At 42.2% G+C, this 125,341-nt stretch overlaps 3 protein-coding genes across 3 annotated transcripts; all 3 read right to left on the bottom strand.

Annotated features, from left to right (window-relative positions):
• Nucleotides 1–7,758: 7,758 nt before the first annotated feature.
• On the bottom strand, nt 7,759–31,851 carry LOC138796509 (vomeronasal type-2 receptor 26-like). Its single transcript, XM_069976116.1, has 6 exons — nt 31,782–31,851; nt 29,803–30,001; nt 28,112–28,403; nt 21,657–22,541; nt 9,023–9,146; nt 7,759–8,654 (listed from the first exon to the last, which is right to left on the bottom strand). The coding sequence occupies exons 1-6, from the start codon at nt 31,849–31,851 to the stop codon at nt 7,759–7,761; spliced, it is 2,466 nt and encodes an 821-aa protein (XP_069832217.1).
• Nucleotides 31,852–38,252: 6,401 nt separating this feature from the next.
• LOC138796508 (vomeronasal type-2 receptor 26-like) lies at nt 38,253–64,627 on the bottom strand. The gene is made up of 5 exons (XM_069976115.1): nt 64,575–64,627; nt 56,503–56,794; nt 44,487–45,371; nt 39,503–39,626; nt 38,253–39,148 (listed from the first exon to the last, which is right to left on the bottom strand). The coding sequence occupies exons 1-5, from the start codon at nt 64,625–64,627 to the stop codon at nt 38,253–38,255; spliced, it is 2,250 nt and encodes a 749-aa protein (XP_069832216.1).
• Nucleotides 64,628–72,201: 7,574 nt separating this feature from the next.
• On the bottom strand, nt 72,202–91,782 carry LOC138796507 (vomeronasal type-2 receptor 26-like). Its single transcript, XM_069976113.1, has 6 exons — nt 91,649–91,782; nt 84,843–85,134; nt 80,236–81,120; nt 77,310–77,537; nt 76,597–76,720; nt 72,202–73,097 (listed from the first exon to the last, which is right to left on the bottom strand). Exons 1-6 carry the CDS (start codon nt 91,780–91,782, stop codon nt 72,202–72,204), a joined length of 2,559 nt encoding a protein of 852 aa, XP_069832214.1.
• Between the last annotated feature and the right edge of the window lie 33,559 nt (nt 91,783–125,341).

The raw sequence follows: 125,341 nt of genomic DNA, 5'->3' as shown, positions 1-125,341 counted from the left end.
TGCTACTATTATCTACTATAGCAGCAATTTTTCATTGTTACTTACCCATAACAAAATGTTACTGTCCGTTGTTTAAAATCAGTAGGAAGCTCATCCATGTTCACATTAACAGTAAATATTCCTCCAATTATTATGTCTCCACCTTTATAATATCCATATTCTTCTATTGCATTTTTCATTTCCAGCTTATGGGTAGGTAATGATGCCCAAGTCATACATAGTGTTAGATGGAGGATGATTACAGCTGGAATTACTGTATGATGAGACATGACAGATTTAATCATTCTTATTTATTTTATTTCATTATTTTTTCAAATTATTTTTTTCACAGTGACATCAAATCTGCAGTCTATCACTGACATTCTGCCTGTGTGCCGGTACATGCAGCATCTCAGGCTCTATATATCTACCGGAGCTACTGAGGATCTGAAATTAACTCACATTGTACATTGTATATTAAACTAACCAGATGCGTCCAAGTCTTATACACAAGTGAAGAAATGTTATTATATATTTATTTCCTTTTTTAGTTTTTATTTATTTTCCTTCTTTTTATGTGGCTAAGGCAAGTTTGTTGAAAGGACATTCATAATAGCATGCACATTGCAAAGTGACTCATGCCCTAAAAAGAATGTAAAAAGCCTTCCGACTATTGCAAAACTACAGTGCCCATCGTGCCTGAAACTGACCTGAAATAGCTCCAAATCCACAGGTTGGGCCACAGGGCCACACAGGTGACCTTTTCTATGTTTTACAGTTTTGCACACTTTAGAATATTAAATGACAGTTATTATAATAGATTTGTGGTGCATATACTGTATATGTTCATGGTAACTATGCAACTATGCAACTATGCCTATATGCCAACAACAACAACTATTATTATTATTATTATTATTATTATTATTATTATTATTATTATTATTATGATTATTATGATTATTATGATTATTATTATTATCTGATTTCTCACTTAAAGGGAACCTGTCACCCCCCCATGCCGGGGCAGAGCCCAGCCGACCCCCCCGGTGGAGACCCCTATATTTACCCCGTGCACGAAGTCTCGCTCCTGGACCAGCTCCCATTGCCTAGATATCACCATCGGAAGCCCATGCTCATCTGATGAGCGTGTGCTGGGCTTCCAACGGCGATATCTGGGCAACTGGAGCGGGACTTCGTGCACGGGGTAAGTATATGGGTCTCCATCAGGGAGTCAGCCGGGCTCTGCCCCGGCACGGGGGTGACAGGTTCCCTTTAAGTAGTAGATGAAATGTACATATGTTCTGTGCTTCTCCAAAAAGATTACCTACCCTGAAAATAAGTTATAGCTTCGTTTTTCAGGCTTGTTGGAGGAGGCTGTCCTACTCTAAAAATAAACCCTAATTAAAGCCAGCTGACCAAATCCCTGACACTGCGTGGCAGCCAATCAGTGCCAGACTTCTTATTCTCCTCTTCTACTTCCCTGCAACTTGTGTTGAGCAAGTGGGGGCACCACAGCTCAGCGCAAGGGCAGTGGGTGTGTGGGCCAAGACCCTGTATTTTTTTGAGAAACATGGTATATTTATGGTTATTACAGATGAGCGAAGCAAATTCAGTGATTTGTTAACCAAATTTGCTTAACATGGCGACCTTTTAGATTACTGTTAGCTTACAGCACTATCAATGGGGAAAAGGATTAACCATAATGCCTTGCGCCCCTCCAATCAGCTGCAAGACCCTCTGTGATGTCAGCCCTTCCCGATAAGATGATTCGCTCCCTGGAGGTGGCCAGTCGGTTGTCTGTGGAGGAGAGAGCAGGATCACAGCTAGTAGTTAGAGCAGAACAGGGAGAGACTAACAGAGTGATATAGGGACAGAGAGGATAGGAGTGTGGATTGTGGGTGATTTTCTGTGGAAGCTGTTAAGCCAGTGTCCAGTATTCAAAGTAACTAGGTGCCTGTTGTGCTTTATACAAAGTCACTGGGAGCAGTGAAGACAAAGTCCATATAATTTACTCATATTATCATAGACTGTATGATGTTCCTCAATTGAGTCTCTAGGATGTGAGGCAGGGGTATGATGTAATTTATAACTTGATCTTTACTGGCTGACTGGGACCGGACATTGCTGTGGCCAGTAATTGGCTGAGGGGGCTCTCATTCAGCCAATCACTAGGTGGGGAGCTGACTTGACTCAGTCAGTAAAGTGGGGGGCACTGGAGAAGTAGGACACCAGGGCAGCACGAACAGGCAAAAATAGATGATGATGATGGATACAACCTCTAGTTATTGTTATTAATAAATTAATACAGTGATCAAAAAGTCACATATATGCAAACAAGATACTGAAAGAAAGAAAAGATTATGGCACAAAAAATGACACCTCACACAGCCCCATAGACCAAATGATAAAAGCGTTATAAGGATGGGAATAGAGTAATTTTAAACACTATTGTTGTAATCGTACTGACTTGAGGAACATAGATAACATGTCAGTTATACCATAGGGCGAACGGCGTAAACATGAAACCCCTCAAAATAAAAAGAATTGCACCTTTTTTTTAATTTCCCTGTACAAATATTTTTTTTTCTGGTTTTGCAGCATATTTTATGAAAAATTGCAGTCTGTAATTGCAAAGTATAATTAGTATTGCAAAAAAATTAGGGCTCATGTTGGTCTTTAGGTGAAAAAATGCAAACGCAGTGGCCTTTTACACACGAGGAGGAAAAAATGAAAGTGCAGAAATGAAAACTGGCTCCGTCCTTAAAGGGTTAAAGAAGGTTATTTAGGGTGGATGAATATTTTATAGGGAACTTTTCTTGGATAGAGACTGGCTTGGACCGATAGCCTGCACAGTAGTAACTGAAGCTGTTTCAGGCTCCGGGCAAGAAGCGGCGTGGAGGTCTCAGTTATTCCAGGCAGTGGGGTGGTGGCACCCCATATGTTGACACATAGAAATGGTCCCTTTGAACTCAAACTCGACCCACTTTATGGTCACAGATGCTGCAGGTGACTGTGTGATCTCTGCCGACATTGATTCGGAAAAACTGCCAGACCACCGATTTGCTTTTGGTGTTTCTTTCAAGCAGGCAAACTGCTAAAATGTGGTTGAGTGCCACTGCTGCCTGGGGTACCCGTTGAGTGCCAGGGCCTTTTTGATTTGTACTAGTTGAATCTCTAGCCCTCCCGTTTTTTTCCTCTGGAGTCATAAGCTGTAGATGGGATCTGACGCTGGGTTGTGGCAGAAATACAGGTTCTTCCCCTGATGATGGCAATGATGACCTCTGTGGACCAAGTTTCCACACGGGGTCTGTGACGTCATCATCATCGTAGTCCAAGACAAAGTATCCTCTCCTAAGCTGTCATCCTTTATGCTCATCCCCAACTTTTTTTTATTTTACATTTTTATTTTATAGGGAGCAAAATAAATTTTGTATAAAGGGCACAGTGCCCCTACTGGTGCCTCACTTACAACAGTGCAACAAGTGCAACCCAACAGGCCATGGATGAAACCTATTACAGTACAGTAAACTGACATTAACTGACTATGCAGTAATCCAACTCTCCACTATTAAGGAATTCCATTAGTCAGGAATTACAGTCTATTCCAGGGATGGCTGCCCAGGCATGAAGGGAATTGTAGTTTTGCAACAGCTGCAGGGTCGAAGGTTCTCCATCCCTGGTGTGATTACTCCAGTCCACTAATAGTGTTGATCAAACTGTTCGAGAAAAGTTAGGTTTGGGTCGAACATCTCGATTTTCTCAAACTCGAACCGAACCAAACTTTTTACTGTTTGTTCGAGTTAGTGTTCAAGTTTGAGCGCCTTTTTGCCATCCAATCAGTGCAGAGCACATAGAAGAGTCAAAAACGTCATTGCTGAGGTGTATCAGTCTCATTGGCTGCTAAACTCACATGACCATCTCATATATATATATATATATATATATATATATATATATATATATATATATATCACTGTGATGTGTTTGGGCGCCATTTTCTGCTCACTCACTGGGCCGTACAGACTGTTCTCTGTCTGTCTGTCTGCTTGCATGCTGCTATTCAGCTTAGTTAGTTAGTAGGGTGTTTAGCAAGCTCAGGGACTTGGGGACAAGCTCAGGGACTTAGGGACAAACTTAGGGACTTAAGGAGAAGAGTAGACTTAGTTAGATAGCATTTTCCTTTCCATAGACAGCAATACTAGGGCTTGGTAAAGCTGGGTGACCTCCATTATTTTCTTAATCACACTCAGTGCCCAAAAGTCCATTTTTGTCAGTTTTTATTGCTGAATAATAGTATAAAAAACGTCTCACCATCTGTCATACGCATCTATCAATCATACATAGGAGTTGCTTAGTTACATTTATCCTGAGTTGGTAAAAGTTCATTTCTGTCAGTTTTGGGGGTAAAATACTGTTCAAATATACCGTGTGTTATTGTCATACAGATAGATAGATAGATAGATAGATAGATAGATAGATAGAGAAATTAAAACATAACTTTTATTACAAATGCACCTAAAATGACTCTTGTCAATGCAAATAGTGAATATATACAAAAAGACGATAACAATAAAGTCTGTGATAAAAAAAACAATTGCTGCAGATACCAACCCCAGCTGGGGTGTATATATATTAGGGATGAGCGAACCAGCCGAGGTTCAGGTTCGTATGAACCTGAACTATCGGCTTCTGATTCCCGCTGTCTGCCCGCTCCGTGGAGAGGGTGGATACAGCCTGAGGACCGCCTGGAAAACTGGGATACAGCCTATGGCTATGGCTGTATCCCAGTTTTCCAGGCCATCCTCAGGCTGTATCCACCCTCTAAATGGAGCGGGCAGACAGCGGGAATCAGAAGCCTAGAGTTCAAGTTCATACGAACCCAAACCTCGGTCGGTTCACTCATCTCTAATTTTTATATATATATATATATATATATATATATATATATATATATATATATATCCTATGTATCTACACTCGGATGACCCTATGTGACAAATGCAAAAAGTATATGTGGACACAGGGACGGAGATGTAATGAGGGCCCTGATCTGGACCCTGGGCTAAAGAGGGCCTGTCACCCCCGGTGCCGGGGTGACAGGCTCCTGACCCCCTGCTAGAGACCCTCATACTTACTCCCTCTTCTTTGGCCGGTCCCGGGACAGAGATATCCCCGCGGGAAGCCCAGCGCGCGTGCTAGTGAGACGAGTGTGACGCTCATAGAGAATGAATGGAGCATCGGACTCACCATTCATTCTCTATGAGAGTCGGACTCATCTCATCAGTGCACGCACCAGGTTTCCCACGGCAACCACTGCATCGGAGCCTATCCCTGTCCTCTGTAGCTAACCCTACAATATAGGGAGCTAACAATCTCACTAAACCTCACCATCACCTCACCTATTTAGCCTCAATGGGAATGGACAGCACCAAGGCAAGTAATTGGCCAGTAATTGGCCCATCACTCTACAGGTGGCTGAAGACACCGGATAGTCTAAAGGACACCAGGGGAATGTGGACAGGTGAGAATATCTTTTTTTTTTTTTTTTCTATAGATGTGTGGCCACCATCTTCCCAAACTTGCCAAACGTTGCAAAAAGTCATAAGCAAACCAGATTTTTTTCAAAGTTCTAAACATATCTGGGTTTGGGAGGTTCAACTTGCTCATCTATAGTCTTTCCACCTTGTGAGGGAACTATATCTCACATTGTTAAGAACTTGTAATTTAGATCAGTGCTTCTCAAACTGGGAGGCAGCCCTCACCAGTGAGGTGCCCCCTAGTTGTTGGTGAGGCCCAGCTGAGGAGCCAGATTTCACAAGCAGCTATAATCTGCAGTCCTTTTGCTGTTTGCAAAAACCTCTATTTTGCACATGCTTTATTAGTATATAGAGCTTAAGAGACGTGCGAGAGACGGCCCTAGCATTATTTTTAGCTTTTATTTGGACTTTCACCACAGATAGTAAGGCCCAGGCACCCTTTTGGTCAGTCTGGTTAGGCCCAGGCATTGCCTTGGTTTGTTGGGTGAGGCTCCAGTAGAAAAAGTTTGAGAAGCACTGATTTAGATAATTTATTGAGTTTCTTTTTGTCCAGTGTGTTAACTACAGCTTTAATTAAAGTCAACCATTTATACATAGCCAACATGCAGATCATCAGAAAAATACATGGGTTTTTGTGTCTCAGGAAGGAGTATTTTCTGGGTCAGGTGGCTGTGAACATCACAGATGCCATCTCATACCCTTCCCTACCAAGAATTATCTGTATGCTACTGCTATTTCTGCAGAAGGAGGATATATAGTAGGTAAGTCCTAAGTTATATAGTAGGTAAGTTTTTTTGTCATGAAAAGAATTTGATTTAATCTGTTATAACAATTGAGGTTTTTTATGAAGATCTGATGTCTTATACTGTACTTTAGGCATGCTATACATTCCATATCTCATTTAATGTTATATTCTTTAGGGGACAGAGCTTAAAGCTTATGTACCATCAAGTACATTCACTATAATATGACCCACGGTAGAACAGCACCGGTGTGGAGAAGACGGTGCCGCATTGTCAGGAATGTGCAGTAGCCTGGTGTGAACTGGGCCAGTTTTAAATTTTGTGTGACACACCCGCTTGCTTTTCAGCTTCCTAGAAATGCAGGAGTTACACTGATTACTGCTAGACTTGATTGCTGCAGCTAAACAGTGTCTTTTGACTGACATATTCCTCTGCCTGTCCGGAACTTTGAGGATCAGAGCACCGGTCCATTAGGAATCTGGACCGGGCTCTTGATCCTCATAAATGAAAGCAGAGCCAGTCCTTCTCTGCTGGCTATTAAGGTTCATACCCTGATCCCAGCTCCCCCTGTCTATTCCTGCAATCCCCATTCCTAATTCCTCTGCTTGTTTGACTTGTTAACTGACCTCCCACCTGACCTTTAACTATCCGTTTTTTTTCTCCTGATTTTGTACTACATTGTCCATTTGGTTCTGACTTGGCTTGTTGATTTCCCTTTATCGTTTTTGTCTGTCTGTCTAGTTCTGTGTTGCATTTATTCAGTAAATTAAACATCTTTGTGGTTGTCCGTGGCTGCCTAGGGCTGATTGAGGCAAGTAGGTAGGGACAGTCGGGGGGTTCAGACTCAGAGCCCACTGTATCATCTTGTCCCTTCCTCTCCTGCCCTGACATGTGGTCTGTTTTTTTTAAACCATGGCCTGGTTCCTATTTATGGCGCCGTTCTATCCACAGATACTGGGTATGGGCTGAAGCACCGGAGGTGGGCCAGCCCACCCCCAGTGGGAGTAAATCCCCTCTCCTCTATGACGCGGCTTTATTAGAATCAATGGAGACGCATCATAGAGGGGCACCCACTGGGTGGCGGGCCGACCCGTCTCCCGTGCTTAAGTCTCAGCCTGGTACACATGGATCGAATTGTGCCATACATGGGAACCGGGCCGTGGTTCAAAAAACGGACCACGGCAACGGCTTCCCCACACTGGCGCTGTTCTATCCGTGTACCTGATGGTACATTCACTTTCATCTATCAGTTGCTACATTAAATAGATAAGATTAAATTTGAGGGATGCAACAAAGGCTTCAGGGTAAATGTAGCCTAAATTAGGAAATCATATAATCATATTAGTATAAAAAACAAGTATCGATATGGCTGTTACTAACACTGTGAAATGTGGATATTAACTGCTAAATGCAGGCAAGTATAGAACTTGTAAACACATGTTTATTAATTTCTATTTTATTTTTATCAGTAAGTTATTGAGATCATATAATATTTTTTAACTGTTATACAGTCGGCTTTTTGTATACATTTCAGGCTTGAGGAAAATAATGTAGCACTTTGGGAAAAATATTATAGCTAAAAGTCCAGCACTTGAAGCCAAGATGGAGAAAATTTCTACGGCCACCATGTTTTTTCCTTTGGTGCTCAGATAAGAAGGGACCATAGTAATCCAGACACTACAGAACACCAGCATACTGAATGTGATGTACTTGGCTTCATTAAAACGATCAGGTAATGTTCTAGCCAAATAAGCAACAGTAAAACTAACAGCTGCCAGGACAAATAAGTAACCTAGAACAGCAAAGAAGCCAACTTGAGACCCTTCATTGCACTGAATGATGACTTTCCTGTGATAGGAATGGGTGTCCTGCTCCAGGTATGGGGGAGAAAAGTACAGCCAAATAATGCTGATAATAACCTCAATGGATGAGGCCACCACAACTATAGAGTTGGACACTTTCACCCCAATCAATTTTTTCCATCGACTTCCAGGTCTGGATATTCTAAAAGCCATATAGACCATGATGGTTTTGGCCAAAACAGAAGATACTGAGATGGAGAAGATGATGCCGAAAACTATTTGTCGTAATCTGCAAGTTCTTTCGACAGGGCGACCAATAAATAAGAAGACACACAGGAAGCACAATGACAACGAGATGAGGAGGATGAAGCTCAGGGTCTTGTTATTTGCCTTCACAATGGGGGAATCTTTATGTGACACAAAAATTCCTAATATCAGAATAGATATTGTCCAGAACAGAATAGCAAAGGCCATTAATGTTATAGCGAGACTGTCGGAGTAGGCAAGAAATTCTTCAAGTTTCGGAAGACATTGATCCCTTTTATTACTTGACCATTCTATAGGCAAACATTTTATGCAGTTTTCACTATCTGGTAAAACATAAAAATAAATTAGGTTTATTCAATATGCATATTCAATACAATACCATTACAATCTAACACAACACTTAAGTGGCTGCAGTTCACAAACATCTCCCTATAACTTGTCTGATTTTTTTCCTGAGCTAGATATATTTTGACACATACACATCGGGATATTGATAAGGCAAGAGGTACAGTGAAAAAGGACACAAAGTTTGTGCTGATTTTTAAACTATAAAAAAAGGGTTACATAGATCCATTTACCTTTTCAACTAGTGTAGTGCATGTTTTGTCTTGTTTGTTTTGTTTGTTTGTCTTTGTTTACCATAGACACTAGGCATTATTTTTTAAAAATCATAACATGAATTTATTTTTACCGGTTATATTGGATATTTCTCCTTCAGGACACTTTACACAGTCATAGCAGCAGATCGGCTTCTGATTATTCTTGATCTTCCTGCGACCAGGTGGACAGTTCTCTGAACATTGTGATCTTGGTATCTGTAGAGAGAAATACATTAAAATTAAATTATTAATTATTTATTTAAAAAAAAGCTTCAGTTGAAAAAATAATTACATTTTATATTTGATTAACAACTGTTATGGCCATTTCAGTTTTCTATAATACAAATTAAAAATAAATCTTTCATGTTATCTTGAGATAAAATCTCTCACAAAAATGTCTTTAACCCCTTAAGGACTGGGCCTGAAATGGCCTTAAGGACCGAGGCAAATTTTATGAATATGACCTGTGTTACTTTATTCATTAATAACTTGGGAGTGCTTTTACCTATCCGGCTGATTCTGAGATTGTTTTCTCGAGACATATGGTACTTTACATTTCTGGTAAATTGGAGTCGATATTTATAACGAAAATTTATGAAAAAAATCCAAAATAAAGTGAAAAATTGTGAATAAATGCATTTTTCCAACTTTTTAACTTTTCTGCTTATACAGAAAGTGGTTATGCCACATAAATTATATATTAAATAGTATAAGCAACATGTCTACTTTATGTTGGCAGCATTTAATAAACTTTCTTTAATTTTTTTTTAGACAATAGAAAGCTCAAAACATTAGCAGCAAATTTCCAAACTTTCTGTAAAATTTCAAAATCAGATATTTTTAGGGACCTGTTCAGGTTTATAAGTTAAAGTGTATTTGAGGGGACTGTATGTTAAAAAGCCCCACAAAGCACCCCACTTCAAACTGCACCCCCCACACTCTGCAAAAGCACATCCAGGAAGTTTTTTTTAACCCTTTAGGGGAGTCACAGAAAAAAAAGCTAAGTGTGTAAGAAATTTGAAAATTTTAATTTTCTGTGCAGAGATTTTATTGTAATCCAATATTTTTCATAATTATAAAACTATTACCAGAGAAATACCCCCCAATATTGATTGCTCCGTTTCTGCATTTTATAGAAATACCCCATTTGTGGCCCTGTTGCACTATTTGACACAACCACAAGCCTCAGATACAAAGGAGCGCCTAGTGAATTTCAACGCCTCTGTTATGCTTGGTCATTTTTGACTGTACCACTTCAGGTTGGCAGAGGCTCTGGGGTGCCAAAACATAACAAACACCCGTAAAGGGACACCATTTAGGAAACTACACCCCTCAAGGAATGTAACAAGGGGTGCAGTGAGCATCTGGACCCCACAGGTGCTTCACAGATTTTCAGAACAATGTGGTGTAAAAAAGGAAAAATTTAAATTTTACACTAAAATGTTGTTCTAGCCTTCAATTTTTCATTTTTACAAGGGGATAAAAGGAAAAAAAAACACCAAACGTGTAGCGCAGTTTCTCCCGAGTATGGAAATACCCCACATGTGGACATAAAGTACCAAGCGGGCGCAGGACGAGCCTCCAAAGGGAAGGAGCGCCAATTGGCTTTTGGAAGCTGGATTTCACTGGAATGGATTTCAAGAGCCATGTCGCATTTACAAAGCCCTTGTGCTGCCAAAACACTGGAAACCCCCCACAAGTGACCCCATTCTGGAAACTACACCCCTCAAGGAATCTAACAATTGGTACAGTGAGCATATGGACCCCACTGGTGACGGGCACAAATGTGGAACAATGTGACGTGAAAGGGAAAATTTTCATTTTTTTCACTTTCATGGTACAGATGTGGCCGTCATAAAGGGGTCCATATCCTCACTGCACCCCTTGTTAGGTTCCTTGAGGGGTGTTGTTTCCAGAATGGGGTCACTTATGGGGGTTTTCACTGTCATGGCAGCACGATGGCTCTGTAAATGCAACATGGCGTTCATCATCCATTCTGGCCAAATCCAGCCTCCAAAATCCAAATGGCGCTCCTTCCTTTCGGAGGCTTGCCTTGCGCCCACATGGCGCTTTATGTCCACATGTGGGGTATTTCCAGACTCAGGGGAAATTGCTCTACACATTTTGTGTGTTTTTTTCTCATTTAACCTCTTGTGAAATGAAAAATTTAAGGCTAAACCAACATTACAGTGTAAAAAATGTAATATTTCATTTTCACACCACATTGTTCCACATTTGTGCCCATCACCAGTGGGGTACTTATGCTCACTACACCCCTTGTTACATTCCCTGAGCGGTGTAGTTTCCATAATGGGGTCACTTGTGGGGGGGTTCAACTGTCTTGGCAACACAGGGGCCTTTTAAATGCAACATGGCCCTCGAAATCTATTCCAGCCAAATCCATCCTCCAAAAACCAAATGGCGCTTCTTCCCTTTGGAGGCTTACCCTGCACCTGCTTGGAGCTTTATGTCCACATGTGGGGTATTTCCGTACTCAGGGGAAATTGCTCTACACAATTTGTTTTTTTTTTATCTTTTAACCCCTTGTGAAAATGAAAAAATCAAGACAAGATCAATGATTTAGTGTAAAAATTAAACATTTTTTACACTAAATGTTAATTTTTTCCATTTCCACAAGGGGTTAAAAAGAAAATGAACACAAACGTGTAGGGTAATTTCCCCTGAGTACGAAAATACCCCACATGTGGACATAATGTGCCATATGGGCACAGGGCAAGCCACCAAAGGGACAGAGCATCATTTAGAGGCTGGAATGGAGGATGGAGGCCATGTCGCAATTACAAAGCTCCTGTGCTGCCAGGACAGTGGGAACCCCTCACAAGTGACCCCATTCTGGAAACTACACCCCTTAAGCAATCTAACAAGGGGTGCAGTGAGCATATGGATCCCACTGGTAACAGGCACATATGTAGAACATGTGCCGTGAAAATAAAAAATACAATTTATTTCATTTTCACGACACAAATGTGCCCATCTCCAGAGGGCCATATCCTCGCTGTCCCCCTTGTTAGATTCATTATGGGGTGTAGTTTCCATAATGGGGTCACTTGTGGGGGTTCCCACTGTCCTGGCCGCACAGAGGCTTTGTAATTGCATCATGGCATCCTCTAATGGGAATGTCGGCCATACCTATTTAGTTGGGGAAAAGGGACAATTTTAATTTATTTGCGGGTATTAGGCCAATTATTAGTTTATAAGGTTGAAATTGACAGAAGTCCATCAAATTAAACCTGTGTTGATCCAGAGGAAGGCAAAAAAAACCCTCGTGAGTCAGACGACAGTAGCCTCATCACAGGGAAAAATTCCTTCCCGACTGCATAATGGCAATCAGAATAATCCCCGGATCAACGTGACCCCTGAAATAGGAATAAGGGAAGGAATTTAGAAAATTTTGAACTCCAATGATGTGTGGTACGCCTTGAAGCGATCCAGTATGCAGCGGCCGGGGTGATCAGGACAGGGGTCACACTGGAAAATCGTGTCCTTCCTGATCCCCCTGTTACCCCACACTCTGCACTTCTTCTGGGGTATTCTGTTTTCCAGTGTGGGGGATGTCACCTGGAAAATGTTGTCCTGGTGCGATACGGGGTCCTGAACGATCTTCCCACTATCTCGGAGGATGGAGGGGGAATCTGGGGGCATCTGGGTGCTGGATATGGGTGTTCCTTCCTTCATACATTGTAAGGGTACGTGCACACTGAGGAATGGCGAAGGATAACCCTTTGTGCATTCCGCAGCTGGCACCCACCGGCGGACTGATTCAGGCGCGAGTCTCCGCTCGTGTCACACTCCATTCTATGCACGGGCGGCTTCCGCCCTCTGTCCAAAGAATGAACGTGTTCATTCTTTGGACGGACGACGGAATCCGCCCGTGCATAGAATGGAGTCTATGACACAGGTGGAGACACGCGCCTGCATCAGTCCGCCGGCGGGTGCCAGCTGCGGAATGCACAAAAGGTTAACCTTCAACATTCCGCAGTATGCACGTACCCTTACAATGTATGAAGGAAGGAACACCCATATCCAGCACCCAGATGCCCCCAGATTCCCCCTCCATCCTCCGAGATAGTTGGAAGATCATACCCTAAATCTGTAAGTGTACCCTAAAGGTACTCTCACAGAGTTTGGAGAATTTCACGCCATACCGTCATCTCTTATTGGGACGGTACTGGCGGAAAAGACGTGTCTGGGGGGCAGCGTACGCTACGCTACCCCCAGACACGACACTGGATGACAAGGATGAGGATGAATGGAGGGAAAAAGGATCCCCCCATTCATCCTCACTGGCTGTTTCGGTGTCGGAGGCAATAATAACGTATGCGTCTGACACCGAAAACACCCTGGGGGCCATCTTTATATGGGGACTAGTATATGGGGTATGTAAATGTGTATTGTAAAACTTTATTTCATGTAGTGTGGTGTAATGTTGTGTTTTTTAGACAGTAAGAAAAATATACCTACGCAAAAAAAGGAGCTGCTGATAAATGCTGCACTTATGTGCGGCACTTATCAGCAGACAGTGGCGGTAGGATATAGGGGGGGGAACGCCCCTACACCAAAAAGGAGGAGTTGCTGATCAGCGGCGCACATACGTGCGATGCTGATCAGCACTCAGCGGCGTTAGGGCGCATAAAAAGTAAAAAAAATAATTTGGGGGGGAAAAAAACAAAACTTTTTTTCAACTTAAAGCAACAACTGATCAGTGAATGATATTCACTGATCAGCCGCTAGGGGGCAGTAGAGGGAAGCTGACGAAGACTGCCGAAGATAGGGGCAACGGAAAAGCCCTAAGATCCGAAAATTGCTGACGAAACCCTACCGAAAACGACCGAACCCGGAAGTGAACCGAAGAGGACTCGCGGACCGTGGATCTTCACTCCGAACGCCCAGATCAGGTGAGTATAGTGCACCTACACTATACACTCCTGTTTTGCACCACTCAGCTACCTAGCTGATGGGTGCAGAACCCGGGGACACTTTTTTTAACGCTTTGATTGTCATGATGGGCTGGCCGGTACAGGCCGGCCCATTACGGCGATCGTGGGGGTGACACCGGCGCCATCTTTTGCTGGGTCACTAATGGTGATTGGTGCTGTATTGATCAGCCTATAGCAGCGATCGTTAACCACCCCCCGTGCCGACGAGCAGAGATGGCCTGCTATACATTATAGCAGGCCATCTTCCCCGATCGCGGTCGGGGAAACCGCGGGCGTAAATTTACGCCCGTTTGTGTTAAAGCCCACCCTGCGGGGGCGTACATTTACGCCTGCGGTCGTTAAGGGGTTAAAAACAAAACAAGCAAACAAATAAATAAATAAAAAGTAGATCCTGATTCACAATCTCTGACCTCTCTATTTTTCCAGGTTACCAGAGATGAGTTGATGTAAAGCTGCTTGTCCGGTGATGCCCATGGCAAAAAAGAACCCATGAAGTTTATTGTGAGAAATTTCCTGCTTCTCACCCAGTTGTATAATAAATAAATTGTATTCATTTCCCCCTTCTCATTATAGTATGATCTCTTATCTAATCCAATATTGTAATGAATAATCCTTAAGTGTTGGTTTAGCTTTTAATAAAAGATCAATGATATGTTAGAAAATAGAACAAATATTGAGGCACAAGAGAATCAAACATCTCGAACCAAGATTTGTTTCCAAATTTGCAAAAAGTTTGTACGAACACAGCCCAGGATGGCAGCCACACATAGCACATTTAGTTACATCAAACATTTGGGTGCAAGGGGTTATTAACAATTAACAATTAATATTAACAAGGTTATTAACAATGCTTTGCAGCTGGACACCCCCCTGCAACGTCACATTCTTATTTATTATATATATTGGAGCAAGTCAGCTCCTGTATAATGAACTGAAAACATACATTTACACTAGCTCGAGAGAGAAAGGTAGAGGCACAGTTATAAAGTGTTATAGAAGATTGATTAGGTTTCAGGGATAGATAGAATATAGTGTGAGCGTAGTAGTGTAAGCTGTGTATCTGTCAAATGGCTCCTGTCCTGTATCTTTGTGTGTCCGTACATGATGTCCACAGTTCTCCTGGGTGAAGTTAACACTGTTAACCCCCTCCCGTCACCCCACTGTTAACTAACGTCGCTGCAGCATATGCCTGATGCTTCAGCGACGTTAATTAACGCTAGGATGACACAGGCGTAGAAGCTGCTCCTGTGTCATCTCAGGCGGGTCCCGCCTATCAGTGATAGCTGGGGACCCACCACAATTCTCAGCACCGGAGCTGATGCTGAGAGTTAACCCCATAGATACTGTGGTCAGCAAGACCGCAGCATATATAGGGCTCCAGAGAGAGAATCCTCCCTCTAAAGAGGAAGAATTCTCTCTCCGGTGTCCATCGGGACTCTGCGAACTCATTGCTTGGAAACTTGGAAACTTGGAAACTTGGAAACCGGAAGCCTCAAGTGTCCGGTTTCCTGGCCATGGAAGACGGCTGAGGTCACTAGGGAAGGCTGGGCGCGTGCCTGTGAGCTCTCCCCCCTCCCCTCTCTCCCTTGCCGCTAATACAAGATAGTAACAGTGTCAGGAGACAGCGGAGAGGGGGCAAACCTATGGACATCAACTTATGGGATCATTATGATCCCATAAGCTGATGTCCAATCATGACCTGGACATTGAGGCATCAATGACCCTGGTCGTGAAAGGGTTAATAAAGAGAGAGTATGTTGAAGCAATAATAACGTGTTGTCACATGCCAGTTCCTATAACTCTCCTCTGAGGAGCTCTGTCACAAAAGCTTAAAGGGGGTGGGCTTAGTTGATGGTGATATTGACGCACTATTGCAGCAGCATAAGTGAATATTCACAAATATGTTGCAATAGGCCCAAATATGACAATAAATTAAAACATAACCTATAAATTAGGATGGGCCGATGGAAAACACTCTTAAAGTCATTCATAAGACACTTGTTAAGAGCGCTTGGAATCAGCGTCCATTAAAGGGAAGAGTACACATTAAATTTTTTAATTTTATCTTACAAACACTTGTAAACAAGAGTCTGGTGACTGCCGATAGTGACAAGATAACATAAGACTTCTGGCACTGTAAATCTGTATAGTCCCCTTTGAATTAGAAGTCCCTATTTGTAAAAGAGGTCCTCTAGCATATAGTAAGTGGCTTCCATTAGTGTCTCTCAATACAATAATCATCATCCTTTACAAAAGATGGCTGTAGCAATCACTGTAGAAGCCATCTTTTTTTTTTTTTTTCCACACTAAACCCAAACAAAACTAACGCTCCCCATAACAATAGGAAATTTTCCTGTGACATAGAGTACATGATGTAAAGACCAGGTACTTTTCTTAAACATAACTGTCACAACTTTAACATTTTGCCCATTTGAGACAAATTATAGGCTCACCCTCTGGCTCATGAGACTTCTGGACATGCTTTACCCCTGATGGCAAACACAGTTGGGCAACTGGGGAAGAGGGTTACAAGGGAGGGACTGCAACTATGGGAGAAAGTGGGATGGTGTTGGCCACTTAAGGGACTCCATGGTTTGTAGGAGGAGATGGTAGCTAGAACCAGCCACTACAGGGATGGCTTCTGCTACTCGGATGTGGCTTCCACATCCTGGTGGCAGGCTTGGGCCTTCAGGTGTGTTACCCAGGGCTTGGGCAGGAGATGTTCCTCATCCCACTCCTACGACTTCGTAGGGACAAAAGAAGGCTCTGGTTGCAACACACATACCTGGGCCAGCGAAACACATAGACAAATAGACGCTGCAACAATTCATTTTATCTTGTCACACAACTATTTCCACTTTGAAGGTTACTATTATAGTGGTCCCTCCACGTACAAAATTAATTGGTTCTGGTATGACCATTTTATGTTGAAACCATTGTATGTTGAGTTCATGGAAAACTGATAATTGGTTCTGAAGCCGCACAATTACACCTCAATAGATAGAGAAACAACTACTGGAAGCTGTAAATTACTTCCAGAAGACTGGACTGTTTTCAGGGTCCTGTACAGTTCCATCAGGGTCCCAGAAAAATAAAATTGTTGTCTTCAACTGGTGCCTAAAGGAGCAACTCATCCTGGCACCGGTAAAGAGCAGTACAGGACTTGTAGTATCACACTGTTTTGTAGGGAGGGGATACTAGACATACACAGCAGTACAGGACATGTAGTATCACAATGTACTGTAGGGAGGGGATACTAGACAGCCAATCACTGCATGCACTTCACTAATACTGGGGGTTTACCAGTAACATAGCCACTTTTATTGATCAATCATACTATTTCACATGTCATGCAGATCCTGACTGTCTGTAGCATTGTATGTGAGGCCATTGTAAGTTGAGGGATTACTGTATAGAGGAACAACAGGGACTGCCATGGGCACACAGTTTGCACCAAGCTATGCAAACCTATTCATGGCATACTGGGAAAAGGCTAAAATTAAACATAATCTAGTGATGGACCTACTATGTTGGAAACACTACATAAATGTTATCCTAATCTGGAAAGGACCTATCCAAACAATTTATATCACAGCTGAATATTAATGAGTACAACCTTAAATTTACTCCACATATTAGCTTCCAAACCCTTACGTTTTTAGATGTGACTATCACTGCACAAAATTATAAACTCATGTGCCATACTTAAATTAAAAAAAAAAAAGCTATATCCTATTCTCCAGTCACCATCTGCCTAGATGTCTCCTTAACATTCCCATCATGCAGTTAAGAATATGCAAATAAACTGTACAACTAAAGATTCATTTATTAAGGAAGCACAAGCCCTAACAGCCCATGATAGAACAAAACTCTTTGAAGAAAAAAAAAAAGTTCTTAGGATAATTCAGATATTACAAAAAAGAATTCTAAGATTATTTTACCATTTAACACACAATAAAAAAAAATGGAATAAAAAAAAATATATATTCCAAGAGAATTGGACGTTACTCTGTCAAGACAAAATATTAGCCCCATTGCTTCCAAAGAAACCAACCATTGTGTACTCGAAAGCCCCAAACCTAGGAATTAAAATGACACCAACAATGAGAAACATATACAGTGGTACCTAAGTTTAAGAGTAACTTGGATTGAGAGCGTTTTGCAAGAAGAGCTCACAGTTTTTCAAAATGGTAACTTGGTTTAAGAGCATTGCTTTGGTTTAAGAGCTCTCTGTACTGGGTGGGAGGGTGAGTGAGAGAAGGGTATGGTCTGCATAGTGTGGTCTACAGCACTGTACCCTAACCCAGGAAGTCTCCTCCACCTTCCAAACCCTAGCAGATTCACTTCAGACTGGGGCTTGCATCAGGGGACAGGACTGCGGTGGTAATTTCTCCATAGCTGCATTTATGTGCCCACATATACCCTGCTCATGCTTTCATGCTCCATGCAGTCTCTGTCAGCCCTTTTCCCATCCTCTCCATTCCTGCTATAATGTGCCTGCACTTACACTCAGCTACTGTATACACACTGCTGCTATAATGTGCCTGTACTCACACTCATCTGTACACACTGCTGTTATAATGTGCCTGCATTCACACTCTTCACACATTCACACAGTTTCTTCAGGTTTATTCCCTTACTATACGTTATGCTCCACATGCTGATTGCTATACTGTACAGTAACTCATAATATGACACATTTAGCTGTTTCCAAATGTTTGTTTCATTTGTTTTACATGTCATTCAAAAAAAAAAAAAAAAACATTATTTGGGGTGTGTGGAACCAATTGTCTACATTTCAGTGATTTCTTATGGGAAAATTTGCTTTGGTTTAAAAGTGGATTTGGATTACAAGCACGCTCCTGAACGAATTATGCTCATAATCCAAGGCATAACTGTATAACAAATCATCAACAAACCATCATGGCTTTGCTTAGGGCTTCTTTAAATGTAGAACGTGTTCCTGTTGCAAAAAATGAAAACCACTGAAGTGAAATGCACCACCAAGAAACACACCTGGTCCATTAAAGAGTTAATAATCTGTCAACGTAAGGGAATGATTCTATATAACCATTTTGCAGCAAAAATGGCAGACACAGGACCCTCTGCTGCCACTAATGTTTGTGTCAGGAATTGAAGGCCTGTGCAAGCCCTGCAATACCCAGGGAGCGAGAGAGATGAGTGACACTCTACTAGCACGGAGGTGGGAGGGTGTGAGTGGGCGGCAGTGGCCTTACTTTCGGGGGGGGGGGGGGGGTGTTCTTACTTTTAGAGAGATGCCTTACTTTAGGGTAGTTGGTAGAATAGTTGGGGTGTCTTATTTTAAGAGGATGTCTTATTTTCGGAAAAACACGGCACTAGATTTGGTGTATTTATTCTAGATTTATTTAATTGGTATTTTAATCATCAAGAAATGAAAGGATGGAGTGGGAGTATTTATGGGAAGTAATGAGGCACTTTGGGATAGGGGAGGGTTTTTTGGGGATGGTCCAATTGTTATATCAGAACCCGAGAGCTGCAATACGTACTGGTGATGTCCTCTCTGAGTTGTTTTCGCTGGGTAGGGGTACGCGGCAGGGATGTCCTCTCTCCCCACTGCTCTTCGCCCTTGGGATTGAGCCCCTTGCAATTAAGGTAAGAACTGATGATAAGATAGAAGGCTTTGGGGCGGGGGGCGGTGGGGACAGAATATCCCTGTACGCAGATGACCTCCTTTTTTTCTTGCGGGACCCTAAAAAGGGGGTACCTCGGGTTATGTCCCTGGTTCAAGAACTGGGGGTTTACTCTGGGCTACTAATAAATTGGGGAAAATCTACCCTTATGTCTCTTGATCAGGAATTGGACTTATCCTTTCCTCCACTGTATAATTTAGAAAAAGGGAAAAGTTTTACATATTTGGGCATTCAGGTGTCCAGGGATTTACGGGGGTTTGATGACCTGAATACCAAGGATGTGGTAAATAATATAGAGAGGAAGGTCTCTGTTTGGTGCAGACTGAGAGTCTCCAGGATAGACAGAATTACATTAATAAAAACAATACTTCTGCCCAAACTTCTTTACCTATTCAGTGCCACACCAGTTGGGGTAGGGAAAAAGTATCTTAAAAGAATTAAAGTGGCATGGAACGCACTGATATGGGGAAGAAAAAGGGTGCGGATGAAAATAGAAGATTTATGTGTGCCAGTTGCAAGAGGAGGGTTGGGGGTTCCCAACGTAGATAAATATTTGTTAGCTTCGGAATGTTTTTGGTTGGCTAGATGGAAACAAGACAATTTGGGTAGATTTCTGTGTGAAAAATTGGGAGAGGGAGTATGGGATGTTTTCCAGATTTTAGAAAGCGGCCACTTGGAGCGGGGTGAATGGAGTAGATGGGCAATGGTAAGGTCCCTAATTAGGGTTTGGAAAAAACTAAAGATAGAGGAAAAAAGAAATGGAATATTGGACTTTTCCCCTTTGTGGCTGCACGAGGGGTTTGGTGGGAGAAGTGGTATGGGAACAGTGAAGGCCTTTGTAGAAGCAGGAATAAGAACAGTGAAAGATGTAATGTTAGGTAATGATATTAAAGATTGGACCACTCTTAGAAGGGAATATAAACTAGAGGAGAAACACTGGTACGATTATGCGAGGTATACAGCGATAGTTCGTGGGAACCTAAAAAGATCCCAGGGCAATATATGCGAACCGGGCCCAATAATAGGAAAACTTAGAAATGGGACAATATTTAAAAATGAGGTTAAAACCCTATATCTACACTTCATGTCGGACTATGAAATAGGTGAGAAGGGGAGGAGGAAATGGGGAATGGAGTTTGGAGAGTTGAGTAACGATCAGTGGGTAAGAATTCTAAAAGGGATTAAGGAAGTTTCCAGGGCAGGCTCCCATAGGGTTGTTCAATTTAATATTGTCCATCAGCTATATTACACCCCACTCTTTCTATGTAAAATCAAAAAATGGGATGAGGATAAATGCCCAAGGTGTGGTGTAAGCCGGGCCGGCTATGGGCATATGTTGTGGTCGTGTGGGGCCCTGGTCTCCTTTTGGGAACTGGTACACAGAAAAATTATGGATATGTTAAAGTTAAAGTTTGAATTAAGTCCAGTGTTGGCCGTTTTGGGAGACTCTTCGTCTGTAGCATGCAAGAGGAAAAGTAGGAGTAAAATCCAGAGAATGTTGTTCTATGCTAGACTTGTGATCGTGAGAAAATGGCTGGCACCGGAAACCCCTAATATAAAACACTGGGAGAACTGTATAGAGAAATTTGAAAGATGCCAATGAATTTTTTTCTTTTTTTTTTTTTTTTTTTGTCTCTTTGGCGGGGGGGAAGGGGGGAGGGGGAAAGGGAAGGGAGGGGGGGCAACAAGGGATTGGTTCGGTTTATTAAAGAGATTAGTGATTTAAAGGTTTGGTGGGGGATGGTAACAAAATTAATTTATTGAGATATTAGTAAGGATTACAGACACTTAGATATATATTGTTAATGTGTAAAATGTTTTTGTCTATGTACCTTATTTATGATTAAAAATAAAAAATTTTAAAGTTAAAATCATCAAGAAATGTGCTTTCTTATCATTTACATTTATGTCTAACTTGACGATCTTGGCACATATTTTTACTAGTTTTCGCACTTTTTTTAATTAGTTTTTCTTTTATTTTCTTACGTTCAGACACACCATTTCACTTCCAATATATGGGGGCTGATTGTTGACCCCCTGCTGTTTATGTTATTTAGTATAGTGCCCATTGATACTATGATTATAGTTTATTTTACCTTATGTCTGTATTTATGACTTTTAAGTTTATTTCTATTAAAATCTTTTCCTAAAGATACAAACAAAGCATCCAGCGTATAAGCCATGCTCAGTACTGCATAGTATACAGCAGGAGAACGTATATTTTCTAACGCATATGGTATTTCTTTTATATCTTCATCTCCTGAGCAGTTAAACAGTTTTATACTACAAAATAATTGATACATTGAATTTTTATAGGGATTGGTTGACAAACATCGATAAAATGTTATCCATACATCCTCAAGCATCTTATCTTCTGGAAACTTGGAAGGATGGACATTCATAATAAATTGTATCATTTCGCCTGTTTCATATGGATTACTCAGTATTTTACTATTATACTCTATATCAGCCTCCATAGTATATAAAAATCCAATGCAACAATTAAATGCTCGGTAAACTTGTTCTACCAGTTCATTACTGGCGAACCAGCTGGGTGGAAGAATAAAGGTCTTTGTCTTCACCACATAATCGGGAAGCTGTAAAGTGTTTGTCATATAGAAAGAAACTGTTCCACATATAAGAATAATATTAGAAGATGAGTTTGAGATGATCTTCTTGTTTATCTCATTTATAAAATGTGCACTTCTGGTAATTTCTTCAACTTCCAAAGGCCTTTTAGAGACAATTCTAACAGTAAACTCTACGCAGATGTCATGACTGTTAAGAAATGAGGTCAGAGTTTGGCTTTCCTTGATTCCGCTGTCATCGTCACTAGTAACAATTCCAACCCAGCTCCATGAAAAATGCTTCAGTAGTCTTAAAATAGCGGAAAAGTAGACATGGTCATTATGTGCTGTACGGAAGAGATAGGGATACATAGTTCTATCACTGAGAAGGGGATCTGTAGCTCCATAGCTGATCTGGAATAATAATAATAATAATAATAATAATAATAATAATAATAATAATAATAATAATAATAATAATTTCGCATTTACAAAGACTAAAGAAATTATTGAAATGAGTTAAATGCTTTCAAGAAGGTCCTCCCTCCTTTCCATAGCCAGGAGATACAAAACCATTTATTTTGCTTGTTGTCAGCCTGATATACCAGCATACTACCCCCCCCCCCTCCACACACACACCACCATGACCCCTCCCTGTAGATAGTAGGGTATAATGGGGATAAGCACTAGCTGCTAGCTTTTTATTGGCTAACACTAAGCCCCAGCTTAGTAATCGACCCAGTCTTTGGCATCTGCAGATTGAAGCCAATGCCTGATAGGTGTGGGTACTTACCTGTCCCATTTCCCCAATGCTGCCTGCTGTGCAATTCTTCCTGTATTTTCAGAACATCCGATGATGATGTGCTCCCATAGAAAATGGCTGCTCAGTATAGAGTCTATTCCGAGCATCCATTTCCATGATCAGCGCAATGTCATTTTATGTTAAGTAAACTCAGAAAGTGGTACAGAGCGGGTGGCCTGGGATTTGGCAGCGTTGAGGGAACGGAATCGGTAAGTATACAATACTGACATGTCCCCAAATTTGAGCAGCCTCGCCAAGTAGTAACGACGGTGAAAGGAGAAAAAAAAAAAAAAAAGTGTGTGAACTAAAAAATTAAATCCATTTTTTGCAAAAGACGTCCACGCATAATCGTCATGATCATTATTTTGACAAACTACATTCATTATTGAATACACTGTGTGCATTGGGCGGACCTCATTCTATTAACTTCAATGCATTCCATTTTTCCACCTCTACCATCTTGCATATTCTAACATCTTCTCTCATTGAGTAAAGACACAGAAAAATTGCATTAAACTTTTCGAAGTGGATGTTGAGGTGATATAAGATACCACACCTCCTCAATAAGATGAATATACTCCACCATGTTACATTATGTTTACACATTTTATTGCTGTGTCTTTTTTCAGCTAAAACCAGGAGAGGGTTAAAAACACAGAAACTGTGCAGATCTTTCCTTTATAATTTTGCCCTGTCAGCTCCACTACAGATGGAAAATACCAGACTGATGGAAATACCACGTGCCTCAACTGCTGTAGGTGCAATTTCCATACTGGTTTCCCAATTAGGGTTTACATGCTTATAAATACAGTGCTACTGTGCAAAATTTCATTTTTGCGTTTTTGTTTTTTTCCTCCTCCCCTTCTAAGAGTTCTAGCACTTTCAGTTTTCTATCTACAGGGCCATGTAAGGGCTTGTTTTTTTATAGACGTAGTTGTAATTTGTAATGGCATCTTTCATTCTACCATAACATGTATGATGGAATTCCAAATATATTATTTATGAAGATATAAATTGGTGAAATCATAAAAAAGAATGCAATATGGTAACGTTTGGGGGGTTCCTGTGTGTTTCGTAATGCACTATATGGTAAAAGCGACATGATACCATTATTCTATAGGTCAGCCTGAACACAACCATATGCAGCTTTACACAGTTTCTCTAATGTTATACAGTCGTACCTTGGTTTAAGAGTAACTTGGTTTAATAGCGTTTTGGTTTAAGAGCTCACAGTTTTTCAAAATTGTGACTTGGTTTAAGGGCATTGTTTGGTGTAAGAGCTCCCTGTACTGGGTGGGAGAGGGAGTGGGGGAGGGGCACGGTCTGCATAGCAGGGTCTACAGCCCTGTATTCTGACCCAGGAAGTCTCCCTCACCTTCCAAATCATAGTAGATCCACTTCAGGCTGGGGCTTGCATCAGGGGACAGGATTGTGGAGATAATCTCTTCATAGCTGTAACCCCTCTCTCCCCGGACAGAGAGTGCTGCTATACTGTGCCCACATCTGTCCTGTTCATTCCTTCATACTCCCTGCAGTCTCTGTCCGCCCTTGTGTTTCCCATCCTCTCCATTACTGTACAGTAACTTATATTACATATTCTGCGGTTTCTGAATGTTTGTTTCATCTGTTTTACATATTATTCAGAATAATAAATCATTATATTGGAGTGTGGAATCAATTGTCTGCATTTCTATGATTTCTTATGGGAAAATTTGCTTTGGTTTAGGAGTGGATTTGGATTACAAGCGCGGTCCCGGAACGAATTATGCTCGTAATCCAAGGCACCACTGTATATATTTTTTTATTAAATCCTTTTTTTTTTGGCAATTAATTATTAATAAAATGGCTCTATTGTGACGCTTATAACGGTTTAAGTTTTTCACCTACGGGGCTGTATGGGGTGTCATTTTTTTTTTTTTGCACCATGATCTCTAGTTTTTATTAATACCATATTTGTGTAGCTCGGACTTTTTGATCACTTTTTAATGCATTTGTTTAATATATCATGTAACAAAAAATCGGTAATCCTGCCACTTTTTTTACTCTTTTCAATTACGCCGTTCACCCATAGCGATGACAATTGTGATATTTTAATAGATCGGTCCCGGGCTGCATTTTACAGCCGGGATCGTGGCAGCTCAGAGCGGGGTCGCCGCGCGACCCCCCCTCTGAACTCCCCTTGCGGAACCAGGACGTTCAGTAACGTCCTGTTGCATCTAAGGGTTAAAGAAAACCTATCACCTAAAACTCCCTGTCCCTATTATCAAAGTTCATCTCTCCCTAAGTCTATCTATGAAGATACAGACGGCCTTTGCAGTCTGTATCTTATACTTTACCTAATCCTCTTGATCAGTGCAGCAAGGCCGGCCGGCCATCTTGATTGCATTACTTGCATTCCACCGCTGGAACGCAAGTGACGTAATCAAGATGGCGGTGTCCAGCCTTGCTGCCGCTTTGCATAACGGGGGCTTCTTGTCTCATGCTGGCTCTTTTGAAAAGAGCCGGAGTGAGATAGGAAAGGAAAAAGTCTGTAATTAAAAAACGCAGCTGTAAAAATAATTAATTGTATTTACAAATATTAATAGAATTATAATTTACAACCAATTAGAGAAAAAAAATGATTTTCATCCATGATTGGTTCTCTTTAAGCATTTCGGAAACCTGGAATGTATTTTATAGGAAATACCTACATTTTCCCAATCCACATAACCCACACAACACTAAGGGGGACATTTATTAAGTCCGGCGGTTTTTACTCCGGACTTATAAATGTTCCCGCATCTCCGGCACTACGGAGATTTATGTAGAGGCGGACTGCCTCTACATAAATCCCGTGCGCGTCGGTGCGCACAGCCGAAAACCTACGCTACCTGAAAGGTGGAGTAGGTTTTCGGCGTATCTGAAAAAATGATAAATCGCGCGGACTCGCAGTCCGCACCCCCCATAACGCCCCCTCCACACACCCTCCCCTCCCCCCCCGGCGTACTCGGCGTGAAGTGCCGATATGCAAATATTTTATTCGCAAATCGGCCATTTGCGAATAAAATCATTAGCATATCGGCACTTTACGCCGAAAATCATCAGTACGCCGGATGATGCATGTTCCCCTAAGTGTTTTAGTACAGTATACACCTTGCTTCTTATAGAGAAATAATGCCTATTCTCTTTTAATTAAAATGTCAAGGTTAATATCCATATCCCTAAAATGACTAGTCATTAGTTTTCATTAGACTTCAGCAAACTTTTCAAAAGTTCAGTTGGACAGGTTTGCTGAATTTTGGTGTAAAATGTGAACCGGACCTTAAATGAACTGCATTTAAACAGTGAAACTATGGCAGCTATACTATGAGGACTATTGTGGCTCCTTTACAGTGAAAACCGTGTACAAAAAGTGTATGATTTCGATTTCAACGGGAAAAAAGGCTCTTTGGAACATTTGGTGCTTTTGTGCCACCAGAGCCTTCCTCTATGCTAGAGAGTCGGAGGAGTGGAATGAAGAATATCCCCTGCACTAATCCCTTGTCGACACATCTGAGGGCCTGAGTCTGAAACCAGGACATGGAAGCCACCTCCCTGGAGCAGAACCCATCCCTGCATCTAAGACAAGCTATGTACTCCCTCAAGCAATGGACACCATCTCACATTCTCCCATAGTGGAAGTCTTTCATCCAGACCCCACTTCTACATCCATAGGTGCCCAGCTGTATGCCATCGGGATTGTGCGGATGCTCAGACGTCTAAGGGGTCAGAGATTCAGCCTATAGCATCAGTGGCTTACGAATTAAAGAGTCTTCATTATACACTGTTTGGGAAATTATCGCTTATGTTATGTTGGCCCAGTTGGGCAAAGTGTTTAAAGGTGATGCAGTTATTGTCCTAAAAAACAACTTTTAAACTTGCAGCCCTGTGCCAAACTGCCGTGGCCTAGAGTGTCTCTGCATTAGGCTGGAACAACCTCTCCATCCCTCCTCCCCACCCTCTTCATCATTAGGAATGCTTCAGGCAGATTTTCTCCTATTCATCAGCTGTAAGAACATGGCACATGGGCTGGATTGTTAAGGCACCTGTGCAATGTTCACTTCAGAGAAATAGCAAAAAGCCTGCAAGTGGGATTCCTAATGATGAAGAGGATGGGGAGGAGGGACATAGGGATGGTGCAAGGTTAGGGCACAGATACTCTCAGCTATGGCAGTTTGACACAGGGTTGCAAGTTTAAAAGTAGCTTTTTAGGAAAATACCTGCATCACCTGCCGAACGGACCCCAGGACAGATCTTGGATTAAAAGCAGCTATCCGAAGGTACAAGCAGTTTGGGGGGGGGACACACTGTGGGTACAGAGTCACTTTAAGTTGTGCCACACTGGCGACATGTTATGTTTACGAAAAGTCATAACACCATGTACTGTATGTGTCAGGAAAGCGGCATGTTGTTATGGGGGCAGGGGGTTGTTTTGTTGGTGTTTACTGTGTCTTTCCTTTCTGACCTCTTTCCTGTTTATAGTCCGTTCCTGGCTTTGGCTTAAAAAAATCTGTCAGATATCTATGTGTAAAGGGAGCCTTACTTCAATGCATGTGATTCCCCAATTAATGAACTGAGAACAGCTGAATCGTGAGCGCTAAGTGCTTGATTCTCTATGTTTGTGGTCAACTTTTTTGGTTATGAAACTGTGTGAGGGTAATTTTTTGGCACAGTGAGCTTTATATTTTAGATAGGTGGGACATTTCTCTGTGCTCTTTTAGTATACAATGGAGGGAATTTATCAATCTGGCGTACCCAGCAAAAAATTCTAATGCCTCTGTGCGCTGCACCAGATTTACAGACACATATATCTATGCTTACTATTCAGCAGGTGTAGTTTATCACCATGACGTATGCTTGCTAGAAGGAGTAAATTATCATGAATTAGGGGATTTAGAAGGCCGCGGCTACTCCCCACCTTAACACCACCCCTCCCCCACCCCTGCCCTTAAGGCAAACGGATGAATACTGATGAATAGATTAAAATAATCACAGATTTTTTTTTATTATGTTAAGGTATTCACCAGATGCAGGCATGATACATTTAGCCCCTTATCTGAACCAAGTAAAACTGCACAGTGGTGGATAGAATATTAGCTTTATTACACTGATCTATTAGTGAGGCACTTCAGCTTTGTTAGGTTCTTAAATTTGTATTTCTTACCTGTGTATATCGATACACATTAAGCACTTGGGCTATGGGCAGAGTTGTTACAGATAAAAGATCTCCAATAAAACCAGCAATGTTATAGCCGTTCATGCAGTTGTAGTTGGGGACAGTAGCTTTTGGTCCTGATAATATTTGTATTGTACTTTTTACAGCTTTATTAGCACTGGTACATGAATCAGACACATAATATCCTAAAGTCATATTGGGTAAAAGATAAGGATTTCTATTCACTTGCTCAATGGCAAATCGGAAATCCAAAAAATATTTGTAATTAGATAAGAGGGCTCTGTAAGTAAATATAACACATCCACCAATTAATGTGCAAGTGGATATTATGTAACAGACAAACTAATACTTATTTAATAACAAGGAAAAGAAATTACACTTGCTTTGAACTTTATGCTTTTATGTATCATTATATAATAAAAAGATCTGGTCTAGGTCTTAAATTTTGCCAAATCAACCTCAAATGAACAAAAACACAGAATTTTTTTTATGAAAAAAAAAAAAAAAAAAAACACTAGGCTAAAATGCAGAAGCAGGATTAGGTACATCCTTAACTTCCGGGGACTGGACTCACATTGGATTAATCTAACCTGCTGATAGCCCCCTATAACACCTGGGACGCTGAGGAGGAAGGAATGGGTCTTCCCTTCCTCCTCGCCGCAGGTCCCGTGCTATTAGTTGCCGTAATCTTCAGCCGAGAGCACTGTTTGTAGTACATGTGCGAAACTTTCAAGACACTTTACAATCTTTGCAGGACTCAATGTCGCAGCAAATTCACCTCAAAGTTAAATTAATCTCAAAAATACAAAGCTCTACCTCCCATAATATACAGGGCTCAGTTACAATGGTGATTGATATACAGTATAATGCTCGACCATCCATATTTTTAGCATGTTTTATACTTAAAACCAATTTTGAAAATACATAGAACTTAAGAAATTGGGCAACATAAATGAGGCGTCTAAAATGGCAGAGGGAGTAGTATAAAAAAGATCAACTTCTATGAAATTTAAGTCACAGGGAAAATAGAAAAAAAAAAAAAAACTACCACTCTCTTCCTGCGGCTTCCATCCCACCCCTTTTTATCTTCTTTCTGCTCTCAAGACAAGCACTCGGGAACAGGATGTGCTGGCTTAGCCAATCACTGGTCAGGACAGGACATTGCTGTGGACAGTGCTGGCCCTTGTCCCAAGTGCTTATGTTAGAAGCAGATGGAGGAACAATGTTTAGGGGACAGGATGGAGGTGAACAGGAGATTCAGGGAAACGGTCAGATATCAGACCTAGGTAAGTATCAGACCTAGGTAAGTATGTTTTTTCTCTTCTTATTTTTCTCAGTATTTTTCAACCCAAACCAAGAGTGGCTATGTTGACACACTGTTGAAATTATGTGGATGGCAGTCATTTAATGGCAAATAATTGATGTTATTTTAAAACAACGGCCACCAATTGCTGTTAATTGGCGGCCACCAACTTAATTTCAACAGTGTGTCAACATAGCCTTTCTGTGTTGTAAAAATCCACTCCTGGTTTTGGTTAAAAAATACTAACCAAAATACTGAGCAAATATACTGTGTGTAAGCATAGCCAACATTTTTTTTTTCAAAATGTTTAAAAAAAGAAAAAAGTTCTATGCTACATTTTTTTTTACTATAGCAGCAATTTACTCAGCAGACTTACCCATTGCAAAACATTAATGGCGGATGATTAGAGTCGATTGGAATCTCATCCATGTTTAGATTAACGGTAAATATTCCTCCGATTATAATGTCTCCACCTTTATAATATCCATATTCTTCTACACATTTTTTCATTTTTAGCTGACAGGTAGACGATGATGCCAAAGTCATAGAAAGCGTCAGATAGAGGATGATCACTGCTGGAATTAATGGATGATGAGACATTATATACAGAATGTTTTATTTTTAAATTTTTTTACAAATTTAATCAATTAAAGAATTGTATAATCTGTGTAGATTTCGATGACATAACATCGGCAGCCCATCACTGACATTCTGCCTGTGTGCCGGTACATGCAGCATCTCAGGCTCTATATATCTACCGGAGCTACTGAGGATCTGTAATTAACTCACATTGTACATTATATATTAAACTAACCAGATGCGTCCAAGTCTTGAATTAATCGTGTTATATATTAATTTTTCTTTTTTTCTTTTCTTTATGTGGCTAAGTAAAATTACTTTGTTATCTTATTGCTAATCAAGGCTTATAGAAGCTTAAAGGCCAAGAACATAAGCAAAATATCACTAACATTAATAATAATAATAATAATAATAATAATAATAATAATAATAATAATAATGATAATGGAGATGAGCGAAGTTTGCGAATATTCACACAAATTCACGGATATTCGCAAATTAAATATAACAAAATTTCATTTAATACAGTTAAACTATAGTAGCTACAATATTGGGACTATTAAAAAAGGGTGAATTTTTCACCTCATGTTGCTGTGACAGAGTCAAAAGTTGAAAAATGTTGATTCTTTTTAAAATGTCAATCAGCCTGTCAATCATTCAATTTCTTCCATGGACAGCAGCGGACATCAGTGGATCAGTGGCGTAAACTCATTTTTGTCCCAGGACAGCAGTGAACATTGCTAAAATAGCGGGCATCATGGGCATCATTGGACACCAGTGGATCTGTGGCATAACATGAGTCTTTCTCACAAGACAGAATTAGACATTGTAAAGCAGAAGCCCCATCAGGAGCAATGTCTGAGCCCCAGAGGTGTCAAGAATGTGACTTTGCACTCCTCTGTCTGTGCTGGGCGACTGAGGAGGCGCTGAGCCTATGGTTGTTTTTTTATTTGCAGTATCTGTCTGAAGCTGTCATAGCTTCACAGCCACACCCGCATTGCCTGGTACACTCTGGCAGTGCTGGGGTTAATCCTTATTCAGGCCTGTCCAGCTAAGCTGGGTGCTAAGATCAGGGCTGATCCAATCAGCTGCGGGACCCAGTCCCTGATCCGAGATAAACATCAGCTAGCTCCTCATTTCCCTGCAGTTATACTCTGCTAAAGCTTTTACCTCTGCTATTGTCTGTGTATTTCTGACCTTTGGCTTTGTTTCCTGACTTCCCTGTTTTGCCGCCTGTCCTGACATTACCGTCTGACTTTGACTACTCTTTTGGATCTTGATTTTGTACGTTTGCCGCCCGATGTTGCTGACCCAAATTGTCTACTCTGGCTTATTGTGTTTTTTTTGTCTGTCCTGTTCTGTGTTACACTTTTTCAGTGTAGGGACCTCCATCGTGATTGTCCATGGCTGTTTAGGGCCGTTGAGGCAAGTAGGTAGGGACAGAAGGAGGTTCTAGTGGCTCACTGTCTTGTCCTGTTCCCTACCTCAGTCCGGCGCTTCTTCAGGAGATCTTTTAGTCCTGGGAAGGAGCCGAGGAACCTATGCACAATGAGGTGAAGGTAGTCTCTGGGTGAAGGTAGAACACTGGAATGGGCAGTCCATGGCAGATGTGTGTCTTTTTTACACTCTAAACCCCAACAAAACATAATCCCATGTGGCATGGTGTGGCTGTATGAGGCAGTACTGTGCCTCTGGAGTGGGAATAGGGGTTCAGGTGGAGATCCTGGTCTATATACTCCACTCCAACCTAAGAGCTGATTAGGCTCTGAAACCCACCTGGTGGAGCTCTATTAGAGACTTTAGAGCTTCCCAGGTGAAGACTCCTAGGATGGGAGAACACAGGCATTGCTAGGCCTATGGGAGCTGCAGCCAAGGAGTCTTGGTGAGACCAGTGGATCGGGTAGTGTTGAGCAGTTTGCTCAGAAGTGACAGCTAGGGAAGCTTTGTAGTACAGTCAGTGGCTAGACGGCCTAGGTTTTACTTTATTTGCAAAGTGTTGCTTATGTCTTATGTTTTTCCTTGGACTGACAAATAAAGCGACTTTGGTCAGTTAAAAGCATTCAGCACTGACTGGACTGAAGTTTGTGATGTGCCCAACCGTCTCAGACCCATGAGATGGCGATCCCAGAGAGTGAGTAACCTACAGATTGTCACACCCCCAAACAATAGCAAAATAATGTAATATGGTGAAATAAACACATTACATGGTTTAAGAACCAGGCAATTTTACTTAAATAAAATGTTGCAATTAATATAAAACTTTTAAAAAGCAGACTTGAAAATCATGGCAGATGCCAGGCACATTTCTTAAACCGTACTGTAAACATTTTTTACACTGTAGTCCTTGAGCTACATATAACTTGGGCAGTCCTGCCACTAAGTGGTTAAACAGTATCTCAGCAACTCAGCGCAACTGTCTCTGGTAGAGAGCCAAGGTGGCGGCTCTGCTCTTGGCGCTGGACAAGGGTGGTCGCTCTTCTCCTGGTGGGAGTGGTGGAAAGGCTGGAAGCCAGTGCCGCTGCTGCTGCTCCTGCACCTGATGGTGCTTGGGTGGAGGACTCGGTCGAAACCCCCGCAGGCATTGTGGACACAGCTTTCTCCACTTTAGTGGCAGTGCCAGAACAACTGAGCACCTTCATTCCCGGCGCCAGGTGCAAATGCCAGGTGACATTCACCTCCACAATGATGGTGGTGGACCAGGACACAGTGGACACTGCAGGCTCTGGCTTCTCAACCACCAGGGTGGCCTCTGCTGGTGCGGTTGGTACCTTGATGGCCGCCTCTGGAACGGCTGTGGGAACCACTGGAACTGGTGGAGCCGCTGGGACCGGAACCATTAGAGCTGCTTCTGCAGCTGCTGCTGGAGCTGGAGCCAGAGGGGAGAGAGGCGCTGGGACCAAAACCATTGGAGCTGCTTCTGCAGCTACTGCAGGAGCTGGAGCCAGAGGGGAGAGAGGCGCTGGTTCAGCTGTGCTGGACACGGAGGCTCTCATGTCAGAGTGTGAGGGTGGCAGCGGTAGCAAGTGCAGCCCTTCTGTAGTCTCACAGAGGGCTATGGAGGGCCTTTGTGGATCCTCAGACCAGTCGTCCTCCATACCCCTGCAAGGTGGGGGCAGTATTGTGATCACACCTGCTGCCCACCAACCTCGGGGCCCCAGCATGGGGGTGAACTCTACCAGCTCTCCCGGGAAAAGGGTATGCAGAGGCCCTGGTAGCTCACCAAGCTTCACCGAGGCCCGGTTAACAAAGTACCATTTAGGTCCATTGTTGTCCTCTATGAAGCCATACCCCTGGTTACAGCTGAACTCTTGTACAGTCCCCTGCAGCTGCAAGGGATGAGCGTCCTTCTCAGTGGGCTCACTTAGTCTCTGGTGGATCTCCTTCTCACGGTCCATCCGCTCTCTGTGTAACTGCTGATACTTAAGGTCAGCTGCGGTGCGGGTCTGTTTACTTTACAGGCTCTGTGGATCTCCTGGAGGACCTGCTGCAGACAGTCCTCATTCCCGAAGAACCACTCTGGTATCACAGGCCCCTCTGGACTCGGTGGCCTGCCGTCCATCAGTCGGGCTGTATCACTGAAAGGAAAAAATGTCAGCTCACCATCCCTCTAATGTGTCCACAGTGCAAATCTAGTGTCCAGTAGATAGGAGCACGTGTAGAACGAGATATTGTGAGCCGTAACTCATATAGGATCCAATGTAAAGGTGAAGTCCACAGCTTCTTAAAATGTGAAAATCTTTATTTTGCAAATTAAAGATTTTCACATTTTAAGGAGCTGTGGACTTCACCTTTCCATTGGGGGCTGTATCACTACCCCTTCCTCCCAGGGGATTACATTGACCTGGCGCGTCTCTAGCCACAAGTGCTTCATCCCGAAGCATGCTGATGCAGACCTGCTCAGAGGAGGTGGAGACAGGCTGTGGCTTGGGCATGTCCTCTGGCTTGTCGATAATGGCAGCTGCAGGAGCTTGGAAATCATGGTGCTTCTGGCTTGTCATGCTGCCGACGTCTGAACCACCTCCTTTTCCAGGCAGTCCACGTTCCATCCTGTGTGGGACGGAGGCACTGTTTCTCCTATCTCCAGCCAGAGTGCCGTCTGTTTCAAAAGGCAGCCACTCTGTACAGGGGGAGGAGCGGGGACAACACAGAGCTACTGAATAGCAAGTTTTACCTTATTCTATGGGAGAAAGGGATTATTAATAATCCCTTTCTCCCATAGAGTAACCATATAATTGTATGCTAACATGGACATGTTTGGCGAATTTTTGGAGCGAATTGGGAGAAATTCGCTTCGCAATGCAAAGCAAATTTGTCCCCGGATTTGCAGCTAATATGGCTTCACCAGAATCGCTTCGCTCATCCCTAGTTTTGATCTGTTTTGTTATAATGGAAGTCGATGGAAAAACAGATCAAAACGCATGTACACAATTGCATCTGTTTTTTCTTTCTGTTTTTCATCCTTTTTTTTTTTTTTTTTGCAAAAACGGATTGCAAAGATGTAGTGTGGACACAGCCTTACATCATTCTGTTCAGCTGTTCTCCTACTATGCAGGAGAATAGTATTATTGACACATGCCTCCCCCTGCCCTCCAGCTGCTGATTGACAGTTGACTGCCTATACACAACATGGATAGAAAACTGCCAATCAGTGGATGGAGTGGGTGGCGTTTTCTGCTTCTCCTGAATATTGAGGACTACTGGCTCATACACATAATGTAGAGGACTATTTATTGTCCATGTCATTCAGGAGGATATCTCTGAATCAGCTGCACAGTCAATGTAAGTGACAAATCAATCACTAGTTTATGCTTCCCTTAATATATCCAAATTGACCAAATTGTTATGGGATTATCTTTTTTTATTACTTACTTTTTTTTTTTAATGTTACTTAGGGTGGATTAATATTTTACTGGGAACTTTACTTTAATAGAGACTGGCTTGGACCGATAGTCTGCACAATAGTAGCTGAAGCTGTTTAAAGCTCCGGGCAAGAAGCAGCATGGAGGTCTCAGTTATTCCAGGCAATGAGGTGGTGGTGCCCCATATACTGACGTATTGAGATGATCCCTGTGTTTGAACTCAAACCCGATCCACTTTATGGTCAAAGATGCTCCAGATGACTGTTATCTTTGCTGCCACCGATACAGAAAAACTACCAGACCGCTTATTGCTTTAGGGGCTTCTTTAAAGCAGGCACACTGCTAGAATGTGGTCGAGTGCCGCTGCTGCCTTGGGGTACCCAGTCTACTAATCCGGAAACCTAGTGTACTAATCAAGAACTTCACTCTTATCACTCTACTCCAGTCCACTAATCAGTAACTGCAGTATGATCACTTAAGTCCACTAATCCAGAAACCGAGTACGCTAATTAGGAATGACAGACCACTCCAATTTATTACACTAATAAGAAATCAACTAATGAACATTTTTTTTTTATCACCAGTACAGTGCTGCGCTGCTGTGACCTTCTCCTACAACACGCACAGACTTACTGCATACCTCCTAGAAGCAGTCAGCCTATGTAGTGTTGGGGGGGCAGGGTCACAGCCAGAAGAGTGTGACTAGCGACTGGATGGCTGTAAGGTTAATAGTTGGGTAAATCCCTTGCACGTGCCAATTCAACGTAGAGCATGAAAACATGGCGTCCACCATGTTTTATTAATTGGGAAATGCAAAGTGAGTCTGTTCAAGATTAGCTTAGTTCACAAACTAAATTATTGCCGGATTCGCTGCGAATAACGCTGTGCATGAATTGCTTCACTCGTCTCTAGTTTTGACAGCGGCATTTAAATGTTTAAAAAGCCAGCACAAACCGACTGCTGATAGCAGCTGGGAGCTGTGCAGAGAGGGCTCACTCTCTTAATGGTGGTATGGTGGGTATTCCTGTCATTCAACATTAAGAGCTTAATGTTGTAGTGTGTTTTTGTGTCCAATAAAGATATTTCTTTAACAATATTTTGGTGTGTGCTTTGATTACGTTCCCTCTTTTCTCTTGTGGTTCACAGTCCACAGCCCGTACCTCTGCATCTGCTGCAAAACTACAACTTCCATCATGCATGGACATTGAAATAAGACCTATTTTTAGAAACTAGCAGCAAGTCTGACACCCCATACAAGAGGAAATGGCATTAATTGGTCGAAATGAAGCCCTTTTCCAGTAGCAGCAACAGGTTCAACATCTCATACAGTGAAAAATAAATTGCACTGAATTGTTCAAATGAGGCCCCTTTCTAGTGAAAGGTAGCATAAACAGATATGACACCTCATGCAAAAGAAGGGGAGAAGTGTAGTTACGCACAAAACAGATGTCACGATGATTGGAATGGTGTTGGTGTCTTGGCCGCCCAAGGATGTTTGTAACGGATTTTTAACAGAATCTGAAGATTAAAGTCTATTGAACAACTGGTAAGTGCCATATCATATTTCTTTCTTCATTTGATGTTTAGGGGTTATCCAGTGCTACAAAAACATGTTCACTTTCTTCAAGAGACAACCCCACTCTTGTCTCCAGCTTGGGCGGGGTTTTGCTACTCAGTTCCATTGAAGTCAATGGAGCTTAATTGCAAATTACACCTGAATTGGAGACAAGAGTCGTGTTGTCTCAGGAAGAAAGTGGCCATGTTTTAGTAGCACTGGATAACCCCTTTAATGTAAAGTTTACGTACATGCCGAGCCAAACTTAAACCCCAGTGGTTCAGCTGTTTTACTGTGGTTTCAAAAGGCTGCTTATCATACTTACCTGTCCGGTGTCCTTGTCCAGTCTAGTCCTGTCTTCTCTTGTGACAGCCCACTTAGCTAATCACAGGCTGACTGGGAAGGGACAGATCCAAGGCCAGTAATTGGCCAAGCGAGCCCTCACTCTACAGGTGGCTGAAGACACTGTATAGGCTCAAGGACACCGGGGGAGCGCGGACAGGTGAGAAAATATATATTTTTTTATTTTGTTTTTAAGATGTGCGGCCACCATATTCCGAAACATATCAAACTGTGCAAAAAGTCGTTAATGAACCAAACTGTTTCCAAAGTTGTGAACGAATATGAATTGGGGAGGTTCAGCTCGCTCATCTCTAGTCTTCACACCTTGTGAGGGAACTGTATCTCACTGATTAGTTTAAGAACAAAAACTTGAAATTTAGATTATTTATTGAGTTCCTTTTGTCCAGTGTGTTAGTTATAGCTTTAATTAAAGTCAACGATTTATACAGTACATTCAGAGGATAAATACGTAACCGACATGTAGACCATAAGAAAATTACATGGATTTTTGTGTCTCAGGAAGGGGTCTTTTCTGGGTCAGGTGGCTGTGAACATCACAGATGCCATCTCACACCCTTCCCTACACAGAATTATCTGTATTATCTATTTCTGCAAAAGGAGGATATATACTAGGTAAGTACTAAGTTATATAGTAGGTATTTTTTTTATTTAATTTCTTTGCCATGAAAAGAATTTAATTTGACCTGTAATAACAATTGAGGTGTTTTAAGAAGATCTAATGTCTTTAGTGTACTTTAGGGGTGCTATACATACCATGTCTCATTGAATGTTATACTCTTTAGGGAACAGAGCTTAAAGCGAATGTACCATCCAGTACTTCCATTTAAATACGACCCATGTATAGAACGGCGCCGGCGCAGGGAAGCCGGTGCCGCGGTTTGTTTTTTGAACTACGACTCGGTATGGCGTTGTTCTATCCTTGGGTACTGGGCCGGGGCTGAAGCACTGGAGGTGGGTCGGCCCGCTCCCAGTGGGATGAAATCTCCTCCCCTCTATGACGCGGCTCCATTAGAATCAATTTAGCCATGCCATAGAGGGGCAGGGGCCATTCCGCCTCGAGTGCTCCAGCCCCAGCCCGGTACCCCTGGATTGAACTGGGCCATACACGGAAACCGGGCCCTGGTTAAAAAACAGACCACGACAACGACTTTCCTACAACGCCGTTCTATACGTGGGTCATATTAATGCGAATGTACCTGATGGCACATATGCTTTAATCTATCAGTTGCATCAATAAATTAGATGAGATTAAATTTGAGGGATGCAACAAAGGCTTCACGGTAAATGTAGCCTGAATTAGGAAATCATATAATCGTATAAGTGTAAAAAACAAGTATCAATATGGCTGTTACTAACACTGTGAAATGTAGGTAGTAACTGCTAAATCGAGCCAAGTATAAAACTTGTAAACATGTTTATTAATTTATTTTTTATTTTTATCAGTAAGTTATTGAGATCATATCATTTTTTTTAACTGTTATGCAGATGGCTTTTTGTATACATTTCAGGCTTAAGGAAAATAATGTAGCATTTTGGGAAAAATAATATAGCTAAAAGTCCAGCACTTGAAGCCAAGATGGAGAAAATTTCTACGGCCACCATGTTTTTTCCTTTGGTGCTCAAGTAGGAGGGGACCATAGTAATCCAGACACTACAGAACACCAGCATACTGAATGTGATGTACTTGGCTTCATTAAAACGATCGGGTAATGTTCTAGCCAAATAAGCTACAGTAAAACTAACAGCTGCCAGGACAAATAAGTAACCTAGAACAGCAAAGAAACCCACTTGAGACCCTTCATTGCACTGAATGATGACTTTCCTGTGATAGGAATGGGTGTCCTGCTCCAGGTATGGGGGAGAAAAGGATAGCCAAATAATGCTGATAATAACCTCAATGGATGAGGCCACCACAACTATAGAGTTGGATACTTTAACTCCAATCAGTTTTTTCCATCGACTTCCAGGTCTGGATATTCTAAAAGCCATATAGACCATGATGGTTTTGGCCAAAACAGAAGATACCGAGATGGAGAAGATGATGCCAAAAACTACTTGTCGTAATTTGCAGGTTTTATCGACAGGACGACCAATAAATAAGAAGACACAGAGGAAGCACAATGACAGCGAGATAAGGAGGATGAAGCTCAGGGTCTTGTTATTTGCCTTCACAATGGGGGAATCTTTATGTGACACAAAAATTCCTAATAAAAGAATAGATATCGTCCAGAACAGAATAGCAAAGGCCATTAATATTATAGCGAGACTGTCGGAGAAGGCTAGAAATTCTTCAAGTTTCGGAAGACATTGATCCCTTTTATCACTTGACCATTCTATAGGCAAACATTTTATGCAGTTCTCGCTATCTGGAAAAACATCAGAAAAATAAGGTTTATTCAACAAAAATATTCATTACAATATCACAACAGGCTAACACAACACTCAAGTGGCTTCAGTTCACAAACATTTCCCTATAGGCTCTTGTGATTTTTTTCTAAGCTATTTATATTTTTACACATATATTGGGATGTTGATAAGGCAAGGGGGAAGGTTAAAAAAGGACACCAAGTATGTGCTGATGTTTAAACTATAGATACAAAGTGTTCCATAGGTACATTTACCCTTAAACAAATGTAGTGTATGTTTTGTTTGGTTTCTCTTTGTTCACTGTAGACACCAGCCACTAATTTTTTTAAATCATAATGTGAATTTATTTTTACCGGTTATATTGGATATTTCTCCTTCAGGACACTTTACACAGTCATAGCAGCAGATCGGCTTCTGATTATTCTTGATCTTCCTGCTACCAGGTTGACAGTTCTCTGAACATTGTGATCTTGGTATCTGTAGAGACAAATACATAAAAAGTAAATAATAATAATAATTATTATTATTATTGTTATTATTATTATTATCATCATCATCATCATATTTTTTAAGTGTAAGAAAAAAAAAAAAATTTCGTATTTGATTAACACGTGTTATGGCCATTTTTAGTTTACCATAATAGATATAAAAAAATAAATAGTGACAGAATCTTTTATGTTACATCTTAAGAGAAAATTTGTCCCAATAATTTCTTTAACGGTGCTTTCACACATACATTATCGCAGCCTACTTAACCCACCAGCTGCCAGGCCAATGTAGTACCTGCCTGGCCCCCCGCCTGCTTCTACAGCTTCCAACTCCCTGGTGTCTCGTTCAACCAAAAGTGCACTGATTGACTGAGAGGGACTCCAGGGAGTTGGGAGCCGAAGAAGCAGGCTTGAGCCTGGACAAGTAATGTATCTTGCCAGCTGTGGGTAAAATGGTCAGGGGCTACATTGTCAAAGCCCAATAAAACCCCATTGCAAAGATGTAGAGCCATAGGGAGTGACACTAGAGAATATCACAGCAAATTTTGCTGCAGAACTCAGAAATTTAAAACTGCCAAGATACTGTAAGCCTGACGGCACCCTTAACCCCTAAAGGACTTAACTTTGGGATGCTTTTACCTATTTGGTAGATTCTGAGATTGTTTTCTCGTGACATATGGTACTTTACATTTCTGGTAAAAAGGAGTCGATACTTATAACAAATCTTTATGAAAAACACCAAAATAACTTGAAAAATTGTGAAAAAATGCATTTTTCCTACTTTGAAACTTTTCTGCTTATACAGAAAATGATTATGCCACATAAATTATATATTAAATAGCATTAGCAACATATTTTACTTTATGTTGGTAGCTTTTATTAAACTATGTTTCATTTTTTTAGACAATAGGAAGCTTAAAACATTAGCAGCAATTTTCCAAATTTTCAGTAAAATTTCAAAATCAGATATTTTTAGGGACCTGTTCAGGTCTAAATTGTATTTGAGGGGACTGTATGTTAGAAAACACCACAAAGCACCCCATTTTAGAAACTGCACCCCCCAAACTCTGCAAAAGCAAAAGAGTTTTTTAACCCTTTAGGGGAGTCACAGAAATAAAAGCTATGGGCGACATGTATCGAACAAAAAAAGACGTACTTTTTTGCGGAAAGGGGCAATTTGCGAATATTTTATTCGCAAATGGCCGTTTTGCAAATAAGATATTTGCAAATCGCCACTTTCCGCCGGGTACGCCGGGGGGCGGGGAGGGTGTGTGGAGAGGCGGAATGGGGGGCACGGACTCAGAGTCCGCGCGATTTATCATTTTTACTACTAAACTAGAAGATATGCCGAAAACCTACTCCACCTTTCAGGTGGCGTAGGTTTTCGTCTGTGCGTACCGACGCGCACGGGATTTATGTAGAGGCAGTCCGCCCCTACATAAATCTCCGTAGCGCCGGAGATGCGGGGACATTTATAAGTCCGGCGTAAAAAACGTCGGACTTAATAAATGTCCCTCTAAGTGTGTAAGAAACTTGAAAATTTTAATTTTCTGTGCAGAGATTTTATTGTATTTCAATATCTTTCATAATTATAAACCTATTACCAGAGAAATGCACCCCAATATTGATTGCCCCGTTTCTGAAGTTTATAGAAATACCCCATATGTGGCCCTATTGCGCTATTTGACGCAACCACAAGCCTCAAGATACGAAGGAGCGCCTAGTGAATTTCAACGCCTCCATTATATTTGATCATTTTTGATTGTACCACTTCAGGTTGGCACTCTGGGGTACCAAAACCTAAAAAACACCACTAAAGGGACACCATTTAGAAAACTGCACCCCTCGAGGAATGTAACAAAGGGTGTGGTGAGCATATGGACCCTACAGGTGCTTCACAGATTTTCAGAACAATGTGGTGTAAAAAAAGGAAAAATTCTATTTTTTACAATAAAATGTTGTTCTAGCCTTCATTTTTCATTTTTACAAGGGGATAAAAGATAAAAATAAAACACCAAACGTGTAGCGCAGTTTTTCCCGAGTACGGAAATACCCCACATGTGGACAAAAAGTGACAAGTGGGCGCAGGACGAGCCTCCAAAGGGAAGGATTGGCCTTTGGAAGCTGAATTTCACTGATATGGATTTCAAGGGACATGTCGCATTTACAGAGCCCTCGTGCTGCCAAAACACTAGAAACCCCCGACAAGGGACCCCATTCTGGAAACTACAGCCCTCAAGGAATCTAATAAGGGGTGCAGTGAGCATATGGACCCCACTGGTGATGGGCACAAATGTGGAACAATGTGACGTGAAAGGGAAAAGTTAAATTTTTTCACTTTCACGGAACAAATGTGTCCGTCATCAAGGGGTCCATATCCACACTGCACCCCTTGTTAGATTCCTAGGGTCACTTGTGGGGGGTTTTCACTGTCTTGGTAGCACGATGGCTCTGTAAATGCGACATGGCGTTCATCATCCATTCTGGTCAAATCCAGGCTCCAAAATCCAAACGGTGCTCCTTCAATTCGGAAGCTTGCCCTGCACCCACATGGCACTTTATGTCCACATGTGGGGTATTTACGGACTCGGGGGAAATTGCTCTACACATTTTGTTTGTGTTTTTCTCTTTTAACCTCTTGTGAAAATGAAAAATTTAAGGCTAAACCAACATTATAGTGTAAAAAATGTTTCATTTCATTTCAGGCCATCTTCCCCGATCGCTGTGTGTGAACACACAGCGATCGGGGAAACATCTTGCGTAAATTTAAGCCCGTTTGCGCTAAGTACCAGGGCGCGTCGGCGTAAGTTTATGTCCGATGTCGTTAAGGGGTTAAAAACAAAACATAAAAACAAACAAATAGATCTCAATTCACAATTTCTGACCTCTCTACTTTTCCAGGTTACCAGAGATGAGTTGATGTAAAGCTGCTTGTCCGGTGATGCCCATGGCAAAAAAGATCCCATGAAGTTAATTGTGAGAAGTTCCCTGCTTCTCACCCAGTTGTATAATAAATAAATTGTATTCATTTCCCCGTTCTCATTATAGTATGATCTCTTATCTAATCCAATATTGTAGTAAATAATCCTTAAGTGTTGGTTTAGCTTTTAATAAAAGATCAATGATATGTTAGAAAATAGAACAAATAAGAGGAATGAGAGAATCAAACATCCGCAGCAGGAAATAAGCTCCGATACGGTACATGTGAAGCTACCCTTTAGGTAATTTATAAGACATTTGTAAAGAGCACTTGTAATCAGCGTCCATTAGAGGGCAGAGTACAAATTTAATTTTTAAATGTAATCTTACAAACACCTGTAAACAAGAGTCTGATGACTGCTGTAGTGGTGACAAGATAACATAAGACTTCGGGGCTCAAAATATGTTCAGTCTCCTTTGAATTAGAAGTCCCTATTTGTAGATAGAGGTCCTCAAGCACATAGTAAGTGGCTTCCATTAGTGTCTCTTAATAAAACAATCATCATCCTTTACAAAAGATGTCAGTAGCACTGTATAGCAGTCTTTATGCACTCTATAGCAGTCAGATGGCAGTCTATACACTACTGGGGCAGCACATAGGGGTCTATATACTACTGAAGGCGGCACACAGGGGTCTATTTACAACTGGGGAGAACACGGGGGGTCTATATACTACAGGGGGGGCACAATGTGGTCTATATACTACTGGGGAAGCAAACATATATAATAAAATATATATAATTCTGGGGTAGCACTCAGGGGCCTATATACTACTGAGGGCAGCACACAGGGATCTTTATAAAACTGGGGAGCAAACAGGGTGTATTTATACTACTGGGGGCAACACTATGGGGTCTATATACTACTGGGGGTAGCACACAGGGGGTCTATATATTACTGGGGGCAGCACACATGGGTCTATATACTACTATGGCAGCACACAAAGGGTATATACTACTGGAGGCAGCACATAAGGGGTATATACTACTGGAGGCAGCACACAAGGGGTATATACTACTGAGGGCAGTACATAGCGGTCTATACTACTGAGGGCAGCACATAGCGGTCTATACTACTGGGGGAAGCACACAGGGGTCTATATTACTGGGGGCTGCACAGAGGGGCCTAATACTATGTGGAGACTGCAAAGAGGGACCTATTTTATATAGGGATCTTTCTATGATACTGGGCACAGAGCATATCTAATTATTAAGTTGGGGAATAGGGACACCTTAAAACTATGGGGGCACAGAGGGGTGTTACTGCTATATAGGGGTACAGGGGACTACTTATGTATAGGTTACAGTGACTACTTATGTAATGGAAACATTGGTGATATCTTTCTGTTTTGTTCAGAGCAGTTTTGAGGCAACATGTAATCACTTTACGGTGGTAGGAGTATTACAAGACAAGTACTGTATGTATTGGGGCTCTTAATACAGTGTAGGGGCACTTTCAGGGTATTATACTTTCTGCCATTTGCCTTCTCCGGCATTTGTATTCTCTGCCTAGAGCACCAAAATTCCTAGTCCTGGCCCTGGAGAGAGATAAGCGGATCTGCAGCAGATTTGATGCTGTGTTCAGTTATTTAAATGAAATCTGCTGCAGAAAATCAGCTGCAGATCCTGTAGGTGTGAACGCACCATAAATTGGTATTTTTATCATAAATAAATTTGATTTGCATTCTTATCATTTACATTTATCTCTAACTTGACCATCTAGGCACATATTTTTACTTTGTATTAGTTTTTTTTTCTTCTTATGTTCAGACACCTGGTTTCACTTCCAATATATAGGGTTGATTGTTGATCCCCTGTTTTTCTGTATCATATATTATAATGCCCATCAATACTCTTATAGTTGACTTTACCTTATGTCTGTATTTATGACTTTTTAGTTTATTTCTGTGAAAATCTTTTCCTAATGATACAAACAAAGCATCCAGCGTATAAGCCATGCTCAGTACTGCATAGTATACAGCAGGAGAACGTATATTGTCTAACGCATATGGTATTTCTTTTATATCTTCCTCTCCTGAGCAGTTAAACAGTTTTATACTACAAATTAATTGATAAACTGAATTTTTATAGGGATTGGTTGACAAACACCGAAAACATGTCATCCAGACATCCTCAAGCATCTTATCTTCTGGAAACTTAGAAGGATGGATGTTCATAATAAATGTTATCATTTCGCCTGTTTCATATGGATTGTTCAGTATTTGACTACTATACTCTATATCAGCCTCCATAGTATATAGAAATCCAATGCAACAATTAAATGCTCGGTAAACTTGCTCTACCAGTTCATTACTGGCGAACCAGCTGGGTGGAAGAATAAAGGTCTTTGTCTTCACCACATAATCGGGCAGCTGTAAAGTGTTTGTCATATAGAAAGAAACTGTTCCACATATAAGAATAATGTTAGAAGATGAGTTTGAGATGAACTTCTTGTTTATCTCATTTATAAAATGTGCACTTCTGGTAATTTCTTCAACTTCCAAAGGCCTTTTAGAGACAATTCTAACAGTAAACTCTACGCAGATGTCATGACTGTTAAGAAATGAGGTCAGAGTTTGGCTCTCCTTGATTCCGCTGTCATCGTCACTAGTAACAATTCCAACCCAGCTCCATGAAAAATGCTTCAGGAGTCTTAAAATAGCAGAAAAGTAGACATGGTCATTATGTGCTGTTCGGAAGAGATAGGGATACATAGTTCTATCACCGAGAAGGGGATCTGTAGCCCCATAGCTGATCTGGGAAAAAGATAAAAATAATACTAAGAATAATTTTGCATTTACAAAGACTGAAGAAATTATTGAAAGAAGTTGAATGCTTTTAAAGAGATCCTTCCTCCTTTCCATAGCCAGGAGATACAAAACCATTAATTTTTCCTGTTGCCAGCCTAGTATACCAGCATACTACCACCCCGACACAGACTAACAACTTTACCGGTATGACTCCTCCCTGTAGATAATGGGGCATAGTGGGGATTAGCACTAGCTACTAGCTGTTTTATAGGCTAACACTAAGCCCCATCTTAGTAATCGACCCAGTCTTTGTCTCATCTGCAGATAGAAGCCAATGCCTGATAGGTGTGGGGCTCTTGAGCCTGTGAGACACTCTCTAATTTGACCTATGACTTAAAGAGGTTGTCCAGGAGAAATAAATACCAGGCCATACTGCCGGGGCTGCTGGGGACATGTTGGTAATTTGTACTTACCTGTCCCGTTTCCCCTACACTTCTTCCTGTATTTTCAGTCCCATCGGTAATGGCCACTCAGTATAAAATCCATTCCGAGTATTTATTTCCAGTGGCAGTGCAACCTCATCGTATGTTAAGAAAACTCAGAAAGTGAAACAGAGCGGGTGGCCTGGGATTTAGTAGCGACAGGGGAACGGGCCAGGTAAGTATACATTACTAACATGTCCCCTAAGCCTGGCAGCCTCACCAAGAATTCATTTTTCCCGAACAACATTTTTAACTGCATATCATAGTTTGGCAAGTGGTAAAGAAAAACATAGTAGCTGTTGTAAATGCCTTATATATATTTATTTTGTTTTACAATTTTTGATGTCTGTTGTTTGCAAAAGACGTTCACACATAATTGCCATGATCATTATTTTGACGTCAGTGCAATCACCCTCCGTTATTTAATACACTGTGTGCATTGGGCGGCCCTCATTCCATTGACTTCAATGCATTTAATTTTTCCACCTCTACCATGTTGCTTATTCTTACATCTTCTGTCATGTTATAAAGACTCATGTTATAAAATTCCTTTAAACTTGTCGAGGTGGATGTCGAGGTGATATAAGACACCACACCTCCTCAATAAGATGAATATACTCCACAATGTTAGTTTATGTTCACACATTATATTGCTGTCAGTCTTTTTTCAACTTTTCAAGACCAGGAGAGGGTTGAAAACACAAAAGCTGAACACATCTTTCCATTATAATTTTGTCCTTTCAGTTCCACTCCAGAAATCATAAGTACTTTAATAATTTTTCAGATAAACCCCATCCCACAGGAAGTATAAATAATCCCTCCTCCCCACAATCATCAGTCAATAAACAAGAAAATTAAGGGTAGGGAGACTTGTGATGCCAATGGGCCTTAGGGAAAACAAATTAACATTATAATTTTTGCTTACCTTGCGTCCCATTGGCATCATAACGATAGGGGAATTAGCAAGTACCATCCCCTAAGGGCGGGACATCCAGAACAGTGGCATTAAGCACTGATCTGGCAAATGCTGTTCTGGTAGAAAAGTTAGCATCCAGCCAGTAATGCTTAACAAATGTAGAGGCAGATGACCACAAACCAGCTTGACAGATGTTCTCTAAGGACACCAATTATCTTTCTGCTCAACTAGAGGCGACAGCCCTGGTAGAGTGGGCTCTGTTAAAAGATGGTGGAGATTTACCAGCTGATGAATAGCATAACTCAATTGCTTCACAGATCCACCTAAAAATGGATGGTTTGGAAGCCTTCTTTCCTTTGTTTTTCCCCATAAACAGATTCAGACGGTTTTCTTTCTTTCTAAAAGGACCCATTCTGTCTAAGTAGCGGCTGCTACGGGGCCCCGCCGCATCAGGGGCCCGTGACGCGGGCCCCTGGAGCTTACATATCCTGCAGCACCCGGCGGCTGAGCATGCCTCCCGGGTGCTGTAGCCGGGGGCCGGTCCCGTGCTCCTCCCGACCCGTAGACTCCTTTCCCCAACCATAGGGAAAATGAGTCACTGGGCCAGGAGGAGCACGGGACCGGTCCACAGCGCTCCTGTCACTCATAGAGTTCTGTGTGGGCTTGTGCTGCGGTTCGACTTCCGTCACGGAGACGTGTGCCGGAAGTCGCGGCCACAGGCCCACACAGAACTCTATGATACGCGCGCTGCCGGGGCTAGGATGCGGCATCAGACGGCAGCCGCGCATCAGACAGGGGGTGACAGGAAAAAGGCACGACGGGGGAGCGTGTTGTTAGGTGAGTTTTTTTCTTTTTTTTAAACTTGCTTTCCTCGGAAGGCGGCATCTATAAGGAAGGGGGGGGGGGAGAGAAGGGGGCATCTATAAGGAAGGGGAGGGAGGAGAGAAGGGGGCATCTATAAGGAAGGGGGGGAGAAGAGGAGGGGGCATCTATAAGGAAGGGGGGAGAGAGAAGGGGGCATCTATAAGGAAGGGGGGGGAGAAGAGGAGGGGGCATCTATAAGGAAGGGGGGAGAAGAAAAGGGGGCATCTATAAGGAAGGGGGGGAGGAGGGGGCATCTATAAGGAAGGGGGGAGAAGAAAAGGGGGCATCTATAAGGAAGGGGGGGAGAAGGGGGCATCTATAAGGAAGGGGGGGGAGAAGGGGGCATCTATAAGGAAGGGGGGGAGGGGGCATCTATAAGGAAGGGGGGGAGAAGGGGGCATCTATAAGGAAGGGGGGGGGGAGAAGAGAAGGGGGCATCTATAAGTAAGGGGGGAAAGAGAAGGGGGCATCTATAAGGAAGGGGGGGAGAGAAGGGGGCATCTATAAGGAAGAGGGGAGAAGAGAAGGGGGCATCTATAAGGAAGGGGGCATCTATAAAGAAAGGGGGCATCTATAAGGAAGGGGGGAAGAGGAGGGGGCATCTATAAAGAAGGGGGGGGGAGAAGGGGGCATCTATAAGGAAGGGGGGGAAGAGAAGGGGGCATCTATAAGGAAGGGTGGGGAGAAGAGAAGGGGGCATCTATAAGGAAGGGGGGAGAAGAGAAGGGGGCATTTATAAGGAAGGGGGGAAGAGAAGGGGGCATCTATAAGGAAGGGGGGGGAAAGAGAGGGGGGCATTTATAAGGAAGGGGGCATCTATATGGAAGGGGGGGAAGAGAAGGGGGCATCTATAAGGAAGGGGGGGAGAAGAGAAGGGGGCATCTATAAGGAAGGGGGGGAGAAGAGGAGGGGGCATCTATAAGGAAGGGGGGAGAGAGAAGGGGGCATCTATAAGGAAGGGGGGGAGAAGAGGAGGGGGCATCTATATGGAAGGGGGGAGAAGTAAAGGGGGCATCTATAAGGAAGGGGGGGAGAAGGGGGCATCTATAAGGAAGGGGGAGAAGAGAAGGGGGCATCTATAAGGAAGGGGGCATCTATAGATAGGGGGGAGAAGAGGAGGGGGCATCTATAAAGAAGGGGGGGAGAAGGGGGCATCTATAAGGAAGGGGGGGAGAAGGGGGCATCTATAAGGAAGGGGGGAGAAGAGGGCATCTATAAGGAAGGGGGGGGGAAGAGAAGGGGGCATCTATAAGGAAGGGGGGGGGAGAGAAGGGGGCATCTATAAGGAAGGGGGGGAGAAGGGGGCATCTATAAGGAAGGGGGGAGAAGAGAAGGGGGCATCTATAAGGAAGGGGGCATCTATAAGGAAGGGGGGAGAAGAGGAGGGGGCATCTATAAAGAAAGGGGGGAGAGAAGGGGGCATCTATAAGGAAGGGGGGAAGAGAAGGGGGCATCTATAAGGAAGGGGGGGGGGAGAAGAGGAGGGGGCATCTATAAGGAAGGGGGGAGAAGAGAAGGGGGCATCTATAAGGAAGGGGGGGGGAAGAGAGGGGGGCATCTATAAGGAAGGGGGCATCTATATGGAAGAGGGGGGAAGAGAAGGGGGCATCTATAAGGAAGGGGGGGAGAAGAGAAGGGGGCATCTATAAGGAAGGGGGGGAGAGAAGGGGGCATCTATAAGGAAGGGGGGGCAAGAGAAGGGGGCATCTATAAGGAATGGGGGAAGAGAAGGGGGCATCTATAAGGAAGGGGGGGGGAAAGAAGGGGGCATCTATAAGGAATAGGGGGAGAAGAGTAGGGGGCATCTATAAGGAAGGGGGGGGGAGGGGGGCATCTATAAGGGAGGGGGGAGAGAGGGACCATCTATAAGGAAGGGGGGAGGGGGACATCTATAAGGGGGGGGGAGAGGGCCATCTATAAGGGGGGGACACCATAGGGGGAGAGCAGGCCATCTATAAGGGGAGAACATAGGGGGAGAGGGGGACAACATAGGGGGAGAGGGGGATATAAACGTACAACATTGGGGAGAAGGGGGCATCTATAAGGGGACAATAAAGGGGGAAAGGGGGCCATCTATAAGGGGACAATATAGGGGAAGAGGGGGCCATCTATAGGGGGGGCAACATAGGGGACCATCTATAAGGGGACAACATGGGGGGGCATCTATAAGGGGGACAGCGGGGGGGCAACATAAGGAAGCTATCTATAAGGAGGGGCGACAGAGAGGAGGGCCATATACTAAAATGGGATCACATAGAGTCAGCCTACCCACTAAATGTGGGTGTAAAGGGGCCAATACAGATGTGCAGTTGGTAGAGATGAGGATGGTGACAGAGTGTGGAGCCTAATATGTCTGTCTGGCAGATTCTGTGGATTCGTGGCCCGGAAAGGTTCTCATAACGGCCCAGGGCAGATGGAAAAGAAAATGAAAAGGGAAGAACTCCGATCAGAGAAGACGTCTCCCGTAAGTCACCTGATGTAACTGTACTGTAATTTATATGGTGTACAGAACTTGTGTAGAGCTAAGTGTGTTGATGGCATAGTGGTCGATCGAGAGGGGGTGGGGCCCCAATCAAAAGTTTGCTATGTGGCCCAGCCATTTCTAGTTACGCCCCTGTAAGATAGGTTGGTTGAATGACTTCGGGCATGAGATAAAGTTTGAAGGACTCTCTCAGAAAATTCCTCTGGTCCTAATAAGGACCCTTCAACCTCCAAGGCGTGAGGTTGAGGCTGGGAAGGTCCTGGCAAAGATGATGACCCTGGGATATCAAGTCTGGTAGAAGTGGAAGCTTCCAGAATTCGCCTCTGCTCATCATCAACCACTGTCTGGTTGTCCGCCGAGTAGAGGGAACAAAAATTCCTCAGTTTGGCATTGTTTTTCGTTGCCATAAGATCTATATGAGGATGTCCCCACCTTTGGGTTAGCTGGACGAACACTTTCCTTGAAAGCGACCGTTCCCCTGGAATAGTCAGTCCTTGGCTCAGACGGTCTGCCAGCGTGTTGTGGATGCCTCTTATATGAAGTGCGGTCAGTCTCGTTATTCTGGGTTCCGCACAATTGAAGATGTGTTCTACTTCTCTGAGAGGTAGGTGAGATTTGGAATCTCCCTGCCTGTTGATATATGCAACACAGGCAATGTTGATCGTTCGGATTCTGACAACCATCTGTAGTAATTTCTAAGAAAAATGAATAAGGGCTAGATATATAGCTCTTAGTTCCCATACGTTGGATGGGAGAGCCGCTTCTTGGTTGTTCTAAGTGCCAGATACAGTCATCTCTTCCAGATGCGCTCCCCAACCTAAGCCTGACGTGTCTGTGGTGATAGTTATCCACTGTGGTTCCACTATGTCGGCCCCATGTTTGACCTGTCTCCACCAGGTTAGAGATTGGCGAGTTTTTGTGGACAGTACATGAAGTATCTCTAGATCTTCTATATCTCGATTCCAGACCGTCAGAACTTCCTTCTGAAGATATTGCATATGCCACAATGCCCATGGGACTGCGTCTGCGGCTGATGAGAGAAGCCCTAGATATCTCATCAGAGTCCGAATCGAAACTCGTCGCGGAGGAACCAAAAATTGAGCACCCCTCTGTTAGCGTATTAACCTGGGAGGTGAGAGGAACAGCTTCATCTGAGATGAATCTATTATGAAGCCAAAAAAATCTTTTCCTTGGATGGCCTCAGATCCGACTTCTCTAGATTGATTATCCATCCCAACTGCTGAAGAATGTCCAAGACATAATTCAGTTGAGAAGAGTCTGAGTCTGGGCCATAATCAACCAGTCGTCTAAATAAGGAATAATCTTTATTCCCTGTAGTCTGAACAGGACCATCATAGACGAGACTACCTTTGTGAATTCAAAGGGGGCTGATGTTATACCGAATGGAAAAACTCTGAACTGAAGGTGTCTTACCCTTCCTTGTAGGTGAACGGCAATCCTTAAAAATTTTCTGTGCGCAGGCAGAATAGGAATATGAAAGTAGGCGTCCTGCAGGTCTATTGAAACCTTAAAGTCTTTCCTTAGAGGTAAAGATTTTCCTTTCTTATCTGACACTTCCTCCATTAACTTATCCAATTCAGACTCGAATAATCTTCCTGGCTGAAATTCCATGTTGCACAGTTGGAATTTTGAGTTGGCATCCCTAGCCCAGGGCTTCAGCCATAGTGCACGACGACCTGCAGTGGACAAAGCCATAGACTTGGATGCCAGTCTGGTTTCTTGAGATGCTGCATCGCATAGAAAGTCTATTGCCATATTGACTTTCTTGAATGAACGTAGGACCTTGTCCCGGTTCACTCCTGATTCAAGATCCTCCCCACAGATGCAGCACATGGAAGGCAGGACCTCAAAGAAGTCAGACTTGGTCTTACCTACCTATAAAAAAAGACTGATGATTGTGGGGAGGAGGGATTATTTATACTTCCTGTGGGAGGGGTTTATCTGAAAAATTATTAAAGTACTTATGATTACATTAAATATTCCTTCGTCCCAGGGACTCGCAGGGGCAATAATACGCCCTATCGTTGTGATGCCAATGGGACACAAGGGAAACTTTTAATCTCTGGCTGTCATTCCACCATTTTTACATAAATTCGATTTAACTTCTTAATAGCCCCACCTAAAAGGGGGTAAAATGGCCAACTTTAAACCTGAACCTAATTAATAAACCAATGGCCGTTATTGCAATATCGACTTTCAAAGTAGGGCAAATAATAGCTAGAAATTTAGCCTCAAACAACGTCGGTTGAAAAAACATTGTGGGAACATAGACTAAAAGTATATGGGACGTTGCAATCCCATTTGATCCATCTCTAATTCTACTCTGGGTACAGTACCTATTTCTAATTTCACTCTTGCTAAACACCACCTACCTACCCTGTTGCTGATGGCCTTCAAACTCTTCACCTGTTCACTGGAGCTCATAATCCCCACCGACAATTATAGGATATATCTACAAAGTGCAAGAAATCTTTAGACTGGAAGAGTTTGTAAAAAAGCGACTACCTCCCAGAGTTCATACATAGCCTTGAACCCATTGAGGAAATAGAGTACACCCCTATGCAAAAACCACAAGGATGGTGGACTGCCGCAATTACCTGACTGGGTGTGATACCACCGGAGCCTTCCTTTATGCTTACAGAGTCAGAGGAGTGAGACGAAGAACATCCCCTGCACTAATCCCTTGTTGACACATCTGAAGGGCTGACACCAGGACATGAAAGCCACCTCCCAGGATCAGAAATCATCCCTGCATCTAATACAAGTCATGGAGTCCCCCAAGCGACTGACACCATCTCACCTTGTCCCATAGTGGAAGTCCTTCACCTGGAACCCACCTCTACATCCACTGTATGCCATCAGGAGTGAGAGGATGCTCCAAAGTCCAAGGGGCTAGAGATTGAGCCTGTTTCTTGTCCCAGCATCAGTGGCTCTCGAATAAAAGAGTTTTCATAATAAACTGTTTGGGCAGTTATCGATTATGTTATGTTTGCCCAGCTGGGCAAAGTCTTTAAGTTGTGCCTCATTGGCAACATGTTATGTGTGAGGGGACTGAGAGGTACAAACACAACCAGACAGTGGGCCCTGTGTCTGAACCCCCCCACTGTCCCTGCCTACTTGCCTCAGCCGGCCCTAGGCGGCCGGGGACAACCACAAAGACGTTCCCTACACTGAGTATGTGACACACTAAACAAGACAGACAGACAAAACACAATAGAGAGTAGTGAACAAGCCAAGTCAAACCACACGGGCAACACAGTACAGAATCGGTAATACAAAGGGGTAGTCACAGGTCAGGTGGGGGGACCAGAATAACAAATTGAGCAGTCAGAGGAATCAGGACGGGGTACGCAGGAAGAGACACGGGGAAGCTGAGACCAGGGGTTAACCTAATAGCCAGCAATTTGAAGCTGGCTCTGAATTTAACTTATGCTGGATCAGGAGCCCGAACCAGAAGCTGATGGGTCCGGCCTCCTGACACCAGCCAATGAACAACTGCAGCACTGCAGGCTGAGTGGCAGAGCAATCTGTCACCCAGCCTGAGAAGAATCCACTCAGCTGTGTGCCGGCCGGCCGACAGAGAGCAACTTAAGACCGCGGCGTCCCCCGTTGTCAAGGACGCCATTGGGTCTCCGTGACATCACTTGGCTTCCGGCGGCGGAGCGACGGCGCACTCCCGAGCCGGCCGCCGGTGACGGGCTGGAAGAAGACGCCGCTGGAACCCGGCGAGGTGAGTTCCTGACATTATGTTTATGAAAAGTCATTACACCATGTACTGTATGTGGCAGGAAAGCTGCATCTTGTTATGGGGGCAGGGGGTAGTTTTTTTGGTGTTAAATGTGTTAAAACACGCTACCACTGTGTCTTTCCTTTCTGACTTGTTTTCTGTTTATAGTCCGATCCTGGCAGGGCTTTGGAGTCAGAATCATAGTCGTGGAGTCTGAGTTGGAGCTAGTTTGGGCTGGAGTCAGTGTTGGAGAAGGAGCTAGCTTTGGCTGGAGTCAGAGTCGGGGAAAAATGTACCGACTCCGACTCCAGCTTTAAAAAAAATCTTTAAAAAAAATGTAGAATTGATTTTTGATATGAATTTTACAAATTTTGCTAATGAATATATATTATGAGCAACATTCCAATAGGACACTGGCCCTATTACATAAGGGTGGTCGTGGAAACGTTGTCGGTCACTATTTGGCAGTTTGTTTCTAAGCTGGAAGATTCCATTGTGTGGGGAGAGATCTGTGCTGTTCTCTTCCTGAATGCTGGATGACTTTATACGACCAGCAGTGTAATATGACAATATCCTGTGTAATATAGAGGAGGAGGAGGAGAATAAGACATAAGTAGTTTAGCAGTAACCTCTGTCCTCAGTGTGGTGTTTTCTCTCTGGGAGAAGATTGCGGGTTTTTCTTCAGTGTTCTATGGCTGCAGCTGTGTGTGTGTGTGTGTTTGTGTGTGTGCTATGGCTGCATGGTGACTTTGTCTTCCGCGAATATAATGTATGGAGAAGTTGACCTTGAAGCTCTCCTAAGCGTTTGGCAGATGTTACTGCTAGAAGAAGAGTGCACTTTAGAGTGAGAAATTTCAAGTCCACTGACTCTAGTGGTTCAAACGGAGGAAGACATAACTGTGTGTGTGCCATGACTACAGCAGGCTGTGTGTGTGTGTGTGTGTGTGTGTGCTATGACTGCAGCAGGCTGTGTGTGTGCTATGGCTGTAGCAGGCTGTGTGTGTGCTATAGCTGCAGCAGGCTCTGTGTGTGGTGTACGCTATGGCTGCAGCTAGCTGTGTGTGTGCTATGGCTGCAGCAGACTGTGTGTGTGTGTGTGTGTGTGTGTGTGTGTGCGCTATGGCTGTAGCAGGCTGTGTGTGTGCTATAGCTGCAGCAGGCTGTGTGGGGGTGTGTATGCTATGGCTGCAAGAGGCTGTGTGTGTGTGTGTGTGTGTTTGTGCTATTGTGTGCCCCCACAGTGGCCTTCTATATCACTATGTGTGACCTCTGTATCACTATGTGTGACTGCTCTCTATATCACTATGTGTGACCCCCTGTATATCACTATGGATGACCTCTATATCACAGGGATCTGGCATTGTTAGCAGTGTTTCTTTAAGTATGGTGACTATTTAGTTAGAAACATAGAAGATTGTCAGCAGTAAAAGATCACTTGCTCCATCTAGTCTAGTTCTTTGTTGTTTAGGACATGGAGGCTGGAGACTGGCTGCATCCACTGCACACACAGGAGAAGCTGCTTTATATGTTTCAGAAGTTGCCCCAAGATCGTGTAGGACATTAGGGAGAAGCTGCTGAGCCAGTGTGATAAATAAGTCCCCTGGAATATGACCGGCCATTTATGAAGGAGTGGGAGTCGGAGTCGGGAGTTGGAGTCGGTCCTGATTAAATTCAGGAGTCGGAGTTGGAGTCGGAGCTGCAGCTTAGGCTAGGTTCACACTGCGTTTTCAGCATCCGTTTAGCGGATCCGTTTTTTTTAACGTCCAGAAAAATAGGGTCAGCAACGTTTTTTGGTCCGCCAAAAAAAACGGATCCGTTTTTTTAATAATGGAAGTCAATGGAAAAACGGATGCACACAAATGAATCCGTTTTTTGCAATCCGTTTTTCATGCGTTTTTTGCAAAAAAACAGATGCGTTAAACGGATGCTGAAAACGCAGTGTGAACCTAGCCTTACCGACTCCACAGCCCTGGTTCCTGGCTTTGGCTTAAAAAATCTGTCAGATATATTTGTGTAAAGGGACCCTTATCTCCATGCATTTGATTCCTTAATTAATGAACTGAGAACAGCTGAATGGTGGTGTGGTTATTTTATTTTTTTTGTCTAAGGAACTGTGTGAGGGTAATTTTTTTGCACAGTGAACTTTATATTTAAGTGAGTGGGACATTTCATTGTGTTCTTCTAGTACACTTTGGGTTAAATTTATCAATCTGGCGTATCCGGCAAAAATTCCAAATGCGCTGCGCCAGATTTACTAAGGCTCTTCCAGCCAGCGTTAGATGGACACATATATCTATGCTTGCTATTCAGCAGGTGTATTTTTTCTCCATGACGTATGCCTTCTAGAAGAAGTAAATTATGATGAATTAGGTGAATTAGGAGGCCACACCTACTCCCCACCTTAAAGCCACCCCACCCTCCACTTCCTGCCCTTATGGCTGAATACTGGTGAATAGTTTAAAATAATCTCAGATTTTTTTTTTTTTATTATGTTAAGATATTCACCAGATGCAGGCATGATACATCTTGCCCCTTGTCTGAACCAAGTAAAACTGCACAGTGGTGGATAGAATTTTAACTTTATTACACTGACCTATTAGTAAGGCAATTCAGCTTTGTTGGGTTCCTAAATTTGTATTTCTTACCTGTGTATATCCGTACACATTCAGCACTTGGGCTATGGGCAGAGTTGTTACAGATAAAAGATCTCCAATAAAACCAGCAATGTTATAGTCATTCATGCAGTTGTAGTTGGGTACAGTAGCTTTTGGTCCTGATAAGATTTGTATTGTGCTTTTTACAGCTTTATTAGCACTGGTACATGAATCAGACACATAAAATCCTAAAGTCACATTAGGTAAAAGATAAGGGTTTCTATTCACTTCCTCAATGGCAAATCGGAAATCCAAAAAGTGTTTGTAATTAGATAAAAGGGCTCTGTAAGTAAAAATAACACATCCACCAATCACCACAGTTGTATATTATGTACCTAATACTTACTAATACTTAAAGTCATGAGACTGAGATATTACACTTTCTTGAACTGTATGCTTTCATGTACCAGGACATTATAAAAAGATCCTGCCCTCTATAGGTCTTAAATGTTGCCCAATACAACCTCAGGCTATGTTCCCACTACGAGAGAGACTGGCCGTTCCGTGAGCCGAACGGGTCATGGAACGGCCGGTCCCTGCAAAGATCATTCCCGCCGGTACTTAATGCGTAACTGAAAACATTAAATATCAACAGTACAAGCGATTTTAAGAAACTCTGTAATAGGTTTTATGTACTAAAAAAGTTTCCTTCTGTACTGAAAAAGCAATCTCCCAGCCTCCCCCCTCACATCAGAAGAAGCAGGATTTCTGTCTCCATTATGTGGCTATGGAGAGGGGAGAGGCTGTTAGGAGTGACTGAGCACAGAGCAGTCATGCAAAGCACAACACCCTTCAATCTTCTCTCAGTAAGTTCATAGATAAGCACTGACCTTTCTGACACCTGAATTTAGCGTTTTAGCTGCCCAGACAGTCTACAAACAGCTGACCTTCATGTCACCTCTTCCTGCTCCCTCATCTCCCTCAGCCCCTCCCCCCCTTCATAGGCTTACAATGGAGAGAGCAGAACCCGTCTTCACTGGCTTCTCTGTAATGAAGACGTGTTTGCCTGATAATGCACAGATAAGAAGTCAGAGGGGGAGGCTGGGAAATTGCTTTTTGAGTACAGAAGGAGGCTTTTTTTGGCTGATGAAACCTATTACAGAGTTTCTTAAAATCGCTTATACTACTGATTTCTGCAATAAAAAAAACATGACAGTTACGCTTTAACCCCTTAGTGACCGCCGATACGGCTTTCTACGGCGGTCACTAATGGGCCTTATTCTGCTGCCATCAGCTTTTTACGGCGATGGCAGAGAATAAGGCTGCGGGGCCGGGACGGCCCCCACCCCATCCCCCCGGCTACCGGAGGTAGCTGAGGGGTTGGGGCAGTGTGTGGGGTCCGTCCCGCCCCCCCCCCCTTACCGACGATCGCCGCTATTAATGTTATAGCGGCGGCCGTCGGTAAAGAGGATTACCGGTGCTGCCGCCGCCTTTCATCTCCCCCCGCCGTGAATCTACGGTGGGGGGAGATGAAATAAGTGTATATCAGACCCCAGATCAGACCCCCCTAGTGCCCCGATAACTAACCCCCCTCCCCCGGCGGCCATCATTTCCAAGATGGCCGCCGCCATCACTGTGAACCGACTAACGTCGGTTCACAGCGATGAAAAAGTTAAAATGAATGAAAGCCCCATGCTCTCCGCCACCGGAGGTAGCGGAGAGCATGGGGCAGTCATCGGGGACCCCCCCTGTGGGGTCCCGGTACAAGCGATCAGCGGTATATACTATATACCGCTGATCGCTTGTACCATGTGCTCCCAGCACTTTTTATCCCCTGTCACCATAAATGATTGGTGACAGGGGATAAAAAGTGATGTCCCCCCACCCCCCAAGTCGCCCCCCACCCCCCCTGTCACCCCCCGTCCCCCAGTCACCCCCCCTTCCCCATATACTCACCGGAACCCACGGAGCTCCTTCCTCCTCGACGTCCTGGCTGGTTATGAAGTGCGCATGCGCTCCACAACCAGCCAAGCTCTGAAAATTTAAAGTGACAGAGACCAATTTGGTCTCTGTCACTGAACTATGATTACTGTGATAGAAAATATCACAGTAATCATAGTAATACAGTGAAAATGAATGTATAAAGTACAAAAAGTGACAAACATACAAAAAAATAAAACACACACTTTTTATTATAGTAATAATTGCAGTTTACTCCCAAATTACCCCTAACCCCTCCCCAGATTACCCGTAACCACCGCACGTTGCCCGTAACCACCGCACGTTGCCCGTAACCACCGCACGTTGCCCGTAACCACCGCACCTTGCCAGTAACCACCGCACGTTGCCCGTAACCACCAAACGTTGCCCGTAACCACCGCAAATTGCCAGTGACCCCCTCCAGATTGCCCGTAACCACCCCAAATTACATGTACCCACCCCAGATTACCTATAAGCACTTCAGTTTATCAGTAACAATCCCAGATTGTCTGTAACCCTTCCAGGTTGCACATAACCCCCCAGGTTCCCCGTAATCATGCCAGATTACATGTAACCCCCCCAGATTGCACGTAACCACCGCGCGTTGCCTCTGCCCACGCCACGATGCCTCTGACCACGCCACGATGCCTCTGACCACGCCACGATGCCTCTGAACACGCCACGTCGCCTCTGACCACCACACGTCGCCTCTGACCACCACACGTCGCCTCTGACCACCACACGTCGCCTCTGACCACCCCAAATTGCCAATGACCCCCTCCAGATTGCGGTGCCCATGTCAGATTACAGGTACCCACCCCAGATTGCCTATAAGAACTTCAGTTTATCCGTAACCACCCCACATTGCCCGTAACCACCCCACGTTGCCCGTAACCAACCCAGATTGTCAGTAAGCACTGCAGGTTGCGCGTAACCACCCCACGTTGCCTGTATCCACCTCAGATTGTCTGTAAGCACTGCAGGTGTCCCGTAACCAGCCCACGTTGCCTGTAACCACCCCAGATTGTCTGTAAGCATTGCAGGTTGCCCGTAACCACCCCACGTTGCCCGTATCCACCCCAGATTGTCTGTAAGCACTGCAGGTTGCCCGTAACCACCCCACGTTTCCCGTTACCAGCCCACGTTGCCTATAACCAGCCCACGTTGCCTGTAACCAGCCCACGTTGCCTGTAACCACCCCACGTTGCCGTAACCACAGCAGGTTGCCCGTGACCACCACACGTTGCCCATAACCACCACAGGTTGCCCGTAACCACCCCGCGTTGCCTGTAACCACCCCACGTTGCCTGTAACCACAGCAGGTTGCCCGTGACCACCCCATGTTGTCCGTAACCACCCCAGATTACCTGTAACCACCTCAGGTTGCCCATAACCACCCCTGGTTGCCCGTAACCACCCCACATTACCTGTAATCTAATTTTTTTTATTTTATTTTAGTAACTGCGCTATTCTAATAACCATTACTAGCTGCGGTTTTGCTCCTGTAAATTGGCGCTCCTTCCCTTCTGAGCCCTGCTGTGTGCCCATACAGTGGTTTATGCCCACATATGAGGTACCGTTTTACTCAGGAGAACCTGCGTTACAGATCTTGGGGTACGTTTTCTCTCCTGTTCCTCGTCAAATTGAGAAATTTCAAACTAAACCAACATATTATTGGAAAAATTCGAGTTTTTCATTTTTACTGGCCAATTTTGAATACTTTCCTCTAATACCTGTGAGGTAAAAATGGTCACCACACCCCAAGATGAATTCTTTGAGGTGTGCTCTTTCCAAAATGTGGAGACTTTTGGGGGGAATCTATTCTGCTGACACTACAGGGGCTTAGCAAAAGCACCTGGCGCTCAGAAACTTCTTCAGAAAAATCTGCACTGAAAATGCTAATTGGCGCTCCCTTCCTTCTGAGCTGTGTGCCATCCTTCTGAGCTGTGTGCCCACAAATGGGGTACCATTGTACTCAGGAGAACCTGCGTTACAAATTTTGTGGTACTTTTCTCCTCTTGTTCCTCGTGAAATTGAGAAATTTCAAACTAAAAGAACATAATATTGGAAAAATTTGAGTTTTTCATTTTTACTGTCCACTTTTGAATACTTTCCTCTAATACCTGTGGGGTCCAAATGGTCACCACACACCAAGATGAATACTTTGAGGGGTGCACTTTCCAAAATGGGGTGACTTATGGGGGGTTTTCTCTCTGCTGACACTACAGGGGCTCTGCAAACGCACCTGGCGCTCGGAAACTTCTGCAGCAAAATCTGCATTGAAAAAGCTAATTGGCGCTCCTTCCCTTCTGAGCCCTCCTGTGTGCCCATGCAGTTTTTTATGCCCACATATGGGGTACCATTGTACTCAGGAGAACCTGCGTTACAAATTTTGGGGTACTTTTTTCCTCTTGTTCCTCGTGAAATTGAGAAATTTCAAACTAAACGAACATATTATTGGAAGAATTCGAGTTTTTCATTTTTACTGTCTTCTTTTGAATACTTTCCTGTAATACCTGTGGGGTCAAAATGGTCACCACACACCAAGATGAATTCTTTGAGGGGTGTACTTTCCAAAATGGGGTGACTTATGGGGGGTTTTCTCTCTGCTGACACTACAGGGGCTCTGCAAACGCACCTGGCGCTCAGAAACTTCTTCAGCAAAATTTGCATTGGAAAAGCTAATTGGCGCTCCCTCCCTTCTGAGCCCCGCTGTGTGCCCATACAGTGGTTTACGCCCACATATGGGGTACCGTTGTACTCAAGAGAACCTGCATTACAAATTTTGGGGTGCTTTTTGTCTCATATTCCTTTTGAAAATGAGAAACTTTAATCTAAACGTATATATTATTGGAAAATTAAAATTTTCAATTTTTTTACTGCCTAATTGTGAATACTTTCCTCCAGCCCCTGTAGGGTTAAAATGCTCATTATACCCCTAGATTAATTCTTTAAGGTGTGTAGTTTCCAAAATGGGGTCACTTATGGGGGTTTTCAGGATACCAGACTTCTAAATCCATTTAAAAAAAGAACTGGTCCCTAAAAAAATCAGTTTCACGAAAATGTGATAATTTGCTGATACATTTCTAAGCCCCATAACACCCTAAAAAAGTAAAATATGTTTACCAAATTATGCCAGAATAAAGAAGACATATTGGTAATGTGACTTAGTAACTAATTTATGTGCTACGACTTTCTTTTTTTAGAAGCAGAGAATTTAAAAGTTCATAAAATGCAAATGTTTTCAATTTTTCATGATATTTTGATGTTTTTCACAAAAAACACACAAAATAATGACCAAATTTTGCCACTAACATAAAGTGCCATATGTCACGAAAAAACAATCTCAGAATCGCTAGCATACGTTAAAGCATCACTGAGCTATAAGAGCATAAAGTGAGACAGGTCAGATTTTGAAAAATTAGCCTGGTCATTAAGGCCAAAACTAGCTGCAGCACGAAGGGGTTAAGTACCGGCTGGATGATCGTTCCGGCCGCATTGTTCTGATGTAGGTGCATCGTGTGAACTGGCAGGTCTTTCTGCGGCCGCAATTCACTGAATTGCAGACGCAGAAAACTGACATGTCAGTTCTTTGAGGCGCCGTATTGGATCCCGGCCAGAGAGTGTACTATGTGTATATGCTCTGGCTGGGATCCCATAGCAGTAAAGGCAGTGTTCCACACCGTACAAAGTACGGCCGTTGTTGTCGATGGCAACAACGGATGTACTTTTACGTAGTGTGAACATGCCTTAAATGGACAACATATAATTTCTTTATTAAAAAAAAACACAAAAATCTGGTTAAGGAGGTGGGAGAGCTAAAAAGCGAAACCAAGGTCTTAAGGACCCAGCTGAAGGACACCCAAAGAAAACTGACTGATATTGAGGACAGATCAAGATGCTCTAATATCCATATTCTAGGTGTCCCAGAAGGGGTGGAAGCTGGGGACCTGGTGGTTTTTACCCAGAGCTGGCTAATAGAGACTTTTGGACGAGAGGCACTCTCACAAGTGCCTGCCAAGGCCCCGCTACCAGGGGCACCACCAAGAAGTCCATACTTCTACAGTTTGTAAGAAAGATTAATATAATCTCAAGTGGAAAGCTTTCAAGATACCTAACAATCTCAAAGTTGCAGAAAATTCACCTCGAGGCTAAGTAAATCTCACAAATACAAAGCTCTACCTCTCTACAGGGCTCAGTTACAATGGTGAATGATATACAATATAATATACCAGTAAAGGATGGTCTACTCAGTCTGATAGGGGTCCAGTATACAACTAGTACAGATAATACAGTGACCTTGGGGTTCTAGATGCAACCATGCATGCTCACCCTACTGTACCAACTCCATTTCCATGGTGTTTCCATCACTTTCTGAGGTTTTCAGGTGCACCAGACACCCACCCCTCTGCCGAATAGGAGACCCCTTATAAAATGCTCTAATTATGTATTGACTTTAATGGTATCTGTTACTCAAGTGAGCATTCGAGTATTGAAAAATACTTGATACAATAACGCACATTCGAGTATTTTAATGCTCGACCATCAATATTTGTAGTATGTTTTATATTTAAGAACACTTTTGAAAAGAAATGGAACTATTTGGGAGGCAAATGGCAGGAAGAGTAGTAAAAAAGATCAACTGCTGTGAAATTTAAGGGAAAATAGGGGGGGAAAAACTACCACTCTCTCCCTGCGGCTCCAATTCACCCCTTTCCAACCTTTTAAAATTTCTGCTCTCGAGACAAGCACTAAGGGACATGATGTGCGGGCTTAGCCAATCACTGGTCAAGACAGTAAACTTCTGTGGACAGTGCTGGTCCTTATCCCAAGTGGTTATGTCTGAAGAAGAAGAAGATAAAAGTTTAGAGGACGAGATGGAGACGAACCGGAGAGGTAGGGGTTCGGATATCTGACCTGGGTAAGTACGTTTTTTTTTTTTTTTATCCCTGCCTCAGCAGTATATTACTTTTTAATTCAGTACAGTAATATCCCTTTTATAAGTCATGTGTATTGGATTTACCTATTACTCATTCTAGGATCAATCCAAAATAAAAGCATTATAACAGTCAGAAATGCTAAAATGACCATTAGGCTATGTTCCCACACAGAATTTTTGCTCAGTATGTTGGTCAGTATTAACTAAAACCAGGAGTGGTTTGAACACATAATTTTTGTTCAGTATTTTTAACCAAAATCAGGTGTTGATTGAAAACACAGAAAGGCTATGTTCACACACTGTTGAAGTTGGATAAATGGCCGTCATTTAATGGCACATAATTATAGTTATTTTAAAACAACGGATGTTATTTGCCATTAAATGACGGCCATCCACTCAATTTCAACAGTCTGTGAACATAGCCTTTCTGATTTTGGTTAAAAAATACTGAACAAAAATTATGTGTGTGAACAAAGCCTTAGGCTATGGTCACACGTAGTATGAGACCGGCTGTTCCGTCACCCGGCCGGTTCACAGAAAGGCCTGTCTCAGAAAAGATCATCCCGGCTGGTACTGCAGTACTGACCGGATGATCTTTGGCGCCGCTGAGTTCAGATGCGGGAGCATCAGTGGGCGCCAGCATCACCACACTATGGAGCGTGGGGCTGGAGCTGCTCGCTCCAAAGTGTGCACTGACATGTCAGTTTTCTATGGCACAGTTGGGGATCCCGGCGGGAGTGTATACTATGGGGGATATTTATCAAAGGATGCAAAATTTAGATTGGTGCAAACTGCCCACAGCAACCAATCACAGCTCAGCTTCCAGCTCTAGTGAAAGGAAAGAGGAGCTGTGATTGGTTGCTGTGGCCAGTTTGCACCAATCTAAATTTTTCAACCAAAACCAGGAGTAGCTATGTTCCCACACTGTTGAAATTTAGTGGATGGCCGCCATTTAATTAGCAAATAACTGCTGTTATTTTAAAACAACGGATGTTATTTGCCATTAAATGATGGCCACCCACTCAATTTCAACAGTGTGTCAACATAGCCTTTCTATGTTGTAAAATCCACTCCTGCTTTTGGTTAAAAAATACTGACCAAAATACTAAGCAAAAATACTGAGTGCGCACATAGCCTTAAAATTACAAATGTTTTATACTACTTTTTTTTTTTACTATAGCAGCAATTTTCCATTGTGACTTACCCATTGCAAAACATTAGTGGCGGATGTTTATAATCAACTGGAAATTCATCCATGTTCAGATTAACGGTAAATATTCCTCCGATTATAATGTCTCCACCTAATATCCATATTCTTCTACAGATTTTTTCATTTTTAGCTGACAGGTAGACGATGATGCCAAAGTCATAGAAAGTGTCAGATAGAGGATGATCACTGCTGGAATTACTGGATGATGAGACATTATGTATAGAATGTTTTATTTTTTTATGTACAAATTAAATCCGTTAAATAATTGTATAATCTGTGTAGATTTCAGTGACATAACATCGGCAGCCTATCACTGACATTCTGCCTGTGTACCGGTACATGCAGCATCTCAGGCTCTATATATCTACCGGAGCTACTGAGGATCTGTAATTAACTCACATTGTACATTATATATTAAACTCACCAGATGCGTCCAAGTCTTGAATTAATTGTGTTATATATTAATTTTTCTTTCTTTTTTTCTTTTCTTTATGTGACTTAGTAAAATAACTTTGTTAACTTTTTGATAATCAAGGCTCATAGAAGCTTAAAGGCCAAGAACATAAGCAAAATATCACTAATAATAATAATAATAATAATAATAATAATAATGATAATAATATTATTATTATTATTTGAGCGGACATACAGTAATAACAAAGAAAATCACTTTGATATTTCGGCAGTTGGCTTATCAGCCTTTAACTCAGTGTCGCTCCACTCCGGGTGTCAAGAAAAGCTGGATCCAGTCCTGGGAAACTGGGAGAAGTTTCCCAGAACTGGATCAAGCTTTTGCAGGCACCCGGAAAGGAGCGGCATGGAGTGGGACTGAGTAATAAACCAGCCAGCTGACGACAAGGTGATTTGCTTTGTTATTACTAGAGATGAGCGAGTAGTACTTGATTGAGTAGGTATTTGGTCGAATACTATACTATTCGAAATACTCATTTTCTATTGAGCGTCCATCCAAAAATGCAGTAAAAATCCGATGTTTATCCCACCTTCCCTGGTGCCTTTTTTGGACCAATAACTGTACGGGGTGTTGAGAGGCCCTAGGAGCACACTGGCATTGCGAGAACAGTGTCTCCATTCATTGGCTGGCTTACTCATGTGACCTCCAGAGTATAAAAACTTGGGATGTCCTGCTCGTCATCAAATGCTGTGTTGGACCTAGTCAGGGAGAGAGGCTGCTGCAGGGAAAGGGATGTTTTAGCTGATTGTAGGCAAGAAAGACCACAAAAGACCTTGTTAGGGCTACTAGAAGAAACAGCACAGTATATTCCATTCATATATAGAGAGAGAATCGGCCGGCTACCTCCACAGCAGTTGCTTTACTCAGACAGACCTGCAGCTGGTGTGTATTCTGAAGGTGCTGCGCTGGGTTTAGTTGCTCCCACACTATAACTGTTTCAGGACAATCTAAGGGATAGGGGTTTTTTTAGAATAGGGAGAGTGTGAATTTAGCTGATTGTAACAAGGCAAGACCCCACAAACCCTTTCCAGGGGTAATACAATACACAGCATAGCGTATACATCTGCATATACAGTGAATTGGCCAGCTACCTGTACAACATATAGCTTCATTCATACAGCGGACAGAGTACCAGGCATCAGCCACTTATACAGGCAGGCAGTGTATAATTTTCCTCTATACATCTCTGTTGGCCTGTTACGTGTGACATCAAAATTGTCGCAGTGCAGTACATAGGGCTCTGTGCGGAGTAAAAAAAAAAAAAAATATATATATATATATATATATATATATATATATATATATATATATATATTAAAAAGGTGTTGTATATCCACTTTTCTACCTATACTGTATACGCCAGTGTTTGTTTAGCTACTGTTAGCTAAAAATTGTCACAGTACAGTACATAGCGTTCTATGCATGATACGTCCACTTTTCCACCTATACTGTATACGATAGGGTTTGCTTAGCTACTAATAGCTAAAAATTTTGTTTGAAGTGTATTGTCGAGAGGCTGTAATACTGCTGTCCCAGATGCATTGCAGAGGTGTTTGCATGAATTTCTGAGGTGTCATGGTGGACTTGGAAACCTAAATTCAACCACTTGGAGATCACCAAGTCACAAGTATTTTTCTCCCATAGACTTTAATGGGATTTGATTTTCGATCGAATAGTCGAATTTTGTGGTCTGCTCCAATCAAATTTCGAACTTTTGAATATTTCACTACTCTCTCATCTCTAGTTTTTACTGCATGTTCCCTCATCTCCTTTATTTATTCAAGGGATGGAACTCGTATATTGCAAAATGACCTCCAAAACTACAATTCCCCTCATGCTTGGACGGCACTGCTTTGATACAGACAGCAAACAGTTACACAACCGCAGGTTGGTTCACGGTCTATAGCCTGTAGGGTTGCATTTGTTGCAAAACTACAACTCCTATCTTACATGGCATGATGGAAAAAGCTGCCGAGCAATGGTCTAGATGGCACTGTTTTGGTCATGTGACCAAATATCCTCAGACGGAGCATGCACCGATGACAAGTCTTTTGCATTGACATAAGCCAAGGCCCAAGAAATCTACTGACAGTAAAATAGAGGTGCATAAACATAGGTAAATCGATTCACTAAATATCAGATTTGGACTGGGGTTAACAAAGCTTGATTCTTGAAAATCCAAATATTTCATGATTCATGTTTAGTGAATTACACAAAATAGATAGCATTTTAAACATAGAGGGAAGACTTGGAAAGCTGCCTCATAATTAGTTTCGATCAAACTGTTCGAGAAAAGTTAGGTTCGAGTCAAACATCTTGATTTTTTCGAACTCAAACCGAACATTTTACTGTTTGTTTAAGTTAGCGTTCGAGCGCTTTTTTGCCAGCCAATCTGTGCAGAGCACATAGAAGTGTCAGAAACGTCATTGCTGAGGTGTAGGGGCCTCATTGGCTGCTAAAATCACATGACCATCTCATATAAAAGTCACTGTGCTGCGTTCTGGACACCATTGTCTCCTCACTGACTTTTCTGTACAGACTGCTATCTCACAGATAGGTAGTGAGATTAGTGATATTACTGAGATAGGTAGTGAGATTAGAGAGATTAGGTTATGAGGTCATCAGCATATTACACACCCCAGTATGAAGTCCCCACCCACCTTTTTGCAGCTAGTCACCTGCTGAGGGGCCTGCAACTTGAGCTTGCAGAAATATTTTATTTATTAATAAAAATGTTATTTGTGTATGCAGTGTTTGTCTTTATATTTTTGCATTCCTATTTATCATCCACCTTGCTGAATGTTTTTCTCTATGGGACTCCCCAGTATATTACGCACCCCAGTATTAGGCTCCCAGCATATTACTCACCCCGGCATATCTCAGAACCGATCTGTCTCAGCCACTCTGGGCTTTTGTATTTGAGGTCAGACCACTTCCTTTGTATCTGCCCCCAATTTCTTCTTAGATTGAACTTCCTCCGTAAGCCAACTATTATTTTTTTCTTAATTATTTTTTTTATGCAAATTAGGATTCTGCACTGATCCCTTTGTGAGATCGTAATCCATACTGTCCATAATTTGTACAAGATATTTGGCCTCGGCAAAACCGAATAAGGGGGATCTCTGGGCCATGTTTCCTTGCAGCTTTGCCAACTTTCCTCATGGCTCTCCTCCCACTAACCTCACACACTGTAGCTGGGGCTGTGTACACACTCCCTGTAGTCACCATGTCTCCTCATGGCTCGTGTTTACCTCACACACTGCAGGGACTGTGTACACACTCCCTGCAGGCATGTTTGATATACTGAGTGGGACAGGGAGGGACAGGGCTGCACATATATCTACCATTACTGTACTCTATGAGGGAGCTGGGGGGATCACATGTAGTGGAGATCCTGAGGAGAGAATAACACCCTGGGCTGGGGGAGGGGAGGACACATACATGAAAAGGAGGATTATTCAGTATGGAGACTGTTTTGCTCCTATAATCTCTACATACAATGAACAGGTTTGTTTTTTGGAAGCACATGTTGGGGAATGGGCTGGAGCAGCTCTGTTATTTGGAGTATGCTCCTCCTTATTTGTAGTTTTTACTGTTTATTATTTTTAAATATTTATAGAGTTATTTATTAATTTGTTCTTTAGACATTTATTTCATATAACACGGTATGGGTCATGGCTTGTTGAATTTACTTAAAAACACATAAATAAATTGGCTGTTAGTGTTCATCACTCTATTATGGTTCAGTCCTTGGGGTCATAGAGATCATACTTTACATGCAGAAAACAAAAACATTGAGTGCTCTGAGCCTGGTGACTGTGGCTGGAGGAAAACGGTAATGGGCAGGCATGTCTTGTGATGAAACATGTTGCTTCAAGGACCTATTCTAGTGAATATGAATTATCCATTACTTTATTAGCTTGGCAGCCACTGCCTGGCACTGATCACTAAAGTTGAGTTTGATGTCCAACAATACTCCAAAGTCTGTTTCAGAAGCAGTTTTACACTGTGTTTTATTATTTAGAACATAACTGAACTTATTATTTCTACTGTTCAAGTGCATAACCTTACACTTGTGCACATAAAACTTAATTTGCAATTTATCTGCCCAAGCCTCCAGCTTCTCCAAAATTCCTCTGTATAATGATTGTCAGGGCTCCGGGGAACAAAGAGACAAAGGACAAGTGGGCCCTATGTCTAACACCCCCCACACTGTCCCTACCTACTTTTAGTGCAGGTCCTAACTTACCGTCCGCAACTGGGCGTCAGTCCCTGCACTCAAATAAGTGCAAAACACAGACAAGACACAGTACAGGTGAACAGGGTACAATGACAGTTAACAAGGCAAAGTCAAAAACACACACAGAAGGACTGGACCAAGAAGGCAGCAAGGAATGGAGAACCAAACGAATGGAGGACAAAAGCCAGAGATGCAACAAGGTAAACGGAGAAACAAAAGCCAGAGATAGTAGCAAGATAAACTGAGGACAAGGCAAAGAACACTGAGGACTAAGCGAGGAACACTGAACAAAAAGACAAAGAAAGGCAGGAAAAAGGCAAAGGGAAGAGGAAACAAGGAATACAGACTGCAGGCAAAAAAGGCTGGATCTAGCTGAACAGACAAGCTGGACAAAGCTATCAAGAGCCCAAAGTGAAAGGAGAAAACAAGCTATAAGGGAAAAGAAGTCCTGGACTTCAAGCTGATAGGAAGAGCAGGAGAAACACACAAGAGAATCACAGAAAGCCAGAGGTGAAGAGATCTGTCATTCAGAACACAGCGGAGACAATTAGTGAATAGACCACAGCAAAGAAAGTGTAGGGAGAACTGAGAAAACATGGACCGGATTACAGAAGACATAAGCAAAAAACAGAACAAAACCTGGCACGGACTTAATACCAAAAGAGCAGTCTGTGGCGCAGAGGTCGGATCTTCACCGCAGAGGGTGGCACTGATGCTTTTTCAGGCACAATCATGACAATGATATTATCCTCCCCTGTGGTGATTACTTTACCCAGTTAAGTGTCATCAGAAAAAAAAAATGGAAATTCTACTCTGTAGCCCCTCTAAAAGACCATGAATAAACATATTAAAAAGGAATTGCCCCTTTACTGACCCCTGTGGTACTTCACTAGTAAATGTAAACAGAGTATGTTCCATCAATAACCACCCTCTGGCCCATGTCTACCAATGAGGAGGATTTCCAGATTAAAACCAGTGGCTGGAGAAACCCCCCAATTGTGTTAAAGAAATACAGCCACCAAGATGGAATAACAGCAGGTGACAAAGGTTCAATTAGAAGGGTGACCCTGGATTGCCAGCCATGGAAACTGCATTAAAGGAGAAGTCCAGTGATTTTAAATATTTGAAAGCTGGCAGGGGCATGGGAGGTAACATAAGAACCAAGCACAACTTCCCTCTCCAAATGCCCACGAAGTGCAGCACCATTGGCCCTGGCACCCCCACCAGAGGACATTTTCTCCCGAGTGGTGATGATGTCACCACATGGGGAAAATGCAGATCCTGCTGATAGACAGCCCTGGCTGATCTGGGCATGGGTTGAGAAAAAGATCCCGGAGCTAGGCGGAGGTCCCTAAGCAGTGATCCAGCACTGGAGAGGCACAGGGAGAGGTGAGCAGTGATGGTTAATATGTTTTCCAACTGCCCTTTCTGTTTCAATTTTTTTTACAGCGCCAGACTTCTGGTTGGTGTAAATCCACATTATTTGCAGTTTTAACTGCATTATCTTATTCAAAGTGAATTATTATATATTTTATATATGATACCTTGATGTAAGAATAACGTGGATTGAGAGATTTTTGCAAGAAGAGCTCACAGTTTTTCAAAATTGTAACTTGGTTTAAGAGCATAGCTTTGGTTTAATAGCTCCCTGTACTGGGTGGGAGGGGGAGGGAGGGAATATGGTCTGCATAGCGAGGGCTACAGCACAGTACTCTGACTCAGGAAGTCTTCCTCATCTTTCAAATCATGACAGATCCACTTCAGGCTGGGGCATGTATCGGGGACAGGACTGTGGGGGTAATCTCTTCATAACTGTAACCCCTCTCTACCTGGACAGAGGGTGCTGCTATACTGTGCCCACATCTGCCCTGCTCATTCTTTCCTGCAGTCTCTGTCAGCCCTTGTGTTTCCCATCCTCTCCATTGCTGCTATAATGTGCTTGCACTTAAACTCAGCCATTTACACTGCTGATATAAAGTGCCTGCACTTACACTCAGCTATACACACTGCTGCTATAATGTGCCTGCACTTACACACTGCTATATAGAAAGATTTATGTTACTCTGCTCCTGCACAGCTTTGTGATTCTCACTTCCTGATTGGTCCATGGTGAACACACCCTTCTTCCTCATTGCTGTCATGTGACCACACAGACCTCTGACAGCAGCCCTGCTTCTCTATTCTAGCCTGTTGTACTACACTCCTGCATTATGGGGATCTGCAGTTCCATCCTGTATCTACAAAGTGCTGCTGTTTTTCTCAGGTTTATGCACATACTATACATTATACTCCACATGCTGATTGCTATATTGTACAGTAAGTTATAATATCACATATTTAGCTCTTTCTAAATGTTTGCTTCATTCGTTTTACTAATTATTATTTTGGGGTGTGTGGAACCTATAGTCTGTATTTCAGTTATTTCTTATGGGAAAATTTGCTTTGGTTTAGAGCGGATTTGGATTACAAGCTTGGTCCCGGAACAAATTATTCTGGTTATCCAAGGCACTACTTCATGAATTTGACCTGTAAACAATGAAGGTGTTATATTAAGATCTGATGTCTTATCCTGTTCTTTTGGAATGCTTTACATTCCATATTTCATAAAATATTATAAAATATTATACTTTTTATGGGACAAAACTTTATCAGTTGCTGCACCTAGGAACAAGTAAAGTGATGAGACTTAACCACTCTTGTTGCAAAGTCTAAGGCTTCATGTTAAATATAAGCAGAGTTAGGAAATCATATATCAATATGGCTGTTACTAACACTTTGAAATCTAAGTAGTAAATGCTAAATTGATTTAAGCATAAAACGTGAAAAATTTTAAAAGATGGAGGATGATATATGTTTCTTAATATCTATTTTATTTTTTGATTAGTAAATTATAGACATCATGCAATTTTTTAACTGTTATACAGTCGGCTTTTTGTATTCATTTCAGGCTTGAGGAAAATAATGTAGCATTTTGGAAAAAATATTATACCTAATAGTCCAGCACTTGAAGCCAAGATGGAGAAGATTTCTACGGCCACCATGTTTTTTCCTTTTGTGCTCAGATAAGAAGGGACCATAGTAATCCAGACACTACAGAACACTAGCATACTGAATGTGATGTACTTGGCTTCATTAAACCGATCGGGTAATGTTCTTGCCAAATAAGCTACAGTAAAACTAACAGCTGCCAGGACAAATAAGTAACCTAGAACAGCAAAGAAGCCAACTTGAGACCCTTCATTGCACTGAATGATGACTTTCCTGTGATAGGAATGGGTGTCCTGCTCCAGGTATGGGGGAGAAAAGTACAGCCAAAAAATGCTGATAATAACCTCAATGGATGAGGCCACCACAACTATAGAGTTGGACACTTTCACCCCAATGAGTTTTTTCCATCGACTTCCAGGTCTGGATATTCTAAAAGCCATATAGACCATGATGGTTTTGGCCAAAACAGAAGATACTGAGATGGAGAAGATGATGCCAAAAACTATTTGTCGTAATCTGCAGGTTCTATCCACAGGACGGCCAATAAAAAAGAAGACACAGAGGAAGCACAATGACAGCGAGATGAGGAGGATGAAGCTCAGGGTCTTGTTATTTGCCTTCACAATGGGGGAATCTTTATGTGACACAAAAATTCCTAATATCAGAAGACATATTGTCCAAAACAGAAGAGAAAAAGCCATTAATATTATAGCGAGACTGTCGGAGTAGGCAAGAAATTCTTCACGTTTCAGAAGACATTGATCCCTTTTATCACTTGACCATTCTATAGGCAAACATTTTATACAGTTCTCGCTATCTGGAAAGACATACAAGTAAACAAGGCTTACTCAATACAATATCACAAGAAGATACAAAAACACTCAAGTTTTTGCAGTTCACAAATATCTCCAGACAGATTGTCATTAAAATATATTTTTTTTTCTAAGCTAGTTATTTCTTGAGATACATATTGGGATGTGAAAATCCATGGAAAAGGTAAAGAAGGCCACATGTGGTGATGGTCTGCAACCCATTTTAATGTACTACGATAATCAAAATAAATATGCATGAAAATATTTTATCTTACATCATCAGAGGAAAACAAATCCCCAAAATAAACTATGGAAATATTTATTTAACTTGGGGGCTAGGTTCACACTATGAAACTGTGCGGCTGTATTTTTTATGCGGCTGTAAATGTGCGGATGAAACTACGGCCGTGGGAAAAAATAGACATGCGGCTCAAAACATACGGTCATTTACTTGGAAATCTGGTTTAACTAAAAATAACAAATAAAATCTTAAGAAAGTGATGCAAACACCTCTGGATGCATCTGGGAAAGCAGGGAAACAGTTTACATGAATTGCTATTACCGGGGTTTGCGATCCTCTGCACTATAGCCGATGTCTCTTATGGTTAATCTATTAAAATAATAAAACACATTTTCGTTGTAATAAACTCCCTTTCGTTGTTCAATAATTAAATTTAAACTAATCCATCATTTTGCAATTAAATATACTGTTAAAATAAATATATATATAAATAAATGTATATTTATATATATATTTATTTTTTGACCGTATATTTAATTGCAAAATGATGGATTCGTTAGAATTAAATTATTGAACAACGAAACTGATTTTATTTCAACAAAAATGTGTTTTATTAATTAAATATTAATTAGTACAGGAAGCTCCATAAGCCGTTAATTCATATTGCCGGCAAAAGAGCATTCTGTACTAATCATCACTTTACTTTAATGTTATCACAATAGCATTATTAGAAGAAACATTTAGAATTATATGTGCGCTCAGCTGATTGGCTGATCGGCTGAGCGCACATATAATAAGCGGGTCCGCAGTACAGTGACTTCATTGTGCTGCGGACCAGCGAAGAGGACACATCGGGGTGAGTATAGAGCTCTCCCCACCCCCTCCCCAGCACTGCACCCCTCCCAGCAAGGAAGGGGGGTCACTTAACCCCTTCCTTGCTGGGATGGGTGCAGTCTGACATCAGTCTGGCCCCCAAGGGGTTAAGGGCGATGCAATACATCCTCCCTTAACCCCTTGGGGGCCAGACTGTAAGCAGCGAACTGTAAAGATGCTGCATACTGTAAGGAGCACAACACCGCTCACAATGATGGGTGTTGTGCTCTTGTTTGAGTGTTTTTTGTTTGTTTCTCCCTTTTTGTTTTTCAGATATCGGTATCCTGGGGATTACGTTGGATTCCGTGGACTACGTGGGGTGTGGGGGTGTTTTTATTTGAATAAAAAATATTTTAACTTCTGTCTTGTCTTTATTTCTTTACTTTATAGACTTAGTAGTGGAAGCCGTCTAATAGACGGAATCCATTACTAAGTTGGGGCCTAGTGTTAGCCGGTATAAAATGGCTAACACTAACCCCCTATTATTACCCCAGTACCCAATGCCACCAGGGGTACTGGGAAGAGCCGGGTGCCAGTGGTCCCGGAGCGTCAAAATTGGCGCTCCTGGACCGGGCGGCAGCAGGCTGGTAAGATTTAGGCTGGGGAGGGCCTAAACCAATGGCTCTTCCCACCCTGTTGTTACCAGGCTGCTGTCGTTTGGTTTTTAACCCAGCCGGTTATAAAAATAGGGGGGACCCTATGCGTTTTTTTTTTAAATAAATAAATAATTTAAAAAAAAAACGCATAGGGTCCCCCCTATTTTTATAACCGGCTGGGTTAAAAACCAAACCATTTTATACCGGCTAACACTAGGCCCCAACTTAGTAATGGATTCCGTCTATTAGACGGCTTCCACTACTAGTAAAGAAATAAAGTAAAGTAAAGAAATAAAGACAAGACACAAGTTAAAAAATGTTTTTATTCAAAGAAAAAAACACCCCCACACCCCTCATTGACCATTGACCAAAAAAAAAAAAAAAAACGCTGGTCATCGACGTAGTCCACAGAATCCGACGTAATCCCCAGGATACCGATATCTGAAAAACAAAAGGGGAGAAACACACAAAAAACACACAAACAGGAGCACTACAACCATCATTGTGAGCGGTGTTGTGCTCCTTACAGTATGCAGCATCTTTACAGATCGCTGCTTACAGTCTGGCCCCCAAGGGGTTAAGGGAGGATGTATTGCATCCCCCTTAACCCCTTGGGGGCCAGACTGATGTCAGACTGCACCCATTCCAGCAAGGAAGGGGTTAAGTGACCCCCCTTCCTTGCTGGGAGGGGTGCAGTGCTGGGGAGGGGGTGGGGAGAGCTCTATACTCACCCCGATGTGTCCTCTTCGCTGGTCCGCAGCACAATGAAGTCACTGTGCTGCGGACCCGCTAATTATATGTGCGCTGAGCGGATCAGCCAATCAGCTGAGCGCACATATAATTCTAAATGTTTCTTCTAATAATGCTATTGTGATAACATAATTAGAAGAAACATTTGATGTTTTTTTATTAAAGTAAAGTGATGATTAGTACAGAAAGCTCTATTGCCGGCAATATGAATTAACGGCTTATGGAGCTTCCTGTACTAATTAATATTTAATTAATAAAACACATTTTCGATGAAATAAATACAGTTTCTTTGTTCAATAATTTAATTCTAACGAATCCATCATAGTGCAATTAAATATACTGTCAAAAAATAAATATATATATAAATATACATTTATTTATATATATATTTATTTTAACAGTATATTTAATTGCAAAATGATGGATTCGTTAGAATTAAATTATTGAACAACGAAAGGGACTTTATTACAAAGAAATTGTGTTTTATTAATTTAATATATTAACTATTAGAGGCATCGGCATTCGGCATAATTGCCGGCTATTTTTGAAGTACTCCGTACGGACCGCCTGTCAATCCACGGCCGCGTTTCCAGCCGCAAACAATGGTCTTGTTCATTTTTTACGGGTCCGTTTACGATCGGGCCGTAGATTCATACATAGTGTGCACTGTGCAGCCGTATATCCTATACTTTCCAGCGTACGCATGAACCACCAAAAATACCGTCGCACAATTACAGCCGCAAATACAGCCACACACTTACATAGTCTGAACCTGGCCTTAATGTATGTGGTGTATTTTTTTTCCCTGTGTTCGTTGCAGATACTGATAGTTTAAAGGGTCTTTAAACTATTAAAGGACATTAGTACATGATACCACTATGTGATAAATGTGAAGGATGTATTACTCACATGCTAATTAGCCCATATTGTGCACTGTGCACCAACCCCCCCCCCCCCCCCCCCCCCCCCCCGTTTTTGCAGTGAATAAGCCGTCCTTATCAGTATTCATTAGATGGTGTCACTAAAGTAAAAATGTATTTCTACCAGTTATATTGGAAATTTCTCCTTCATGACACTTTACACAGTCATAGCAGCAGATCGGCTTCTGGTTATTCTTGATCTTCCTGCTACCAGGTGGACAATTTTCTGAACATTGAGATCTTGGTATCTGTAAAAAGAAATAAATTATAATTAAATTTAATTAAATTAAATAAAAGTGTATCTGTCATTATAAAAAAAAAAAAAAAAAAACTTTTGACATGTCAAAAGTTTTGATCGATCTGTGTCTGAGTGTTCTGACCTGTATTGATTGGATAGATCGGGGAGAGGATCGTAGTTGCAGCTCGTCCTCTCCCTGCTCTGAGTTAAAAGAAAAAAAAAAAGAGCCCAGAATCAGCCCCAAGTCTGACTCTTTTAAAAAAAATTCAAAGCAGAGAGTGGACGCGCTGCAGCGGTTCTACTCCCTGCTCTATCTCCTGATCAGTACGGGCCTGAACACTCAGACGCGGACCGATTAAAACCTTTGGCTTGTCTCTATGTCTGTGATGTATCGAAAAAAAAATTTATAACGACAGGTACACTTTAATTAATACTTATATAAATACAAAATCTCTGGATGACCCATTTCACTGTACTATGATAGGAGATTAAAAAATAGCAAAAGAAATATGTATGAAAATATTCTTACATCATCAGAGGAAAAAAAATCCAAAAATTTGTTAAAATAAATAAATAAAAACTTCAGGTCCCTAGTAAACATTGCCTACCTCTTTATTTTTCCAGGTTACTAGAGATGTGTTAATGTGAAGCTGCTTGTCTGGTGTCGCCCATGGCATGAAGGAACCCATGTAGTTAATTGAGAGAAATCTTCTGTTCCTCATCCAGTTGTATATCACATAAACTGTATTCATTTCCCCCTTCTCATCATAGTAGAATCTCTTATCTAATCCATTATCGTAGTAAATACGCCTCAAGTGTTGGTTTAGCTTTTAAGAAAAGATCAATCATATGTTATAAAATATAAAAACAGATAGCATTTTTTCTATTCAAAGTTTTTTGTTAGTCTCCAATTCTATGTCCTCTTTTTAACACTAGGGTGGTATTTTAAAAGTTAATTCTGCCAGTTTAACATAATAAACTTAAAGTGTCACTGTCCCTCTAAAAAAACTTTTGACATGTTATAGACCCAACAGGAGGTAGCCACACCCCCACTGCCATTTTTTTTCCTCTGTTGTATGTGGGGGGGGGGGGTTGACTACCTGCTGTTGGCTTGCCCTCCACCCATGTCCTGTGGGTGCTTAAAATAGAGATTAATTTTATCCAATCTGCCCAGTTTGTAGGCTTAATCTTAAAACCCAGGAGCGGCGATTGCTATTGTGGGAATGCTAGATTAGGACCATATCTCTAACTCCCGAAAAATTAGACCCGGACCGATCAAAACTTTTGAAATGTCAAAAATATTTTTATAATGACAAGTACTCTTTAAGAAAAATGTACATTTTACTGTACTCATTTTTAGAGATAAGCAAACCTTTATAAAAGTCCATTCTGGCAATTTGTGAATAGTAAGAATAGTTGCAGCAGCAGGAGGGTCTCAGCAGAGAGCCAATTGGAGATAGCAGTGGAAGCAGCAGCACTCTGTTTGACCCCAAAAGGGCCTAGGATAGCCAATTATACATGTCAGTGGAAGCAGCAGTAGCAACACTCGGTTTGACCACTAATGGCCTAAGATAGAAATTTTAGACGACAGTGGAAGCAGCAGCTCTCAGTTGTATCCCAAAGAGGCTAGGATTTAATATTTTAGATGACAGTGGACGCAGCAGAAGCACTCTGACCCCAAAGGACCTAGGATGGCCAATGTTAAATGCCAGTGGAAGCAGAAGCACTCTGTTTACCTTAAAGGGCCTAGGATAGACAATTTTAAATGCTAGTAGAAGCAGAAGCACTCTATCTACTGTACGTTAAAGGGTCTAGGATAGACAATACTAGATGCCATAGGAAGCAGTTGTACTCTGTCTACCTTAAAAGGTCTAGGATAGACAATACTAGATGCCAGTGGAAGCAGTTGTACTCTGTCTACCTTAAAGGGTCTAGGATAGACAATACTAGATGCCAGTGGAAGCAGTTGTACTCTGTTTGATCCCTAAGGGCCTAGGATAGACCATTTTAAATGGAAGCATCAGCACTGTTGTGGCTCACTGCTGTAGTCATTATTACCAGGCATCAAAGTGTTGAAATCTTGTCAGATCCATGCTGAAGTCACCTTGACAAATGTCAGGATCTCCACATTATTGCATGACGGGTGAGTTCAATAGCGGTCATGTGTCCACTTTATCAGACCAGCACTCCATGGGATGGAGTTTTTCATGGGACAGGTGGGATTCCACATATACCCCCACCTTCTGCTATATCTGCTGCAGGATGGGTACCTGTTTATACTACTGGCTGTTTTGTTCAGCAGGCAGCTTAAAGAAACTACTTATCAGCCTTTGGCAATGCGGCATCATGCCGGTAGGCCTTGACCAACCAACTGCCCAGTATTTTTAGGTAGTATGACATTTTTGCATCCCACACAGAACGTGAAAAGTAAAAAGTCAATTTACAGCAGAACCAAGAATCTAGTAATGTTGACAGCCAGTAGTCATCCATCTGACATATGCCAGAGCATCTTCCCCAATATTTATCATGTGAGTATGTATTGTATGTCAGTCTGTGTGTATTGCTCATGTATATGTACTATGTATGCATATGTGTATGTGAGTCTGAGTGTATTGTACCTATGTATACTATGGGGGAGATTTATCAAACATGGTGTAAAGTAAAACTGTCTCAGTTGCCCCTAGCAACCAATCAGATTCCACCTTTCATTCCTTACAGACTCTTTAGAAAATGAAAGGTGGAATATGAATGGTTGCTAGGGGCAACTGAGCCAGTTTCACTTTACACCATGTTTGATAAATCCCCCCCATGTGTGTATATGTCGGAGTGTATCGTACATGTACAGTATGTATGCATATATGTGAATCTGTATGCATATGTGTTTGTGCATTTGTTTTGTTTATGTAATGTGTATATCCGTATGTATTGTGCATGTTTGTGCAATATATAAGTACACATTCAGGCTATGTTTACACAATAATTTTCAATGGCCATTGTTTAACCCTGTCCCGCCACTGCACAGTAAATTAAAATCGATGCAGCCTATGCCTGAAGCTGCAGCGACGTTAGTTTACCATGTAGGATAACACAGGCACAGAAGCTGCGTCTGTGTCATCCGCCTTTCTATTCTCATGTATGGGATCGGCAACAGATTTTATGCTGCAGGTGCCGATTGCATATGGTGCCACAGAAACAACTATGTAACAGACTGGCAGGGTGTGCACATAGCTGGTCACATACACAGCGCTATGTTGTTGCTGTGTTAACGTGGAAGGTTTGCCACTGGCTACAACTGTGCTTGTAGGGTGGGCCCCTAACATCAATTTACCTGGTGGGACCAAGATACCCCAGTACAACACTATCAGTCATCCTTACTAATTATACCAGAATGAAGTTGCAAGTTTTTTATTCTTATGTTCACACACATGGTTCTACCTTTACTATATGGGGCTGATTGTTGACCCCCTGTTCTGCTGTATCATATATTATAAAGCCCATTAATACTATAATTATAGTTTATTTTACCTTATGTCTGTATTTATGACTTTTCTTTTTATTTCTATGAAAATCTTTTCCCACAGATACAAGCAAAGCATCCAGCGCATAAGCCATGCTCAGTACTGCATAGTATACAGCAGGGGAACGTATATTGAATAATGAATATGGGATTCCTATTATATCCTCATCTCCTGAACAGTTAAACAGTTTTCCTTTATAATAGAATTGAAAAGCTCTATTTTTATAGGGATTGGTTGACAAACAGTGATAATATGTCATCCATACATCCTCAAGCATCTTATCATCTGGGAACTTAGAAGGATGGACATTCATAATAAATTGCGTCATTTCACCGGTTTCATATGGATCCTTTAGTATTTTTCTATTATACTCTATACGAGCATCCATTGTATATAGAAAGCCCAAGCAGCAGTTAAATGCTTGAGAAACTTGCTCTACAAGTTCATTATTGGCGAACCAGCTGGGTGGAAGAATAAAGGTCTTTGTCCTCAGCACATAATCGGGCAGCATTAAAGTACTCGCCATATAGAAAGAAACTGTTCCACATATAAGAATAATATTAGAGGATGAGTTTGAAATGGTCTTTTTGTTCATCTGATTTATAAAATGTTCAGTTCTGATCCTTTCATCTCCTTCAAAGAGTCTTTTAGAAGCAATTTTGGTAGTAAACTCTACGCAAATGTCATGACTATTAAGAAATGAGGTCAGAGTTTGGCTTTCCTTGATTCCGCTGTCATCTTCACTAGTAACAATTCCAACCCAGCTCCATGAAAAATGTTTCAGTAGCTTTAAAATAGCGGAAAAGTAGACATGGTCATTATGTGCTGTACGGAAGAGATAGGGATACATAGTTCTATCACCGAGAAGGGGATCTGTAGCCCCATAGCTGATCTGGAAGAAAAATATATTAATAATAAGTCTACATTTACAAAGTTAGAGAAAATTATTGAAACAAGTTAAATCCTTTAAAAGCGGTTGTCTGTTCTTTCCATAACCCTTTGCTGTTATCCTGTGAGCTTTAAATAAATCCCGCTATTCAACTGGAGTGCTGACAATCTTGTTTGTGGACACATCTAGATACAAAACCATTTATTTAGCCTGTTCCCAGCCCAGTATTTTAATGGTCTTGCTCTTTCCTGTAGATAGTGGGGTATAATGGGGGTTAGCACGAGCTGTTTAATAAGCCAACACTAAGCCCCAGCTTAGTAATAGTCTGGCTTCCATCTGCAGATAGAAGCCAATGCCCTCTAGGTGTGGGACGCCTGAGTCTGTGTGTTACTCTGTCCCGTGACCTATGCTTTAAATGTATATTATAAGTTAGGAAGATGTAAAGTAAAATGCACTGGCTATTGTGGCAAATAATTGCTGTTATTTAAGAAAAAAAAAACGCCAGTTGTTTTAATATAACTAGAGTTTTTTTTTTCCCATTAAATGGTTGCCATCCACAAAATTTCAACAGTGTGTGAAAATAGCCTTTCTATGTTTTCAATCCACTCCTGGTATTGTGTTAGAACATAGCCTTAAAGAAAATGCACCAGCAGTACATCACTTTTCTGTTTTTACTATTAACAGACTGGTGCCCCAAGCACAGGGATGGCGGTGCAGCTGCGCCGGTCTAATACCTCTAAAGGCGGGTTTACCCTCCTCCAGTACTTCCGGCCTGGTCGGCAATAGACCGGCGCCAGCACAGGCATGCCTGTTGTGTCCTTTCCCATGCATGGCGCCAACCTGTTCATGGTAAAAACAGAAAAGTGATGTACTGCTGATGCATTCGCTTAAAAGTGTATGTTATGCTCAACTTCCAGTAATAAATCTAAAATAATCATGTAAATCTTGATTTCCTTTTCAGTACAACTATCTGGCTATGCCCATGTTTTTAGACAAGAAAATGGACCATGTTTTTTCATATTCAAATTTTCAGGGACTGATGTATTAATGGAGACTCTTGATTGAGTACTCCATTGGATTGGTTATTGTTTTGTTTTGCTTCTGCACTATTGATTGCCCCCGATAGCCAGAATAGTACTCCACACTGATGAGGGGCAATATCCCGAAACAGCTGCCTATGGATTGATGCCTGGCTTTTATTTTTCCTTGACAAGTTTTAATACTCACAACTTAGTTAGACTTTGACGCTAAAGGGGCCAACCTATTTTGAAATACCTATTTAAAATTGAGTGGGACTTAAAGGGCTACGTATCACAGTGGTTTTGTGATCTACCCATTGGGAGGCCCCCCTTAGCAACAGGTTTCCTTCCCATGAGGGATATCTTGCTATTCCTATGTTTTGAGACTAGTAACTGAGGGTCCACAGACCCTGTTTTTCCATGGTCATGTTGGATCTTTTTTTTTTTGCTTCACCGCTGCAAGTACGCTAAACTTATATATTACATATTATATATTAACAGATCCATATACTAATTAAAAAAAAAATTCTAAAGCACCTGAATTCCCGTAAAAATCAAGCCCACATCCAGATAAGTATCTTAACCCCTTAGTGACCGCTGATACAGCTTTTTACGGCGGTCACTAATTGGCCTTATTCTGCTGCCATCAGCTTTTTGCAGCAAATAAGAATAAGGCTGCAGCGCTGGCAAGACCCCCACCCCATCCCCCCAGCTACCGGAAGTCCATCCCGGCCGGCCCACCCCCGTACTGGTGTTCGCCGCTATTAACATTATATTGTTATATTGTCTGTAAGCACTGCACATTGCCCGTGACCACCGCAGGCTTTTCGTAACCATCCCATATTGTTCTTAACCACCCCAGAGTGTTCGTAACCACCCCAGATTGCCCGTAACCACTCCAGGTTGTAATCTCATTTATTTTATTTTAGTAACGGAGCTATTCTAATAACTGTTTTTAGCTGCCGTTTTGCTCCAAAAAAATTGATGCTCCTTCCCTTGTAAGTCCCACTGTGAGCCCATACAGTGGGGCTCGTTCAGCAAAATCTGCATTGAAAATGCTAATTGCCGCTCCTTCCCTTCTGAGTCCTGCTCTATGCCCATATAGTGGTTTATGCCCACATATGGTGTACTGTAGTACTCAGGAGAACCTGATTTACAGATTTTGGGGTGCGTTTACTCTCCTGTTCCTCGAAAAATTTTGAAATTTCAAATTAAACCAACATATTATTGGAAAAATTCTAGTTTGGTTTAGTTAGTCTAATTTTGAATACTTTCCTCTAATACCTGTGGGGTCAAAATGCTCACCACACGTTAAGATGAATTCTTTGAGGGGTGCAATTTCCAAAATGGGGTGACTTATGGGTGGATTTTACTCTGCTGACACTACAGGGGCACAGCAAACGCACTTGACGCTCAAAAACTTCTTCAGCAACATCTGCACTGCAAAAGCTAATTGGCGCTCCATCCCTTCTGAGCCCCACTGTGTGCCCATACAGTGGTTTATGCCCACTTATGGGGTTCTGTTGTTTTCATAAGAAACTGTGTTACAAATTTTGGGGTAGATCTTTGATTAAAAGCAGCTATCTGAAGGTACAAGGCGTTTGGGAGGAACAGATTGTGGGAACAGGGTCGCTTTAAGTAACAGGGCAATTTCTTTAAACTTATGACACCACATCTTCTCAAGAAGAGGAACATACTCGACAATAATGACTGTTAGAGGTGCAGTGCCCTTACAGGTACTTTATCCCTCATCTGGATTACATGCCCATTAATTCAGTGCTACACTGTTCAACTACAGTTCAACTACACACGCTATAGGGATCTCACCTTACCCATCCCACTAAACACCAACTTTCCACCCTATTGCTGATGGTGGCTAAACTTCTCATACCTCTTCACCAGTCTTCATAACCTACACAATAAATTGGTGTGTTTAAGCGATCCTTTGTTTACTTCTCATGTATCTAAAAATGACACATACTGTATAAAAAGTAAAATGACTACATCTTATGGCTAGTGGGGCAAAAAGAATAAAATAAAGAAAGGTATGAGTCTTGGAGGGAGCCTCCTACTTCACTCTACTCCCTGTATGTATGTCAATTAGCTGAAGGGTGAGTGCCTTGCACTTTATTATCTATGATTTTACTTTGTTTTTCTGTCTACACTAGTGAGGGCTCATTTTGCTTTGAACTAAAAGCTCTACTTGTTATTGGTACTAGAGATGGACCAACTATTCAAAAGTTTGGTTCAGCAGGTTCGCTGCACGTTAATGTAAAGTTTGGGTTCATCCAAACCAAATATTAAGTGAACCGCAGAAAAACAGCTAAACACTGGGAGGAGCGTGGAGAGGTGAGAATTATTTTAGTTTTTTTATATGTGCGACCGTCATCTTTCCGAACTTGTTCAAAACTTTGCAAAATGTTGAATTTAGTAGCAGGCCAAACTTTTTTGCAAAATTTGGAATTAATCTGGGTTCGAGAGACTCGGCTCACTCATTTCTAATTGGTACCATTTCAGGTTGTTATGTCGGTGCTTTTTTTTTTAGCACAACCTGCCTTACCCAAAGCTCGGAATCCTTCTCTGTAAGATAAATTGTGACCCACTGTTACATATTCACCCCTCTATTTGATGTAAAACTGCATGGTGGTAGCATTTTGACATTGTTAGACTGCTCTTTTAGTAAGTTCTTTAATGTGTATTTCTTACCTGTGTATATCCGTACACATTCAGCACTTGTGCTATGGGCAGAGTTGTTACAGATGAAAGATCTCCAATAAATCCAGCAATGTTATAGTCTTTCATGCAGTTGTAGTTGGGGACAGTAGCTCTTGGTCCTGATAATATTTGTATTGTACTTTTTACAGCTTTATTAGCATTAGTACATGAATCAGACACATAATATCCTAAAGTCACATTAGGTAAAAGATAAGGATTTCTATTCACTTCCTCAATGGCAAATCGGAAATCCAAAAAATATTTGTAATTAGATAAGAGGGCTCTGTAAGTAAATATAAAAAGTCCACCAATGTGCAAGTGGATATTATGTAACAGGCAAACTAATACTTATACAATCACAAGAAAAGAAAATACACCCTCTTTGGTTTTTATGGTTTTGTGTATCACAACTAGTGATGAGCGAGTACTAAAATGCTCTGGTGCTCGTTATTCGAGACAAGTATTTCCCGATACTCGAGTGCTAGTATTCGAAAAAAGAACCCCATTGAAGTCTTTTTGCAGGAGACTCAAGTTCGGTAGAGGGAAGGTCGTGTGAAAACCTGTCAACCACAGAAATTGATGGAAACACAACGGAAATGGACAGGAAACAGCAGGGGGGCTGTACGGTACTATCTGATACTAGCTGGACCTAGATACATGCTGTGATACCACCTTACAATGAGCAGTGACGTTTTAGAAAGGTGTACTACAAATCCCAGCAATACAGTGTAGTACCCACTAGTTAAGGGGGGCTGTACGGTACTATCTGGTACTGGCTGGACCTAGATACACACTGTGATACCCCCGTCCAATGAACAGTGAAGTTTTATGACGGTGTACTACAAATCCCAGCAATACAGTGTAGTACCCACTATTTTAGGGGGGGGCTGTACGGTACAATCTGGTATTGGCCGGAGCTATACACACTCTCTGTCACCCCTTTACAATGAGCAGTGAAGTTCTATGCAGGATGCACTACAAATACCAGCAATACAATGTAGTACAGCAGGACCACCAGCCCCAAAATAAAAAAAGAGTACACTGAGCACTTCTTAGGGGTCTGTATGCAACACCTAATGCCCACTTTCTGCCAGCAGCCGGTCACCACAGTGTGCTGGTTAAATCGCGGTAGCAGCACTGCAAGTCCCAGCCAGCAGTCTGTAGTAATAGTATTAAAAAAAAAAGCTTTTAAGCTGTTTGTTTATATTGCTAGCATATACCCTGCCTACTGGAACGCTAAATCCTACACTGACACTCTCGCTGACCAGCAGCAGCTCTGTCCCTGATCTCTCACAGCATGCGTCTGAAGCGAGCACTGCCGGCGCCGAGTTTTATATGGCAGGGTCATCTGATCTGGCCAACCAATCGCTGCTATTGACATGTATGGGTCCCACGTCATCGCAGGATGTACCAAAGAGTCTCCTGTTTATTCTTTTTCTTGCCATTTCTTGAGTATGGCGAGATGCTTGTCCGAGTAACGAGTACCATCGAGTACCCTAGCTCGGACCAGCATGCTCGCTCATCACTAATCACAACATAAAAAAAAGTTGTGGACCTCTAAAGGCCTTGAAATTAGCTAGATAAAACCTTGGATGAACAACAACTCAATAAATTTGCTCAGCAAATTGACAGAGTTCAACTTGTCTTTTAGCAGGAGCAAGGGATTATCCATAATTCCTTGCGCCCGTCCAATCAACTGCAAACCCCACTGTGATGTCAGCCCCCACCCCCTATATATAAGTTGATTGGATTCCTGTAAGTGGACAGTCAGCTGGGTATAGTGGAGAGCAGATTGGAGCAGGGAGAAAAATGAAGAGATATAGGGACAGAGAGGAGAGGAGGGAGGATTGTGGTGGATTTCTGTGGGAGCAGTGAAACCATTGTCCAGTATAACCAGTAACTGGGTGACTGTTGTTCATTATACCAAGTCCCTGTGAGCTGGGTGTGCATTATAGGAAGTCATGGTAAACACAGTGTCCTTTTTAATAACACACTGGGTGCTCATTTACCAATGTCCACTGCTGTCCATGGCGGAAATTAAATGATTCACAGACTGATTGACATTTTTTTATTTTTCAAATTACATTTTCCAATTTTTGACACAGTCACAGCAACAGCTGTTAAAAAAAAAATCTAATTTGTGCATCACAAACTTTGCGGGGAAAAAAAATCTAAATGATTTGCTCATCTCTAGTGCTGATAATTAGGTGCGACCACCTTCTATAAAAGCAGAAGTTTGGCATGAGGCTCGTCTGGAACATTCAGGCATAGGGCATTTTTGACTTCTTCTCATCAGTAACATGTATACTGTATATACGTTCCTACTGCACATACCCGTGCAGTAGGAATGTACTGTATATATACGTTTCTGAGGTAAAGGGGTTTGATGTGTGTGGGACCGCTGCAGGGAGAACAGCCCCGCACACATCAGTGTCCCGCGAATCGAGGGTAATGAAAGGCAGGTGTGATCCCACAGCTGCCTTTATTAACCCCTTGAACGCTGCAATGCACAGCAAATGCGGCGTTTAAAGTACTAAGTGACGAAACAAGCTTCTGTCACAGTGATCGGGACCCCCGCAGCCATGCTGCCAGGGTCCTGATTGCTTGTACCAATGGGCGGGGGTAATCCACTTACCTCTGTCCTGTTGGATCAGCGTTCTATGGATAGAGTCTGCTCTCAGCCAGGCTCTATGCACAGATCGCCGATAACACTGATCTATGCTATGTTATGGCACAGCATAGATGAGCACATGCAATCTAAAAATTGCATGTTAAACAGTAAAATAAAAGTGTAAAAAAAAGTTTTTAAAAGTATTAAAAAAAACCTTATAAACTTCACCCCCAATAAAAGTTTAATATACCCCCTTGCCCATTATAAAAATAAAAACACTAAATATAAATAAATAAACAAACATGTTATATATTGCAGCATGCAGAATTGTCCGATCTATTAAAATATAACATTATTTTTCCCACATGGGGAATGGCGTAAATGGGAAAAAAAAATCCACACACACCAGGATTGCTGATTTTTTAAAAAAAATTATACATCAGAAAAAAAATAATAAAAAGCAATCAAAACTTTTCTTTTACATCAATATGATATAAATAAAAACTAGAGATTATGGCACAAAAAGTGACATCCCAACCAGCCCAATAGGTAGAAAAATAAAAGTGCTATGGCTCTTAGAAGGTGAGGAGGAACATTGCATTAATTTGACCCGGACATCCGTGCATCAATGGGCTCTGTTTTGAAGGGGTTAAACAACTTAAAGCCCATACTTCTACAGTCAGAAAGACCATTCACAAGTGAAAATCCTTTAAGACACTTAACAATCTTTACAGGACTGGATGTCCCAACAGAGTTACCTCACAGTTAAAGTTATCCAGAGAGCAGAAAAGGTTGTATGTTTTCTGCTCTCCTGCACTTCCTCCCTCTTCATGCCTTTGCCGATAACTTCCAGAGACAAGAGGTAGGGGAGGGAGCATGTTGTAGGCAATGACCAATAGCTGCCTGATGTTATTGTTGTCGTGGTGACATCAGGCAGCTATTGGACGTTGTGTGTGGGCATGGTGTCGCCCACACACAATGCCTGCAGTGCACAACATGATCCTGCCCCATTTCTCCTGTGGAAGTTATCAGCACAAATGGGCAGTCGGAGGAATTGAAGCATCTAAGGAAAAAAAAGTATTACCTTTTCGGCTTAACATCTCATGATTTACAAGCCTCAGTTATCATTTTGTATTAAGTTTTGCGGACATGTTACATTGCTGACCTATTCTCAGAATGCCTGAATACTGGGGTGTCACAACTAGCATTCCTGCTGATCAGCTTTTCTGCAAACCCACGATTCCAGCATATAAACAGAAAACAGGATGGAACCAGTTGGCACCATTCATTGTTGGTTAAGGTTACAAGTGTTCAACTCCCATTGAATTGAATTTTACCCAGAGCCACCAGCATAAAGAATATACAGAGCTAAGATTTTTTTTTGTCTTTCAAAAAAATTATTTATTTGTGAATTTTTTATTTATCTTGTAAAGGCACCACCATGGCATGGATAGAAGTACAAAAACCCGTAAAAATCAACTGCTGTGATATTTTAGCGTGGGGAAAATAGAAAAAAAAAACATAGTTCATTAGTAGAGATGAGCGAACCTCGAACATGCTCGAGTCCATCCAAACCCGAACGTTCGGCATTTGATTAGCGGTGGCTGCTGAAGTTGTATAAAGCCCTAAGGCTATGTGGAAAACATGGATATAGTAATTGGCTGTATCCATGTTTTCCAGACAACCTTAGAGCTTTATCCAAGTTCAGCAGCCCCCGCTAATCAAATGCCGAACGTTCGGGTTCGGATGGACTCGAACCCGAACCCAGTTCGCTCATCTCTATTCCCTAGCTCTGATCTTTTCTTTTCTATCTGCTTGAGATGCTCTCTCAATGAAAAGCAGGATGTACTGGCTTTGCCAATCACTGGCCGAGACAGGACACCAATGTGGATGGGGCAGGTCCTGCTCTTAAAGCTCTGTCTCAGAAACAGAAGAGAAGTTTAGGGTACTGGATGAAGGTGAGCAGGAGCTTCAGGGGACCGCTTGGATATCTGAGCTATGTACATATATTGGCTATGTTCACACTACGTATGAGACCAGCCATTCCGTGACCCGGCCGGGTCACAGAATGGCTGGTCTCTGCCCGGATCATCCCAGCCGGCACCTCAGTACCAGATGGATGATTTTTCCGGCTGCAGGGTTCTAATGCGGGCACATCAGCGCACCCCCGCATCAGAAACCTCCCACAGCACACAATGAAGCAAGCGGCTGGAGCCGCTCACTTCATTGTGTGAACTCACAGGGTTTCCTACATGTTAGTTATTTGCGGGTCCGCACAAGATCCCGGCCGGAGCGTATACGATGTGTATACGCTCCGGCCAGGATTCCATAGAAATGTAGGCAATGTTCCACACTGCATAAAGTACGGCCGTTTGTTTGCGATGGCAACAACAGACGTACTCTTACGTAGTGTGAACATAGCCGTATCCTGTTTTTGTTTTTTTTTTTACTTTGGACTTGAATACCACTTTTATCAGGTATGTACCGCATTTTCCAGCATATAAGAAGACTGGGTGTATAAGACGACCCCCAACTTTTCCAGTTAAAATATAGAGTTTGGTGTATACTCGCTGTATAAGACTACCCCTCTTCCAACACACACCAAACAAAAAGTAACAAAAAACATCAGACAGCATTGAGATCTGAGAGACAGAGAAGAAGGTACAAAAATACCAGTAGGATAAGAGGGAAGGCCAGATAGGCACAGCGCCTGCAACTTGCTCTGCCCTTTATACAGTTGCCGTATATGGTGGGGTTACACTTGTTTTTGAGCTCCCCCCACCCCATTCAGCAACCGCAGATTCTCCAGTCCGGTTCTGAAGTTTTTAGCACCTGCCCTATAAGGCGACACCTGACATATAAGACGACCCCTGACTTTTGACGAGTTTTTCCTAGATTGAAATGTAGTTTTATACGCAGGAAAATACTGTATATGTCTCTTTATCAATTGTGAAAATGGATTTACCTAATACTCATTCTGGGATCAATCCAAAATAAAAAGCATTTTTACGCAGTGAGAAATTCTAAAACGACCGTGTGAATGCATCCTATGTAACATTAGCACTTATAGGGGTTGTATGAGATTACAAAAAATAAGGCTTCACCCATATTGTCCCTGTGATGTGCCTGGTTTTGCAGTTCATCTTCATTCACTTTTAGGGTAGCTTCACACGTACCGTATCACAGCTCATTTTCTGCTGCGGATCCGCAGCAGATTTGACTAAATGAATGAACACAGCATCAAATCTGCACCATAAAATCTGCTGCGGATCCGCAGCACATCCGCAGCTGATTTTACAGTGCGGATTTAATGCTGTGTTTATTCACTTAGTCAAATCTGCTGCGGATCAGCAGCAGAAAATGAGCGACAATACAGTACGTGTTAAGCTACCCTAAGGGTATGTTCACACAACGTGAAATCAGGCCAAAATGTGGCTTTAATTATGAAGAAAAAATTTGTCCACATTTTGCCCTGATTTTGGATATGTTCCCACTACAGGGTTTTAGAGCGAAATGACGGGCGTCTTTTAGTAATGACGACAGTAAGTATTGATGATAAACATTATTTGTTGACATCATTATTTTATTATTATGACGGCCATCATTTAGCGCTAAAATCCCATAGTGGTAACATGGCTTTGTTCCCACACAGTATTTCTGCTCAGTATTTTGCAACCATATCCAGGAGGGGATTGAAAACACAGAAAGGCAATGTTCGCACAGTGTTGAAATTTAGTGAATAGCCACCATATAATGGCAAAAATTTGCCAATAATTTAAAACAATGGCCATTGTTTTGAAATAATGGTCTTTATTTGCCATTAAATGACGGCCATCCACTAAATTTCAGCAGTGTGTGAACATAACCTTTCTGTGTTTTTAATCCGCTGGTGTTTTGTTTGCAAAAAACTGATCAAAAATACTGTGTGGGAACAAAGCCTTTTACTATAATACCTGATATAAAGCATGGAAATAATCTTATTAACATTTAAAGTGAATGACAAGGATTGGCGAGCAACTTACATCTTACGTAAATTGCAGATGAATTGATGATCCAAGTATTAGGAAAAATAATTCTACACAAATCTACCCAGCTGATCGCATTCAATGAAATTCACCTTTTTAAGGACAAAAATGTTTCACGCTACAATAATCTACTATAGCAGCAATTTTCCATCCTGACTTACCCATTGCAAAACATGACTGTCGGATCTGTATAACCAATGGGGAACTCATCCATGTTCAGATTAACGGTAAATATTCCTCCGATTATTATGTCTCCACCTTTATAATATCCATATTCTTCTACAGCTTTTTTCATTTTTAACTTACAGGTAGGTGATGATGCCAAAGTCATACAAAGCGTCAGATAGAGGATCATCACAGATGGAATTACTTGATAACTAGACATTTAGTTTTATTTTATTTTCTTATTTTTTTTTCAAATTAAAACAGAAATAAACTTTATGATTAATAGATTAGATTTCAGTGACATAAAATCTGCAGCCCATCACTGACATTCTGCCTGTGTGCCGGTACATGCAGCATCTCAGGCTCTATATATCTACCGGAGCTACTGAGGATCTGTAATTAACTCACATTGTACCTTATATAATAAACTAACCAGATGCGTCCAAATCTTACACACAAATAAATATTATTTTACATATATATTTATATTCTTTCTTTTTTCCCCTCTTTTCCTGTGTGACTAAGTAAAAAAGACTTGTTAACTAATTTATGACCAAGGCTCATGGGTTTATGGTGGCTTAAAGGTCAAAAACATAAGCAAAATGTCACAAATAATAATAATAATAATAATAATAATAATAATAATAATAATAATAACTATTATTATTATTATTATTGTTGTTGTTATTATTATCTTACATATTGCAAAATAATCTCCTAAAAAATATGCAGATTGGTCTAAAGTTGATGTCACCAGGAAGCAGGAGGCTGAGCCCAAATCAACATGCATGGCAAAGAGGATGGAGGAAGTAGTGGTGAGGCGTGCAGCACAAATGCCTCACAGCTACTCCTCTTTGACACTCGTTTCAAATATATCTACAGCACCGATGGCTTCAAGAAAGGTAACCGACACAATAGGGGACACACATCTTCACTACGCTGTTAGCACCTTGGGACTAGCCCAGGTGCTGACAGATTCCCTTTAATATACTGGATTTGGAAAGTAACAATATGTTTTTGATGGTAGTGGTAATATCTGTCTGAGTTTACTGAATTTGGTCAGTACCGGTATGGCGGTAATATGTAGGGGGATAATATTTGCTCTTTATACCAATGTTATTTGTTAGCTGTATGACTTTAAAGTATGAAGGTAAAGTGTCACTGTCATTATAACTTACAGGCTATGTTCACACTACGTAAGTGAGCGGCCGTTCCGTGATCCCGGCCGGGATCACGGAACGGCCGGTCTCTGGCCGGATCATCTCGGCCGGTACTTAAGTAGCGGCCGGATGATCTATTGGCTGCGGAGCTCTGATGCGGGCGCACCAGCGCGCGCCCGCTTTTAGAGCTTCCCATAGCCCACAGTGAACTGACCTGTCAGTTATTTGCGGCGCCACCTAGATCCCAGCCGGAGCGTATACGATGCGTGTACGCTCCGGCCGGGATCCCATTGAAAGTAAGGTTATGTTCCACCCAGCAAAACTATGGCCGTAGTTTTACGTAGTGTGAACATAGCCTTAAAATGTAAATCAACAGTAAATGTGAAATAAAGCAAGTTTGCAAGACACATTACTTATTATTTTTTTTATCATGCTTTAACCCCTTAGCGACCCATGACGTACCTGGTACGTCATGGTGCCGCGGGGGGTGTTCAGAACGGGGTCCCGCCGGGACCCCGCTCTGAACGGCGCTGATCCTGGCTGACATGTGCAGCCGGGGAGAGCCTCTATTAGCCGGCGCGGGTCCCGTTGCCGCGCCGGCTAATTAAGCACTTCAATGCAGCTGTCAAACCTGACAGCTGCATTGAAGTGCTTCATGCACAACATCCCTGGTGTCTAGTGGGTCGGATCACATCGCGGCGGGTAGATCCGTTCTTCTGGCCGGGCCGGCACTAAGCGTCAGAATGATGCTGATCCCGGCTCGGCAATAGATTGCTATGGCCTGCAGCAGGCCATAGCAATCTATGACCGATCGCATCGATCTTTGCTGTGTATATACACAGCATTGATCTCTATGAGAGATCATTGCTGTGGATATACAAGTCCCCCAGGGGGACTTCTAGTTGATGTAAAAAAAAAAGTAAAAAAGTGTTTTTATTAATAAAAAAATCCCCTCCCCTAATAAAAGTCCAAATCACCCCCCTTTTCCCATTTTATAAATATAAATTAATAAATAAACAAATAAATAAACATATTTGGTAATCGCCAGAACTATTAATTAATCACTTTCCCGATCTTGCACGGTAAACAGCGTCAGTGCAAAAAAATTCCAAAGTGCAAAATTGCGCTTTTTTGGTCGTATCAAATCCAAAAAAAAATGTAATAAAAAGTGAACAAAAAGTTGTATATGCGCAATCAAGGTACTGATAGAAAGTACAGATCATGGCGCAAAAAATGACACCTCACACAGACCCATAGACCAAAAGATAAAAGGTCATCAGATAATATAAAAGTTATACATGTTATATATCGTTGTAATCGTAACAACAACATGCATAACAAGTCAGTTTTACCATAGGGAGAACGGCGTAAATGCAAAACTCCCCGAAATCAAAACAAATTTGTTTTTTTTTTTCAATTTGAAGGCGCAAATGATTTTTTGCCGGTTTCGCAGCATATGTGATGGAAAAATAATGCCTGCCATTGCAAAGTACAATTGGTTTCGCAAAAAATAAGGGCTCATATAAGTCTCTAGGTGAAAAAATGCAAGCGCTATGGACTTTTAAACATAAAATGGAAAAAGCAAAAGCGCAAAAACGAAAATTGGCTTTGACCTTAAGGGGTTAAACCAAAAGACTTCCTGTGTTTGGACTGTTTACAACAAAATAAAAAAGTTAGAGCACAGAAGGTGCAGTGTTTTCGATAATAACAAAAAAATAATTAAAAATAAATAATGAATGTAGATTTCAAACTGCTGGTGTGGCCAAGTAGCAGCATGTAGGAGCTGCTGAGTGTGCTTTCTTTCCCCCTCCAGGAATGACCAGCGGGACCTGCTTTGTCTGACAGCCCGAGCCCTGCCCCCCCTGACCGGGTGATGTCTGCTGGTCTGGCCGCTTCCCTCCCTGTCGGCTGTTGGCGGGGAAAGCCCTGTGTTTGGGGTGCCCTGGCGGTGCCTGTATCGGGAGCGACAGTGGCTGGCTTGGCTGCGGATGCTCTAGGGCTCCTGCGTGGACGGCGGTGGTCTCGGCTGGGTGCCTGGTGTGGGTACAGCTGGATGAAGATGCCGGGGGCCTGTAGTGGAGAATGGAGGCTGCTCCGGCGAATTCAGTGGACGGCTCGGGCCCGGTCTGGGGTCCTTGGCAGCGGAGGGTTATCCTGGCGTACAAGTAGAGCCGGCGCCTGTGTGATCCAGGATGGCGCCCGGACCTGCACGCGGAGCGGCACCACAGTGAGCGGAGGATGCTACAGAGGTCCCCACCGGAGACTTCTAATTAGAACTGTTTGGCACATGGTCGGGGTAAGAGAACTCTGACTGCCCCACACCGCTTTCTGACTGTCCTTGTTGCGGTTCTCCTACTATGGTTACCCACCCTTCAGCCTTATTTTTGTGTGGGGAAGAATGGAGGGACATAAAAGGAGGTTTTTTTTTGTAACCTTGGCCAGCACTGATCACATTGTTTTGCTGAACAGGTCCCTAAAAAGGAGTATATACCCTGCTCAGAACACCTGGTTTAAAGCTAATAGCATGATCAACTCGCCCTGCTGCAGTGTCTGATATATGTTGCCATAGCGGGGTAAGAGCCTTGTTACTAATGGAGTAAAGTTATTTATTACTGCAAATTAACTCCGCCATGGCTGGTATCCTCTCCCCTACTCCCTCCCTGTTGGAGGTAGCCTTGGATTTATGTCTGACTTTATTTTTCCTATTGGGCAGGTTCCCTAAATGAAATATTTCTGTGGGGACTGGTAGGTTGTTGATGAAGCCTCCACCGTAAAAGCTGTATAACTTGATTTGGCTACCTGGTCGCAGCTTCAGGTAGGAAGCTATATGCTGTGATAACAATGACTTCATGTACTCAGACTATTTTATTGTCGGTGACCACTACCTGTTTTTGTAGACTTTTCTGGGACAGTCTATCAGTCACCTGCTGATTCAGATAGTGCTTGGGGAATCAGCATGCCTCCAAAGGCAAGAACTCCAACCACCCCAGAAAATAGAGAAATATTTAAAGTCACCTCTAATGAACAATAAGTCTAGAGGTCAGAAAAATGTTTCACCCAACTTGCCTGCTGCAAATAAGGGATCTCGCTATTCAGGTTTGGAATCGGAAGACGGTGCCTATTGGGGGGGAGGGGATTTGGGGGGAAGGGGGGGAAGGGGAGACTGTCGAGTTTTTTTTTTTATTATTATTATTTTTTGAATGGTTAACCCCGTAAGAGTACTTGTATGGAATGTGAGAGGTCTTGGAGATAGGGTTAAGAGAAGAGCAGTTTTTGACTTGGTAAAGCGCCACCTCCCTGCTGTAGTCTGTCTGACAGAGACTCATGCCACAGAGGATACAACCTTCAGACTGCAGCAAAGATGGGCGGCACAGGAATTTCACGCCCCCTTTACAAGTTACTCTGCGGGTCTCTCCATTTATATTCACAGACAGATTTATTTTTCTTTGATACATAAAAGGATGGATAGAAGGGGTCGATATATTTTTTTACACGCAAAAATTTATGGAGAAGTAATGGTCCTAGCATTTGTGTATCTGCCTCCACCATTTAAAACGGATGTACTTAGAACGCTGGTTGAATATATGAAGGATAAGCCTAACACCCCCCTGATAATATCAGGGGATTTTAATGCAGTAATGTGTCCAGAATTGGACAGGCGTTCGGAGGGTGTCCCCCCCCTCCCCGCACCCCTCCTCCCTTGCGAGGTTTGCTGGAGAGGTGGGGTGGAGGGATGTGTGGCGCTCTCTTTATTCTAATAGGATAGCTTTTTCTTGTTATAGTGCATCCTATAAAACGGCTTCTAGAATTGACATGGTTTTGTCAGATGCACTTGCACTCCCTAAAATCAATAACATGAGGTACGAAGGTAAATCACTGTCTGACCATGTCCCTGTTACATTCGAAATAAGGCCGGCCGGGGTGGGGGATCCTGGGAATGTAAAAATTAATTGTTTTAGGATCAACTCATACTGGTTAGAACTGATGAACAACACAGAACTAATAAATAAGGAAATAAATGAATTTTGGGCTATTAATAAAGGGTCCACTTCGGTTCTAATAGTTTGGGACACATTGAAAGCTTTTGTTAGGGGAATCCTCTATCGGGAGGTAGTACGCCTTAAAAAGAACTTTAGGCAAGAGGAAAATAAACTCATAGAGGAGGTTAGGACCTCAGAGGCTTCTTATAAGAGAGAGGGGACAATAGAGACCTTTGATCTGATGAAAATAGCTCAAGATAAACTCACTGGGTTTCTCTTGGAAAAAGCTCAGCAAAAGTTGTTTTTCCAGGGGCAGAAAAATTTTGTTGAGTCAGGGAAACCTAATAAAACTCTGGGAGACGTAGTGAGGGCCCAGGACTCTAGACCTGAGATCCCGGCTATTAGGAATGAGAGGGGAGAATTGGTGCTGGGCACCTCATCCGTGTCCCAGGTCCTGGAAAGATATTTTGAGGGGCTATATACCAGCCAAAGTCATCCTGAGCCGGAGTTGATTTCTCAGTTTCTAGAGGATCTGAATCTTCCAAAGGTCTCTGAGGAACAAAAAACAGAGCTGGATTCTTCTATTACAGAATCTGAGATAGAATGTGCCCTGAGATTGTTGGGGAAAAATTCTGCCCCTGGCCCTGATGGTATTCCATTTGCAGTGTACAAGAAATATAAAAAAGCTTTCCTGCCCATAATGTATGAGATGATTAAAGAATCCTGTGAACTAAGTGAACTACCCCCTTCAATGTATGAAGCTACGATTATACTTTTACCAAAAAAAAGGGAAAGACCCTCTTGATGTAGGATCATATAGGCCGATCTCGTTATTAAATATGGATGCTAAAATGTTTGCAAAAGTAATTGTTCAAAGGCTCATCGATTTAATGCCGGTATTGATTAGTGGAGATCAGAGGGGATTCATAGCTGGCAGATCAGTATTCTCCAATATAGAGGAGACATTTGCTAATATTCAGATGACTGGGGGGATTCCCCGCTCCATCCTGTCGATAGATGCTGTTAAAGTGTTCGACAGGGTGGAGTGGGGGTTCTTGTGGGAAGCCCTTAGGGCGTTTGGTTTGGGGGAGAGAATCTGTCGGTATATAAAAATGTTGTATTTAAAGCCTGTAGCGAGCATAATGGTGAACGGGGTAGTCTCGGAGGCATTTTGCCTAAATAGAGGTACTAGACAAGGCTGTCCCCTTTCGCCAGTCCTGTTCGCTCTTTACATAGAACCCCTTTCCCAGTTATTAAAAAAAGATCAAAGGATAGAGGGTTTTGGGCTAAAGGGCAGAGATAGTAAAGTGATTATGAACAATGAATAAAGGATAAAAGGAGGCACTCACCAGCAGTGTATTCAGACCATCCGGCTTTTATTGCTGTGCGCAAGGGGAGCGGGGGAGACAAGGTGGGTGACCGCAGTTTCGCGGCTTAGTGCCGCTTTGACGAACCCTCATGTGACTGGTACGTCACTTCCTTTTATGTGTGCAACTTTATCAAACAATGTGAGTGACAAACAAACAAACATCCATTAAAATAAAGTACAAATTACACTGGCTAGCATATTCGGATATAGGGATTCATGCAATATTCACATCACTACGAGTATTAAGACCCAGGGCGCCAAGCGCATCATATTTAATAATAAGTTCAGTTTCTTTTTGAAGGAGCAACCGCTTTCTATCACCCCCACCTTTTGGGGGAGGGACAATACATAACCCAGCAAAATGTAACTGTGAGGAATCCCCATCATGTTCCTGCTGAATATGTCTGATCATGCGGGGGCTACCTTTCCCTGTCTGCACTGATCTGACATGCTCTGAGAATCTCCTCCACATGGGACGGATGGTCTTCCCTATATAATATTTGCCACAGTTACAAATCAAAGCATATACCACATACTGGCTTTTGCATGTCATAAAGTCATTAACCACATGTTCATGGCCACCTAATTTAATGTATCTACCATTATTTAATGATCTACAGTAGTGGCAATGGCCACACTTAAAATTACCCTTGGCTGACCTGGATGTAAGCCATGACCCTTCTTTTTGTGGATTCTGTTTGTCAAGTCTCCCATGGACTAGTAGATCTTTAATGTTGTGAGTGCGTCTAAATGTCACTGTGGGGCGCTCAGCAATGTGTCCTCTTAGGTGTTCGTCCTGTTCTACAATGTGCCAGTTTTTGTAAAAAGCGTTCTTAATGGTTCTCTCCAGGGGTGAATAATCAAATGTGAATACAACTCTTTTTTTATTTTTTTATTTTTTTATCTGCCTTGTGTTTTTTATTTACATGTATATTACGCTGTTTTGTTGTTGTGAGCAATTTGAGTCTGTTCACACTTGACGCCCTCTGGAGGCTCTCGCTAATTAGTTGTTGGGGATATCCTCTTTTTCTCAGTCGGTGGCTCAATTCCTCTGCCTGTTTAGTGAATAAAATTTCATTGTTATTTATGCGTCTCAATCTGATAAATTGACTGTACGGTAACACTCTCTTAGTATGGTGTGGATGGTAGCTAGAGTAATTTAGCAGTGAATTGACAGCCGTCTTTTTTCTATAGCATGATGTGGTAAGTGTGCCGTTGCTAATGTCCAGGTGTACATCTAAGAAGTTACATAGATGATATTGTCATTGTGTGGTCGGGAGGGGAAGAAAGGTTCCTGGAGTTTGTGGGATACATGAATGATAATAATTTCAAAATTTTTTATACATCTGTGTATGGGGGACTGGAGCTGGACTTCTTAGATGTACACCTGGACATTAGCAGCGGCACACTTACCACATCATGCTATAGAAAAAAGACGGCTGTCAATTCACTGCTAAATTACTCTAGCTACCATCCACACCATACTAAGAGAGTGTTACCGTACAGTCAATTTATCAGATTGAGACGCATAAATAACAATGAAATTTTATTCACTAAACAGGCAGAGGAATTGAGCCACCGACTGAGAAAAAGAGGATATCCCCAACAACTAATTAGCGAGAGCCTCCAGAGGGCGTCAAGTGTGAACAGACTCAAATTGCTCACAACAACAAAACAGCGTAATATACATGTAAATAAAAAACACAAGGCAGATAAAAAAATAAAAAAATAAAAAAAGAGTTGTATTCACATTTGATTATTCACCCCTGGAGAGAACCATTAAGAACGCTATTTACAAAAACTGGCACATTGTAGAACAGAACGAACACCTAAGAGGACACATTGCTGAGCGCCCCACAGTGACATTTAGACGCACTCACAACATTAAAGATCTACTAGTCCATGGGAGACTTGACAAACAGAATCCACAAAAAGAAGGGCCATGGCTTACATCCAGGTCAGCCAAGGGTAATTTTAAGTGTGGCCATTGCCACTACTGTAGATGCACACATAAAAGGAAGTGACGTACCAGTCATATGAGGGTTCGTCAAAGCGGCACTAAGCCGCGAAACTGCGGTCACCCACCTTGTCTCCCCCGCTCCCCCTGCGCACAGCAATAAAAGCCGGATGGTCTGAATACACTGCTGGTGAGTGCCTCCTTTTATCCTTTATTCATTGTTCATACAGCATGTTTATTTCGGATTGAGCACCACCACATACCGGACCCAGCCTGAGATAGTGCCATCTAGTGGAGAGCCAGGCAGTGCCATCACTTTTTTTCTTTCTTGTTGGATAGTAAAGTGATTATGTATGCCGATGATGTGCTGATGTTCATCCGGGACCCAGGTACGGGCTTGCCAACCGCGATGGAACAATTTACATTATTTGGCTCCTACTCAGGGTTTCAGATTAATTGGTCCAAATCAACACTGTTAGAACTTGACCACCCTCAAATGGAAACAGCAGAGAATCTAGAGCTTCAGAGACGGGTGGACTTTATAGAGTAATTGGGAGTAAAAGTCTTTCCAAACCTGGAAAGATATGCCATGTTAAACCTTAAGCCTTATTTGCATGGATTGGAGGGAAAGATTAAGGTTTGGCTTAGACTACCGCTGTCTATGACTGATAGGATAGCCCTGGTGAAAATGGTGGTTCAGCCACAAGTACTTTATTTTCTTAAGGCGGCACCGGCCTGGATCCCGGATGGATATTTTGTGCATCTTGAAGTGATGCTAGGTAAACTGATTTGGGGAGGTAAGAGATGCCGACTTAGGTATCATACTTTTACTCTTCCATCCGATATGGGGGGTTGGTCTTTGCCAGATTTTATTTTTTATTTTTTTATGTATAAAATTCTTCAGATTAGGGGTAATGATAATGTACACTGGAGAGAGGTGGTTTTTAGGATTGAAAATTTGAATTATCAATCGCTGTCTGAATTTTTGGAATCTCATAGGTGATCTCTTCCCACATATAAAGATTGGAAGATGGTGCAAATGTGGGGGAAAGTATGGGGAAAAATTAAGAAATTTTTGGGTATTATGGGGTACACATCTTATACACCCCTGTGGGGGAATTTACAGTTGACACAATTGGATACGGTCAGTGATCATGGTTTTTGGTACACTCACAGGATCACTCGTATGAAGCATATGTTTAGGGCTGGATATTTGAAGACCTTTGAGGAAATTAAAATAGAATTTGCACTACATGAATCTCACTGGTTAAGATTTAGGCAATTATTTCATGCAATGAAAACCCAGATGGGTGGGAGTAGGGATAAGTTTCATATTTTTAGTTTTATGGAGACAGTAGAAGAAATGCATGGTAATAAGAAAGGGGAACTGAAGAGACTATATATGATTTTCACCGAAAATTTATACGCAGATTGGTTTATTAGTAGTAAGAAAAGAACAGAGTGGGAAGAAGAAGTAGGAGTGGTGACAGAAGTAGAGTGGGACAACATCCTAGGTAATGTTAGGAAGTGTAGTTTGAAAAAACCCCATCAGATGGTCCAGTTTAAAATCTTACATCGTTTACATTATCATCTGACCTTTTTACGTAAGGTTGGGGTTAGATTGGATGACACATGTCCTAAATGTGGCTAGGTTGGGGCAAATTATATCCACATGTTATGGAGGTGCAATGTAATACAGGTCTTCTGGAGGAAGGTTGTGGACTGTATGGTTGAGAAAATGGAGATTGTGGTACCATATTGTGCGAAATATATTATATTTGGCTGCTCGGTGGGCTTGGAAAGCCATCAGCCATCATGATTTATAGTACTTTGAATTAGTAGGTATTTGTACTCCCTGCGAGGAGAACTATTTGTATTGTCTTTTTATGGAAAATAAAATAAAAATGGTATAAAAAAAAAAAAGATTTCAAACTGCTGATTTTGAAGTTTTGACGACAGTGACAATTTAAGTATACTGTGTTATCATTAGAGATGAGCGAACCGGTTCGGCCGGTATGGGATCCGGTTTGGGTTTTTTCAAAAGTCAGAGTCTGATCGGATTCGGATTTTTGGAAGTCTGCTCCATTTTTTCTCTTGCTTTCTAAAATGGCAGCCACTATTTTAGAAAGAAGGAAGTGTTCCAGGCGTTAAACTCGCTTTCCCATGATGCCCGGAACACATCCAATCAGCAGGGATCTTGCACTAGCCCACTCCCTGTGATGTCGGTATTGCTTTAAGAGGAGCGGTCAGATGACAACACGACGCAGTCTGCACAGAGAAAGAGAGAGAGGAATCATACTGTTAGCAGTGCACAGAGCTCGTCATTGACAAAACGCTGCTGGTGCTGCTGTACTGACTACTGAGAAGCAATTGTATAAAAGAAAAGACCAAAAGATTAGGAAAGCGGAGAGGAGAAAGATCTAGTGATTGAGAGAGAAATATAGAGAGGGCGAAAGATAGATAGATTAGGCATAGGAGAGCAAAGGGTGGACGGAACAAAAACATGCTCTACAGATATATAAGTACTATAGTTGGATCCTTGTGATACTGTCTATCACATACATGTTATCCTGAGAGACAAATATACCTGGTGCATGTGTGTAGCATAAAACTAAAAAAAAAAAGTGTTGGCTACTGTTGCTCCTGCCTGGCCTCCATGTTGGCTACTGTTGCTCCTGCCTGGCCTCCATGTTGGCTACTGCTGCTCCTGCCTGGCCTCCATGTTGGCTACTGCTGATCCTGCCTGGCCTCCATGTTGGCTACTGTTGATCCTGCCTGACCTTCATGTTGGCTACTGCTGCTCCTGCCTGGCCTCCATGTTGACTACTGCTGCTCCTGTACTTGCCTCAAATGACCATTGATGGACCTCCACTGGCCTCTAATGACTACTGCTGCTCCATCACTGCATTTGTGACCTTTTTCCTGCATAGACCCAGTAATGGTGAATTTTCTGCATAGACCCTGTATTGGTGAATATTGAAGTCTAAAAAAAATGACTTTGAGATATTGAAAAGATAATGATGTTACTGACATGTAGAGCCCTAAATTCAACCAAATACACTACCCCCTTATCATATAGATGCTTTAAACTATGAAATCCGAAGAAATCCGAAATTCACTCAAACCAAATTTTTCAAAAAAATCCAGCAGTCCGGTCGGAACAAACTTTTGAAAAGTTCGCTCACCTCTAGTTATCATGCGAGGAAAACTGTCTTAAAGAGGTCCTGTCCCCCCCTAGCCGGGGTGACAGGCTCCCGACCTCCCATTACAGCCCCCTATACTCACCTGATCCCGCCGGGTCCCGCTTCCTGATCCGATCGGGTCACGGAGATATGAGCACCCGAAGCCCCGTGCGCGTGCTCACAGGAGAGTCTGATGCCCATAGAGAATGACAGAGCATCGGACTCCCCATTCATTCTCTATGAGCGTCAGACTCTCCTGTGAGTGCACGCGCCAGGCTTCGGGCGCTCATATCTCCGTGACCTGACCGGATCAGGAAGCGGGACCCAGCGGGATCAGGTGAGTATAGGGGGCTATAACGGGGGGTCGGGAGCCTGTCACCCCGACACGGGGGGTGACAGGTCTCCTTTAATTCCCATTTTCAGGGGTTGATAATCGCAAACAAGCATTCCTAGGAACGCTTATTTAGCTGATAATCATCCTAAGAAAGTGTCAAAAATGAACAGACGGGGGGGGGGGGCGTGGCTAGCCATGGTGGTGTGAGGACGTGCATCCCCAGAGCTCCGTCCCGGCACCCGCTTCCACAGTGCCTAACAGGCTTTCATCATGAGGAAAACGGCCAGGAGAGCAAAGGGGAAGCCCTCCGCCCAGCCCTCGACACCTCAGCCTGATATCGGGGCATACTTCACCCGCTCCCAGCCGCCATCCACAGAGGACCGGTCTCCCGCTATGGCCGCCGCGTCCTCGAGCTCGCGCCCGGCACCTCCCTGCTGCCAACTGCCACATCATCCACCCGCTCACCGGAGAATACCTGGAGGGGCGAACTGGACATCCGACCCAGCCAGCAGCGGTCCCCGGCTTCTCAGTCCACACAGAGACGCCACTCTGACTAAACAAATAGTGGAGGAATGCAGGCAGGAGTTTGCTCAATTCCGCACCAAACTTACCTCTCTATCAGTCAAGGTGTCCTCCATTGCATCAGCACAGGAATCCTCATCCTCTTCTGTTCAAGCCCTCCAAACCCAAGTGCGGCAACATTCGGATCAAATTTTCACCTTGCAACAGCACCTCGATGACATAGAAAATAGGACTCGGAGGAACAACCTTCGCATCAGAGGTCTGCCCGAGACGGTTGCCCCTGGGGACCTATTTGCCACACTAACCTCCATCTTCAATGACCTACTGGAACGTCCTCCAGATAACTTGATAGGGCCCATAGGGCTCTGCGGCCTATTAATCCAGATGACCAAAGACCAAGGGACGTTATATGCCGCGTGCACTTTTACTCCACTAAGGAGGAAATCCTACAGAGTGCACAACGAAGGAGAAAGCTCTTCTACAAGGACAATCAAATATTTCTGTTCGCTGACCTCTCCCGCTATACGCTGGCACAAAGGGCCGCCCTGAAACCACTTCTGGCAGTTCTCCAGGACCGGAACATTCCGTATCGTTGGGGATTTCCATTTGCCCTCTCAGTCCACAGGGGGAACAGAACCTTCACTCTCCGCTCTCCGGATGACCTGCCTGGATTTCTTCAGGACTTAGACTTGCCGAACGTTGTTCTGCCCGAATGGCCCACGCTCACTTCGGCCCCACTGAAGCGCCCTTCGCCTCGACAACTCCAAGGCCCTCCAAAAGACCCATCTGGGGGCTTCCCACCGAGGACCCCAAGACGCCGCGACACAAGACGCAGATCCCGGAGGTCGTCTGAGCAGGAGGGCATGGGAGCCCACCCCTTTACGTCTGTTGGCTGAATTATGCGGCCTATTGGTGTTACAGGTTCTAGATGCTCAGTTAGCTCTTAGTTACAAAAAGATTATATATCCTTCCCCTGAATATGCATAGAAATTTTTCCCATGCTGTTTTCCCCCCAGAGATTTCATGTGGCTCCCTAGGAGCCGATTGTGTAACTGTTATTAGTTATTCTTAGCCTGTTATCTGTACTCACATTAGCTCTTTCCCATTGAGCCCTGGACTGGTTATCAGTTTCCTCCATTGTCTCATCCATCTACCTACCTCTTCCCCCCAAATAGGTGGGTTCCGGGTTTTTCCCGGATGTGTTTTCTCTGTAGATTTTGATTTCTTTAGTTGACGCAGCCGTCGCTTTACTACTGCTTACACCTTGTTCTAACCTTGTGTGCCTTTCCCTCCCCCCTCCTCCCTACTGTTATTTCTATTGTTTTCCTCTGCTTCTCTCGCTTTTACTTTTCCACAGGTGATCCATTCGTCTGACGTCGGCTCTTTCAATGGCCTCTCCCGGACGCCCCGGAGAACACCAGTGATTTGTAAGTGATGGCGGAATTACACATAGCTTCCTTTAACGTGAAAGGGTTGAATACCTCGGAAAAATGAGCCCAGATATTGCATCACTTGCACAAGAAACACACACACATAGCCTGCTTTCAGGAGACTCACTTTAAATCTGTCCACGCCCCAAGCATCAGAAATAAACATTATACTCAGTGGCATTTCGCTAATAATCCAGACTCCAGGTCCAAGGGGGTGGCGATTGCTATCCATCGTTCCCTCGCATGCTCGGTCTCCCAGGTTACAGTAGACCCAGATGCTTGCTACATAATCCTATCCCTCTCCGTTGCTGGCCATGACATCACTGTCATTAATGCATACGCCCCCAACCAAGGCCAAACAGATTTTTTGGTGGAGCTAGTTGATTTAGCTCTACCTCTGCTCCGGGGGACTGTTGTGTTCTGCGGGGACCTGAACATGACCCTAGACCCTACCATGGACAATTCCACTGGTCGGTCAGGGCTTTCCTATTCTTCTATTAAAAGAATCAAAAGGGCGTTCCTGCAACTTCAGCTTTGTAATTCTTGGTGAATGTTGCACCCCACGGATTGTGATTATAGCTTCTATTCGGCCCCGCATGACACATACAGTCGTCTGGACTATATCCTGGTGCAACACAGTGCCTTGTCCTGGCTAACTTCCTCCACAATTGGAAGCATCCTTTGGTCGGATCACGCCCCAGTCTTTTGCTCTCTCCAGCTGCCTAACCTCACCAAATCGGCCTGGTCCTGGAGATTGAATGAATCTCTCCTAGCTGATCCTGTCTGTTTGTCAGACCTTAAAAAATCCATAACGAACTTTCTGCAGGACCATGCCGACGATTCTACGCCTCCCTACGTAAAGTGGGAGGCACTTAAATGCGTTCTCCGTGGGATCTTAATGAAAAAAGGGGCGCAGCTGAAGAGAGATAAAGCACACAAATTGTCCCAGGTGCTCCAGGAGGTCTCCCGGCTTGAATTGGCTCATAATCAGGCACTTTCCGTTCCGGTTCTTAGGGAATTGCAGGCGGCCAGGCTTGAGGTCAAATGGCTGCTTGAAGCCTCATGGGGCAGAGCTCTCCAACTATGTTGAAGTAAGTTCTACGAATATGGAAACAAAATTGGGCGTATGTTAGCGAGATCCCTGAGGGCGAGCATGGCCCAGTCCCATATATCCTCGGTTAAAACAAACACTAACTCTATGGCCCCAACCACTAGGGATATCCTGGCCCAATTCCGTTCGTTCTACTCGGAGCTTTATCATCTTCCGCCCCCGATCTTCACTAGCCCCCCTCCGTCGCTGTTCCCTTCCCTTTCCAGTGAAATTATAGCCTCACTAGAAGAACCTTTCTCCCCCCTGGAATTGGCCTCGGTGATCCAAGACCTCCCAGGAGGGAAAAGCCCAGGCCCGGATGGCTACACCGCTAAATTTTACAAAGATCTCCAGTTACATTTAGCCCCTCGTTTACTTCCCGCGTTTAATTCTATCTCCCCAGACTCCCCTTTCCCTACACATTCTACATTGGCCCATATTGTAGTTATTCCCAAACCCGGTAAGGATCCCCAATTGTGCAGCAGCTATCGCCCCATATCCCTCCTGAACGTCAATTTAAAAATATACTCCAAACTCCTGGCCACTCGCCTTAACGCCCTGCTCCCAACCCTGATTCATTTGGACCAGGTCGGGTTTGTGTCGGGGAGGGAGGCCAGGGATAACACTATCAAGACTATTGACATCATGCATCTTGCGCGCATGCAAAAGATCCCTCTGATGATCTTATCCTTAGATGCAGAGAAGGCTTTTGGTAGGATCTCCTGGACCTCCCTGGCACAAACCCTCCATGACATCGGCTTAGGCCCAGTGTTTTGCTCCAAAATAATGGCGCTTTATCAATCCCCTACGGCCCAACTAAAAATTAATGGAACGCTGTCCGACCCGTTCTCTATACACAATGGCACCCGCCAGGGCTGCCTTCTATCCCCATTACTCTATGTCCTGATCATGGAGCATTTGATGGCCTCTATCAGGGCGGACCCAAACATCCATGGTGTCACTGTGGGAAGCACAGAATGTAAGTGCTCGGCATTTGCCGACGACCTGCTGGTTTACGTTACGGACCCTTTGATTTCTCTTCCCTCCCTAATGGCCCATTGGTCGGAGTTTAGTGAGTGGTCCAACTTTAAATTGAACCTGTTCAAGTCAGAGGCCCTCAATGTTTCCCTGCCCCCCCCCTCGGTTGGCCTCGTCCCTGCAGACTTCCTTCCCCTTCTTCTGGCCCACTGCAGGTATCACATACCTAGGTATTAAAATACCCCCTGATCTTACCCTCCCCTTTTCAGCCAACTTTTCCCCCCTCCTCTCTCGGTTTCGTGAAGGATCTGGAACACTGGGACCGCCCCGAGTTTTCTTGGTTTGGCCGGATAAGTATTGTTAAGATGAATTTATTGCCTCGGCTCTTATATCTCTTACAAACCATACCCATCTCTATCTCTTCTACTTTTTTCCACCAAATTCAGAGGTGCTGGGGAACCTTTATCTGGGCTTCCAGGCATTCCCGTCTTAACAGGCTGACGCTAACCAGGCCCAAACTCGTGGGGGGCACCAGTCTTCCAGATTGCCGCTTATACTATATGGCGTGTGTTCACGCTAGGATCCTGGATATGGTTCATTATGAGAGGACGAAGTTGTGGATCCGCCTGGCCCAGGCGCTTTCTTCCACAGCCCTGGCTGTGCTCCCTTGGATATGGTCCCCTTCCCTATCTGACACTCATACCATGTCCTTCTCTACTCGCCACACCTTAGCCAGTCTTCATACAGGCAGTCCGGGTGTTTCCTTGATTGACCCTGCAGGCCCCTTGCTGCCCATTACTGACCATCCTGAGTTTCCTCCGACTACCCCCTTTTTGGGGTTCACCAAGCACAATCCATTGCGCTTCCACCAGGTTCTGTCCAAGGGCTCCCTCAAACCCCTCTCCTCTATTCTGGCCGAGGACTTCCCAGTGGCAAGAGCCTCATTTGCTTATATGCAGCTCACTCATTTCTTTTCCTCTGTTTCCCGGGGTAAGCGTCTCTCCCGTCCCCTTACAGACTTTGAGCGCTTATGCCTGTCCCCCTCCCCTCCCACGCATTCCATCTCCGTCATCTACGGACAGCTAATAGCGAACGGGTTGGAGGGCCTCCCCCCCTTCTTCAGGAAATGGGAGTTAGAACTTGGCAAACAGTTTACCAAGCAACAATGGACCCGTTGCTTCTTCCTTACACATAAAACGTCTATAGCCACGAGAGCACAAGAAACTTGCTATAAAATCTTATCCAGGTGGTACAGGGTCCCTGTAACCCTACATAAGTGGTTCCCCTCAGTATCAGATGTGTGTTGGAGATGCAGCGGCGCACCTGGAACTATGGTTCATGTCTGGTGGGGTTGTACTTGCCTCCAGCCCTTCTGGAGGGCAGTAGTAGCCCTTATCTCTGAGATAACGGGCGTTCTCATCCCCAACACCCCTGAATCTGTCTTGTTATTTATGTTCCCCATGGCCCAACAAAAATACAAAAGATCTCTCACCCGACACCTGTTGCAAGCTGCTAAGACAGTAATCCCCAGGCACTGGAGATCTACGGATGTCCCATCCCTGGAGGAATGGTTTAGGGAAATCTCCCACATTCATCGCATAGAGGAGCTCCTGGCGACAACTCCGAGGGAGATTTCCTCTTACACCTCTACTTGGTTTCCCTGGCTAGACTTCCTCGCCTCACCTCGATATAAGACAGTCAGCCTTACACAGCCAGGTGGCCAGGATCCCCCCCCCCACTAGGTCAATGTTGGCTGGTGTGACTCTGGTCCGCCCGGACTCTCTAGGTTCTGTTCATTGCCGATTATACAGGTATGGATCATGTAAATAATGCGTGTCTCTCTCTTCAGCTTCTTCCATCCTTTTTCTCTCTGCTTTACCCCTCCATTTCCCCTTTCCCCTTCCTTTTGTCTTCCCTTGTCTGTCTCTTTATGTTGGCAAGCCAAACAGTTCCAAGTTAGTAGTTGCACTATGGTAGGGCATTGCCAGGCGCCTTATTTATGTTTATGCAGGTTGTTAGACTACCTCAAAAGCTCTTCTCATACGCCCTTGTGGTATTTCTACTTTGCTCTTGCTTAAGGTTATTATCATATGTGTGTCGGTAGCGTGGTCTGCTGCGCCTGGCCATTTAGGTTTGTTGGCCTACCCCTGCTCTTCATGTCTTTTATCCTGTTTTGGAATTTATTCTTCTGTAATATGTAAAATCTTTAATAAATACTTGAATTGGAAAAAAAAAAGGAACAGACGAGCAAGCAAACACCTTCTAGTCTGATTTCACATTTTTCTATAAAATCATGCCTTTAAAGGATCTGCAAGCGAGTTTGCAGCCATATGCTGCCCCTTTTTTGGTTTGCATCAAGTAAGCATGGAGCAAACATTTAGAAAGCACCCTGATAATTCATCCAGTGTCCAAGTGACAAATTAAATTCTATTGCTAATTGCCAATAGCAACATGCATCATTGGATGATTTCAAAACGCCTTCAGAGGTGCAGAGCAGGCGGCCAAGGAACCGGCAGCAGCAGGGAAGCGGGACAGGTAAATATACATTGTCAAGTCAAGGAAAAATCTGAGGGCTTGAAAAGAACAAGGACAGCTGAGGATGACGACTGGCGTTACGAAAAGCATCATATCAAAAGACACATGCTACATAAAAAAAATACTAACCCCCCTGACCATTTATTCCTGTCCCTAAAACCCAATAACACTTTCAGACAGTGTTGCATTAATTTTTATTTATTAGTTTATTATTATTATTATTATTATTATTATTATTATTATTATTATTATTATTAATTTTTGTCTTGTGAAGGAGTATGTTCCGGGTCAGCTAACTGTGGACTATACAATGAGCTCTCCTGGCAACTATCTATCTGTATATTGTTGCTGACATATACTTTCACCCCTTAAACTTTCAAAACTTCAGATCTTCATAAAATACTAGAGATTAGTAAATTTTCCCCAAAAAAATTTTCCGCCAGTTCGCAAAGTTTTGGCATAAGATTTGCAAACTTGTAAGCCGAACCTTAACACACTGTATATTAACTTAAAGCAGCATATTTCTGTTTATGTTTTGCTTTTGTAAATTAAAAATAGCAAAATTAGAATGAAAATATGCTTTATTAAGTAAATATATAGTAAAATACCTGGCGGCTTCATTGCAAGGGGATTGCATCAAATGGAATATAACTGCCAGCCATTTTACTTAATATATTTACTTATTACAGCATATTTTCGCTCTAATTTGCTATTTTTTCGTTTATAATAGCACAACTGAAACAAAAATATACTCCAAATATAAAAAAGGTTTGCTGAAAAGGTAGGTGCTGGTAAATTTATGAATGATATCGCTATGTATAATGCGGTAGCATGTATAACAATCTAAATAACTGTAATAGGCGGCTTTGTATTGCCGCCTTGCAGTCAATTAGCTTGTTACACATGCTAATGCATTGTACATGGCAATTTCATTCAAAAATTTACTGGCAATTACATTTTCAGTGAATAGGTAATTGATTGCAAATTAATGAATACATTTTCTAGGTACAATGGGGTAGCATGTGTATAAAGCTAAGTGACTTTACAGTATGGGGCTATGTTCACACTTAAGTCTCCGGACGTAGCGCGTTCCGTGAAGAAGCGGGCGGAGACTTACGTAGTTTGCGTACAATGGAAAGTATACGATGTACGGCGGCACAGTTCACATTACGTAAGAACGTACGCGAGGATCGTACGCGGCGCCGTAAAAAATGAGGAGTGGATTAAAAACACAGAAAGGATCTGTTCACACAATGTTGAAATTGAGTGGATGGCCGCCATATAACAGTAAATAACTGCCATTATTTCAATACAACAGCCGTTGTTTTAAAATAACAGCAAATATTTGCCATTAAATGGCGGCCATCCACTCAATTTCATCATTGTGTGAACAGAGCCTTTCTGTGTTTTTAATCCACTCCTGGTTTTGGTTGCAATATGAGGACCACAATACTGACTGAAATATATGTAGTGTGAACCCAGCCTCAAGAGTATTAGCTACATGCAGGGCAGAAGAGAATGTATACGTAAATACCCCACAATAAAACATTGGTTTTAGAGACTATATTCACACAACACTGTTTTTGAGTAAAGAAAAGATGCTGTTTGCAATGGAATCAGCATCAGTTCTTCACTGCAGGGGCGACATTGCATTGAAGTCAATGCAATGCCACCTGCTGTGTTCATACATCATTATTTTAATGCCCAGTCTTTAGAACGAGTGTTAAAATAATTTACATGACTATTATTTAAAATAATAGCTGTTCACAGAATGGAAAGTGTGGTGGCGGCCGCACTTTTTATTGAAGTGAATGGCTTATTGATTTGCAGGGACGCCCTCAAATCAATTGTGAAAAAAAGAACCGACTATTTGCGTTCTTGCACAATGTCAGTTCAAACTTCAAATGACGTAATTCCTTTGTCTGTATGGGTGCTCTTGTAGGACATAGAGATCAAACGTGTTTCATCGATTAAGATCGCCCTCATCAGGAAAGTGTATCAATCCAGGCTCACAACATTTGGACATTTTTCTGACAAGAGCGATAAAGGTTTTATATTTTAGGTTTTCTTACTGTAATAAATAGAGGAACAGGGCCTCAGAGTTATAAAGCTGCTTAGAAATAAATCTACAGTATAGCGACGTGTTAACAGACATCCCTAGGAGTCTAAAGACAGTTGATATTATGTTACCTGTGTTATTCTGGTTTGTTTCCCTAATAACAGTTCAGGGTTTGTCAGTATATTCCACAGCTTAGGTAAGAACATACAAAACATTATCCCATTACCTGAAGCCAATATAGCAAACATCTCTACACTAACCATACTCTTCCCCTTACTGCTCAGATAGGCCGGGATGGCACAGATCCAGACACTGCAGAACACCAGCATGCTGAAGGTGATGTACTTGGCTTCATTGTAGATATCAGGTAATGTCCTCACCATGAAAGCGAGAACAAAGCTCACCGCTGCCAGAAACCCCATATAACCCAACATGAGGTAAAAGGTCAGTCTAGAACCCTCATTGCACTGAATAAGGATCTTCCCAGGATATGAGTCCATGTCTAACTCCTGGAATGGAGGAGAAAGAGTCAACCACAGTATTCCATTCAGGACCTGAAGAGATGAGAAGATCAGCACTATAGCATTGGGGAGTCTAACACCCATCCATTTCCTCCAGGAGCTGCCAGGGGTGGTGGCCTTGAAAGCAATGCAAACCATGATAGTCTTGGCCAAGATGGATGACAACACAACAGTGAAGATGATTCCAAAGGAGATGTGACGGAACATACAGGTGGTGTCCTCTGGTTTACCGATATAGAGAAATATACTAAGCAAACTAAGCTGGAGGGAAATAAGGATGATGAAGCTGAGGTTACGATTATTAGCTCTGACAACAGGAGAATTCCAGAAATAAAGAAATATTCCAATTATTAATACAATCACTATAGAAGACAATAGAGACAATAATAAGAAAACATAAGCTACAACATCTGTTTCGTAAGAGAGAAATTCGATAATTTTAGGGACACACTTGTCTCTCGTCTCATTGGGCCATTCAGTATAAGAACACTTCTCACAGTTTTCAGCATCTGTAATATATAAATTTAAATATTAAGGGGGGACAAATGTCATATCTTTTATCAAGAGCTCAATTGCTTTGGAAGTTGTGAAGAAGGGAAGGGTGAGCTATGAGGTTTTTTTTTTTTTTTTTTTTGCCAGTCTTGAAAACTATACCCCTTTAAGAGTTTCCCTTACCCAGTAAGTATTATATCTGCAATGGAAGCTTACGGATTTCAATATATAATTTTTCCACAGATTTGCCATAGCAGTGACTTATTTGTTATTCCCAGATTATACTATTATAAAATAAATGCACTCTACAAGGCATAATGTGGTATTTTCCGATTTTAGAAACTCCTTACATGTTGCTGATCTTTCACCTGGACATATGTCAGGGTTCAGGATTAATCACAATATGCATTTTATTTTAAAGTCTAATTTTTTGGTGTACACAGCACTGACCCAGAAATACAAATGTCTGAATTACAATCATAAAAGAAAATCCTCTATTTTAAACACTTAACCTCCCCTGGCATATATTATTGGGTGTAGGGAAGACTTTGTTACCAGATTCATTGGAAAATTCTCCTTCGGAACAAAAGACGCAGTCATAGCAGCAAATAAGATTTCCTTCTTTCACAGCTTTTCTGAATCCTGGAAGACACTTTTCTGAGCACCGGCTATATGGTATCTATGATGAGAGAGCTTGAAAAAGTAAATTACAAGTAGGACTTATGGCTCAGGAACAGACAGAGAAAAACTACAATGGAAAGAGTTGCAGTTTCTGTGTTTTCAACCTACTCCTTGTTTTGGTTAAAAAGAATAATAATAATAATAATAATAATAATAATAATAATAATAATAATAATAATAATAATTAGTCAAATAATTTGTGTGATCATCATAGCTTTACAATGTAGTTTGGTTGATGACCAAGCTATCAGGCTTATCCAAGGAAAGGAATAGACTAGACATAAAAGGAGGGTTGTATATAAGGTTGGGTTTAAACTTGTTCTGGGGTTGTGTAGCAGTCCACTCCATTCATTGCAAAAAAAAAAAAAACGGAGGCCGGCGGTCTGTTCTACAGTAGACACCACCAAATTCTGATGGATCCATCAGGTTTTCTGTCTGACGTCCGTTTTTTTCTGCAGGATTTGCTTGGGGAAAAAATGACTTCTTTTAGTGTTATTTTCAAATGCAACCGGAGGCAGAGCTCCCCTAACAGACAATAAACCTCGCCTACGGTCACACCACCCTGACCATGCCCAATCTCATCTGATCTTGGAAGCTAAGCTGGGTCAGGCCTGGTTAAAACTTTGATGGGAGAGACCAAACCTCACCTTAGTAATTGACATTTCGAACAACTTTCCTCAGTTTGATAGCTTATCTGATTTCTAACATATTTGTAAATCACATCATTTATAGACAATGACTCCTTAGCCTAGAAAAAAATTTATTACATACACCCCAGTTTGTGGGTGTTCCACTGTAGGGTGTCTCCTAATGCAACTGCATCAGAGGAAGAATTCATCCTTGAGAGAAACAAGTGCAGTTGGTTGCGACTAGAGATAAGGGAACTTTTCTGTACTAGTGCTCATCTCCAGTAAGCCCTAGTACAGATGTGTCCAGTCTTACCTTTCCATTAGTTAAATCAAGGAACACAATTTGTCTTTAACGCTTTAGAGGACCAGGCCAATTTCCATTTTTTCTGATCTTGTATATTGTAGAGTAAAACTGACTTGTTATACAGGTTCCTCAAGTTGTTATGATTACAGCGATATGTAACTTGCATCTTTTTTTGTAACTTTAATTTTATTTGATAGCTTTTTAAAAAATTAAAAATATATGTTCCTTAAAATCCCACTATTACCATGCTGTTAGCACTTTAATCCTTTGGACTATGGGGCGGTGTGAGGTGCAATTTTTTGCGCCATGATCTGTACTTTCTATCGGTACCTTGATTGTGCATATGCAACCTTTTGATCACTTTTCATTACAATTTTTCTGGATTTGATTCGACCAAAAATGTGTAATTTCGCCCTTTGAAATTTTTTGCACTTAGGCCATTTACCGTGAGAGATCAGGAATGAAAAAAATTATTAGTTTGTGTGATTATGCACGTGGCAATACCAAATATGTTTATTAATTAATTTATTTTGATTTATAAAATGGGGGAAGGGGGATGAATAGAACTTTTATTAGGGAAGGAGATTTTTTATTAATAAAAAAACAAAAAAAACTTTTTTACACACATACTGGGGACTTCTAGTATAACTACACTGATCTCTTATTGAGATCTACGCAGTATAGTTATATTACATAGATCAATGAAATCAGTGTTCTATTGCTTTCGCCTGCTGCAGCCGAATGCAATAGACTGCAGAGCCAGCATCAGCGCCATTACGGTACAGACCCCGGCCTGGCTCAGATGCGGGGATCGCTCCTCCTTGGTCACGTCGCAGGGGGAGCGATCCTTCCACTAGACCACCGGGGACACAGAAAAGAAGCTTTTTAGCTGACACAGCGATCGGACCGTGCCCGCTAATAGCCGCAGTCCCGAGCTGCATATAGCACCCGCGCCCGTTCAGAGCGGGGTCTCCATGTGGCCCTACTCTGAACGCCCTTAACGACGCCAGAGCGTAAATATATGCCCTGTGTCATTAAGGGGTTAAAGTCATTCAACATAAAATCTGTTGTCATCTCAGTGTCTTTAACCTACAGGTTCTCTTTTTTTTTCTTCCTGTTTTCTACCTACAAGCTTGGTAGTTACAGAAGGATAAGGAGAGCAAAATGTCAAAAGATCTGTTAAAAACAAAGACACGCAGTGGAGTGACATATGATTGTATATCACACAGCTTATGTTTTACAAGGATAGTCATCATGGTTATATGTTCGAAAATAGAATTCCCTGGTATAACCGGACAATGTTATTATTAGCAGCTGTATGTGTATTATTAGTATTATGAAGCAGTAAGAAGTTGTTAAATTCTGCGTTTTTGCAGTATGTGTGTGATGTTTAGATTGTTACTTACCTTATTACTATTCCAACTTATATCTAAAGACAGATTTAGCTGCTGATTCGGTGGAAGTGACTCATTAAATGTACCGACATATTTTACAAGACCTTCTACAATTTTAACTCTTGCAGGATCATAATGTATTTTAATGATCATATTTAGAATCTCTAATGGTTCAGATATTTCTCCTTTATTATTAAAACATACTTTCACCGGATCCTTGATACACATTGACTTCATGTAATGTTTGAGCTGCAACATAAATACTGTAAACTTATTATGTAGCTATGTTTTTAAAAGCATAACTGTTTTTTAAAGGGGTTATATCATGGGCCTGCTCAGCCATCAGTGAGTGTAGCCATGCCCTGTTACAGACAATTATTGGATGGCTGGGCCTAAACCTGAAGATGCTGCACAGCAGATACTATAGCTCTCTAATAGGGGAGCAAGGCCGATAAGTGTTTATTTTGTTATTGCTTTTCATTGTAATTTTCACCTTTTTGAGATAAATTGGATGAAAACATACTGACTATATAACCTCTTTTAATAAACTTCTGTTGCACAGACATGTAAAAGAATTGGATGTATGGGTTCCCATTGCTGAGACCTTCTCTGATTGCTGGATATAATTTTTAGATAAAGACTTATTATCATCTGCAATTACTCACACTGAGCATAGAACCGAGGAGTAAAGTACACTTCTCCTTTCTCTACCTATAAAGTGGAGGTGGTGACGGTACTAAAAATCCAACCGATCTAAACTTTTGACGTGTCTTTGTGTCATGTCAAAAGTTTATTTTAATAATTATGGATCTAATAACCTATCATTTCCCCTCAACTTAATTGGATTCTCCAAAAGCAGTCACACTGGTCAAGATGTCAATTCTCTGCTATCCAGGATCCCAGAGTGTCTATCAGCTAGGTCTTCCATCAACTCCCACCCAACATTAACAAAACAGAACTAAAAATCATTTTACCCCCCCCCCCCCCCCAATCTAATCTGTCAAAGGCTGCACTCTATTGCCCCTGCTTTAGCCCTATGCCTTGGCATCACCTTTGATTCTACCATACTCTTAAACAATACATCAGACCTTGACCACCTCCTGCTTTAACATCCATCAAATTACCAAAATCCAACTCTTATCTTAACCCTGATGTATCAAGTTTGATGTATCAAAACGGCTTCCTACATGCTCTTATTATCTCCCACTTGGATGACTGTAACATTCTTCCGTATGGCCCTACATCTAACACCCTTGTTCCCCTCAAGTCTATTATTATGGGCCCTACTACACGGAAAATCGTGTGGAAAATCGTTATATCGTTCAAATTTAAATGCTAATCGTTCCGTGAAATTGCAGGCAACGATCAACAAATCATTTGTGTCGTTGATCATTCATTTACGTCTGACCCTAAGGTTCCTATTAGACAAATTGATTTTTTATTAATGATAAACTATTGCTAACGAGATTGTTTATCGGTAACCTGTAATTGGTCACCATATTTCACAGGATGATAGTCGTTAGTTATGATCGTTTACTCCATCTGATCTTAGCAAAAGAAGGAACGATTTGGAATTACACTGAACAATTAGTGAATGAATAAGGAAGTACAGCGAATGATTGTGGAATTACAACAATTATAAGCGAACAATTAACAATGATAGGGTCAGATCTAAATATATGATCAAGGACACATGAACAATTTTTCGAATGTTGCCTGCAATTACGCGGAAAGATTATAGTTTAAATTTGAACAAAATAACGATCTTCCACACAATAATCGCCCTGTGTAATAGGGCCCTAAATTCATTGATAATCGTTGGCTACTCGTTTGCTACTCGTTCACTGTAATTCCACATTTGTTCTCTGTAATTCCTCATTAATTCAAAATAACAAACATAATTTTTTATTTTATTTTTAAACGGAGAGGGAAAAACATTGTGAGAACAAAACCTTTAAGTGATTTGCAAGTTAGTCCTGAAGTCCCAAATAATGGTGTCCCGGGCTGCAACAGCCCATTAAAATTTGTTGCAACCATCTTGTTTAACAGCCACTAGGCGGACTTGTCACTTCACAATTGTCACCTTTCACAATTTTCTTCTCTTAGCCTCCTCTTCAGCTTTTCTGGGATCACAAAGTGGAGAACATTTTTGGGGGCTGCCTGGAGAAGACAACATTATTGCACATGCTCCTAAATGCTATCTATCAAAGTGGTGGATAAGGTTTCAAGTGCCCCGTAAGGAGTTACAACCAAGTGGTTGAACATTGCTGGGGTTTTCCAATCTTTCTGTATGCTTTTAAAGGGGAGCTGTAGCAAACAAACAAAAAAGAAAACTGAGCTGTTACTATTATTGAATATCTCATGATGTCCTGATCACACACCTTTTTACAGTTTCTTAGTAAGCCCTCTCATTACAGAGATATATGGCTTTATAGTTAGCTCATAGTGAGATGGGCGTGACCTTAATTTTAATAATAAGTGTAAATATCAGGTAATGGGCGTTATTATAGTCAGCAGGTGTGAATGTTTTACAGTGAGTATCATATATGTCTTATACATACTCCCTCACTGTATAACCACGCCCATCACCTGATATTCACTCTCAATATTAAAATGAAGGTTACACCGACCAGACTTTTAACAGAATTTTCAGCTAACTTCTAAACCCACATATTTGGGAAATTGAAGGGTGTATCAAGAAGCTGTAAAGAAATGTGTAATCAGGAGGTCTTATGCTGCGTTTACACGGAACAATTAACGTGCGAATTTGCACGATAACGATCAAATTCGAACAATAATCGTACGTGTAAACGCAGTGAACGATCAAGCGACGAGCGAGAAATCGTTCATGTTGATTTTTGAACGTGCTCAAATCGTCGTTCGCAAAAAATTTGCAGATTGTTCCGTGTAAACAATCGTTCACCAATTTAACCTATGTGCCAGATAGACTTAAGCAATCGCAAAACGATTTTTCCATACGATATATCGTTCCGTCTAAACGTTGATCGTTATAAAAAAAAATTGTTATTTCGAAATCGTTAATCGGTCGAATTATCGCTACGTGTAAACCCAGCATTAAGGTATGCAATGAAAGCAAGAACTTAATTAATTAATATATTTATTTTTTGATTGGCTATAGGTCCTCTTTAAGGTTAATCTCCATATCAAGTAAAAGTGTGAGCTCTAAGCAATGCAGGGTTCAATTATTAAAATTCACAATTTTAGGATCAAGAGACTTACACGACCATGGCCACAACAACTCCATGGTCCAGTTTATAATGTTTTCTCACCTTTTTTCTGTATGCATCAATCTCAATTTCTTTGTTGTGTATTTTACTCTTTTCTAGGGCTTTATGCAGCTCATCCAAGGCTTGGGCCATCATTCGTACAGCTATGTAAACTTTGTATGGGATTCCATCTACATAGTAATGGGTCTGATTTGTAAAGCGTTCCTCACCGCTGCAGTTACGAAGGGGAACAGGAACAGTATTTTGCAAAAGAGAATTCTTCAAGTCATTTCTTGAAAAACAATGCAATGAGCTGATCCAAAGGTCTTCTAGAATTGGATCATGTGGGTGTGTGGATGGATGACGGCTTAGGACCTTTTCCTGTAATCCTTTTATACTCTGTCTTAAAGGACTAAACATAAGGCTACAATTTATAGTCTCTCCATAAAATATAGAATCATGTGACCAAGATGACAAAAAAATGAAAGTTTTGTTGCTGATACTTAGAGCTGATTTAGTTAGGACATCTTTAACCAGTCCACTACTTGTCCCGCAAAGTATCACAACTTCAGCTTTTAAATTCTTTATGGTAAATTCATCCATGTTTTTCCGTGTAAGAAGTAATTTTAGTTCAATACAAATCCCAGACTTTGTAAGTTCAGTACTGAGAAGTCGAAGTTCCCGTTCTCCAATATCATCATTTGTAGCAAAAATACAAACCATGTTCCACCTAAAGTACAACAACAACTTCACTAAAGCCACGTATTGAGCCTCACTGTCCTGAACCGTTCTAAAAAAATGTGGATACAATCTTCTGTCACTGAGAGCGGAGTCTCTTGTCCCATAACTAATCTAAAAAAAAAAAAAAACAAGATTTTATTTTAAAAAAAGGTAAAAAAAAACATTTATAAGTGGAAAAACTCCTCCCCCACTGTTTTTCTCTTCCTGGAAAACCTATTTAATAATTATTTTAAATGTTTTTGCAGTGCACTGCAATATTATCATATAGCATTGCTGTGTACACCCAAATTGAGGATCTACTGTCAGAGACAGGCTGTATTATACGACAGCCACATAGATCTCCACGCTTCTGGCTGCCATGGCAACTTATTAGCGCCCTGTAAATGTGTGCCATCATGGGGCGAAGCACCAGAGTTAACGCGTGAAAAAGTCATAGGGCCACATGTATCATCCGGCAAAAGGATGATTTTCGGCGGAAAGTGCCCATTTGCATATTTTTTTATTCGCAAATGGCCGATTTGCGAATAAAATATTCGCAAATCGGCACTTTCCGCCGAGTACGCCAGGGGGGGCGGAAAGGGGGCGTGTAGTGGGCGGAACGGAGGGTGCGGACTCAGAGTCCGTGCGATTTACCATCCGGTCCGCCCAAATGTACGCCGAAAACCTACTCCAGTCCTCAGCTGGCGTAGTTTCTCGGCGGTGCGCACCGGCGCGCACGGGATTTATGTAGAGGCAGTCCGCCTCTACATAAATCTCCGTAGCGCCGGAGCTGCGGGGGCATTTATAAGTCCGGCGTAAAAAACGCCGGACTTAATAAATGCCCCCCATAGCCTTTATTCCTCCTTTTAACGACTGGAAACTGGAATAAAGAGTAACTTTTCATTTCAAAAAACTGGTGAGTGCCACAATCATTCTTTTATCTCTGCTTGAAAGATTAGACAAATCTAACCTGCTGATAGCCCCCTATAGTGCCAGGCATAGTTAGGAGGAAGGTATCTGTCTTACCTTCCTCCTCGATGCTGGTCCCACTCCAAAGCACCCTTAAAGGGGAACTCCAGGTAGAGGTTAAAGAAATTAAATTTCTGAAGGAGTATAAAGCATTACTTACCTACCTATCTCAGTTTTGAAACTACCAAAACTCCATTTGTTTTTTTTTTTTGTTTTTGTTTTTTTGTTTTTTTTTTGGGGGGGGGTCTGTATTGTGTTTCTGTACTTCCTGGTTGAGAAGTTCCCAGAATGCAGTATTGGTTCCAGAATGCAATCCTTTCCCTGAGCTGTTCTTCACAGTCCTCCATCCTGCCTATTCCCCACCCAAACCTGTTGCAGAACATCTAGGCTGTGTTCACACATTGCAGTTTCATTGTGTTAATGAATTATTTGCAGTACTTTATCATTTCATTGTTGTCCCACCCACAGAGCACGCAGTTACTACCTGTAACACCACACAGCACTCTGTATTCTCAACCTGTAACACCACACAGGACACTGTATTCTCTATCTGTAACACCACACAGCACGCAGTATTCTCTACCTGTAACACCACACAGCGCGCTGTATTCTCTACCTGTAACATCACACAGCACGCTGTATTCTATACCTGTAACACCACACAGGACACTGTATTCTCTACCTGTAACACCACACAGCACGCTGTATTCTATACCTGTAACACCACACAGCACGCTGTATTCTCTACCTGTTACACCACACAGCACACTGTATTCTCTACCTGTAACACCACACAGCACGCTGTATTCTCTACCTGTAACACCACACAGCACCCTGTATTCTCTACCTGAAACACCACACAGCGCACTGTATTCTCTACCTGTAACACCACACAGCACCCTGTATTCTCTATCTGTAATACCACACAGCGCGCTGTATTCTCTACCTGTAACACCACACAGCGCACTGTATTCTCTACCTGTAACACCACACAGCACCCTGTATTCTCTATCTGTAACACCACACTGTGCGCTGTATTCTCTACCTGTAACACCACACAGCACACTGTATTCTCTACCTGTAAAACCACACAGCACCCTGTGTTCTCTACCTGTAACACCACACAGCACACTGTATTCTCTACCTGTAAAACCACACAGCACCCTGTGTTCTCTACCTGTAAAACCACACAGCATGCTATATTCTCTACCTGTAACACCACACAGCATGCTATATTCTCTACCTGTAACACCACACAGCACACTGTATTCTCTATCTGTAACACCACACAGCATGCTATATTCTCTACCTGTAACACCACACAGCATGCTATATTCTCTACCTGTAACACCACACAGCGCACTGTATTCTCTACCTGTAACATCACACAGCACGTTGTATTCTCTACCTGTAACATCACACAGCACACTGTACTCTCTACTTGTAACACCACACAGCACACTGTATTCTCTACCTGTAACACCACACAGCACCCTGTATTCTCTACCTGTACCACCACACAGCACCCTGTATTCTCTATCTGTAACACCACACAGCATGCTATATTCTCTACCTGTAACACCACACAGCGCACTGTATTCTCTACCTGTAACACCACAGAGCGCGCTGTATTTTCTACCTGTAACATCACACAGCACTGTATTCTCTACCTGTAACACCACACATCACGCTGTATTCTCTACCTGTAACACCACACAGCACACTGTATTCTCTACCTGTAACACCACACAGCACACTGTATTCTCTACCTGTAACACCACACAGCACGCTGTATTCTCTACCTGTAACACCACACGGCATGATGTATTCTCTACCTGTAACACCACTCTCTACTGTTTAGCATAATTTACTTGTGTTACTGCATCATTTTTGTTAATACGCTTCTGTACGTTCTCAAAAGAATTTATCTAGACAATTTTTTTTTTTAAAAATGGTCCTCCGTAATTTTTTCAGAGGATCTGACCCAACAAATATTGAGAGGATCTCAACTAGTGCATTCTGCCACTCCTAATGTGGTTCTATGTGAAATACATTTCCACTTTATACACAAGGCTATATATGCCTTTAATATTCCTTTTTCCAACTCCCACACTTCTCACATAAACAGTTGCCCGAAATGCTCACTTCCTAAAGCAGACTTGTTTCATCGTGCCTGGGCCTGCACGCGAGTGCAGGAATTTTGGGACTCTGTGCGGCTCTATTTTTAATCCACTTGGGGCCATGCCATACCACTTCTCCCTCTTAGTTATCTTTTTAATTTTATTGATATAGACTCTACTGCTCCTTCTCCTAAATTACTTACTTCTAAAGGAATTCATTTAACTCTATTAGTTTCCCTGAAATGTTTATTAAGACACTGGATACTGGATACTCTACCAGACATTTCTGAGGTAATCTCCGCTCTGAAGGAGATCTTTCATTGGGAACTTTTGGATGTATTGCGCACCAAAGAAAAATCAACAAAAACATTTATGTCCAAATGGACACAATTTCTAATTCATGATTTTACTATAGAAGAGAGAGACTCTGTCATTAATCAATTTAAGGACACTGATTGGTATTGCATGGCCGCCCAAAAGGGAACTCTGGGAGCACTCCAAATATCTTAAGCTTTTCCCTTTCTCTGTTAAAGACAATTCTCTCCATTCTATTGGTAGCATATTTGAATATCTGACATCTATACCATGTTTTAAGGTGATATTATAGGTTACTGTTTTTCTACCTATGTTTTTTGGTAAGACTAAGTTGTATTGTATATGATAATATTTCTTTTAAGGTTATTACAAAGGCTCATTGTATCTGTATGATATTGTAAACATAAAATCCTTTGTTGCCTGTCAGCGACTTTCTTTTTGATTATGTAATGAATTTTCAATATGTATGTTCAAATATTACATAAGCCACTAATAAAATATTGTTTAAAAAAAAAAAAAATACGCTTCTGTACTGCAATGACACTCCAGCATGTGTGAACACAGCCCTAATTCCACTGCACACTTCTGATGTTATTTGAAGATATCTGTAGTTGGACCATAGTGAAATAATGCCCTGTCTTTAAGCTTTCCCATTAGCCCTTACCTGTGTGTATCCATACATCCCCAATAACTGGGCCATTGGTAGAGTGGTGACTGACTGAAGGTCTCCAATAAATCCGGCTACCGTTTCATGGTCCTTACAGGAATAGTTTGGAGCTGTTACTGTGTGTCCAGACATTATCTGTAGGACATCCTTTAAAACTTTATTCACATGTCCACAGGAGTCATATATGTGATATCCCAGAGTGATATTAGGCAAAATGGTTGGATCATTGTTAATATCATCAATTGCAAAAATAAATGCTAAGAGATGTCTGTATTCTTTGAAGCCTGAACTGTAGAAAATGAGATTATGATCAGTGTTTTATAGCTATAATATTTTTTGCAGGTCGATCACAGATAGATATATAGCTCTGTGGCTCCATTAATTTTCTATGGGACCACTCAAAACAAAAATTAATGCAGCTTTTGGCTGTCTTTGGCAACTCCTTAGAGAATGAATGGAGCAGCAGTCACAGCATCATCTCTTAGATATGCCTTATCCTGTGTGTACCATGAATAAACCACAGATGTCCTTGTGTGTTCAGGTGCCATCATGCCCACCGGAATACTGAAGATAGAGAAGAGGATTTTTTTTCAAAAGTTTGGATTGGGAGATTCAACAAAATTTGGTGTAAAGTTTGGGTTTGTTCGAACCGAACTTAAAATGCACATGACTAAAAAAAAATATTTTTAGTTATCTTTGTTTGTGCTTTAGTCACATAACCAGAAAAAAAAAGTGCAAGAAAGGTCTGCTACTCAACAGAAGCAAGCTACATCTCGGTCCCTGTGTTACCGCCCCCTAGGTAGCTACACCTCTGTAAGTGTGCTCTCTACACAAAATATAATAACCAAAAATAAAACAAAATAAATAAACAACATGCTTGAAAATAATCATCTGTCATGACTGTGCCTTGGTGCTCCTCGGTTCAGGTTGGGCGGCCAAGAAGGCACTGAGTTTTATGTTTCTGTGAACTTTCCTGAACCCTGTCTGAAAACGGGTGTATATTAGGTTTGTTTAGCCCCATCCATCTTGCTTGCTATGCCTTGACAGCTTTAGG

The sequence above is a fragment of the Dendropsophus ebraccatus genome, chromosome 7, assembly GCF_027789765.1.
Source record: "Dendropsophus ebraccatus isolate aDenEbr1 chromosome 7, aDenEbr1.pat, whole genome shotgun sequence".
In the NCBI taxonomy this organism is placed as follows: Eukaryota; Metazoa; Chordata; class Amphibia; order Anura; family Hylidae; genus Dendropsophus; species Dendropsophus ebraccatus.
The sequence above is the reverse complement of the archived record's forward strand: the minus strand, read 5'-3'. Positions and strand labels throughout refer to the sequence as shown.

Bases quoted from the DNA above. Each gene is read 5' to 3' on its own strand.
- LOC138796509 (XM_069976116.1), bottom strand. From the start codon at position 31,851: ATGCCTGTGTTCTCCCATCCTAGGAGTCTTCACCTGGGAAGCTCTAAA. The intron at 30,002-31,781 runs GTGGGTTTCAGA...CATTAATTCCAG, and splicing joins CTCTAATAGAGCTCCACCAG to CAGTGATCATCCTCTATCTG. The intron at 8,655-9,022 runs GTAAAAATAAAT...ATGTTTTACCAG, and splicing joins AGAAATATCCAATATAACCG to ATAGTGAAAACTGCATAAAA.
- LOC138796508 (XM_069976115.1), bottom strand. From the start codon at position 64,627: ATGGATGAATTTCCAGTTGATTATAAACATCCGCCACTAATGTTTTGC. The intron at 45,372-56,502 runs GTAAGAAATACA...TCTTTTTCCCAG, and splicing joins ATGTGTACGGATATACACAG to ATCAGCTATGGGGCTACAGA. The intron at 39,149-39,502 runs GTAAAAATAAAT...ATGTTTTTCCAG, and splicing joins AGAAATATCCAATATAACCG to ATAGCGAGAACTGCATAAAA.
- LOC138796507 (XM_069976113.1), bottom strand. From the start codon at position 91,782: ATGAAAAAAGCTGTAGAAGAATATGGATATTATAAAGGTGGAGACATA. The intron at 77,538-80,235 runs GTAAAATAAACT...TTTTCTTAAAAG, and splicing joins GTCATAAATACAGACATAAG to CTAAACCAACACTTGAGGCG. The intron at 73,098-76,596 runs GTAGAAATACAT...ATGTCTTTCCAG, and splicing joins AGAAATTTCCAATATAACTG to ATAGCGAGAACTGTATAAAA.